The 139,760-nt window shown below is 48.0% G+C and overlaps 5 protein-coding genes and 1 long non-coding RNA gene across 12 annotated transcripts; 5 read left to right on the forward strand and 1 right to left on the reverse strand.

The window, feature by feature from the left end:
- Positions 1-8,693: 8,693 nt before the first annotated feature.
- On the forward strand, positions 8,694-14,764 carry LOC141918244 (signal peptidase complex catalytic subunit SEC11C). Of its 2 annotated transcripts, none has more exons than XM_074812496.1 (6): positions 8,694-8,929; positions 10,193-10,302; positions 11,092-11,241; positions 13,380-13,499; positions 14,081-14,138; positions 14,566-14,764. In XM_074812496.1, the coding sequence occupies exons 1-6, from the start codon at positions 8,888-8,890 to the stop codon at positions 14,617-14,619; spliced, it is 534 nt and encodes a 177-aa protein (XP_074668597.1). In that variant the 5' UTR covers positions 8,694-8,887; the 3' UTR covers positions 14,620-14,764. The 2 variants fall into 2 exon arrangements, with proteins under 2 accessions (XP_074668597.1, XP_074668598.1); XM_074812497.1 differs by lacking the exon at positions 8,694-8,929 and adding an exon at positions 9,129-9,294.
- Positions 14,765-25,913: 11,149 nt separating this feature from the next.
- Positions 25,914-30,594, forward strand: LOC141918101 (gastrin-releasing peptide-like). The gene is made up of 3 exons (XM_074812146.1): positions 25,914-26,061; positions 27,054-27,304; positions 30,533-30,594. The coding sequence occupies exons 1-3, from the start codon at positions 25,914-25,916 to the stop codon at positions 30,584-30,586; spliced, it is 453 nt and encodes a 150-aa protein (XP_074668247.1). The 3' UTR covers positions 30,587-30,594.
- A 1,091-nt stretch (positions 30,595-31,685) lies between these two features.
- Positions 31,686-59,591, reverse strand: LOC141918102 (uncharacterized). 2 transcript variants are annotated; one of them, XR_012621571.1, is made up of 6 exons: positions 59,429-59,591; positions 58,262-58,423; positions 41,955-42,025; positions 41,348-41,438; positions 32,604-32,648; positions 31,686-32,513 (listed from the first exon to the last, which is right to left on the reverse strand). It is a non-coding gene; the product is annotated as an uncharacterized LOC141918102 (long non-coding RNA). The 2 variants fall into 2 exon arrangements; XR_012621570.1 differs by lacking the exon at positions 59,429-59,591 and adding an exon at positions 58,499-58,872.
- On the forward strand, positions 59,129-86,138 carry LOC141918098 (protein ERGIC-53-like). Of its 3 annotated transcripts, none has more exons than XM_074812140.1 (14): positions 59,129-59,363; positions 60,775-60,929; positions 61,019-61,126; positions 64,312-64,373; positions 65,098-65,197; positions 69,099-69,222; positions 69,595-69,653; positions 70,259-70,391; positions 72,040-72,233; positions 72,360-72,430; positions 76,167-76,320; positions 77,066-77,187; positions 78,792-78,860; positions 86,008-86,138. In XM_074812140.1, the coding sequence occupies exons 1-13, from the start codon at positions 59,150-59,152 to the stop codon at positions 78,826-78,828; spliced, it is 1,533 nt and encodes a 510-aa protein (XP_074668241.1). In that variant the 5' UTR covers positions 59,129-59,149; the 3' UTR covers positions 78,829-78,860; positions 86,008-86,138. The 3 variants fall into 3 exon arrangements, with proteins under 3 accessions (XP_074668241.1, XP_074668242.1, XP_074668240.1); XM_074812141.1 differs by lacking the exon at positions 86,008-86,138 and adding an exon at positions 81,185-81,794 and having other exon boundaries at positions 78,792-78,843; XM_074812139.1 differs by lacking the exon at positions 86,008-86,138 and adding an exon at positions 81,185-81,794 and having other exon boundaries at positions 59,130-59,363.
- Positions 81,922-103,706, forward strand: LOC141918099 (complexin-4). Of its 2 annotated transcripts, XR_012621569.1 has the most exons (5): positions 85,944-86,207; positions 89,224-89,311; positions 97,699-98,256; positions 99,420-99,536; positions 101,923-102,055. XR_012621569.1 is itself a non-coding variant. In XM_074812142.1 (4 exons), the coding sequence occupies exons 1-4, from the start codon at positions 81,990-81,992 to the stop codon at positions 102,148-102,150; spliced, it is 603 nt and encodes a 200-aa protein (XP_074668243.1). In that variant the 5' UTR covers positions 81,922-81,989; the 3' UTR covers positions 102,151-103,706. The 2 variants fall into 2 exon arrangements, 1 of the variants encoding a protein (XP_074668243.1); XM_074812142.1 differs by lacking the exons at positions 97,699-98,256; positions 99,420-99,536 and adding an exon at positions 81,922-82,076 and having other exon boundaries at positions 86,008-86,207; positions 101,923-103,706.
- Positions 103,707-110,484: 6,778 nt separating this feature from the next.
- Positions 110,485-112,555, forward strand: LOC141918188 (retinal homeobox protein Rx2-like). Of its 2 annotated transcripts, none has more exons than XM_074812327.1 (3): positions 110,485-110,779; positions 110,873-111,105; positions 111,804-112,555. In XM_074812327.1, exons 1-3 carry the CDS (start codon positions 110,512-110,514, stop codon positions 112,254-112,256), a joined length of 954 nt encoding a protein of 317 aa, XP_074668428.1. In that variant the 5' UTR covers positions 110,485-110,511; the 3' UTR covers positions 112,257-112,555. The 2 variants fall into 2 exon arrangements, with proteins under 2 accessions (XP_074668428.1, XP_074668429.1); XM_074812328.1 differs by having other exon boundaries at positions 110,873-111,093.
- The last annotated feature ends 27,205 nt before the right edge of the window (positions 112,556-139,760 follow it).

Here is a 139,760-nt window from a genome sequence, read left to right on the forward strand (position 1 = left end):
GCACAGCAAAAGCACACAGTGCCCAAGGCCATCAGCAAGCAGCCTCCTATAACACCCCTCCCGCCCCAAAGAGCACCGCGTGAGAGCACCGCAGAGCCCTGCAGCTGTTGGAAGACCCCCTCTTGGCTCAGCATCGGGGCCCCTGTAAATACCGTGCTGGGAGGGGACAGGATGGCGGAACTGGAGCTCTGGCAGCCACAGCTCCGGCACCACGCGGTGCCTCTGCCCGCTGGCCGCTGGCGGGGAGGGCGTCCGGCTGGGGACGCGGGGACAGTGGAAGGGACAGGCAGATTTTGCAGAAGCGTTCTGCAGGACGGCTACTGGTGCAGACAGCGGTATTGCTGCTGGGGCATCGCTTCTGCACTGTCAGTTGATGTAATGCAGCTTTGAGAACCTGATTATGCACATGAGACCGTGCCTGTGGGCTGAGACAGAGCATGACAAGGCCAGAGAACCACCTAAGTGACAATTAAGCCTGTCACTAGAGCTGAGATCTTTGGGAGGGAAGGCTGGGTGAAACCTTCCTGATGAGGCTGCTGAACTTTATGGACACTCCCCACTCACAAATGCAGAGAGCATTTCAGATTCAAGCAAAGCTGGTTTTATGCAAAAACTGTAGCAGTTTTCATAGGAAAAAGAAACAAAAAGTCCCATAAGCCATCTCAGTGTTCTCCCCTCCCTGAGCACAAAGTCAAACCTAACACATTACACACATTTTTAGTTCACCAAGAGATTGTTCTTGGATAAGGATTAAATATTTCCTTTTGTTAGAATTTGTTAAAAACGTTTTTACCTTCCCCTTGTGTATTGTTGGGCAATTTTGAAAGTTAACCTTTTTTTTCACTGGGAAAAGCCTAAACATCTTTTCAAGTTTTTCTGATTTTTTTTCCTGTTCCTTGGGGAAGGGGAAGGAAAAGAGAACATTATTTGCTAAACTCAATTGAGTGTTCAGATAGTTTGATCCCTCCCTCTCCTTCCCCTTTTCCCCCAGAAAAAGCAATTATTTTCACAAATAAACTATTACCTGAAACAAATCTACTCAGCTGTAATCTGATTAGCTATCCAGATTTTGGGTTACAGAGCAGACTAAAAATGTGGACTCATACATTTAGAAATACAGCCATGCAAAGTGACATTCTCGCTGAAAACTGCCTATGAATAGATCCTTGCCAGCTACCAAGACAGACAGTAAGATTAATGAGAGAAGTCACACAAGACAAAAGCCATGCATGCGCTCAAGCAGCAGTCTCCAAAGTGGGGTGTGCGCACCCACTGGGATGCAGGAAGAAAACATGTCTTGTACCATTAAAAAATAAAATTAAATAAAAAATTAAATTTAAAAAATGAAATTAAATTAAATGAAATAAAATATTTTTTAAAAAATAATGTTTATTTCACCTTTATCATCTTTTTTTGTGTATGTTTTATAATGTACATATTAGTACGGTAGTACATTTATGTAATTTATAAATAAATATACAGATATTGGGGGTGCATGATCAAAAGATTTTTACTGATAGGGGTGTGTGATCAGAAAAGTTTGGAGACCACATGAAACAAAAAACCCTTTCTTGTGGACAATGGCAGGCCTGCTCTTGCAGAAAATACTTGTAGGTTAGGGGCTGCTGCCAGCGGGTCAGGGGGGCACCAGGAACACTGTCCGACCGTGCTGAGGGCAAAACCCATCTCAGCCCCAGGCCAGGCACCAGACACCCCTCTGGGAATCACCCCCAGAAGGCGTTCGATATTTGCACTGCTCTCAACAGATTCTGGGTGAGGAAACAGCACTTTTGAGGGTGCTTCGAGAACATGGAGACCCCTTCCTGGGCTGCAGACAGAGCAGCCGTAGGCAGCCCCTTCCTGAGCCACTTCTGCAGGGAGGGTTGCCATTTTCCATAACCCGCCCCAAAAGAGGGAGGAGAGGAGTTCTCAAAGGCTATTAACAAAGAAATCCTTGCTGAGATGGTTTAAATTATAAAACTCCTGCTGTCCACCTAACACCCTTAAAGCAAAGAAAGGAATTTTATTGAGATAAAGGGCAGATAAACTTGAACGTAATACAAAACCAAGACACAATGATAAAATAAGAATGCCCCTTGGTGGCATGCACTGAAAACAATAGATAAATCAGAGCCTTCACCAAGCTCCAGGGAAACTCTGCACTTAAATTTTTCAGTGGCTTAAAAAAAAGCCTCTCAGAAGAGTGAGACTTAAGCCAGAAAGGCCCATTAATAACCCCAAACATGAAGGCCTGCATTTCCACGGTGACAGGTCATTCTGAGAGTCCTGCCTGTTGGGGGCCCAATTTTAAGGAACCTTAATGGGATTTCAAAGGCAAGATGTGCAGTATTGCCTGAGACTACTCACTGTGTGGTCTAACCGAAGCAACTGAACTTTCTTCAGAAATCACTTTTAAAAGCAAAGGTGTGTACCTGGGGCCATATTCCCCTGTACTGTTTTTCACACACAGAAGAACACGTCAGTGGATATTATGCATGTGAAAATGAATGAGGCTGACGTGTTGAAGATAATGAAGCTACACGTGAACCACACAAGGAGGAAAGAGGTACGTAAGACTCCCTGCCGGCTGCTCGGGAGAGCTGTTAGCGTTCCTGTGCTTGTCAGAAACACGATTTCATGCAGAAGGAGGCAACTGAGTCAGGGTTACACTCCGGGTAACCTGGGCATCCCAGCCCATACTGTCAGCTCAGCTCTGCGCCTCAGAGAATGGTATAAAGTTCAGAGACTGATTTTTCTGAGAAACTGAAGAGAAGTAGTCACTGGGTCTAGTGTGGAGTCCCCTGCAGCTTTGCTCTGGTGTGTAACGGTGGGTGAAAACGTGGAGTAATGCGATCTGAAGACAGAGACGCCTGGTCCTGCATAGTTCCTCTGGCAACAAAGGACAAGTAATGGGAGGAAGTACTGGGGTCATGATCCTGCTTATGGACATGGCAAAAGAAAATCAAACAGGGGGTGGCAGGAAGGTGAAGAACAGTGTCATCTACTGCGTGCGCATGGGCCAGTGTTGCTTCCAAAGCAACAGGTTCCAAGAGATGTGTTGAGTGAATACCCAATGTAATAAAACATATATGGTATTTGTTGTTCAAATCTCAAAGGGAAAAAGAAGTTGTAGTCAGGACATCCACCTCCACCCCCCCAACTCCCTGGAGCACCGTTGCCTTCGGGGTGGGGGCAGCTGAACTCCTGCTGCTGGCTCCAGCTGGGAGAGGGCTTGTTCCCGGGGCGCCATCAGCCCGACCTGAGCAGCGTGCCCAAGCCGAGCCCTGGAGCAGTGTCGCGGAGCCTGGCCCAGCATGAGGAGGGGGGGGCAGAGCTGCCCCCTCCCCAGCCATGAGGGCCCGTCCCGAGCACCCAGCTGCCCCAGGGGGGTTGGGGCTGGGGCAGGGGGCACGGAGCGGCCCCAAATTAGCGTTTAGGTTTCTGCTCAGAGACAGGTGGCAGTAAACTGTCTCGAGGGGGCTCTGTGCCGAGCCCCCCCCCCTTCTAACCCGCTCATACTTGTAACCACGTTCTGTTAATACCAAATTGCGTTGTACCTAAACTATGTTGTGGCCGAAAAGTTTTGTAATTCTCTTATGTAAATAAGAAATAAGATATATGTGTATAGTTTCTATTGTTAAAATCAGTTATTAGAAGGGAGCTAAAATGGCCCCCATCTTCAAGCCACTACAAAAACACTTGTGCTGAGTCATCCCCCCTTCTGTGAAGGAAACCTGAAAAAAGCCCGCCGAAACCTGAGAAAAGCCCGCGAAAACCTGAGAAAAGCCCGGGAAAACTTGTTTACAACTTTGCAGACCCCTCAGGGTACGCCCATCATGAATATGGATGAAGCCGACACTATAAAGGGACTCGGTTCTGCCGGGTCAGGTGTGTGTCCTGGTAGAGCAGAGACTCCCGGCACACCCAGCGCTGTTTTGCTCACTCGCCGCTTGCTAATAAATTTATTATTGATCACTAAAAATTGAGAAGTGGTTATTTCCCACTAAATTACTTTTAATCTATAACACCCAAGTCCCTTTCCTCTGAAATACTTCCCTTCTCTGGCACATCTTTTCCCTTTCAGCACTACTGCTTGGCAGATACAGCAGAAACTTCTTTTGGAGCAAAGGAGGCTGCTTCCCGCTTGCTTGCACTCAGGTGCAACTCCTCGTATGGGCAGCATAGTGCTCCAAGGACAAGAGAATGCAGAAGAGAGTGTGGTGTTGGTGTAAGTGGCATCCTGTTGCTTCTGGACAGCACAGTGTGCATTACTGGCTGCTCTAACAGCCTGTTGAGCAACAGGAATGGGAAGCAGAATAGTTCCAAATGTATTTGGAAAAAAAGCCTGCTCACTGGGGAGGTCAGTTACTGCATTTCTGCCGTGCTTTACTCTGAGAGGCTGCAAATGGACTTCTATGGCTTTCCCTATTAACCTACATTTTTCAGCTCAGGTGCAAGGTGCTAGTTATTTGCCCATGACCAATCTCTTTGAAAACAAAGAGATGCAATCCAAATATTATATATACAGGTAGCACTAATGCCTGGATGTTTGCAAAGATCTGGCAAATCAGCCAGAATGTCAAGAGCTACATTCTTCTGTGTACTAAAAAATTAGCATATTTTTCTAGCTGCAGAGCTCCAAAAGATCTACTGTACAAATACTTAAGTCAAACATCCAGACTACGGGAAGATTTCAAAATACATGTAACCTTTAATAATCTAAATCATTCAGATGGTAAAATAACAAAGCCACCTAGCATCTGTGAATTCCTAGCATCTGTGGAAAAGGAAGGAAAGCATGTGCCTAATATGTTTCCCTTGACTCACCATGAACAGTGGGTGAGTAAAAGTGTTTTCTGAGCTTTGGAACTCTGATCAATAGCAAACTGACAGGCAAAGATACTACGGTCTCAGAATTAAGTGTGGGTCTGTGCCCTGGACAAAAGAATGTAGCATCTCTGTGAACAAAAAACTAAGCAGCTACAATCCTATTGGGTCTCAACACAAAGCTGCCTTCTTGCTTTTCTAAATTCTCCATACACTAGCTCCGCTTTCTCTCTCTACTTGTTACAAAATCAGATTTTATCATCTGAACTTCCACTTTTAATTCTCTCCATCAGGAATGACTGCAAGGACCTGTTCTAACACTGCCCAGTCTTTGTCATTTACTTTCTCTCAGATACTGCCATTTCCCTGCTAAATGGCTTGTCTTCCAGCTCCAGAACGAATGTATTCCTACTTCACAATAGGCAAGAATGATTTTCTGCATGTTTTGAGAATTAAAGCACTACCTACAAGTAATACTCAGGGATCATTCTCCTATCACAGCCACTTGCCTTCATTCTGTGTGTTGCAGCGTTGACACTCTAGTCTAGGATGCAAACTCACCCATTTATTTTCAGCCATTCATTTCATGACTTCTTAACCAGAGCCAGACTGTACGCAGGGATGTTTGCAGGAAGATGGAGAAGCACAATAGCATCCTAAGCCTTCCTGTTTCCTTTGCATCAGTGAAATCCTGCAACAGCCTCAGAAGTCCCGTGAGCTCTTCTGGGTTGCAGCAGCCACAAGAGCACACAGCAAGGCCTCAGCCAGCCCAGGGCTCACCCACCATTCCCCCTTGTACCTGTCCAGCACATTTTTCATACTGTTGTAGCAATATCTGAGCATTGCTGAGTGCGTTTACGGAGAGCTAGGTCACAATCACGCATCACAGTACTGCACTGTTCAGTTGTTGAACCAGGAAAAACATTCTGAAACAGTTTATTGGAGGAGATACTGCTAACCAACCCGAACTACTTCAAACAACACAACCAGCATAAAATAACTTTGCACACAAGGTTATAAACTTGCTTAGAAGAACTGGATATAGAAAAGTGTCAAATATTTACCGTTAAATGTAAACACAAAAATAAATGCAAAGTAAATCTGTTCTACTTTACTAGGAATTTGGGTGTGGTACACAGTATTTTAGAACAAAAGCTGGTTTGTTGTGATTTCTTTTTATGGTAAGGCAAATATGATACTCTGCATTAATATGAAATCTTTTAATAGCTAAAGTGAAAAGCATCCATAACCACAAGAAATAACATAAAGATTTAATTCCAATGGCAAAGTAAATTTAACAAAGATTTAATTGCCAGATTGTTTATAATTGTCTATGAGTTACTGGTCTAAACTCGGTTCTGCTACCCTAGTGTAAGTTAGTGGTATATTAAGTGAGGTTTTTAGATTTACTCCAGGTACGATTATTTCTGATGTAAATGAGAATTTGGCCTTTTTTTACTTGAAAGACACAATCTTCTGGGAGAGAAATGTAATTAGACAATGGGCAGCTTATGTGTTACATATTTTAATCAGTAGTTTTGTGATCATCATTTCCCAGTTGTATAAATATCAAACATGTGGGAAATGCATTTATGGGAGCAGTCAGCCACGGAAAAGCAGGATTTAGCTAGCACTGAAAAGGTTTGCAGATACGGTTCTAAATCATCATCATCACAGTAGCATCTAACAACAATGCAGAAGCAATTGACAGTTTTTTTATCAGGACGAGACTCATTTGAAACAGAACATGTGAGACACTCAGTTCTTTTAAGAGAATCAGCAATTAGCTACTCTCAGGAGCAAATGAAGAATCAAAGATCTCTTGTTATTGTAATTACAACGCTTACACTTGTATCTGGGCAGAGGGTAACCGACAGGTACTTGGATTTTTCCTAAAGCTTCACTGAACTATTACCTTTATCGTTCCTTTTCCCTATCATCTATGGACACCTCTGTAAACTCTGCAATACGTCATAGAAGATGCACGAAAACCAGGATGTGGCTCCAGATTTTGTGGACTACAGTCACCCACAAGAGACTGTGATTTGTTAGTCTCCCTTACATTGATTCTACTTCCTGAATATTTTGTCCCAATCACCATTTTAATCTTTGTCATTTAAAAAAAAACACAAACCACCCTGGCAAGCAGATTTGTACACAAAGGAGAAAAACCTCTATTTTAAAAAAATAATCGAAGTAGCATGGTATGAAAACCTACTGCAGGGGCATTGCAGAAAACCTTCTGCTGGGCAAAAATCTATCAAATATTTCAGTGGGCAGATCTCACTCTTAAAGAATAGATACCTTTGTTCCACATCTTTTTAATTAGACTCTTAATTACACACAGAAAATTCAGAAATCTTTTAGCCACCTTTGAGTTTGCTCTTGTGTATTTTCCTTCTCCATGTCTGTCTTAGTAATTACTTCTGAATACTACACCTGCTCGAGGAGGAATAATGACAAATTGTGTAAGGTCTTTTGTTGTGGCTCCAGGGATGTACATCAGCCACGCTGTGGGGTGAAGCCTCCAGTGTGAAGGGACAGCTGCATGACTCGGGCTGAGCCCACAAGGCAGCCAGGTGTACAACCAGCTACAGAACCGTCCCAAGCAGCATGCTCCGGCTGCAGCATACTGCCGAAGCTGAGGCAGACAAAGGCCATCTGGGCCTTCTGACGCAGGAGTGCAGGGTACAGCTGCCCTGACGCACCCTTTCCAGTGCTGCTGCTGAGGGCTCTCCCCACACCCCACAACCAGGGCCTTGTCCACGCACGTTTTGAGTCTCACCAGGGTGACGCCACAAACTCTCTGAGCAACCTGTTCCAGTGTTGGACCACCCTCACAGTAAATAAGTTTTTTTTGTATGTTTAAATGGAATTTCCCGTGTTTCAATTTGTGCCCATTGCCTCTCATCCTGTCACTGGGTACCAGCAAGATGAGTCTTTGTTCACTCTGTCCCACCAGGTATTTATATACATTGGTAAGATCCTGCTGGAGCCTTCTCTTCCCCAGGATGAACAACCTCACCTCTCTCAGCCTCTCCTTGTATGTCAGAATTCCTCACACAACCCTTAGGGGTATGGTTAACACAGAAAATCAACTTCAATAAGACTTTTGAGTATTTAAAGGGTATTGGAGAAAACTAACCTGAAACACTGTAAACTCAGAGGAACTCCTGTGTAGTAAGTAAAGGAATACTGGTGTCACTGAAAGAATAACTAGGTGAGAAGATGAAGGATCTTACCGAGGCCTGAGCTGCTGTCACATAAAAGTATAACTTTTTCTAGGACTTTGTGGTTTTCTCTTTTCAAGGCCTGTGTAGCGGCCCCTGAACAAATCCTGAGGTGAACGTTAGGGGCTGCAATTACGATGATCTTGATGCCTCCCACCGTTAGCGCGGCAGGAGGCCGTTCCCGGTGCTTTCTGGGTGCCTTCTGAGGGAGATCCCACCCCAGGTACGTGAGCCGGCCCTGACGGGGAAGCCACGAGCTCACCCCCGCCGCGGCGGCCAAGCCGCTCCCTCAGCCACAGCCCTCAGCGCGGCGGCCCCGCCCCGGCCCCTTCCCGCCCGATCTCGACCAGCCAATGAGCTGCGCACACGCAGCGCGCGCGCGGGGAGAGCTGCCCGGCTGCCGCCTGACCCAAAGGACGCGGCTCAGGAGGCCGGTGCCGCCGCGCCGCGGACCAGTTCGGCTCGTTCTGCCGTATCGCGGGGTCTCAGCGCCCACCGAGCGCCCCCTCGGGCGGCAAATTGATCAGGCACCCCCAGGGGCAGGAGGCGAGGGGCCTCGCCCTCAGGGCCCTTTGCCGCGGTGCATGCCGGGAGTTGTAGTCCGGGTGACCGCCGAGGTGCGCGGCTGTGGGCGGCGCGGCGGGAGGCGGGAGACTACAACTCCCGGGGAGGAGAGCCTCTGCCGCGCCCCCGCTCCCCGGGCCGGCGGTAGTTGCGGCCAGCGCTGAGGTTCGGGCCGTGAGCCTCTTCCGCCGCTCCCAGGAGCCGCCCGGGAGGGCGCCGGTAGCTTCCCGCCGCCGGCTGGGGCGGCCCTTCCCGGCGGCGCCATCATGGACCTCTTCGGGGACCTGCGGCGCATGAACAAGCGGCAGGTAGTGGCCGGGGGTTGCCAGAGCCGCCCGGTGGCGGCCGGGGCCGGGGTGCGGGGGCCGCCCGGGGGAGAGCCGGGCGTCCGCCAGCGGCCGGGCCCTGCCCCGTCGGGAGCGGGTGGTGCCGCCGCGCTCCCCTCCTGCCCCGCGCGGCCCGGGGCCTAGAGGCAGCCGGGGGGCGGGAGGCGGAGGCCGCCTGGGCCGGCCTCACGTTTTGGGTTGAAAGCGAAGAAACCGTGTGCTGTCGGTAACCGGGTGCCTCTGGAGGGGCAGCGCGAGGAGCGAGTGGGCGTTTTTCAACTCTTGTCGTTCAAAATCGGTGTCTGCATCTTCACTGTGTGATTATGCCAATAACTGGTTGGGAGAATGTAAGGCTGGTGACAAACCTTACGATTTCCAGACTGTGAAATTCCTTAGTTGGGGGGGGGAGGTTTAGTATCTATCAATCACTTTTAAAAAAAAGACTGCAGGGCACACTTTGGAGCTTGACCAGTGCTCAGTTAAGTGGGCCATATACGTGAAAATCCTGGCATATGTGTTTTCAAACTAGAATGATGGTCTGGGAATTTCTGGTTCCATATTTTACGTCAGTGAGTCCCATGATAAATAGAGATGGGCAGGGTCGTTTTCCACCAGAGTATGTCCGTATGTTTTCAAGAAAAAAAAAAAAAAAGGAAGTAGTGTGAAGAAAGCATATGTACTGCTGTAAGGGCTGGCAGAGCAGTAGAATTTGGGGCAGAAAGTTAGTTAAATCAATAGAAGGTTTTCTACATAAGTTTCTGTCTGACAATAGCAGGAAATGTCGTCTCTCTTCTACTTGCACAGCTCCTCTTTTTAAACAAAAATAACTGTTTGAAGTGTGGTGTTACTGATCTTACAGTGTTTCTTACGTGTGTTTTAAATACTCAGGCGCTCAGGCAGGTGTCAGGGACGTCTGATCAAGATAGGCTTGATCATTTGCCATATAGCTTCCTATACCTGAGAAGCCTTTGCTAGCGAGTTCACTAGCTTCTAGCACCAACAAGTAGGAGTATTGCCCAGGCGTAATAAGCCAAGATTGAGGCACACGATGCGTTAAAACTTGAGGCTGCTTTAGGGTTTGTGAGACAGCAATCTGCTCCATGAGGCTTCTGTTGGAATATGATTTTAGCATGGAAGTCCACATGCCCGGATCAGGATTCAGTGGTGTGTAGGGGTTGAAATTCTATGTTGTGCTTCTAAATACAACACAGTAACTTTTAAAAACAATTTTCTTGTTTCGTATAGCTGTATTACCAAGTCTTAAATTTTGCGATGATAGTGTCTTCTGCCCTTATGATATGGAAAGGGCTGATCGTCATTACTGGAAGTGAAAGCCCAATTGTTGTGGTGCTCAGGTAAGTCAGTGTTAAAGTTTGTTAATTTCTTTTTTTTACCATATCTATGTTTATTTTAAATTTGTATTATAGCAGAGCTCCTTTTGTGAGTGAATTAAACACGTGTGTCGCTTCTCTCAGTGGTATCTTACTTCTGGTATATAAAGAGCCAGTCCTGCAGGCCCCTGAGTGCTGACCAAATACATGAAGTTCATGGAACATTCAGCCTTACAGAAATTGAATGTGCGTCTGCAAGGAATGTATGCAGTAAATAACAGTATTTTAATGGGAATTCTCTGTTTGTGTTACTAGTTATGGGGTCTGGAATCCTACCTTAAAGGTTGTTACCAAAAGATACTATGGTGGGCTTTGAAAAAAGGCATGGATTTTCTGATCACTAGTAGTAATTGCTGATGTAAACATAACTCTTGCTCATGTTAATTAAAGTCTTTTTATGCAGATGAGTATTTCCTGTTGTGCTGGGAAGCGTTTTTTGGCTTGTCACTAATGGATTGGTTTGCTTAACCAGAATGGGTCGTTTTGTTCTATCATAGCTACAATACTGTTCCTTTTCTATACAGCTTCCTTTTTTCTTTCACTGGGGCAGTAAGGGAATGTTCTACAGGCTGGCTCAGCTCGGGACTTGGGAGGTTTGGGTTGTGTTAAATGTCTGTGTAGTGTAACTGAATGGGCAAAGATACTTATTTCGGTTAAAATTGTGAGTTTATCGGTAAGAATTAAATGTTGTTGTCATGGTTTTCTTTCATTTACCATAATGCTAATAAACTCTCTCTTTCTTTTTGTTTCTAGTGGCAGCATGGAACCAGCTTTTCACAGGGGAGACCTGTTGTTCTTAACAAATTTCCACGATGACCCAATCAGAGCTGGTGAAATAGTTGTTTTTAAAGTTGAAGGCAGAGACATTCCAATAGTTCACAGAGTAATCAAAATACATGAAAAGTAATGCAGCTTGGCATTTTCCTTGTTTCTAAATATAGTTTCCTTCACCATGACTTTCGATTACATTTTAATTTGCTAGTATTCTATGAAAAAGGCAAGTGAGGATATGCTGTAAGATAAAACTCATCTCTAGGATGTGACCCCGCTTTTGTCCCCAGTTCTGTGGCACACTTCTTGAGACCCTGACTCCCATCCCTCAGCAGAGTTGCTCGGGTTTGAAGTAGGTAAACCTGTGCCAAAGAGGAGTCCCGTAACACAGGCTACACACGTTATTTTTGCCAGCAGTAGCAATATGTTATGGGAGCAGAGTCCACTCCTGTACTGACTGTTGTAGATTGGGATTTTGGTTATGAGAAATAGCTACTTCTAAAAGCAAATCTCTGAAGGAAGGTGAAGATTCAGAATCAGAACTATAGACGAAGTCTGACAAGTATGTGATCTTTGCTAACTGAAGTTTTCCAGAAAAGAGATTTGACTCAGAATGAAAGAAGAGATTCTTAATCTTTCTGTGTCTATTAGTCACAATGCCAACAACAATTCATGCTGAAAAGCGACAGGTAGATTACTTGTTCTTACCTTTATTGCGTATGCCTGGTATGATAAACAGTTCCTTCTCAAACAAAAGAGAGGCAATTCTGTTTCTAATTCTGTGCAATGAAAAGCTAACCTGAAGGTGGCAAGCACTGACATATTTGCACCTCAGGAAGTCCTGGCCATGAATGTTATGTGTGCATCTTCTGAGTAATATCTGGTTTGCAGTGCTTTTTTGAAACGAATATGTATATCCAAGAATTACCTCTTTTTTTAAAAAAAAACCACCTAATTTGTCTTTATAAAAACTTTTCTTGATATCATTCTTTGTAATTAGCAGCTTCTTGAGAAAAATAATTTCGGAGACTGTAAATTTAATAACTTTATTTAAATGGTAGTGTTGAACCGAAGTCTTGCATGTATCACCTGCACATACGCCTAACGCTGGAAAGGGAGCAAAACGTGGCAGGTTTTCTAACAGCAGTGGCTAAATTATACCATGTTCACAAGGTAGAGTGAGATACTTTGTTCATTGGAAACAGCAGGGAAAGGTTATGATTTGGGTGTGTTCAGGGTTTTAAACCTCTGTCCCTCCAAAAAGGACTGAGCCTGCTCAGTGGCCGGGCGAGGTGAGGACCTGGGCGCCGGCGCCGGGGAGCAGCCGGGCTGCCGGGCAGTGCTGCCTGCCAAAGTGCTGCTGCTGCCTGGATTTCTCCATACAGTCCCCTAAAAACTCCACATAATGTTTTGTCTGCATTATGTTATTTCAAGACTGGTTACATGTGTTTGGTTTTTTATTTGCCACATTAATAAATACCAAACATAAGTAAGGTTTTGCCTGGAACTCCCTATATTTAACAACTAATGAGTGACCTCAAACTGTTTTGCAGTGTTAGTGACAAAATACTGAGTTTGATGCAGATTTGCAGCTACTTTAGAGGGTTTTTATTTATTTCCATCAAAAGAAGGACAAAGCTTTGTTTTGACATAAATGTGATTGCTAAGGGTTAAGCAAGTGTATAGAACTTAGAAGAAAATTGCCTGAAGCATTGTATTATTATACCAATTTCTTTCCTAAGGGAAGGTTTTTAGGGTCTACCTCATCTGAAATTTGTGATTTAAATTCATTCTCTAATTGTGTGATGACTTCACAGGATCTTATTTCACAAGTTGTAAAAAAAGGGGAAAAACAAGAAAAAAAGACCTCTTAGTGGAGTATTATACAGTATTTCAGAGTTAAATTTCTGTTCTGTTGAAAATGCAGAGGGTTGGGATGGTTTTTTCCCAGATAGGCACATACTGCTTTTGTTGAGGAAGTTTAGTGCCTGTTCTGGGTGGACGATATCCCTTTCATGCCCACTGTGTAATTGCTTACATCAAATGACAATCTAGGAGTGTTTTAAAAAACATTTTTTGTTAAAATCTATTGACTCTGTCAGTAAAGTCTGTAATGTTAATGATTTAATGGTGCTTGTTAGATAAGCAGGACTGGAAGTAAACATTGTTATCTAATCTTGTAGCACTTTTCATCTTCATTGTGCTTCGTAGATGTTAATTGAGGTTTTTAAATTAAGTGGTGTTTAGTTTATCACCTTGTTGCCTTCTAGAGAAAATGGGAACATTAAATTTCTGACGAAAGGTGATAATAATGAAGTTGATGACAGAGGCTTGTACAAAGAAGGTCAGAACTGGTTAGAGAAGAAAGATGTTGTTGGAAGAGCAAGAGGGTAAGTAATGCAGCATTTCCATGTTCTTTGTAATTAAATAAAGAAAATTTAGAACTTAAATCAGTTCAGAACTTAATACCAGAACTGTAGTTTGTTGGTATGAACTAGATCTGGTATGGTATTTTTAAAATTTCTTAAATAGTAAATAAAAAACCTGCTTTACCTGAAAAAGTTGCTTTCGTAGTCCTCTCACAGATGTGGAGAGTAGAAATTTTTTTTTTTTTTTAAATGGCATATTTAATAAATAATACACCAGTAAATACAAAAATAACCAACTTAACCTTTGAATTGCTAGAAATTACTAGGAAATTATTTCCACATTCCCCAGGAATTTTATGCAAGGTTTGAGCTTTTGACTTTGTCCCCTTCCCCAGCTGAGATGAAATCTCATAAGATTTTTCTCAAATAACTTGATTAAATTTTTATCTAAGGAAAAAAAAAATATTTCCCATTCAGATATGCGTTAGTGACAGGCATAAATTATTGTTTTACACGAAAATATTCAAGACTGAGTAACACTGAAACATTTCCATGTAATATTTGAGGGTTAATTTTACGTTCATCTGTTTTGTCAATTCCAGATTTTTGCCTTACGTTGGTATGGTAACGATAATAATGAATGACTATCCAAAATTTAAGGTACGTATACAGACATTTTGAATACTTGAATTTAAAACTGTAAAATAGCAAGTAAAGATAGTAAGAATGTTGTATATAAGAATACATGTTAATTTTGTTTCTGTGGTTTGGTTCCTAACGTAAGAAGAGCTGCTTTCGTGTTTATTTTAGCTTGTCTGTTCTCCGGTAGAACTTAGTATTTGTAATAATTTGAAACATTTAATTTATAGGAATTTTGTAAGTTAAGTGTATACAGTTGTGATGCCTGTTTATGATGAATATGATCACATTAAAATATTCCTGTAATTTTGTAGGAACGCAACTCTGTAATTGTGTACTCCTCTAGAAGATGTAATGTTGGAGAGGGCACACTTTGAACAATTTGTAATTTCAGAGCTTCTGTGAAGAGAAATTGTAATCAGTCTTTATTCTCTATTTTCTTTTGCAGTATGCTCTTCTGGCAGTAATGGGGGCATATGTACTGCTGAAACGTGAATCCTAAAAAAAAAAAGTCACTTTTCCAAGAGCAAAGTTAAATATACAGGGGGAAAAAAACTAATATATTTCAGATGTTTTCATTTCTGGGTACAGTTACAAAACTGTAAGCTTTTGTCTCGTCTAAATAAACTGTACAATTAATGAGTAAAGCTTTTGGCTGTTGGTTAATTACGTAATGGCGTATTCACTGTCTCAAATGGATGCTGCTTTCAGTTAGCCTTTTGCCTGTTTGGAAGACACTGACTGTCATGTGCTAAAGCAGCTTACGGCACTCCTTGAGATGCTGCGTTGTTTTTTCTTCACTGATACTGCATCTGAGCCCACTTCTTCCTGTGTGTTGTTACTTTGTTTTTTGCTTGATTATTTCTGATGTCTGCCAGTGCCCTCTCATGACCATACAAACTGGTTTTATCCATATTTGTAAGAATGCAACACATGAGTTGGAACAGGTAGTTAGTTGTAGGATTTTAGTCAGACTTAGACCTAAAGAAAGTTGTCTAGATATGGCTGACAAAAATAGACAAGAAATGGTCTTTCATTCTGATTAAGAACAGAGAAATGGAAACTTGGAGCTTTTTCCCTGAATTTGAAACTTGCTCCTTTGTGGTGTAGGGACAAAAAACCTGAAGGCCTGATTTTTAGGGACTGTGTATGTTTCTAGAATTCAGACTGTTAACCGTTCTGCCTTTATGTTCCTAGCTATAAAACAAACCCAGCAAAAAGATTTTATGGGACTTTATTTACACTTGTAAATTACTGAATGAATAGCACAGTAGTAAAAATAATACTACAAAGAAGGGTAAGACGTAACTCATATTCTGGTTTTGAGAATGTGTTGTTCTCTTCTATCATATGATACCTGAATAGTGTGAAACATAAAATTGATTTTTCATTTTAAAACTTACCTGATAACTGTCTTTTATGAAATTCTGGATTTTTCTCTTCTTGGCTTCAAATGTCAACAAAGCAGAACTTGTTTTCCTCGCTTGCTTTGGTTTTGTAGCTTTGATAAGGAACAGCATGATGCTTTTTTCCAATGGAGTTTTGTTTCTTCAGTAATCCCTTACCACTACAAAAATACACTATTATCCAATAATGGCACCTCTTCTGTTGTAACAGCTAGCGCTGAAAGGCAGACAACTGCTGAATTTTTCCAAGTCATATTACTTCTTTTGTGTCCCACTAAGCAGTTTTCCTGACAAACTGGATTATAAAATTATAAAATTGACTTATTTTGTGTCAAATTGTGTAGAAATAAAATTGAGTGTAACAAATGGCATGTCAGAATAATTTAGGTATCCTTAATGCAGTCTTCCTGTCAGTGTGCCATCAGAGTTAAAATAAAATTTTGGAGACAGTGTGTGTAGTAAGATTTTGGTTTTTAATATTTTTTTTTTCCCCTCCAGTATTGCTCAAATCAGAATTTATTCCTGCCCACCTACCACAATGCAATCAGTCAGCTCTAACTTTGAGAGGGGGGTTTGGGGCATAACCCAAAAGACAAGTTTGACCATTATTATTAGAATTTATTCTTATGTTGAGGAAACATGTGTTAATAAAGGATGCAAGGATAACATCTAAATATGTGGGTTCATGCTCAGAAAAAAAGGTTGTATTTCTTGGGTATTATATCCTGTGTCTTGTTCTAACTCTTCTTGATAAATCTTAACCTGCAGAATTGACTCGCGCAGGGGAGCGACATACGGTTGTCAGTGTTGCCTATTTAGTGAAATGTGGGATGTCAGCGCAGGCCTGGTTTATCTTCCTGGTTTTAGCTGGACATGTGGAAGTCTGCTGACTGCGTCCACCAGAGCGACTTTGGCCAGCCACATCGGTAATCTGACTTCTCCTTTGTGACAGACAATAGGGTTTTTTCAGCTAGTAGGACCAGAAACGGGCTGAAAACATGGTACTAAAATATGGTACAGCTATTCTTATGTAGGGTAAGACTTCTTTTTTTTTTTTCCAGATTTAGGAATCTAATAATAATTTCTAAAAGAAGTCTCATAGTACTTCTGTTGATCACTGGCAAGCCTACCTTTTCTGTGGAGAAATACATGAGTTTGCTGACTGGTGGCTGCTCTGTTCAGGGTTTGGTCGGCTGCCTGTGAATGCTTAGAGACCACTCACCCACAACTGGATTGGGTTGCTCTTGGTTCTGTTCTTGAATTTCATTCCCATAATTGTCTGAGATATTTAAGCCAACAATTTCCATTTCTGATGAACTAGTTAGTGCTGCTTATTAATTTCCTTAGAGTAGAAGTCAGGGAGGGAAGGAGTGCCAAAAGTTTTGCCCAGAATCTAAATACCTGGTATAAACCCTTCTGCTAGATAACAGCACAGAATGTTTTAGTTCTTAGGCTGATAAATGACCTTTGGTGGTGAAATGCGTATCTGGAGAATGTTTTCTTTCTGCTGTAAATTGCACTGTACAATACTTGAATGATTTAATGTCTGCTAAATATTACTGGAGTTTGCAGTGGAGAGAATGCAGTTTGCTGATAGATTTTGTAACCGAATGTTACGCGATTTTCCTCCTAGTCTTGCTGAAGCAACTTGAAGGTGGTGACCCTACATGTTGTGGCTGAGCTTAGCTATCAGCTTGGGTTGCTGAGACCAGATGATCCTCCTGCTGCAGACAAGGTGGTCATGTATCTCTTTTTGTGTAAGCTCTCATGTTCGGTGGAGCCAGTGTGACTTGTGAACCCAGGGAGAAGTTAGTTCTCTGCTGGGTTTGTGGGTTGGGCAGGCTCAGCAAAGCACGTGAGGAAAAAAAAAAAAACAGAAATGATGGAGGCAAAGGAGGAGGAACGGGTTTAGCCTTTGGGAACAGTGACTTAGGTTGTCACAACTATAACATGTACCTTTGTGTTTCAAATTTAAGGATGTGAATGTCCAAATGTGAAGGGAACAAATCTGGTGTGGGGAGCAGCTGAGGGCTCCGGGCTTGTCTCGCCTGAGAGAAGGGGCTGAGGCTGAGCTCAGGGCTCTCTGCAGCTCCCTGGGGAGGGGATGGGGAGAGGGGGGTGCTGAGCTCTGCTCCCCGGGATCCAGGGACAGGACGCCTGGGAAGGGCTCAGAGCTGCGCTGGGGAGGTTCAGACTGGACGAGAGGAAGCATTTCTTCACCCAGAGGTGGTCAAACCCTGGAACAGGCTTCCTGGAGAGGGGGTCGCTGCCCCAGGCCTGTCGGTGTTTAGGAGGCAATTGGACAATGCCCTTAACAACAGGCTTTAACTTTAGGTCAGCCCCGGAGGGCTCAGGAGTTGGACCAGATGGTTGTTGTAGGTCCCTTCCAGCTGAACTACGCTGTTCTAGTCCATTCATCTGTTTATCACCTCTCAAATAATTTGCAGCAAGGGCACAAGCCAGTCCCAAATTAAATTTATGTCTATTGCTGCTCTTTGTGCTTCAAGCAGAATTTTACACAGACTCTTCAGAGATAAGGGGCAAACTGCTTGCGCGTGTGTTTCGGCAGGTTACAGATGGGGCTGACTAATAAAAAGAAGAGAGTTAAGATCCTACGTATTTGATGCATCAAGGTGCTTTCCCTTTTCTACAACTATAACTTCTTAATTGTCTGCTCTGCTTCTAGGCTGCAGCTTCCCTTTGAAGTCAGGACAGATCAAGGATATAATTGGTGCATCTACTGACTTATTAACTGGAGACAGAGTGCTCCCTAGATCCTTGAGGCTGTGGTAACTGGTTCACCTCAGCTCACGTGCTGCGTAGACATTGGTAACCCCTGGGAAGGACAGCTAGCTTGGCTACGGGTGCGCAGTACTGTGCCTTGTGTCACTGGAAAAAACAAGAGCATTTTAAAGCAAGTGCCTCCATCCTAGCAAGGCCTCTGGGTGATTTTTTTTTTTTTTTTCTTTGAGGAAAATCAGGCACAAGCAGTACATTTTTACCTGAGCAGTTGGGAGTAGGAGCTGCTCAGACTGGTTGAAGCTGTCCGTTTTTCCCTTGGGGCCAGCTGCCTTTTCACACCGTGCACCCGGAGCGGTGCAAGCCGCAGCGTGTGCCGGGGGGGCCGCAGGCGTCGTGGGGTGCAGGAGCCGTGACCGAGGGCTGGCCACCGGCACGGACCCTCGGCGTGACGGCGCCAACGCTTGTGCCCGCAGGAAGGGGCTGAGTGGGGGACTTCCCGTGTTCAGTCTCCTCCACTGCTCTCTCCTCGGCACGCTGGTGTTTGGGGGGGTCACAGGGGCTGGGGGGTGCGGGGAGCCCCAGCACCGCTCGCTGGGGGTGTCAGCCCTGGCCGCCGGGTGTTCAGCGGAGCTGCCTGCGCTGGTAGAGATAAGATGAGTACATGCAGTAACTGGAGAGGTAACTCCAATTAAGCCTTGTTTGGCAAGTAATTTCTCTCTCTATTTAATCAAGATAGCAGGCAACAGTGATGAAAAGGACATTTTGCTCTGCGTGCCTGGATTTTATCAGTGTTTCTTTGAACATCTTGGGGGCCAAAGGGAAACAAAACGTAAGCCACCCACATGGCAAAAATTTAGTATGTTTCTTTGCTACACAGTTTGGCTTAAATAAGTATATTCTCTCTCTTCTGTCATCATTTATGCTCCAGTACGCTGCTTTTGTATAGAGAACCAACTCTGCTTCTCTATCATTTGTGTGTAAATATGTTATCAGCAGAAACTATATATACATGTGCTATATATAGTCTGTATGTGTATGTAGGTGTATGGAAATCTGACGTGGGCATGATCACCACCTGAATGTTGAAGCTGATTGAAATATGAATCTCTGGATTTGAGCTTTACAAATAAAGCAGCTGTGGACAAAGCTTTGTTTCTTTGGTGATCACATGAGGACATTGGTTTCTAGTGCTGATGCCCACCTTTGCTAGAACTGGAATCGGAGGTGTGTGTGAAAAACCCGACTGCAGAGGGCCTGGGCACTGGGATGCTGGTGTGCCAGCCCCGGGGGCAGGGGGGCTGCATTTCCCCTGTGTCCAGGGGTGCTAACGAGGAGGAGGAGGTGGTTTTTGTTGTTCTCTGGGAATGAGGCACGGTGTGGCCCTGCCCCAGGGGTGCCTGAAGCCTTGGCTTGCCTTCCTGTGGTTGCGGCTCGGCTGGGGCTGTGCTGGGCACTGACGGTGGCCCAGGGGCTCGGGGCTGGCCCCGGTGCCTCCCTGCCTCAAGGACAGTGACCTCTCTGCCCACTGCCGTGTGCAGGCCTGTTTTCCTGCTTCACTTCTTGTGGGGGGAGTCTGGGGCTTTGTGGTTTGCTAATGCCTGTCCTTTCTGTCACCTGCGCTTGTCCTGCTGTTTGTTTGCTCTCTGGACTTGTGTCATGCAAGTTCCTCAGCTCTCTTTTCTCCAACACATGGTGTTTATAAATCCAGCATCAGCAGCAAAGTTGACATTTGGGAAACAAAACTTGTAGTTTCAAATTTCCTTGGTGATTATTTTCTGTAGATTTAGTTGCAAACTAACACATTGGCAGATCTTCTCACCCCAGGTGAGGAGCAGCCCCTGCCATGCTGCACTCCCACAAAAGCCGGACAGAGCTCACCTCCAGTGAGTGCTCAGAATTGGAGAAGAAGAAAGGGAGAAGGTGTAAGTATCACACATAGCTGTGCCAACCCTCCTGGCAGCCTCAAGAGCTCACACCCCTGGCCCAAGCCTGGGGCACGTTGTCTGATGGGTTGAGCGAGCCCAAGGCACGTTCTGCACCGGGGCGCTGGAGATACGCTGTGGGCCAGCGGTCTGCAGCGTGGGCTGGGCTGCATCAGCAGCAGCGGGGCCAGCAGCTCCAGGGAGGGGATTCTCCCCCTCTGCTCCACTCTCGTGTGTCCGGCTCTGGGGTCCCCAGTGCAAGCAGACGTGGACCTGTTGGAGCGGGTCCAGAGGAGAGTCACAAAAATGATCTGAGAGGTGGAACAGCTCTGCTGTGGAGAAAGGGTGAGGGAGATGGGGGTGTTCAGATGGAGAAGAGAAGGCTCTGGGGGGAACTTCTTGTGGCCTTTCAGTATTTCAAGGGGGCTTATAAGAAAGATTTAGAGATATTTTTTTTACCAGGGTCTGTGGAGACAGGACAAGGGTCAATGGTTTTAAACTGAAGGAGAGCAGGTTTAGAGGAAGAAATATTTTACGAAGAAGGTGGCGAGACACTGGAACAGGTTGCCTGGAGAAGTCATAGATGCTCCACTCCTGTAAAGGTTCAAGGTCAGGTTGGATGGGGCTTTGAGCAACCAGATCTAGCTGGAGATGTCCCTGCTCATTGCAGGGGGGCTGGACCTTTGAAGGTCCCTTCCCACCCAAACCTTTCCGTGAGTCCATGGCTCTCTGAGGTGACCTCTCCCCGCCCTGCAGTGCCGGCAGCAGGGCACAGGCTCGGTGCCTGCACTTCGCATCCCCGTCGCTCCGTGCTCCCCGGGACCACAAGCGCAGCAGTGTTGCTTGAATCCTTTTGTCTTCTCTGGGAAGGCTCAGCTGGGACTGTCTGTCTGGCCAGCAATAGTTCCTGAGAATTCAGAAACATAAACGCTTCCCACTTGAATTCTCAAAATATTGAACGCCTCCACTACAAAAATCACAAAAAAATTGTGATGGCTAATGCAGCACACTGACATACACTAAATGTGCAATAAGCAATTCCTTCAATGGGCTAGGTCTAGGACTTCCTAAAATGCAGCACAAACAGTATCAGATACCTTAAACTGTGCCTTATTAAATAAATTTACATTACAGAGGCTGAACAATATGAAATAAAGTTACGGAGCTCTTTCCTGAAAAATGTCTTCAGTTCTTCGGGGAACTGTTACTGCAGAGAGTCAATTTTCAGGCTATTTGCAGAATGCCTGCCCTGACTACAGGTTTGAAGTGCTGGAGATTAGTCTGTTCAGCATCTTCAACATTTACAAAGTATTCCTCAGTGACCGTGCCCTGTTATTACATTGGTGATATGCTTAAACCACTGTTTGCTCTGTACATACATTATAGCTGTCTCTAACGTCAGGATCAGTACAAAGAAAATGATGAAAGGCACACCATTTTTCTTTTATCCCTTTTTATGTCCATAAAATCTGCCTTGCTGATAGAACAATCATAGTTGTCTAAAATGTAAAGAAAGCAAATTAAGGAGTGTTATTGTGGTAATAGCATTTAAAACCCCTTAATGTTTTCCTGCCATGGAGCACAACAATAGTTCACTTTGCCATGGGATATATGAAAAATAGGTATTTTAAAATGAAGAGAGCTGTTTCTTGATGTTCAAACACAAATTTACATTATCAGGTTTCTTCTTTAAGAAAAAAAGGTCTCCACGGTCACTCACAGTTGATAACGTGTTTATTGTACCTGGATCCTTTTCTGTTGTGGGGGGTCCAGTATATTATTTCTGTATAATATCAAATTATCATTTTTCTGAGAAAGTTAATAAAAAAAAGAATTAGAATCAATCCATATCACCTTTTTTATCCTTATGAACAAGTGAATAAGAAATGCTGATTTCTTTGCTGCCTGCCAACCCTCAGGGTCTCCACTGCAGTTTGGGTACAACCGGTCCAGCATCACATTCTTCTCTTCAGGCCACTGCACACGTGCTCTGTCACTGCAGGATGGGGAAGAGCGGGTCAGTTCACCCCAGTGATGAATTTTGGTTGCAAAACTGATTGCCAGTCATATTAACTGAGGGTGAGGAAGGTCCTAAGAATGTGCTGATAGGCATTGTGTTCCCAAAAGCCACGCAAGCATTTCACCAGGCAGAAGAAAGCCCCAGCTGTATCTTACAAATAAGTGAAGCAGAGCTTGTGATGTGTCCAGCACGTATTACAAATAATGCAATATATTTTGGGGAAAGCGTAAGTCGTGCAGCCTAGGCTGCTTTGAAAAAATAAAGCCTGCCTCTAACGCTTCCTCCAGACACGTTTGGGAGCCCACTGAGGGCTCAGTATTTCAGATCCATTACCGTGGATGTCAGTTCTGTATATGCATGAATCAAGGCACATGTGCAAATTACGGGATTAAAGATCTTACTAGGGTCTGTTTCTTTTGAAAACAGAATAAACTCCCACTGAACATACTCAATGAAGAGAGAAGAGGGCTGTCATAAAGGCTGTCAATATAAAAGCAAAGGTAAAGCTAAAAGAGATAAATAGGCCTGTGGTGTTGCTTTAGTTTGGGAAAATTATTGTTTTTCTTTTCCAGAATAATGGAAAATCCTCAAACTGAGTTTTTGTTGGCAGTTCGCTTCAAATAACCCAGTTTGATTGTTTGGAGGAGTTAAATGGATCTTTGTATGTGTTTTATGACAAAACCCTGAAAATGTGTTTTTCTTGGCAAAAATATCCCTCCACTCAAAAAGTTAATCCTAAATAAAAAAAAAATTCAAACCCAGATTTGATCAACTCTCTAAATCAGTACTTTCCACTGTAACTTTAATCCCCTAAAGGGCAAACTAATTCAAACTTTCACTAAGTCCCTAACACAAGGTATGAAAGTGGGAGTGTGTAAGGAACGATCTTAATGTAGCTCGTGACGGTGCAAAATGAGATTTAACGTGAAGGCACAGCCTTTAGCACACGAAATGCATGAGGATGGAGTATATATACAAAATATGAGAAAGGTTTATTTGTTTGCATAGTGTTTGTGATGAAAGAGACTGAGGACGACTTGGGCAACAAGGAACTGAGTAAGAATTCATGTTTGGCATTGCCAGGGGAAGCTTGCGAACAGCACAGGTGTTAGGTGCAGCTGTATACAACTTACTGACCAGAAGGTTCCAGCACTGCCTTGTTGTCAACCCCCAACAAGCCCCACATAAAGCAGCAGGAGCAAACCCAACAGAAACAGCTGAAAGTAACAAAAGCACTGTGTGGAACGTCGCACTGGGGAACAGCTGCATCCTGAGTTAGTCCGACGAGCGCGGCGATGCCAGGGACCTGCTGACGGCTTCCCCCGCTCAGCCGCCGTGGAGCCGGGTCTGACAGAACCCATGTCGGCGGCTTCTGGAGCTACCGGGACTGAAACAAGGGGCCGGGGAGCGGCGCTGTGCGGAGCTCGGGCACCACCGTCCCGGAGGCCACCGGGAGGGCAGGTGGCCGCAGCCCAGGCCTGAGGCCCAGCACAAGGGTAGGTCCAGCCTGGGGAGGCGAGGGCAGCCAGGGGCCTCTCAGTACAGCTGCTGCGGCTTCGGAAAGCCAAAGATTTTGCTTTGTTGGGTTTTTTTTCTCTGAAAATGGAGAGTTTCCTGAATTTTCAATTTCCTGTCCTGAATTGTGATGAACAGTTAGAATTTCCCACGGATGGCAATATTGTATGTGATCTGCTGTCAGTCAGCACAGAGCACATGTGGTCTGTAGCTGTACTGCAGGCGGCACAGTGAAACCCATGATTGAGGCATGAGAATACTATTGTAAATTAAACAAGAATGCATAATTAATAACCAAAATAAAAGAATGAATCACATTAACCAGTAAAAGAGGATGCACTAAACCAAGACTAAACAAGGGAACAATTTAGCTCATACAGTAGGATACACAATTGACTTCAAAAGTGATTCTACTCGATCGTTTGCCCAGTAATTATGTTAATTCACATCCACGGTAGTTTCCAGGGAGTATAGTTCAGTTCCAGTCATGCAGGGTTTGCTGAAGGATCTGGCAAGTTCCTTACAGTCAGCTTTGTTAAGTGCATATCCCACTTCCTGACATAGTCCTCTAGACAGCAAAATCATCACATAAACTGTGCCAGTTCCACATGACTTCATCCCTGTCTCTGTTGTTCTCCTCTGGGACAAACAGCGCGTCAGGACTCGATATCCCCCTGCTACTCATCCACCTGCACTTCAGTGAAACTACTTACATGCCTGAGGTTGAGCATGAATTTAAGCCTTTCACTTCTTCATGGCCTTTACCGTCGTCTGTTGTCTCCTTCAGTGATTCATCCATCCTTTCCTCTGCACTGCCTCTTCAGGATGGAAATCTTTTCATCCATTAACTACTATCAGAGAGTTGGTCAGTTCCAGGTGCTGGAAAGTTCACAGGGTCTCTGTGCAAGCAAAGGAGAAAGTCCTGTAAATCTGTGAGTCACACTGCTGTCACCTGTGACAGTAAATGTATGTGATACTGGGAATTAAAAGAAACTCTTTGCACAAGATCTTCTATTTCAATGAGCTTCACGTGATGTGGTCCTTTGAGTTCGGTCGTTTTACAGCCATTCCTCCTGCTTAAAAACTGCTGGAGCTTCTTTCCCCCCCCCCCCATAAGCTCTTGTAAAAATTTTTAACCTGTTTCATCATTTTAGTCTAGAGCAGCAAACCACTTCCGTGAAAAATTTCAGGTAAAGAAGATAGATTCTTTTTCACAGAAAGTTCTTCAGAAGAATAGTTCCTGTAGCAGAGATGCAGCTGGGGTGGGCTGTGACGGCCGCCTGAAACCCGCTCCCCCAGAGGAGCTGAACCCAGGGACACACCGTCCCGCACGGCCTCTCCTCTGCCTCTGCCGGAGCCCCCCGTGTCCCCCCGTGTCCCCCCGCTCCCGCATGGGGCCGTCCCGTTCCATCACCCCCCGGGCGGTGCCTGCCCGGGGCTGGCGGGTCACGCCGGGTACCCCCAGCAGCATCCCACCCCCCCGTCCCGAGGTCCCTCACAGCCGCGCGGGCCGCCCCATCGAAGGGAGGGGAAAACAAACTTCTCAGAAGTTTCTGTTTTTCGGATGTAACCGAGAAAATAACCCCAAGGGAGCGCCGGCCGGCCTCGCCGAAAGGGAGCGCCCAGGGACCGACCGGCTGCGGCAGCACAGAAACGGGTGAAGGCGGGATCGGCCCGCGCAGGCTCCGCGCGGGGGGCCAGGACGGGACGAGCGGGGCGGGCAGCGGCGGGGCAGCGGCCCCCGGGGAAGCCCGTCGAGGGGGTGCCGGCCCCGGGGCTCCCGCGGCGGCGGCTGGGGCGGGGGCTGAGCCCCACGGCCGGCACCCGCTCGCCTCCCCCCGCCGGGAGCCTTGCCGGGGCACGGAGGCGGGCGGGGGGGGGGGGGGGGGGCGGGGGAGGGGGCCAGGGCTGCCGGCAGCGGCCCCCGCCCCCGCCGGAGGCAGGCCGGAGGCACGGGGGGCCGGGGGCGGCCGCAGCCCCGGCCCCGTGAGGAGGCGTCAGGCGCGGGAGCTCCACTCGCGCCCGGACCCGGCGTCGTATAAATGGGGGGCGGCGGCGGCGGCGGCGGCAGCGCTTCGCCCAGACGGAGCCGGAGCCGGCCCGCAGCGGAGGGCGGCTCGGCGACACCGGCGGCGGCGGCACCGTCGGTGGCACCGGCACCGGCAGCGGCGGCGGCACCGGCCCCGGCACGATGGGCGGCGGCGGCCCGCGGCGGCCCGGCGCTCTGCCGCTGCTGGCGCTGGCGCTGCTGGCGGCTCAGGGCGGCGCGGCCCCGCTGCAGCCCGGCGGCTCCCCCGCGCTCACCAAGATCTACCCCCGCGGCAGCCACTGGGCTGTGGGTAAGTCTCCGTTCCGCCCGGCAGCCCGCCCGGACCGACCCTCCCTCCCTCCCTCCGCCCGCGCCTCGCCCCGCCCGGCGCCGCGCCGCCCCGACGGCTCCCCGTGCCCCCGGGGACAGCGGCTCGGCTGCCGCGGCCGGGAGCGGGGGAGACACACACGACAGTCCGGCGTCCGGGAGGGCTTCCCGGGCCGCCTGCGCTGTCCGCAACGTCGCCCCCGCCCCGACGGGCGCTCGCCGGTACCGGGCGGCGCTGCCCCGAGGAGCCGCGGGCGCGGAGCAGCGCTGCCGCGGAGGCCATCGGCGTCCCGGCCAGCCCCGGCCTCCGCCGCTGCGCCCCGCGGTTGTGCGGGGCAGAGGGCGCGGGGTAACCCCGCTTTCTCCGCCACCTTGGACGTGTTTGTTCGCTGATGGTGCTCCTGCCTTCCCTCGGGGGTGCGGGAACCCAGCAGCCCCCGGCACCCCAGGGCACAGCCGCACCTCGGGGAGCCCTGGCCCCCGCCGGGCCCGGGGCACTCAGCCCGCAGGAGGCTTCTCCCCTTCCCTCCTTTGCAGCCAAAAGCCGACTGTGATTTCATTTCGGTGACAGTGAAGTGTCAAAAGTGCGTCCAGTTTAGCTCCCAGAAGGGCACTGGAACTCGGGTTCCCACATCCCGTGTCAAGGCAGGGGAAGTCTAAAACCTGCAGCTTCTCCACCTGCTTCTTATTCCAGCAAATCTGACCAGGTCCCTCGCCCAAGCTCCAGGCAAAATGCTTGGTCATCTCTGCCCCCCTCTCAGCAACGTTTTCTCTGACAACGTAGCATGAGAGACAGAGGCAGTAATTGTGTGGGACACTGTGACAAAATCTCCAGTCCCAGTTGTGTTTCAACTTTGACATCATCTGACCCCTTCCCTTCCCTCCACACAGTCAGTAACAACTTCAGCTGATGTTTGAACAATCAAACCTATACCTGTTTTGGTTAAGTTCATGCTACTGTCATTGTTGTTACAGGACATTTAATGGGGAAAAAGAGCACTGGAGATTTTCCCTATGTTTATGAAGAAGAAAACAAGACACCATTTTCGGCATTACCTGAAAATATCAAGCAGCTGGAAGACTATCTGCAGTGGGAAGAAATCTCAAAATATTTGCTACGGCTGCTGGAAGGGAATGAAAATAAAAGTGCTCACTTTTTAAAAGGCGGGCTTCCCTGGTACACCAGGAACACCTGGGAGACAGATGACAATAGCAGTTGGAAAGATGTAAGTAAGATAAAACCTGTAAAAGCACTCCGTATGTTCAAATTGCGTTTTACAGCTTCCTCTAGCTTGTGGATTGTCCAGAAAAGTAGCAGAAATGCATCTTGTGCACTGGTCATTCAGTAAAGTAAGACTCTTGATTATGGATTGCCACCCACAGATTGTATTTTTTATGAATTAATTTGCTACTGGGCATAAGCCTAGCAAGCACTAAGTCTGTATTCCCGTTAGGTTTGCTCGGTTGTTTCATTCTTCTCGTTTCTAGCTCTTCATGCTCAGATGACCACGTCAGCACCAAGTTCTGTATTAACGCAGCAAAACCAAGCCAGTGTGAAAAACGGGTGTGGATGTAGAGGGCAGGAGGCAGGTGAAGTGTGGTGTGTATCAGGCCACATGACACCAACTGTGTCCCTTGGCTGCTGTGCCGCTGCCCGTACCTGTCTGGCTGTGAGGTGCTGCCCGTCCGTGGAGAGAGCAGTTGGGGCCCAGAGGTTCTTCTGCTCCCATCTTTGTCTTTGTCCCGTGCAAGTCTTGTCCCCCGGCTGATGGTGCTGGCCATTACTGTGGTCATCCGGGGTCTTGCAAAATGAGTATGTGGCTACTGATAAGCTGTAATGTGTGCCTGGGACCCACCTCCTCTTCCCTTGTACTTATTAGCACAAGACTTTGGAACAGGTTCACCCCAATTCTTTTGGAAAATCCTACAAAATACCCTTGGAAGGATATCAGTCAGGTTTTACAGAAAGTAATCAGGGTCTAAAGGACATAATGTAAATTGCAGAATTCACTAGAAAATCCCTTTCTTTGTAATGTTCCAGGTACAGTAATGGTGATATAGCTGCAGAATTCTTTTGGGTGACATTGAAATAGAATAAAAAGATTAATACACCCCCTTAAAGACATTAATGTGAAGATTTTTTCCTTCCCATATTCTACTGTAATATGATGTAATTAATATTCCTGGGCTAACTTCAGCCCAGTCTCCCTCATGAAATTCTGGTGCAAAGTCAGTGAGTACTTTGTTTTTGACTTGAATATGGGTAAAAATTTACCCCTTAAATTAAGCTGTGATTTAAGTCTCCTACACCACTGGTATGAATGCTGTCCCTAGGTTTCTTTCTGGCTATGGCTTTATGACAATGATACTTATAATAAGTGTGATTAATACTATCTAAAAAAGAAACTATTTCATCTTCAGCTCTGCAGTGTGCAGCTTTGTAATCAGATCAGATGAACAAATTCCATTATGCTATGTAAAGAGGTCTAAAAGTGTGTCTAAAAGTATCTGGTAATAAATCAGATTTATGAAGGCTGAAAGTTGCCTCCGGTAAGTTGAATCATATCCATATGTATATACATTTATGCTAAATTAATACCTACATTTTTGTGGTCAGACATTGAACATATATGTGGAATAATGAGATTATTGCCTTAAATATCCAGATTGCTCCAATGATTAGTTAAAAAATCATGTCTTTCATGTGACTAAAATATAGGACAACTTGCAGAACCTCATTTTGCCATAGAACCTTTGATTTCCAGCATTCAGCAGTTACTTTGTCTCCATCTTGAAGTAAAACATAATCATGAAGGTAGTCCGTAACCTGTGCTTTCCTACTGTTGGCCACAAGTACCTGATTATATGCGGTCTGGGTAAGATACGATGTATTATTTTTCCTTTGGCTTCAGAAAGTAAAAACCCAGCACCTGGAAGTTAAGCTATGTATCTTCTTGAGATCTGCCTTCCAGATGAAGACAACCTGAAGATCAAAAGGAATGTGCTTTACTTTTTTCAGGGTTGTAATAGTTTCCTAAACATTTAAAGAATTAGAATCATTATTTTTAGTAAAGGAGGCCTGGTTTATTTATAAAGGTGGAATTCTGGTATACATATGAAATTCAGTCATACATGTATGCAGTGATACAGGAGCACAAATGGCCTTTGAATTTTGATTCTGTAGGTTTTTCTGGATGTGAGGGGTTCCACGTTGCACAAACTTTGGGTGGACAACAGCTTTGTTTAAGGTGCCACTGTGTCACAGCTCGTGAAGGTGTCCCTGTGCAGGAGTGATGAATGGAGCTGCCTGCCCCGGTGGAAGGTGGCCGGGTAGAGTAAACTGACCATGACAGTGCAGTGCCTATGAGAAGTTTGTCCTCGGCATTAAATACTTTTCCAGCCATATTGTGTTTGAGTTTGAAACAGAAACTAATTCTAGGAGGAACCAGACACCGTATTTACAGTGGGTTACTGTTCACTGTGGAATGGGCTGTTGGATTGGGGTACTGAAATGTCACCAAAAAAAGGTAAATCGTGAACCCTACTGTCAGGTGGTGGAATAGCTGTCCCAAGACCCTATCGCCGGCGAGGGGGCTACAACTCTCCGAGGCTGAGCGTGCACTTGCAAAGTCTGTCTCTATGTGCCCACAGGGTTGCGAAGACAGGCTGCATTGTGAGGATAGGTACTAGGAGGAATTTGTTTCATGGACTCTTTCAAATTTAGCTGATTTAATTTAAATTTTTAATTTTAAGTTTAAGATCAGAAATCCCCAAAGCTGGAGGCTGCAGAAGTAAATACAGATGCGTACTTCGGGTAACTCCATTCAGGGTCTTGCTTATTAGCTCCGATTCATGCGGTGCACTGTTCACCACTAATGCGCAGACTGTGCTGTACATTTCTCAAGAATAAAAAAATTCTGTTTGAAAGACTCATCCAGAGCAGAGAAAGTGCTGTAATACACAAATAGTCAAAAAAGCCAAAGAGATGAGCATAATAGTTCTGGGAATTAGGTTTAGGGTGGTGCACCTGAGTTACTTTCTTCTGTTTTCAGTTAATACCAGGCAAATGAAGATCTTGGCTGCTCTTTATTCTGTGAATAAATTACTGTTAAAGTATTTAAAGGTCAGAAGGGAAATCTCTCCTGCAAGTTGGCCTAAGTGTAAAAGTAAGTTGGAAAATGAGCTTCAAATTGTTTCTATGACTTGGCTTTTTAACGCTTAATGAGACACTATATAAATGAGATGGCAGACAGAATTATGTGGGAGAACGACTTTCCTCATTCTTTGGCAGCTGGTTATTATGCTAACCAAGACAAATTAGGTCTGTTTTGGAAAGATTATTAGGAACGTGTGTGTTAGGTGAATACACAGAGCAGATGTGTATTAGGCTTATTAACTTAGTGAATTATTTTTCTCAGGACTGGTCTATAAATAATATTTTCTCTTTTTATTAGATGATGGACTATCTGCTTCAAGTTGTGAATATGAAAGAGAGCACTCCGAGCTGAAGGAAGGCTTCTCAATAGCGAAGAAATGGAATACTTTCCGTAAGAGACTATATTTCACAAGCACTTGATTGTATCAGATAATCAACAAGGTCTCTTTTCTGTAAACAAATTTCCTTTGTGTAAAATATCTAAATACACATATTCTTGTATGTTTCAGCAATGACTAAACTCTCTACTTCATTCATTTTCAAGGTTGCATTTTTCTCACTTGAATGGCTTTGATATATATAATTGTCATGGAAGGGTCTTCCAATTAATTATATGACTTACCTATCTAATCAGTTCATCTCTTAGTTCGAAACTACATGACATTTCAACATTCGCAATAAATAGTACTAATAAAAAGGCTGAGTTTATACTTTTGAGTTAATAAAATGGAAATTGACTGTGCCACAGCTAGCAACAAAGAAACAACAGAATGATTTCTTTTCCACCAAGACTGCTCTTGAAGTGCCCCTTGGCCTGTGCCTGTTTCCAGCCGAGGGGAGCTGACCCGGCCCGACGAGGGGGAGCCCATCTCCCCAGTGGTACCCCGCGGCAGGACCGGCGGGTGCCCCTGGACACCAGGGAGCGCGTTGTCACTGCGAGGGTGACCAGCACCGGCACGGGCTGCCCGGGGGGTGGTGGAGTCTCCATCCGTGGAGACATTCGGAAGCCTGGGGACGGTCCTGGGCAGGTGGAGGAGGCTCCTGGGCGAGCAGGGCGTTGGACGAGGCGACCTCGGGGCCCCTCCCGCCCTCGGCCGTTCTCCGGGGCGCAGAGCGGGCGGAGAGATGAATCAGTCAAACGCCTGGTTTCGCACAAACGCGAATCATCTGTCGAACACCCGGCTCGTCGCAGGGGCCATAAACCTCCGTCCCGGCTTAAACCCCCGCGGGGCTGGGCCGGACCCAGCGCCAGCAGGCGGCGCCCTCGGCCCAGGGACGGGCGCGCGGGCCGAGGGGCGGGGCCGGGCGGGGCGGGGTTCAAACTTCACCCCGCGTCTCCCTTGGGTGCCCGTCGGGCCGAGCGGGCCCGGCACCGGCACGTCGTGTCGCGTTAACCCCTCGCCCGCGCCGGTACGCAGCTCCGATTCCACGTTTCACGGCCTCCCGTGGGGATCGGTGCTGGTTCCCTCCCACTGAACCGCGGCGGGACTAATTAACGCCCCGAGGAGCGCTCTGCAGCCCTCGCACCCAACCCCGCACGTCCTCAGACAAAACTGTGGGGAAAAAGGCTCTGCAGTGTCGACTGGCCTGCTAGGGACGACCTGCACGCTTCATTTGGGTAAATCTCATTTATCTCAGGGGACATCCCAGCCTGTGCCAGTCAAAGGGAATACCCAGTGTATTTAATTGCAGTCCCAGGATTTTTATAACTTAAAAACGCTTACCTTTTTCAATTTTGTCTCTCTCTTTTTGTCCCCGTTTGTCACCTTGCCCAAAGACAATGCGAAGCCTTGCCAGGAGTTAGGTTTAGCACTTGGGAGAAATCCGCCTGCTCATGCGGTGTGCCAGTCTCCCTCCCTTCCCTCCAAGGCCCTCTTCCCTCCCGGAGGAAAGGCCATGTCAGACAGCTCATGTGCAGTCTGGGTTCTGCCGTCAAGGGATTTGATTTTGGCTCAGCACAAGGCCAGATGGGGACAGCTGTACCTAAATGCTCTGCCAGGACACCCAGAAGGAAGCTGCTCAGAAGGACAAGCAGGAATCCCCAGAAGAGCAGGAGAAGCAGCTCTTCCTGGGGCGGAGAGGAGGGTAGGCTCTCAGGTCCCGCGCCGTGCAGATTGCCCACCTCACCCAAAGTGTGCAGCAGCTCAGCCAGCGCCGCATACCCTCAGGCGGCAGTGCCCGGCGCGGGGCTGACCTTCCCTGCAGCCCCTCCGCAGAAGCTCCAGCGGGTCCCGCTCACCTGCTCGTTTCACGCCTGGACGTCACAGCCATCGCGGCTTCTGGTACCAAAGAGACCGAGAGACAAATTACCATCACACTTCCGAGAAGTCACCGGCCCCACCAACCTCCTCGCTACCACCCCAGCTCACCTTCAACTAACTGCTCCTCCAAACCCAAAGGTGGAGCCACAGCACCTGCAAAACCAAGAGGCAAATGCTGGACGGAAATTGCCGTGTAACACTTCTCTGTTAGATGCCGACCTGAACGACCATCACTTCACCCTCTCAGCTGCTCGCTGGCACATGCCTTCCCCTCCGAGGCTACGTGCAGCCCCGGGAAGAACCAAAGCACAAGACCCATGCTGAGATATTGCCCTCTCCAGCTCCAGCCGCGGCAGCTCCTGTTCACGGTCCACAGCCGAGAAGGGCTCTGCCTGTCCCTTTTTGCCCCCGTGCCATGAGCAGCGCAAGGCCAGGCACAGACACCCCATGCCAGCCCGAGGCGGGCACAGTCAGCGGCATCCCCAGGGCAGGGATGGACCAGCGCAGCCTCAGCACGGCCTCTGGAAGAGGGAAAGAGGCAGCACTGACCGTTATTGCCGTAGGTCACCCCTGGCCAGAGCCCCACCTTCCACAGGGGCTTCTGCAGACGCCCCGAGGGCCAGCCTGCTGCCCTCACCACACGGCTTGGCGGTGGCCTGGAGCTACGGGACAGGCTTGAGGGCAGGTGCTGCAGCTCGAGGCAGCTGCACGGCTCCAGCTACACACACCCCCACCCCCACTGGGACCCCCATCGGGACTTTCCTTGGGGTCGCCCTTTTGCAGGGCCCTGACCTCCCCCCCGGTGCTGCCCTGGCACTGCTGCCCCACAGGGACCCCCAGCGCTCAGGCAGCCCCGTGGTGCCAGTGCACCAGCTTCCTGCCACCCACGACTGCAGCACCGCACCCTCCCCTCCCTGGCCCTAGCGTGGGTCTTCCTGGGCTGGTCGCTGTGTGCCCCAGGCCCCCCGACCCCTCCGTGTCACCTTCCCTGGGATATCCCTGGTGGCAGGGACCCCCCCCCCGGCCCCATGCACCAGGGACCCCCCGGCCACACAGAAGGGAAAATGGATGACCATAGGGCACACCAAAGAAGCACTGGTGAAACTCTGGGATGGGAGGAAAGCTAAAGAGGAAGCATTGTAGCATACTGTATGACAAACACGGGGCCTTAGGGCACGCAGAAGGACTTGGGAGGAACCTAAAATATGAATTCAGGAGTTCAGAAGGCTCCAGGGCACAGCCAAATACAAACTGGTGCACAACAAAGGGGCCGTGCAGCATGCCATGGGGCTCAGCGTGGCTGATCAGAAGTGGCCTTCAGCCACCACCAGACTCTATGGAAACGCCCTCTCCCGGCATCGCTTGCGCTGGCCCCAGCCCTTCACCAGCATCTTGGGTACTGTATATGGTTGCCCCTTCGGGGACCCTGGAAGAGGAGGCTGCAGTGACCTCGATGGGGATGAAGAGCTCACAACCTGTACTCCTTCAGATCTTCCTTACTATCCCCTCGGTCCATGCTTGCCCCAGCCCAGACAGCCCAGACCAGCCCTCGCCGTGCTCCGGCCTCACTCACCCCACCCCTGCCCAACACACAGCCTTCTCTCCCCACTAACTTGCACCAACTCAGCCCAGGGACCCTGTACCCAAAGCCTGCTTCCAGTCAGGCTTGCGCGCCTGTCTCCCCACAGCCCCAGAGTGCTGCACCTGCGAGAGCAGGAGCATGTGCACAGGCCCAGAATGGGGAGCAATCTTGGGTTCCATTTTTGTATTTTACTATTGTTTGTGCTCTGTTCCCACCCAAAACTTCATCTGTGCATACCTAACCCAAAAATTGCTTAGTCCTTAGCAACTTCAGTCACTTGTAGCACTTAGGTTTTTCCCCTCTCAAAACTTGGCCCTTTCTGTACATTCTTCCTTAAAATAACATGACTGAAACCAACAAAATGGGTCAAGCAGCCGCTCTTCAAGTTGGTGGTTCTGAGAGGATTATCACACAAATGAATCGAACTACTAAGGTCGCTGAACAATTCTAGTTTTAGAGCATTTTTCCAAAGCTTTAACTGTGGTTCCCTGCTAGGTTATGTTATAAAAAGCTTGTCTCCATAAACGCAGAGTCACACAGAGGCACTATGGCAGGTGAGGAGCCCAGTGACCCAGTCAGAGAAACAGAGCCCCTGCCCTGGCTCCTGCCAGAGTCACCAGCCCTGGTGTGCGATGTCACCACAATGAGCAGCCGTGAGAGGCTTCTGGGTCACTGTGCAGAATGAGGAAGGGTACTGCCGAAGGATATGGGACCTGCTATGGATGTGAGGGAAAGGCATTTGGGGACTGCACAGGATGTACCCTGGTATGTTTACCGGAAGAAACAAAGGTGGGGAGGTGTCAGAGCAGTTTGGGGCAGATCAAGGACGGGAAAATAGGACAAGGGGATAAAAAGGGCTGGTGGCATGCAAATAGGTTGCTGGTCAGTAGGATTGTCTGGCCATGCCCTGCACCTGATCAGCACAGGCTGTCCTGTCTTCTCATTAAACTCCACCTCTAGGTATTTTCATGAATGAAAGGTTCTCTGGTTTTGTGTGTGTAGGTTTGAGTGCCCACAGCTGAAGTCATATTGCAGGTCACAGGGGCCCATGTGTCTGTGGTGCCAGCAACTGGAGAGACCTGAAAGAGCAACCAGAGTCAGAGCACAGGTCATAAGGACCTTGTGCCAACAGCTGCAGCAAGTGAGAGTGTGTGTGCCAGTGTGTGGTCACTAACAAATACAAAGCCAGACAGGGTAGGTCGAGTGCTTGGGAGCCAGGTACATGTGTGTGGGACCTGAAGGAGCTGGCTATCACAGGGACCGAGACACTTGTCCACTGGGTTTGTGTCTCTGTGTGGGAAGAAAGCAGGGAGAGCAAGAATCCAGTGCCAGCTGCTGGACAGCCTGTGTGTCCGAGCGCTGTTGCCCAAGAGATCCACAGTGAGAGCAGCACCTGTGTCAGCCACTGGAGCGGTGTGGGAGTGTCAGCTCTGTGCAGCTGTGGGACATTCAATATGTTAAGAGTCAAATCATGTGTTAATGGTAAATGATTAAGAGGCAAGTCGGCATTGGCCTGTCTGCCCTGCACAGCTGTGGGAGATTCAATATTTAAGAGCCAAATCGACATTGGCCAGAGAGCTCTGTCTGGGGAGCTGGGTGAAGGTGGAGAGCTCTACTCAGGGAAGTGCTGATAAGGTGGAGAGTTCTGCTTGGGGAACCTCTGCTTGGTGAGCCAGACAGGAGTTCTGTCCTGTGCTGGCTTGGAGAAGTGCCAACTCTGCTCTGCACCGGCCAGGAGAAGCAGGCCTTGGAAGAAAGATAAGTCAACATGGGGAAAGTATGGAACTGTTTCTGGGAGAGAGGATTGATGACTGTCTAGTTGCTGACTTGCTTATCATGAAGTAAGAGCTAAGGTAGCGAGAGCATAATTATGTAGCATTGTAATAATAAAGCGTCTCCCCTTCTGCACTTCAGTGGGGAGTCTGTGCCTCAGTTGCCACAGAGCAGGACTGCGAGCCGCAGGGGCTTGTGTGCCCAGGTGCTGGGGAGACCTGAGACCTAGAGACCAGCCACGGGGCAAACTGAGGCCAGCTGCTGGCGGACTGACAGTGTGTGAGTGAGGGGAGCCTGGAGACCCAGGGCTGAGCTACAGGACAGGATAAGTGTCTGCCCAGCTACTGGAGGGACTCACCTCCTTCTTATGTGGTATATTTCCTACTAATGAGCCATCATCCTGATCAGCCAGAGAGAGGAACAGGATGAGGCTGTTAGTGCCATTTACATTTTGATGAGTGCTGGATGTTGCTGCCCATGTTGATCTGTGTGGCTGGCACATATATATGTTTATATGTATGTTGCATTTGTGTGTTTGTGTGTGCCTGGGAACAGATGCCCAGCCCCATCACTAGCTGGACCCAGGGGCATGGAGCTGCAGCAGTTCAACTGACACCAGGGAACTAACCTATGTGTTTGTGACTCCCCCAGAAGGTTTGCCATTTGCACCCCACCCTGTAGCCAGGGGTGGAAAGGACTGCCAGGCCTTTAACCAGGCTAGAGATTGGTGCTGCTGGGCACAGCCCTGAAGCCACAAAAGGCACTGGCCTCTCTGGGACTATCATTTTGCCCAGAGGCTTTTTACCCAGTGTTGTGCTGGTGAAAGCAGACAAGTGGGGACTTACATGTGGTGTTTCCAAGATAAATGAGCAGAGGAGGAGAGAAAATTTGAGGCTGTTGTACTGGCTAAACCACTTAAATGTATGCTTGTGGGTGTTTGCTACAGTCCTAAAATGTCAGTAATGCTGGGGATCAGAAAGGCAGGCCTGGTCACTGAGGGACAGATATGTGAACATGGTTAAGTTTCTAAGCATAGATAAGCACTTGCTATTTCTGAGAGGTCTTTGTCCATAAGCTTTGGCTGAGGGGTCCACCACCCTGTTAGGGACAGCTGACTGTGCCTTGCTTCAACACGCTGCTCTGGGGCACGAGGGCCACCCTCATGTTAAAGTGCTGAATACAACTTTGGTGGCTGCAACTGCTGTCAGTTAGGTAGATCTTGTATCTTGCCCTTTTCAGTGTCTCTCATTGTTTCAACTAACAGTATCAGGAACAGAAGTGCAATGGACACCTTCATCTCCTACCACCAACAGACGGCTGTCTAATGGCATCTTAAGTGAGAGATACATTTATGCAGACAATTTGTTAAAAATGTGCCTTCTTCCATCACTGAAGCTTAACTTATGCATGCATGAGGGATAGGTACTCTTCCTACAAATATATTTACCTTTTTTACTTTACAGTTAAGATCCTTTCTCACACTGTTTATCCCTTGTTCCTTTTAGTTCTTTTACCACAAAGTGATAAGCCCATGTGACAGCTTAATCAGGTACCTTTTCTATGCTCATTTTCTTTTCTTTACTGATGTTGCTCTGGCTCCCTGATGAACACCTTCAAAAACAATCTGCACTGAGTATTTTCAAAACAGGAACTATCACCCTATAGCTTACTAGTTTCCCCTAAAGTCATTGCTGCTGTCTGTTAGGCAAATGACTGATTTTACTTGCTGCTTCTATTAACCCCCTTGTATTTCACATGCAAATACATAAATCACAGACCTGAGTGGAACAGAAACCCCTTCCACCAAAGCATTGCAATAATCACTAGCTTTCTTCTCCTGCAGTCACTCAGCCCACCAGTTCTGACCACTTTCTTTTATGTGACCACCTCTTAGTAGGTGGTGTGAATTTTCAGCCTGCTTTCACCATAACCACCTTGCTGTTACTGTGATGCAGGGGCTAAGCAGAATACTAGTGTCTGCACACTGCTGGTTCTGTGCAGAACATGACTGACCCGCTTACAAGAAGCGGTGTTGTCTTAATACCCTAACTGAGCCCTACAAAGAATCTCTTCCTTCTTCTTTCATCCACCCTTAGTTCCCACAGGCCTTCATTATGAAGGCTTCAATCGATTGCTGTTGACATACACTTGAATTCAAATATTTATGCTATTCATAGTGAAATGCTTGTTCAGCTAAATGCTTGGCTGTGTCAGGGATCTTTTGATCAAACTGAGTAAAAGACTTGACCAGGTATTCTGCATAGCCCCAGGTCATACAAAGGAATTCACCAGTGCAGGGGCCACATGCAGTATGCAGCGTAGATCACGTCCAGGGGTCCAGCAGACAGAGGGAAATGTTCTGCCAGGGTAGGACTCAATCTGACTTTTGAAGCCTTTAAGAGCATTGCCTAAGTGGAAGGCAGAGAAGCGGTAGGTAATTGTATCCAAGTAAGATGATTCTTGTGATCGAGAGTGAAGCGCAGGCTGCACACAAACACATTACTCATTCATTCTGAGTGTTTGATTTTTGTCCTCTTTCCTGAGGACTGTAGAGAAATTTGGTGTTGTATTTAACTCCCATTACCCACCTCAGTGATGGGATGTCTCAGTGATGAGACCCCCACTGTCCTACACTTCACTCCCTACAGCTCCTTGCTGCCTTCCCCCAAGGAGCAGCCAGCCCTCTCCACTCCCTGACACCTTAATCTGGAGGATGGGGAGGACGGTGAAGACGGGGGGATGTGGCTGTAGGGAGCGGCCAGGCCTGTGTGCTCCCACAGGCAGCACTGCCCGTTGTCCCACCAGACACAGTCCCTAGCTTCATTTAGACCCGGTGGTTATTTTGTGTGTTCTTATGTGATGTGACAGAGATCTTTCATCTCTGACTCTGCTATGCCCGAGTGATGCATTACCCTAGAGCCTGCTGATATACTTCGGGCATTTTTCTGGTCAGAGTAATGCAGAAAGAGATTCTGCCTGCTTACCCTTCTGCCCTATGGTTGCATGGGTCTCCTGATTATCCTTGCGCTGTTCTTCCAGGATCAGTGCTTTGTAACTCACCCTCCGGACTTCGTCAGCCTCCCCTGTTAAATGCTGCTTTTCCCACTGTGAAAGTCAGCTTTCAATGCTGTGAAGCCTTTCTTCTATGTGTGATCCCTTTACAGATCTCAAAGTCTCATGAGAGCAAAAGGGGGCACTCTCGCACTGCGGTCTCATCTGTACGAGCTCGTTTAACAAATGCTCAGGCTGCAGTGTAAGAGCTCTGACCAGTCACCGTTCATCAGTGGGTAGTTAATTCTCCGGTTTGCAACTGACCACCTCTGTTAAGAATCCTTCTTGATAAATGGATGGCAAAGTCATGCTCCTCAGGTGTGTGTTCTTCCTTAAAGTTGCTTTAAACTGTCCCCTACTCAAGGAGAGACTGGCATTTCCATCAATGGCTGACACGTTCGTTCAGCCTGTCTCATTCATCTCTGCTGCTCTTTCTGCTTCCTCCTGCCCAGCAGTGCCAGCAGATGGATGGGGAGGACAGCACAATGAACTCCAACAGGGAACTTAAAATTAACCTGTCAACAAAGGGGTGGGTGGGGCCGCCATTTTTAACCTAACTCATTGCCTAGTCCCACAACCAGTTTAATGCCCAAAGGTGGGAGCAAGCAGCAGCTGTCAAGGAGTGTGTCACTGCTGCTGAACATGGCAGTGGAGCTCTGCCTGCACTGTCCCCTCAAGGTGGGGAGGGCCACTACAGGGTGCTCTGGGCCACCAAGGACAGAGCCAGGCTGACCCCGCTGGCTGTCACCTCTCTCGGGCAGCACAAGCTTTCCCTGAGACCCCTGTGCCCAGCGCACTGCCCAAGAGCTCTGCTGGCCTTTTACCCTACCTACACCTTCTCCTTGCTTCTCTCCTTATGTCTGTCCCATATACCCAGATTCTCCTGTTTCTTCTTACTCCATACTCACTGAGGAACAAAAATGTGTTTGAACTGTTACTTCAGTTGATCCTTGTGGTTTTTTGGTTGTCATTCTTGCTGCTTGTACTTAGTGCTTCCTCCCATCTGCCTAAGCCTTCTTCCTGAGCATAGGTGCAGGCACTCATCAGAGGTTACATCTACGTGTCCTGCAGTGTCTTCAGGCTGAGGCAAATAAGGCTTGCCATCAGCACTCAGACTAAGCCCAGTTTTTCACTGAGCCACTATCTGTAGCTCACCACGTACAGCTTGCTCTTTTGGTGAACAGGCTCCCTCGCTGCTCTCCATATCTGATACTCCCCAGTGTAGAAGGAGCAGAGGCTGAGCTCTTTAGGTGACTCCTATGATCATGGTATCCTGCAGCAAGGACACTCTACCTTGGAGAGAGGATTCCTGGTTCCTTGTCTCTGTTTCTAGCACTGTATTATTAAATAATCATACAAGCATAAAATACAGGGACAGTTCTTGGAGCAGAGACCAAACGCAGCTCTAGCTCCCAGACTGAGGGTCTTGTCTGCTCTCTGACTTCTTCTGCATAATGTCATGTTTCAGAGGGAAATAAGTGGATAGCAAGAACCATTCCTTCCCCTTTCTCCTGAAAAGACATGGTGTGGTGATTTGAAAGGCGCATGCTTCCTGGGGATGAGCAGAGAATTGCATTGGCTATATCGCTCCTTGATCATATGTTTCAGTCACTGGACTAATAGGGAGCTGGGGGAGAATGCTGATGGGTGTCAGGAGAAGCCCAGGTTTGACAATATACATTACACTGAAAAACTCCCTGGATAGGGGCCTTCATGTGGCATAGAGAAACACTTAGTATCTGCAGAATGATTGGACTTAAGCTAGTTCTTCATAAGCTACCCACAATATTCTTAGCTGACCTAGAACAGGAACAGGACTTTACGGCATGGTCTCACTGCAAAATAAGCCAAAGCCAGAGAGCTAGCTCAGCTTTTGAACCCCAGTCCCTCTCACTGCCTAACTGCTAGCACAGTTTTGGCCCCAATAAGTAGCAATTTATGAGAGGGCTTTGGTGCACCACAGAGCAATAGCACAGGCGGAGGATCATTGACAATGGACAGGACAGGTGAGACGGTATCAAAACCAGTTCTCTGAACCCTTTTGCAGCCGCCTTCTGCAGGCTTTATGCTTCAAACCACATTATACACCCTAAGGCCACAATGCACAGAAAGCAATGCACACTCTTTAAGCTTACAGTGCTTGCTCTGTCTCAGGCACACAGAACTGGAGAAGCACACATGTGGGGTTTTTTTTTGCGTCTTCCATGTTTTAGGGCTAGACAGTCCTCCCATGAAACCCAGTGGAAACCCGGAGTTAGAAGCCAGGTAATGGGGATATTCTGCACTGCACGGACTCAGGGCAGAAGCAGGTCCTGGCACTGTTTCGTTTGGAGTACAGATGTAGTCGATGCACCATCTGAAGCAAAAGGCCAAACAAGCTGGTCCCAAAGTGCTGCAAAGGGTGGCAGCAGAAGGAAATTCTTGCATGGCAGTGCAAGGGTCATACCTGTCACTTCCCTTCTGTCTTTCCTCAGCCACCAACAGCCATCCCAGCTACATCCTCACTCCACGCAGGGCGAGACCTGAATATACGTACTCTGTAGGGAAAGGTAACCAGAGAAAGGTAACCTGCTTACTCTTATAAATTTATACGATTATAGTGTATGATTTAAATAATGTAACTAATATAATTCTATATTGTATAATATATGCAATGAGTGTATCAAATATTTATAATATGTAATACATTATAATAGAGTTATAAGTTAAATCTGTCCACTCTTTAGAGAGAAAAAACATTGTCATATGATATTTAATGCTTGCATTGAAAACATAATAATTTCCTTATAATGATGTAAGGAAAACGCCGCTATGGAGGTGGCTACACACTGGAACAGGAGCCCGGAGAGGTCGTCAGATCTCCATCCTTGGAGACATTCAAAACTTAAAGGCCCTGGACAACTGGGCAAGGCTGTGAGCAAGCTGATGTGACTACGCCTGCTTTGAGCTGAGGGTTACACTAGACCCTCCAGCAGTCCTGTCCCCATGTATGTGACTGATTTTTGACCTCTGGTAGCACTGCAGCCACACAATAAACAATAATATACACATACCAAGCAGTCTAGAGGTTGCTTAAGTCTTCTGACCTGCATGTTTCTCCAATGCATCTCAGATATTTTGTGACCTGAGTTGTAAATGAAAGGAGGGAGAAGAGAGAGCATTAAAGATCAAGGATCAGATGTTAAATCCTTCCTGCTCAGTTGCAGGTATCAAACCAGCATGTAACTGTGCCTTCACCATTAATAGCAGACATACTTTGTGCCACTGTACTCTGCAAGAAAATCACCAGTATGGTTAAACGTGGCTAAGGTGGTTTCTGTTTGACAATATTTACAACTCAGTAGTTCTTGGATATAAAAGGCCTTATCCTACTGGCCATACGTAGGCAAGTCTCCAGCTAGACTTTGCATGACTGAAGTACAGGATGAGCCCCTGTGTTAGCATTACTAACCAAGCAATGAGGTCAGTATAGGATAATGGGGAAAACTGAACTCTGCTACAACTAAATGTCATGTTGATAAACGCAACTTCACTGTTTTTTATAAACAAAATTAAACTTAATTTGCTTCACAGTAGCTAAGGTGCTGTTAATTCAAACCCCACAAAATAACTTATTGGACACAGTTAATAGTCAGCAGACCACATAGGCCAGGCTTTGAAAGCATTTAATATTCACTGAAGTGCTGCTTGTATCCAATTATAACTCACTACTTGCCATCTTAATAATTTAAATCTGTCCACTCTTTAGAGAGAAAAAAATGCACTAATCAAAGACATGAATGCACCTTTTGCTTTTGACAGCATTAAATTAAAACTAAATGGTAGATCTTGAATGAGTTACTCTGCAAGAATAAAGGCATTAATGAGGTAATTTCATTATAGAGGCTCATCCAAGCCTATGTGAAAACAAGGGAAGTAAATGGAGAGGAAAGCCGCTGAGGAAATTAGGGTTCCTTCCACACTAATTAATGTTTTGGGGCATTTAGTACAGGCACCAAATTAACTGCTCCAAAGAACTCCATTGAAAAAAAAAAATACATTGTTGCCCTGCCATGTAATTAGAAGACAGTACAAGCAGAACACTTAATGAGTATAAAGCCAGCCTTTAAGTTATTCTGCCCAGCTTCTGAAAACATGCCATTGTGGAGGCCTAAGTTTAAGGAAGCACTAGGCGTACAATATAGGATTGTTTAGGTCCTTCTGTTCGGTGAGCTGTAAACAGGTAGCTCTGAATGAGAGACTCTGAGACTCCTGGGAGGCCCGGCTTCCCAGCAGAAGGGGAAAAAAAAAAAAAAAAAGGTCTTAAATGCATCCAGAGAGAAGAAAAAAAGGTGAATAGGCCCGGCACAGCCAGCACAGTGAATGCTCACCGCTGTCTTAAGTGATTACATGATGTTGTGCCACCCCCTCTCATTGAGTTATCTTTACACTGCTTTTGTCTCCTCTAATTGAAGCTGATGAGGTGCTAATTGGTTGCTTTTTTAAAAAAGCACTACTTAAGCACTGGCAAACAGAGTAAGACAGCGTGAGTGGAGTTAATGAGGGCTTAGGGAAAAAAAAAAAAAAAAAAACAACCAAAAAACCAACCAACCTCGAAAAACCAAACCCCAACCAAACCTAAGCCAACCCCCCATACGAATGTGTACAGGAACACATATGTAGGCATGCCTTCCTGGTGGCATAAACAGAGATGTGAAGGGAAATGACTGAACTTAGGTGAGTGGCTGTGAGGATTTGAGTTTTGTGAGAACAGGAGCAACTGGTAATTTTTTTCTTTTGAAAATATTCTTAATATAATTTGGGTATGTAATTAATAACTTTGACAACGTTTTCAATAACAACTCGGATACAGGAATACTCTCAATAATTTGAACCCCATGGAGAAAAGAAAAAGATTTTTTTTTAAATGCTTTGTGTGGTTTTACCTTTTTTTTTTGCCAGCTTTATGCAAAGTACTGTGATTAGGGTATATAGTGTTAAACCTGTTGCCATTACAACTGGATCCAGCTTTGCCATACCTGTACGTATTTCCTAAAAAAAGGTTTCGAGTACCATTAGGTACTCTGCATTTTACGCATATTCTGTAGGTGGGTTGATATTGCCTCCCACATTTCTAGACCAATTCTGAAGTTCCCTGCTACTTAAAGTATTCTGAGTCCTAAAGGAGAGTACAAAAAGTACCTGGTCTATTGCTGATGTTGCCTGGCAATACACAAAAATAATTCTGCAAGCTTTTTGAAAAGGACACTGCAAATGCCTATGTTAAACACAGTCTTCTGCCCTTTCTCAATATGTTTATATATAGTCTACACAGACATGTGGGCACAGAATGGTTTTTCAGTAGCTGCAGGGCTGCATTTCTTACAAGTAATACCTCTGGGACTCCAGGGAGAGGTTGCCCAATGATGACAAGTTTGTCCTCTCTGTCATGGGCTCAGTACCGCCAGGTGATTCTCTAAATCCTTCAAAAGTCCTCTGCTGAGCAGTTTCATATTGGACAAAAAGAGGAAAGTGAAGCTGAAACTAGAAAACCTACAGTCATCTCAGGAAGACAATGCACCTTTTATTAAGACAACTCAGATGATCTATTTATGCTGAAGAGAGATAAGCAGTCAGGGCCCCCCCTTTCCTCACTTCTGTTTTTTTCTTTTTTTGCCTGTGTGTAATGCAGTTAGAAAAACTAATTAGTTTGCAAACAGCGGTTACTTGGGTATGTGTTTATGCTTGGTAATTTGTACCCCTATTCACATTCTAAACCGGATTCTTTTCACTCTAATGCATGGTCACTTGCTTTTCTTTTGGTTGTCATGAAAACGAGGGATTTCTTGCTGGCTGGTAGAAAGAAACTTCCTAGTGAACAAAGTTACAATTAATTCCTCTAAACATGTGTTCCTAGAGCCATCCATCTATAAAATAGGCAACAAAGCAAAGCTCCTTGCTTTAAGAAGTCCCAAAAGATGCAGAGCTGACAAAAAAGTTGGATCCCTTAAGGCTAATTGAGCAAATATCTTTTATTCTTTTTTTCTTTTGCAATTCATGCACTTGAAAAATCTTCATGTGCTTTCCAAGGCAGGTATGACTGTGCCCGCAGAGATCTGTGCTCTCGTCACTGCGGCCTCCTGTGTTCTCACAGAATGCTTGCAGGAGGTAGTCCCTCGGGTTTCCTTTGTTTCCCATGGGATTAATAGCTTCTGGTTTACCACAAGCTAGTGTGACATGAGTTGTGAAATTGCATGCTGTGCATGCCAAGATGTAATCCTTAAACATGTTATACCCTCTTTCCACTTCCTCCTCAGTTTACTTTTTGCCTTGCTGCTGTGGGGAAAGATGCTTCCCAGGCCCCCTCCCTTCCTAATGAGCATGGCCAATTGTGCACCAATTCAAATAGGAATGACCTTCATTTTCTGAAGGTGAAGGTGATCCTATTCTTAAGAAACAAAGAGGCACAAAGGTTGGAAAGAATCCTTCCTAGGGAAGGGTGGGCAGGTTTTTACTCCTGTCCTTTCAAACCCCTCCTCTGTGTAGGTTGAGCAGGACAGAGGCCGTTGGTGAGCCAGGCCTGCGAGCTGCCTGCAGTGTGCTGTGGCCTCAGACACCACAGGCACAGTGAGCAGCTGGAAAAGCTACTGGACTGATGGCAACGGTAATACTGTGAGCCAGACTCACTGGCTTGGAAGGAAGGCATATGAATTGGGTTGTCTGAAACGGATGAGAGCAAAAGAAATGGCATACTGTGAGTAAAGTGCACAAAGCAAAAGACACCCGCTTTGCAGGCTCTATCTGCTGTTTGTACTTGCTGGCTCTGCCCACTGGGGCTGTATCTCAGGCAGATGAAGTGCTCCCATGTACACTACTACCTTTTCCAAAGCACAGCATCAGGCAGGGCGCTGCTGTTAGAGCCTACGCCTTTGGTTTGTGATGACTGGAAACTAACATGCATACTAGTCATGAGGAATGCACTTGACAGCTCAGGGATCTGATTCTCTGGGATACTGCATGCACCACTAGTCACAAGCTCAGCACTCCAGAAAACCCAAGCAGTATCTCACCAGAAAGGTGAGAAGTGGCTCCTGTGATGCAAGCACCATTATCTTCACTAAGATGATTCTAGCTAACAAAGTGCAATGTTAGGAAAGGCACATGACCTCTTTTAATGCCAAAAGAACTAAGAAATCTCTCCATCCTTCAGGTAATACTGGATGCTAAAAATATGAACTGTGTGAACGCACACTGAAATAATTGCCATCTAGGCTGAAACAAGCTTTGTAGCTTTCAATGTGACTGAAGAAAGATGAGGGAGACACAGCCAAGGTCACTGGGAATCAGCTGCAAATGGAAGATGTGGGCTTTGAATGCAATTGGAGTCCAAGCGGGCTGCCCTGAGCAGGGGCAGGGTGTAGCAGTGTGGCTGACCAAGGACAGTTGGGAAGGGGCTCTCGAATCCTCTCGTGGGGACTCATGTGGCGACCCAGTGCAGTAACAGGGGAGGCTGGGGCAGCCCAGTCAGCTGTGCTGTGCGCTTTCTGGTGGTGGCAGCCCTGACATCCTAGGTCCTGGGACCTGGCCAGTCAGTTGACCAGGATGGTGTGAGTGTGTCTCTGTGTGTGAGTGTCTGTTTTCCCCTGAATTCTGCACATTTCTTCCATTTCAGAGATCTATTCTCGATAAAACCAAATTGAACGGGGCTTTCATCTGACTAGTTATGCCTTTAGGCAACAAAGTCACTGGGAACTCCTTCCTGCTCACATGTAGAAATCAAAGGGGAAAAGTGTGCAGTGTGCATGCTTGTGTTGAAAACAATCTGGATGGTTCTCCACTCATCAGCTGACGCTTTAAGGATCATTCCTTATATTGTCCTCCCCACTGAGACTGGCACTTGTATTGCATTAGAGAAATATCTGAAAACATGTCCAGCAGCTGAGGGAGGGCCTACTGTCAGGAGGCAGATAAATATACCGGGAGAAAGCAAACAACAAAAAAGAGGGTGTGGAGGTAAAACAAATGAGAGAACAGAAGCGCAGCAGAGGCGAGGCTCAAAGTCTGGGGTAGACATCTGAAAAGTGAAAGGGATTCATCACTTAGCCAGAAGAGAGGTAGCAGCGAGAAAACTGGGCAGTTGAAGCTGCGCTGTGCTGAGGATCACATGAGCAGTTCCCCCACAGGCTGCACTCGAGAAGCCAAAGTTCAAAGCTAGGGATGCTTCCATGTTTTTCATGGTTCACTTCCAGGTCATTTGATTTAAAAGATTCTAAATTTGACAACTTCTAATGTTCAAAGAGGTTCAGATGTTTTTAAATCCGTTCAGTTCATCCCTGCTTGAGGTAAACATGAATGGGTCAATTGTTCATTTTAATAAAGTTTGACTCAAAAACAGCCATTCAGAGACACAGAAGGGTGTGCTAGGAAGGGGGTCTCTCACTGAACAGGAAAGTGAGGATGTTCTGTTTTTAAAATGCTCAATAAAATTAGGGAAGATCTGGCTGAACGTTGTCACTCTGCAACCCTAGAGCTGAGTAAAGCATAAAAGGAGGTAAGTATGAGACAGAGGATGAATCATAGAATATCTCAAGTTGGAAGGGACCCATGAGGATCATCGAGTCCAACTCCCTGCTCCTTGCAGGACTACCTAGAACCATATGACTAAGAGCATCATCCAGATGCTCCTTGAGCTCTGATAGGCTTGGTGCCATGACCACTTCCCTGGGGAACTTATTCCAGTGACCACCCTCTCAGCGAAGAACCTTTTCCCAATGTCCAATCTGAACATCCCTTGACGTAGCTTCATTCCATTCCCTTGTATCCTATCGCTGGCACCAGAGAGAGATCAGCAGCTCCCCCTCTGTGGCCCCCCTTGTAGGCTGTGATGAGGGCACCCCTCAGCCTTCTCCTCTCCAGGCTGAACAAACCAAGTGACCTCAGCCACTTCTCATCTCAAGGCCCTCGAGACTTTTCACCATCTTGGTCGCTCTCCTCTGGACACACTCTGCTAGTCTGATGTCCTTCTTATACTGAGGTGCCCCAAACTGCACACAGTATTTGAGGTGAGGCTGCACCAGTGCAGTGTAGAGTGGGACAATCACCTCCCTCGACACACCTACTGGCTTCCCTTAGTCAACTAGATGGATGACCTTGTCATAAAAGGAAATTAAGTTGGTTAAGCAGGACTTTCCCCTTGTGACCCTGTGCTGGCTACAACCAATGACTGCATTGTCTTTCAAGTGTTTTTCCATAACTTCCAGAATAACCTTCTCCATAATTTTACCAGGCACTGAAGTGAGACTGACAGGCCTGTAACTACCAAGGTTTTCCTTCTTTCCTTTCTTGAAAACTGGGACAACATTTGCCAGCTTCCAGTTGACTGGGACCTCTCCAGAGTCCCAAGACCATTGAAAAACAATGGAGAGAGGTCCCATGATGATATTGGACAGCTCTTTCAGTACCCTGGGATGAATCCCATGAGCTGCTGTCCCACTCTGCTTGCCCCTTGGGGATCAAAAAGAATTCTTGCATGGTGAGATATTCTCACCAATTTCCAGTGGACATTTATGAAAGCTAAAACTATCAAAATAGTACTTGCTACTGTGGGGCTTCTACAGGCCAAATTTAGATTAAGTCATTTGATTTTCCAAACATGTTAAGCTCTCCGCAGTTCATTTATTCATGTTTGTGGATTCAGACACCCAATTTATGCATCCTTTTGAAATCTAGCCTCTTAACTAAGTGCGCTGTAAAAGGACTAATGCCTTTCATTAATTGATGACTATGCATTATTTCTAAGGTTTAGACTTGATCTGGGAATAATAATTAGCAAATTGTGTCTCCTGAAAAAAATTTATCTGTGACAGCATCCGCGAATTGGTGGCTGAGAAGGAGGTGCCTTGCCTTTATTTCATACTCATGTCATTTGGTTAACTAATCTGATACTTATTTTGGGAACTGGAGCAAATATGAACATAAAGCTGTCTGCACAGTGAAAAGCATTTACTTCCTTTACTATGGAGTGCCAGCATCAGCAGTATTTCCTTAAGAAAAGTGAAAAAAAGAAGGCTGCAATCATTTAAGAATCAAGAGCTTGCTGAATAATAACTGATACCTACATGAAAGCTACAAGGCCTCACCATAACCTGTTTGTGCATTTCCCACCACTTGATTTGTGGAGTGTCTGAATTAATCCCAAGGTTCATTTGTTACCCTTGGTAAAATTTTGGCTGGTACATCTGCCAGATCAAATGCTGAACTGAATCAGGTTAAGCTAACTGTTTTCTTTATACCTAAATTTTCTGGTGGTGTTGAGATTCTAAGACAGCCTCAGTACACTAATATGACTTAGAGAAGACAGGTACCAAAATTACTTTCCAGCCCAAGCTCTGTTAAGTCAGGCAGGTTATTTTCATTTGTTCCGTACCAAGATAAATTCATAGCAGAGAACCTCCAAGCGATCTTTGGCACAGCTGAAAGCTTTACTTGGGCTTGCTCAGCAGTCATCTGCAATAGAGTAACACACACCACAACAATGTGTGGGAGAGGATTCACAGCCCAGAGGTGGGCCACAGAGTATTTCCTGAAACAAAACAGCCTCATTGTACTGTTTGAATCAGGATACTTCATTCTAGAAACTCTGGTGTTAGTCCAGACTGGGGGAACCACGGACCTAGCATGACTGTTGGGTTTTCCAAGCTCTGGATGAACTTTTTGTTGATTTACTTAAGACTTTTACAGTTACCTTTGATTCTTTGCAATCAAAATAACCTGAAAAATTATGTTCTTTGTCCCGGTCTGTACAGTGTTTTCACAAGCAGTCAAATTATTACTTCCAACACTGCTCAAGTCCTTTAACTGTAGTGGTAAAAACACTTGAGGAATTAAATACTGTTGTGAGTTCTTTAGCCTGGAAGTGTGAAATATGAAGAATAAAGCAGAGCAACGGCTATCACAGGAAGCAGGTGGGAAGGAAAGAAGAAATTCTGAGAGATTATCTGTCCTGCCCAGCACCAGGCAGCACAGAAGCTGCTCCTAAAATGGCTTGTGCAGAGATGCTTTGGCCTTGTCGGCACTCTCTCCAGGGACAGTTGGAACAAATGCAAAATGTCCACTAATATCTTGCATAAATTCTCCTTGCCGCTGTTTAACCCGTTAATTATTTAAGGCCATTACATTTTTTTCCAGCTGCCTGTGGACACAGAAGGTAAATTCCCTTCTGTTTTTTGTTGTTAGTGGTTTTTTGGAGGGTTTTAACAAGAAGTTTTAGGCTTGAATGGCTGTGCTGTCCTTTCTTCCACCTGATCTCTGCTGATATAAGAAGTCTGCCTTTCCTGACTGTTTTCCAGATCTTCCCTCATTCCGGTGCTATCCTTTGGTCACACTTTTCTGTGAGCAACAGTACACGTAACACTCACTGCAGACTCAAACTGTCCCAAACAGCTGTCATCACAGCTTGTCAGCTCACCTTCACTTCACTGTCGAAAGTTCTACAGTGCATGTTTGAGAGAGCACAGGGTCTAAATTCCCCCAGGGCAAGCAGAGGTGGTCTAATGCAAAATGGCCTGCTTTTATGCCAAAGCTGTACATAAAAAACCCATGATGTCATCTGGTTGTAGCAGAAAGTAGAGGCGCATGTCTGGTTTAAAGAAAGCTTTGAAAAACACCTGTGCAATTCTTTCTTTCACAGATCACAAGGGATAGGTATGGTACAACTGAACTGAGAAAGCATTTAATAGCTAATGGGTCATTCCTACTCTTTGTACTCTATAATATTTCTGTTCTGCTGCTTTATATCACAATAATCGGATTCCCAAATTTTTTTTTACATTATGCAATGCCTGCATGAGAGAATGTTAACTTATTTGCTTGTTAAAAAAGCCTCTTCCACTGGAAACTTTGTATATTTTCATAGGAATAAAAGCAGGTGAGAAAAGAAATTTCTGAAATTAGGGGGATTCATTTTAAATAAGACAGAAATCTGAAAATTACTCTGAAATTGAAAAGAAAAAATTGCTTTGTTTTTATAAAGCTAAAAATACGGAATCTCTATAGTGTTCTTTTGGTTAATAAATTACATTAAAATCCTATACATATGGATAATATTGTATCAAAATGAAAGACATAAAAGTCAAAATATCCTATTTTGAAATGTTACAGCACTAAAAGATGTTTTGCCATCTAGTGAAGTAAGTCAGATTATTCTTCCCATCATTCAAACTCTAGCTGAAATAAATTACCTTGAAAAAAATACTGTTTTGACAATACAATGTTTTTTTTCCACATAAATCCTGTTTTGAAATGCTTTGATTACCTCCAGGTGAAAAATATCTTGCTTCCCCTGAGTCTACTGCCATGTTTGTACATAGGGTCATTGCTTCCTTCAGAGACAGATTAGTCGTAAGTATTGAAAACAAATAAAAAAATTCCATCCAACTCTGCAAGCTGCACAGGCTTACAGGTTAGTCAGACATCTTAGAGATAAATTCAAGTCCCTGAAAAATCAGGTATGGCTTCTGGATGAGTCGGTGGGGGCTGCACCTCCCTTGATTAGCTCTGAAAGTTGCTATTGTAGAGCCCCAGTTTGGAGGTGTGCATCTGGGAGTTTTTAAACAGAGCAGGAAGAAAAGCAAAGAAGCTCTTCCTGGTGCCAGCAACATGTCGTCACGGAGTTATGGGAGCACAGCCTTTATTTGTCAAAGCCTGCTGATTATCAGGGAGAGTGGATGGAGACCGAGCCTACGCACTGTCTGTAAAGCGTCAAAATTAAGGTTATGAGATTTGCAGCAAAAGCAAACCCCCTGCAAGATTTAATTTTTAAAATATGAACATGTTTTAATAAATCTGCTTATGTTTGCTACGTATGAGCTGCTTGGACATTTTAGCCGTGTCCATGATGTTTGTGTGTTTGCTCTGTCAAATCTTCCACGAAGATTATTTCCCAGAGCCTACTGTGTTACATCCTGAGCTCCTGGAAGCCTAGTGTCTTGCTTTTCAGAGTGCTAAATCCATCAGGCTGATTTCATCCTGATAGTGTTACACAGGTAGTAACCTCTGTCAGGACTAACCTCAGGAAGAAACGAACGTCTAGCACGGAGTGCACGTGTTAGCAACGGCAGCTTACGCAAACACTGACAGCTTCACACTGAGAAGCCATAAAATCCATGAATGATGACTAAAGTAATTTTAGCTTAAAAAAAGAATGAGGTTTGTCAAGCGTCATTGTTTTGGACTTCTTGTGACCTCACTTAGCAGAATGGTGCCACTGCCTGTAACCTTTGTCTCCAGTATTTTCAGCGATAACTAGCTTTGTAGGCATTTGTTTTCTATCATCAAATCATTAAATGGTAATGCAATTGTTAGTTTCATTTCCCCAGTTCTAATACATTTTGCAGCCAGTAACCATTCCCAGTTCATTAACTGACTGACCTCAGCATTAACACCCCCTCTGCTACGGTTGCCTTGGAAACAAAGCTTCCTGTGCGTAATCCAAGCTTATCTAGCTCTTTATCCTACATGTGACCCTTAATTACTTGCTAAATTAGAATGGTTTTCTGAAAATCACAAGAGGAGGTTAATATGTTCTTCCAGAGCTGGTCAAGCTAAGATGACACTAAATTCACAGGGAATTCAAATTACATGATCCCTGAAGGCGTCTCTTTCAGAAGGAAGATGAACTTTCCCAATGGGAGGCAGTGTGCCATGATAATGCTCCTGTCACTCACTTTCCTTGCCCTGCTTGTCCAGCTACAGCTTAATCCAGTATGAACAATGTAGTAAGTAAATATCAGGTTGATTAATTATGGTGCAAGATTCAGTAACCACTTGTCTTCTGTAATTAACATTGTAATTGAAATTAAGTAATATACTTTATATACAGATTTCTGGACTAGGAGGAGGAAGGGAGAATCCTCAAGGTTGCAAGAGGGAAAATTAAGAAAATAATAACAGGAGTCAAAATACTAATTTTCTCTTTAAAATTGTGGCACATTTTAAGAAACTCTTCAGTCAAAAAGAAAAATTATTCCTTCCAGATGTCTCACAGTAGAGATGAAATCGGGTTGGTTTGTCAAAATATTGCTTACAATTTCTGAAAATACACCTTTCCTTCACCGATTTGATAAATGGGAATTGTAAGAAAAGGTGATGCTCTCTAGAATGCCCAGTGATTTTCCTCTCCATGGTTTCCAGTGGCCCATTACTTAAAGGAGAGTCTTTTGCTTACGTGAAGAGCTTTATAAAGCTGTGCTAAGGCTAAAATGGTATCGCATGGAGTCAGAGAAAACCAAAACCAAAACCCCTCGTGTCCCTGTTGGAGAACACAGGCAAGGCTCAAGTATCTCCTCAGTAGAGCCAAAAATGGGACTAGTGCCCTAGTGCCATTTACCTCTCCTCACTGTCTGCGGCTGGCCCAGCCCTCAGCGCTTCTGCCTCAGTCCAAGCTTGACTTAGCCACGCGATCTCATTTGTAGAGCTGCTCTGAGGGCGACTTTCCCAGGGGAGGCACTCTTGTCTTGTGTACCCTGTTGACAGGGCATACATCTACCTTGGCAGACCAGCACCGACTCGTTCACAAGCAGCACTTACAAGTTGCTTGCATGTCCTCCATCTTTTTTTGACGTAACACATGAGGTAAATTTTGCATTGGTTTTATACTGTTATCTAAATCCATAATTACTGTCTTATTACCTTACATGTGGGGCACTGTCATATTTCTGGAAATAAGTCTATGGATGTGTGAGTACTTTATCTCTCAGCTCTCAATGTGCTCTGGGAAATGCTCTGGATCTCAGGCTGCTCTGAGGATGCAGTACTGTTTACTTTGCTGCCTTTAAGATAGTCTGTGTTAAGCTTGCAACCTGTCTAGGAAATCTCATCGGTCCTGCAGGCAAAACCCCAACAGAGAAGGATCCTTAATCACCATCTGACGATAATAGACATGTACTCTTCGGACAAATGCTGTCTGTGCTGTCTATCTGTGCCTATCTTTGTGGTTCCTCTTCACGCTGTGCATCTGGGTGAATGTGCCAGGTCAGCTGTTTGCCACAATTGCCTTGCGGAAATACCTTTTCTTTTGCAGGTCTCCAGGGAGCAGCACTCTGTGTCAGTAAGCTACTGGAATGCCTCAGTTTCACAGAGCTCACTGGAACAACATGATTTAGTGGTTCTTTTCCATCTCACACGCATACTGCCTCTCCACTGAGCAGCAGCACACTTGTGGCCTTGCAGATCCATTTTCCCATACAGATGTCACAGAAAAGGAGGAGAAAGGCAGCTTGAGGTTGGCAAAAACACCAGTCCTGGAGCAAGCAGCTGTCATCTTTAGGCCCTCCAAAAGCTCATGCTTCTGAACATTACTGTCCGTGGTAAGAATCCCTGGGTTCTCTGTTCTGGAGATGTCAACATCTAGATCATTACCGATGTAGCGTTTTCACCAGGAGTCTAACGTCCGGTTTAGCAATTACAGGTTTCTCCTAGCTGGTCACAGTTTCTTTCCACACAGCATTTAATTCACTACACATAAATTTAAGCACAGCCAATGCAAAGCCCACAGTCTGTTTCCACATGCCCCTAGCTATTGTGAAACATACACCAGTTTGGGTCTGTATACGAATGCTTGCCTTCATGGATATACGTAAAACTCACGGACTAACCATTAAGATGGGAAGAGACTAGTCAGGTAAGTGCAGTCTACCAGTTGTACTGCGAATTTGGTGTAAGACATATTTGTATTTTACACTTCACAGATACTGTCACCCACATTTCTGCTCAGAATTCCTAAATTCAACACAAGATACCTCAGAATTTTATTAGCATGATAAGCAACGGTTCCCCCAATGCTTTTTAGAAAGACTTCACTGTGGCCTCATTTGTTTTCTCCCTTTTCTTTCCTCTGCCCCCTTCCAACGTGGTCTTGTTAGTGTTTCCAAATGCTCACATTGGAGGCTTGGAGACAGATTCATAGGTACTGTATATCCACAAGGTCTTTGACTTCCCTGCTGAGGCCTTTGGAAAATATGATGGCATTCTTCTAAAAATAATGACAGAGGAACAATACCATCTATTGCTTGGCAGGATCTGAGACAGTTAAAGTATTTAATTCATTATGATTATACAGAATGTATCATCCTGCCAGTGGATCCCTGCCCAAGGAAGTATCCTATGAAGATGCATTCTAGATGTGTGAGAGATTAGCAAGAGCTAAGCAAGAAGATATTCACGTGTTCTTTGGTGTTTCTGCTGAAACTTCCAGCAAATACGAATATGCTTTTCTGAGTGAGCATCCATCCATTGGTAACTGGACTGAGGGTGGCAAATATCTTCTCAAACAGAGAAAGCTGTCAGTCCCTGCTAAGCCAAATAGGTTTCAGGCCAGTAAGCCATTTTCTGTTCTCTCTTTGCTGAACCATCACCTCCCTGTTACTGTATTTGAACTCAAGTGTAATCTTCAGGACAGAATTCAAGAGAGTTCTTACAAATAGGAAACATTTTTTGTTTCCTATAGTGAGCTCATATAGTCAAAACAACTTGTCTCAGCTGCTAATTTCTATAATTTGGGAGTCTCTGGATGTTTTCCTGTGTGTCACAGTGGATTGCAGGGCAGCTTTCCATGCCTGGAAAGAAGACTTTTAAAGGAGTGAGTTTCCATTTTCAAAGGAGGTTTTAAAAATCCTCATGCACAATTGCCAATCCAGCCTTGTAACCATGATAAAATCTTTGGATGCCATCCAGATTCTTGAAAGCCACCTAGGTTTTCATGTGAGCACACACACACACAAATACGCACACACCCTTTCTCCCTCCCTCAGAGTGTTAGACTTCATACATTTCATCTTCACTGAAAAAAAACACCTTATTATCAGGACTGGGGAGCCCTATGACATTTGGGGGTGGGAGGAGGCTTTCCAAGCATTTTGAATATTTTTTTCCAACTCTTTTGATTTCCCTGAGAACATAGGGAGCATTTCAAGACATCAACCTCAGATATCCACCCTTCCCTTACTTCAGTCTCTACATTCAAGGTATGGGGAATTACAGAGATGGAAAACTGGATTATTGATGTTCATTCACCTGCCCCCTCCCTTCCAGCCCCCTATAACACTAGGAACGAGGAAATCATCTTCCTTCTTCCTTTGGAGAAGGGTCAGTTCAGAAACGTGGGCCTGACCTTCACATTCATTGCGGGAACCTCATGACTACCACAAGAAATTAGACCCCAACTAACCTCAGCTAACGGTTACACTGGCCCAGCTTCACATGTATGTGCAACTTTAACCTGCAAAAACCTCTTTTGGTAAGTTTACTGATAATTTATGCTGCTAAAGATGGCTTTCATGCATTAGTAGGAGCCCTTTGTGCTGGTATGAATTGTGCACGGTATTGTGCATTCTATAGAAAAATCGGGAGTGCAGTACCTTTGCAGACGGTACGATGATAAACAGGTCCACGTTAACAGACCATCGTACAAACTGCAACGCACGCCTGCAGAACTGGCCTGCCAAGAGGTACCTCTGGCAGAGACTGCATCCTCTGAGATGGAGTTACCTCGGTGAGACCACAGCGATCTTGACAGCAGGTGCTGCAACCAACATGTGCTTTCATGAAGACTCTTCATGCAGTTTGCACTGCTGCGGGGCTTCTCAGAATGGTTACACAGTTACACGCATGTTCACGTGTGCAGGCCAAACCTCCCTGGCACCAAGAGGGACGAGAGTTTATCCGTGTAAGTGCAAGGGCCACAAAGGGAAGAGATGAAGAAAACTGGTCATTTGCTCTCTTTTTAAATCAAGTATTTTGAAGTATGTTTAAAATATATATTTACACATGTGCGAGTTTGTATGTGCACATATACATATGCTCATGCAGTTTGATTACTTCATTTTCTTCTTCAACTGAGGGAAACGAGTAGCTGAACTGAGAGTTACTGCGGTGAAGAGGAGCCATTCAGTACAGAGTGTTATACAAACTGAGTGGAGTTCTCCTTTTTGACACTAAGGTAATTAAGAAATAACTGTATGAGGATGTAGGAAATCCTGCTCCTTCACTGTGGACTGCTGTCAACTTACTCTGGAGTTCTGTAAGCTCTGTGACAGTTATGAAACAACCATGAAATATTACATAAAACAAAGGGGCACAACCAGTCAAATGACAGACGAGATGATCGCAAGAGTGATATAGGCAAAAATAACTGCATAATGTTCTATTTTACCAACTAATAAGTTGAGACAATTTACTATAACATCATAAAGTTACGCGGTACAGCGTCTGTTTTCGTAAATCATGTATTGCTTCTATGCTAGTGCCTCTACGTGGCAGAATTTCAGACCTGCTTACATGTGTGGGTGAGTGCGTAAGAGAGAGATTTGTTTCAAGGCTAGTGCTTTTGGTTTTCTAGTCTCTTTTGGTGTGGTTCAGTTACTTTATTGGCATGGTAAGTTCCAAGATTACTGCCAAATGTATGAAGTAGACAGGATAGGGCTTCATGCTGTTCTGTTTGGATCTCTGATGCCTACATCATTTTATCCTCCTGAAGTAATTGCAGCATACTATATTGCTCCACTGTTGTAGAATTCTACCTGAAAAAATATTTTCTAGATCTTTAAGGAACAGAAAAACAGCTGAGTTTGCTGTGTCTAGTTAGCTGCCAAGAGACTCCCAATTCCCTTAACATCTCCCACAGATGTACTCTAAAAAGCCAAAATATATTCTTATTTAGAGGTTTAGAATATAGTTGGATGGAAGACACTACACATGAACATCAAGTACTTCTTTCTCTACATTAACAAGTATTAACTTACCAAGAATACTCAAGATACTTATATAAGTTCTTCTAAAATTTATCTCAGAAATATTTTGCTTGCACGTCTCATCTGATCAATATATTTGCTTAATCCTTTGTGTAACTGAGGAGGATAATGTACCTTTCCCAGTGAATATGTAAGGTTTTATTTTCATCCATGCTGAAGTAGATATGTGCCATTTTAAAAAAAAAAACTTAATCTCTCCTGAATGACTTCAGGATCATCCTCCTCTTTAGCAGGCTCTGAACCTACTTACTCTTAAATTGCTCATACTCACAGATTAGGTAAGAGAAACAGAAGGGATGTCAGAAACAAATGGACACGAAAAAGGTAGAACAAAACACAAGGGTGGAAAGAAACTGAAAAAACCCACTCCTGATAATTATTTTCTTCTGGAATGAAGCTGTAAGACAGAGTGATAGACAGTATTTAAGAATGAAAAAGTAAGTTCTGTTGGTTCAGTCACGGATTTAACAAGGGCACACTCTGGTCAGTGGACTGCTGCTCCAGTCATACAAAGCTGACACCTGCCCCTGCTCTGTGATGCTGCACACTGACAAAAAAACATCTGTATTTCTCACCTTTATAAATCTGACCCTCTCTGCAGCAGTGTCCGGATCACTAACCGACTCTCACCACTGTCAGCTCGCATAATCGAGGGTGTCACCAAACGTTGCCTTTGCTGACTTCCATGGAAGAAGGTTGGTGGTGTTATTTTGCGCAGGACTTCGACTACTCTAAAACTGAACAGACAGAGCCCGTGTAAGTGGAATCTTTGCTCAGGAAATAATACTGAGGGAAAAGAACAGGTTATTTACCCTTCAAACACTCTGCAGACTGTTACTGGCCTGCAGCGTGCACGAGGCCGCAGTGAGGAGCGCGAGGGCCGCCGGAGGGTCGCCGGGCCCCGCTGCCAGCGGAGAGGAAGGCCCCGGCCCGCTGCGCACCGCCACAGCCGCGGCACGGCGGGGTCTGGCGGGCACCCCTGAGGGGGCAGAGAACGGCCTCGGCAGCGCCGCTGCCCCGGCGGCACACCGCGCACCCGCGGCTGCTCGGAACCGCTACCGGAACCGCCACCGGCCCGCTGCCTCCCGGCGGCCCAGCCGCGGGCTCTGCGGGACCCCCGGGCCCCCCCGGTGTCAGGGCCCCGCCACCCCGGGGCCCCGCAGCGCGCCCCCACAGCGCCGAGCGGCGCGCGGGAGGGGGCGGAGCCGCGGCCCGGCCCGCTCCACCCACACGCGGCCCCTCCCACCGCCCCCCGGCCCGCCCCTCCGGCCCGGGGCCCCCGCCGGCGGGGCGGGGGGGGGTGCTACCGCCCCCTTGGGCCACGGGCTGGGGGCGAGCCCAGGCCCGGGCCCAGCCCTAGGCCCGGCCCAGCCCCGCCGCCCTGCCCTTTGCCCGGCCCCCGCGCTCGGCCAATCGGGCGGCGCCCTGTTGGCTGTGCCCGGCGTCCCGCAGCACGGGCCAAGATGGCGGCGCGCGCGCAGCGGGGCGGCCTGGCGGCGGCCCTCCTCACCGGCGTCCTGCTCGCCTCCGGCTGCTGGCCGCTGGCCCTCGGGCAGGCGGCGGCGGAGGGCGCGGCGGCAGCCCAGCCGCACCGCCGCTTCGAGTACAAGTACAGCTTCAAGGGGCCGCACCTGGTGCAGGCGGATGGGACGGTACCGTTCTGGGTGCACACGGGCAGTAAGTGCCGGGCGGCGGAGCGCGAGCGGGGTCGGGTCGCGCCATTTTCCTGCCCCCCTCGTTACCTGAGGAAAAGGCGCGGGAGGGAGCGGCCGCCGGCCGTGGGGCTGAGGGGCGCGGTGGAGGCGGCCGCGGTCGGCGGGACCACCCGGCCTCGTCTGGTTCCGGGGCCCGCCGAGGCGGCGGGGGGGCCACCGAGGCCCTTGTGGGAGCCGAGAGGGAGAGGAGCCGGACTCGGCCCCGCGCCTCCCGCCCCCTCCGGAGGGCCCGGCGTCCTCCGCGCCCGCGGGGCCGTGTCCTGCGGATTTCCAGGTAGCTCCCGCGGCCCGGAGGAGACCCTGTGGTAGAGGTAAAATGGAAACACGGCCCCCCCGGCGCCTCCGACGTGCGGTGCGGAGCTACCTGTGACCTTTCTCACGGTGTGGTAGCTCCGTGCTGTGAGGAGGTGGCTCAGGTCCGAAACCCCGCTTTGTGGAGTGATGATGTGTCACTCGGTCAGCGCGAAAGTCGGCCTCGAGCCTGTGGTGTGCCAGAGACAGGCTGCGGGTGCTCTCTATGGCTAGAAATCCTAGGGAATTTCATAATATAGAAGCTTGAAATGGAAACTTTACCTTGGCAAATATGGCTTTATTGAGCGTAGTTTATGCAATTTATGTATCCTCTGCAGTATGGGTTAAGAATTTGATTGTACTCAAAAAGGTGTATAGTCTTCTGTAAGGCCCCCCCCTTACTGATATTTACTGTACATGAGGTTCTACCTTAGTATAGTTTCTCTGTAGTAAATTCTGCTGTGGGGATTTTTTTTTTTGACAGTGTTTAGTTTATATTGGTTAATTCGTGAGTGATAATTTTTGATTCTTGACATTATGCTACACGTGACATGAAGGAAGCTGTCTATAGATGAGCTTTTTTCCTGCCTTTTGAAGCAGATAATCACAAAAATAAATGTTACTTAGCAACAAGTGAATGAATCTCTCTCCTTTTAAACTATTAAATAGAAGATTAAAACATCTGTTTTTAAAAAGCAGAACAGAAATCTGTGATTTGTGAAAAGTTATGTGGGATACAGCAAAAAGCCAATCCTGATTTTTAAAAAAATTATCATTTAATACGTATCTTAACAGCAAGACCAGTGTTCTATTTAAGTTGTACATTGTGGTCCCAAAAGAAAGGGGATTAAGTCTTGTGTAAAGCGGTAGTAATTGAGTTGTTGAAAGTAAAAGCGTGGGGGTTTGGGGGTTTTTTCCTCCCTCTCAAGTGGTTGAGTACTCCATTAAAAATTTATTTTGAAAACTGTTCTCTAGTTGAGTAGGCCAGAAAATTTTGTGGGTTTAGAAGATCTGTTAATTGGCTAGTTAAGCACTTGCAATACTTTTTTCATATATTCAGTGTTGGTTCCTTTCCTTTCTAGATGCCATACCAAGTGCAGATCAGATTCGTATAACAACATCTTTGAAAAGCCAAAGAGGGTCAGTGTGGACAAAAAACAAGTCAATATTTGAATATTGGGAAGTCGAAGTGACCTTCCGAGTTACAGGAAGAGGCCGCATTGGAGCTGATGGATTGGTATGAAGAATTTTATCTAACTGAAAACAAATAGACATGCTTTAAAAAGTGAATCTTGACTTACCACTCTTACTTACTTTCTGTAATAGGCAATCTGGTTTACAGAAGAGCAAGGCTTGGAAGGTCCTGTTTTCGGGGCAGCTGATAAATGGAACGGTGTTGGAATTTTCTTTGATTCCTTTGACAATGATGGAAAGGTTAGTTGGAAGCAAACTCTTCTAGGAAAGATTATAAATTAATTTCCTGCCTGTTTTGTACATATAACTTCGGGAAAAAAAAATGTTATTTTCCTACTCTTACCCCTTCACTTCAAAGGGATAAATTAAAATAGTTAAGTTTCCCTTATAGAATTTGTACTGCTTTCTCCCACTTTTTTTTTTTAAGCTTGAAAGTTGAAGCATAACACGTAATGAATCTCCACTGAACATTGGTTCAAGTGTTAAGTTTGGAGGGAGAATACCGTGGACGTACATACAAGCTGAAATTTGGAATGCCCATGCACAGTTTGAAATGTTGATATGTCTGAAGATGGGTGCTTTGGAAGAGGCATGTTGTACCAAAATATGACACTCTGGAAACACAAATTTCTATGTCTGTCTTCAGAGATGCTCTTTTTCTTGGAACAAATCTGCCTTTAGTTCAGCAGCAAAAATTCTGTAGCAGATGGAGGTGACAGTTGCTGTTTTGAATTTCCAGTTTTCCAGTCCAGAATGATCCTGGGAAACTTTAACAATACATAGTAGGTTGGCTTTGCTTTTTTGGCTTTTCCTGCACTACTTTGGCTTGCTTTTAGATGTTTTAGATATATTTTTGTAGGTGTAAAAGCTTTTTTCCTACAGATGGCTTTTGATGTACAGCAAACTTAATCGTATATAAAAATTGAAAGACTGAAGGTGACATTTATGTTTCTGATCTTCAAAGACAAGACTAGAGTATTGTTCAACTTACTAACAATTTTTAAGGGTTTTTTTTTCCTTTTTTTTCTGACTTCTGGCATGAATACGGACACTGGTTAGTTTAGCTGGCTGAAGATGCCATTTACCAAAAATTGCATGTGGACAACGCTGTTTGCCAGAACTTTGATAGCACTGGGATGCTGATCATGATAAGTTTAGTCAGTGTGGTGTGAAACCCTTTTTCAGAAAGTGATGATGTGTCACTTCTAGTCAAAACAGAAGTCTTCCTCATGCCTGTATTGGTCTGACACGTCTTAAAATACTGGAGTTTGTAAGACTTTTTTTAATGACAACCTGTTACTTTCTTCAGTCCCAGTATGGAGAAATTCTTGTTGCTGTTTCAGTGTGTTGGTGCTGTAACTGATCCTCAGCCTAGTATGTTGGCATCCAGAAGTAGACTCCATCTAGTACTGCCAACTCAAAGCACTCTGCGTATGGTGCTGGTTTAAAAACTGCAAAGCCTTTTTCCTCTTCCTTCTAAGGCTCTAGGCACTACTAGAGTTGAATTTTTATTTCCCTGTAGAAGTAGTGACAAGAGCTTTTTAAAAAGAGAAATACAGTTTCCTAGCTCTGAACACCTGAAATTGTAAGAACCACACTAAATGTCACGAGAGTTTATAGCACATCTTTCCTGTGACCTTTGGAGGCAAAAAACAGACGTTACTTGGCACGTTGGGTTCTCTGCTACTTTTGAAGTTCTTGTATGTGCTTGTGTCCAGACATGTTCCCCAGCAGAAATTGGGCCGCCCATCCACCGTTAGCATTGAATACTTCCGTTAGTACCTATCTACTGTACTCTAAAGTAGATTAGACTTGGTTTGCATTCATGAATGCTTTGAAATGGAACTGTTTGTACACACTTTGTGCAGAATATATGCAAGTGTGCTCTGAACTATTTCAATATTACTGTTGTTAAACTGAAATAAGCAGTAAGAAGGTGACACGAAAGTATTCCAGTGGTACTGAGCAGGTAATACTGATGTTGAAGCAATTAAGCTAACCAAATCCCTTGCTGAGAAGTAGAAACACTGGTGTATTCCTCTGTAACAGTTTACCATTCTGTTGTCACAATCTGTGATGAAGGCAAAGAAACGTAGTTTGGTTGTAGTGTTTTTCTGAAGATAAAGGACCGCCCTACCCCACCACTGTGAATTGAGAAGGACATTATTTGTTGAATTTTTGAAGTATGAGTCTTGTTTTCTTTTCTTAAGAGCTGGCAACCTGTGTAGCGGGTCAGTGTATTCCTTTATGTCATGGTTTAACCCTGGTAGGCAGCTAAGCACCACACAGCTGCTTCCTCCCTCCCCTGTAATAGCATGGGGGAGAAAATCAGAAGGGTAAATGAGAAAAATCGTGGGTTGAGATAAGGACAGTTTAATAGGTAAAGCAAAAGCTGCACGCTCAAGCAAAACAAAACAAGGAATTAATACACTACTTCCCATTGCCAGGCAGGTAGGTGTTCAGCTGTCTCCAGGACAGCACGGCTTCATCATTCATAATGATAACTTGGGAAGACAAATGCCATCACTCTGAATGTCCCCCTCCTTCCTCCCCTCCTCCCAGCTGCTATTGCTGAGCGTGACACCATATGATCTGGGATATCCCTTGGTCAGTCGGGGTCAGCTGTCCCCTCACAACTCCTTGTGGACCAAAACTGTCACTGTGTTACCAACACTGTTTTCATCATAAATCCAAAACATAGCCCCCTAAAATATACTGTGAAGAAACCTAACTCTGTCCTAGCCAAAACCAGTACACTTTAGGAGATGATGAATTGAAATGTTGAAGGGTGTAACTTGTGCTGTTGTGAAAACTGGAGTTCACTTCATAAACTCCTGGAGGCAACCAGAATAGCACTGTAAATCTGTTCTGCCATTATCATTTTAGTTTGTACTCATCCTCTAGCAATTTAAATAACTGGGGATGTGTTTAACAGACTTTGTTTAGTCTCTGACAGATAGGTCCTGAGGTTTTTCCAATGAGTGTGACAAGGTCAGTAGGCTGGCAGCATAGTGTCTGGATGTTTTTCCCAGTGTTATGCGGCCAAAGATGGATGTATTAAGTCATGTATTAGTTTCAAGATCTGTATCTTCACTATGTATAAATTTCTCCTATCTGCGAGTAATTGGTTATGTTAATTGGTAATTATGGTAATTGGTAGTATATCCAGGAACTTAATTTATGTGGTTTTTTCACCCCTAACTGTGCAAAGAATGTAGCAGTCTGTTGCAAAACACACAGCATAACACAGTGCTACTCAGCCGTTTCGGTTATGTAGTCCTGAAGTGCAGAAAGAATAAAAACATCTGTGGTGTATCTGTAGTGTAGTGACTTCAGGCGCTTTATCACAGAAGGGCTATCAGTGATGTTACTTATGCTTCATTTTGAATTAAACTATCCCATTTGTTTGTGATTTCTTTTTCTAGAAAAACAATCCTGGAGTGATTGTTGTAGGCAACAACGGAAAACTTCTGTATGACCATCAGAAGTAAGTTTATTTTCAGTGTTAATGATGAATGTTTGCTTTTAAATGATGAGGTGTTACATGAAACTCTTTAATAAACATTATAAAGGTTTCTTTCATATGAAACTTTTTTTGTTTCCTTTACATTTGAGTTTTTCTATTTGTTAAAACACTGTTTTGGCAGTAACAGCACAGAAATTGGTAACTGATGGATATTTAAATGGCCATATGTCTTTGGGATGGGTGAACTCAGATAAATGGAGGTACAGACATTTCATTGCTTATGGGTATCTTCCACACACAGCTAATAACTGACAGAAGTGACTAACTGAAAGCTGATTACCTGTTACTAAAATTAATTGGTTTAATTTTGATTTCTGATTGTTTATTGTCAACACCACAATTGACATTTTGGATTCTCTGAGAAGAGAGGTGTCTAGCTTAGTTGGTGCAGTCCAGACTAGTTTATTACTAGTTTATTTTCATCTTAGTTCACAGGTGTGGGAATATGTCTTAGAAGCAAACAGATCTCCCCATTACTGCATTCTATCTATATTGTGTCCTGTGTAAAGCATCTAGTACTGTTGATCCCAGACTTCAGAGAAGCTCAGTGCAGTTGTGGGACAGCTTTTGAAAAACTTGCATATTGAAAAACTACCATGATGTTGCTTAGTGATACATTGATGCTTTTCTGTCTTAGCTGATAAATCATAAGATATAGTTTTATGCAAGTTGTCTTCTTGCATAGTGATGGTTCCACGCAAGCATTGGCATCCTGTCAGAGGGACTTTCGTAACAAGCCCTATCCTGTTCGAGTAAAGATAACGTACTACCAAAAAACACTGACTGTAAGTACTCTGAAATAATTACTCATGTTTCTCAGCTTTTTAAGTGTGAGATTGTTGCGACTATGTGAAAACCCAAAGACCCCATATGTTAATTCCAGTATTCTTGAAAATGTTGAGCTCTGTAGCAGAAGTTGGAAAGAGGTGCAGTATGTTCGAATGCTAGACGAGTTTTTAGCCACATTAGTGCATCTGTAGTTTTCTGAGCTAATTTGGCAAGTATTGCTGGTTTTTCTGATGTTACTGAGGAGTCAGTCATGCTAAGACATCACATGTGCTCATACCCTTCTGTTGCTGTTGACTTGCCTGTAGAGGTGTCCCAAAGCCAGCATCTGTTCCTCAGCTTCCAAGTGGTTGAGCAGCTCCTTAACTTGAACGGTATTTGTCAAGCTGATCTGAGAGCTGCAGAGGGGTTTGTAGCCGACTGTAAGAGGTTCTTGAAATGTGACTAAAAAAATTGAAGCTTGCTTTTTGACAGTAGATTTAAATTTGCTACTTGAGGCTTCCCACCTCCAAGAAATAGTAGGGCTTTAAAGCAGATAGAAAATCCCTGGTATAAGGGAGTCTTCAAGACTTAAATGCTATTCGGATGATTGTGAATTCCTTCTAGATATGGAGAGAAAAATACTTGTGATGCTGGGTTGCAGCAACTATGAAGTGTGTGTTTCTTGGCTTCTGATTTCTTCTGAAAAGGTGCTATTCATAGGTATTAGCCATAAAACACACAGCTGTTATTTTGTAGTAAAAGTTTCTCTAAAAGTAAACATGAATACACCTAAAAAGGTGGACCTTGTACTGTGTTGTAATGGTAAAAGCTATGTTACTCTTAAACGAAAATCAAATTTCAGGCTCCAAGGCTTCTCTCTTCTTGAATGTACCTGATCCCTGACGCCTTATCTAGGAACTCCTTTGGCCCAAATGTTGCTGCTAACCTTAGCAGTTCTGCAAATGCATCCGTGGAGGAAGAGAGAATTTCTCTAAGCTTAGAATCAACCTAAGAACAGGAAGGAATCAGGCCAAAAATTTGTGTTACCCAGAATGTTATTGGGATGTATACTTTTGATAGACTGGTCAGGGGTTTCTTGAACCAGGGGTGATGCTATTATGCCATGATCAGTTTTAGAATAGAATAATTCAATTTGGAAGGGACCTACAACAATCATCTGGTCCAACTCCTGAGCCCTCTAGGGCTGACCAAAAGTTAAAGCCTGTTGTTAAGGGCATTGTCCAATCGCCTCTTGAACACCGACAGGCCTGGGGCAGCGACCCCTCTCCAGGAAGCCTGTTCCAGGGTTTGACCACCTCTGGGTGAAGAAATGCTTCCTCTCGTCCAGTCTGAATCTACCCAGGCACAGCTTTGAACTATTCCCATGCGTCCTATCGCTGGATACCAGGGAGGAGAGCTCAGCACCTCCTTCTCCACGTGCCCTCCTCAGGAAGCTGTGGAGAGCAACAAGGTCACCCCTCAGCTTCCTTTTCTCCAAGCAAGACAAACCCAGAGTCCTCAGCTACTCCTCACAGGACATGCCTTCCAGCCCTCTCACCAGATTTGTGCCTTTCTCTGCATTTAAGTACACATTCAAGTACCTTAACATCCTTTTTAAAATATACTTGTGCCCAGTGTCACTCTCTCCCAGGTGCAGAATCCAGCGTTTGTTCTTGTTAAATTTCATGCCATTGATGCTTTCTCAATGCTCCAGTCTATCTATATCTGTCTGCAAGGCCTCTTGTCCCTTGAGTCAACAGCACTTCCCAGTTCAGTATCTTCAGTAAACTTACGAAGCGTGCGTTCAACTCCTGCATCCAGATCGTTGATAAAAATGTCAAACAGCCCTGGCCCTGGAGTTGAGCCCTCAGGAGCACTGCTGGTGATGGGTCGCCAGCCAGATGTAGCCCCATTCACTGCAGCACGTTGAGCCCTGCTGTCCATTGGTTCTTCACCGAGTGCACCATGAACCTGTTCATCTCGCAGCTGGACGGCTTGTCCAGAATGATTCTGTGAGGGACAGTATCAAAAGCCTTACTGAAATCCAGAAGAACTCTATCCACCACCTTCCATTCCTACACTAGGTGGATGACCTTGTCGTAGGATATCAGGTTACTTAGACTGGCCTTTCCCTTCGTGAGCCCTGTCTGTGCCTGATGATTGCACTGTTCCTTAGATGCCTTTCAATAGCACTCAATATGATCTTCTCCATAATTTTTGCAGGCACTGAGGTTAGACTAACAGGTCTGTAGTTTCCTACATCTTTCCTCATGCCCTTGTAAGTTGTAATAACATTGGCTAGCTTCTAGTCAGCGGGGACCTCCCCAGACTCCCAAGACTTTTGGTAGATGATTGAGAGGGTTCCTGCTGTAACATCCGCCATCTCCTTCAGTACTCTGGGATGGATCCCATCCAGCTCTGTGGACTTACAAACATCCAGCTGATACAGCTGCTCACTTACAGTTTCTGTGTCCACAAATGGAAAGTCACTGCTTCCCCAGCTATGGTCCTCCAACTCAGAGGACCAGGCAGCCCAAGGTCTATCAGTATTAGTACAGACTAAGGCAAAAAAAGAGTTGAATGCCTCCATCTCTTCTTCATCCCTATTTGTCAGGTAGCCATCTTCAACAAGTATTGGTCCAGTGTTTTCCTTGGACCTCCTCTTGCTATTAACATACTTTAAAAAGCCTTTCTTGTTGTCTGACACAACACTGGCTGGTTTCAACCCTTGTGGAGCTTTGGCCATTTGTGTCTTCTCCCTGCATATGCAAACCACGGCTCTGTAATCTTCTTGCGAAGCCTGACTTTGCTTCCAGAGATCATACAATTTCTTTTTACTCTTGAGTTCCAAGAGGATTCCATGTTCAGCCAAGCTGGTTGCCTGCCCCACTTGCCTGACTTTTGATGCAGCGGGATTGCCTGCTCCTGTGCATGGTTCTTAACAAGAAAAAAAAGAAAAAAGAAAAAAAAAAAGGTGGTTCCATGGACCCCAAGCCCTCAAAAGCAGTTTCTTAGGGGACACTGCTAACTGGCGCTCTGGGTATCTTAAAGTTTGCTGTCTTGAAATCCAGGGTAGCAACTCTGCTGACCTTTTTTTCTCATTACACCGAATATTTTAAACTCTACCATCTCATGATCACTGTGGCCAAGGCAGCCACCTACCATCACACCTCCCATGAGTCTGCCTCTACTCACAAACAAGTCTAGGGGGGCATCTTTCCTAGTTGACTCACTGAGTACTTGTGATGAGAAATTATCTTCATCTTCAGGGATTTCCCAGACTTGCTTGTCACAGCAGTATGGCATTCCCAGTTGATGTCTGGGAGGTTGAAATCTCTCATAGAGACAAGGACTGCTGATCCAGAGATTTCTCCTAATTGCTTACAGAATAGCTCATAGGTGCTCTCATCCTGGATGAGTGATCAGTCGTGGATGCCCACAGGAACATCTGCTTTGTTTTCCATACCCCTAATCGTCACCCAGAGGCTCTCCACCACATCACCTCTAACTGTAAGGGCCGTACAGTCACACCTCTCCACTGCCACCTTGCCTGCGCTGCCTCTCCTGAACAGCCCGTAGTCCTCCATCCCAGCGCTCCAGCTGTGGGACTCCTTTCACAAAGCCTCACTGATGCCAGTAGCATCATAGCTCTGGGAACAGACCAATGCTTCCAGTCTGTCCCGTTCCTTGTACGTGTGTGTCGGTGTACAAGCGTTCCAGGCCTTTTTTTCCTTTTTAAAATAGAAAGCTTATGCATTTTCTTCGTAAAAAATGTCTTTCAGAAAATAAATAGGTTTTGGTTTCTAGTATCAGCTGCTGAATTACCTGATAAGTTGTATTTGTGACCATTACCGTAAACTGACAAAAGCAATTAACACAAATAGATTTATATGGTAAAAATTCTGTTCATCCTTTCAGGTTTTAATTAACAATGGCTTTACTCCGGATAAAGAAGACTATGAATTTTGTGCAAAAGTGGAAGATATGGTATTGCCATCACAAGGATATTTTGGAATATCTGCAGCAACAGGAGGACTTGCAGGTAGCAAATGTTAAAAATTGTGACAAATGATGTGGGGACTTGCAGGGCTTGCAAGAGAGGTGGGGTTTTTTTTACTGCTAGTGTTGATCCGTTATACCAATTTCTGACCATGATGATGTAATTAATCCTCTCCCATTCCCAAATTACTGATATGCTCAGGTGTTCCCTGGCTAGAGCAGGACTTTCAGTTTGTCCCAACAGAGATGTTGCACGGTCTCATGCCCCACTGCATAAACTCTTGAGAGGACTTTGTGTGGACGCTGTTGCCTCAAGATCCTTTGCAAGTGCAAGACTGACTTGGGAAGTGCCAAGATTTGTCATGTGTAGCAGTAGCAATTAACAGTGGTTTTTTGTTCTGTTTGTTGAATACAGATGATCATGATGTCCTGTCTTTTCTGACCTTCCAGTTGACGGAGCCTGGGAAGGAAGTAGTAAGCATCTTTATGCATAATTCGTAAAACATGTTACTGTGTATGTTTTATGTGTAACACCAGATGATGGCATTTCCTCTGAAGTCATTCTTGGCATCCCTGTTTCAGGATTTTGGCATGTAGCTGTGCTGTCATGTGTTTTAGAAAAATGAGACTAATACTGTAATGTTTTGGTAATACTTTAATTAATGTTTTCAAGACCAGAATTGAAGCACACTGAATCAACAAAAATCCTGATGTTAAATCAAAACATGCAGAGAAAACAAACTAAGTAGTACACTTTGTTTGGAAAGTAGACAAATAATCTGTTCTTGCTTTCAACTTCCCATATCTCTAGAACAGTTCTGTACTGCTAAACAGCATCTATCCTTGTAAAACTTGCTTTCTTTTTAATCACAGAAAGTATGCATGTATTGGGGAAAAGCTATGGGTCTCCATAGGAATGTGTGGTTTCTCACTCCAACTTCATATATTAATGTGCTTCACTAATTGTGGTATGTCTTCAAATCTGAAATCTGAACAGCCTTGCTGGAGAAAAAGTTATATAGGAGTGGTGGAGAACATGAAAAAATCTCTCCCCCCACCTCTCTGATAATGTTTTAAAGCCAATACCAGATGCAGAAATTCCTCAAAAAGATAAAGAGAAGTATCAAGAAGAGTTTGAACACTTTCAACAAGAATTGGATAAAAAGAAAGAAGAATTTCAAAAGGACCATCCTGATGTGCAAGGACAGCCAGGCAAGTTATTTGAGAGGGTTTTTTTTTTTTCCAGTTGTCAAGGAAAACATTTGCGTTCTGGGATATTCAGAACGAGGATCTGATACTCTGACTGATCTTACTAAGCTCTTACTGATGTTATTTACTTTATTTAAGAATCTTTGGTCTTTTGTTTGTAAAGTGTTTTCTGAAATATAAAGTCCCTTTTGTCATGCCTGGACTGAGAACAAAACAAACAAACGGAAACATAATGGGAACGATGATACTCTGTATGGAACAGTAGAAGGGAGAGGAGGTCACGCATCCCTCTGTAAAGCGGTGGTTAAGGAAGCATGGCCTTTTTGGTTATTTGAAAATGTGTATGAAAAGTCATCTTCTTGGTTTGTTTCTGCACATTCATAACAAACTTTTTTTCCCATCTTGTTTTATGGATGGTTATGAAAGATGGGCTCATGGACGTGCTGGAACATGTGTGTACTCGGAAAAGCTTTTTCATGCTTGCCTGGTATTAGACACATCTTGAGTTCTGTCAGGTTCAGCGCCATAGCATTAGCTGGCATTCAGGGGTGGTGTCTGGGTTGGCTAACAGCCACCTTTCCAGCTTGATGTTCTTAAAAACCGTGGCCTTAAATTTTGCATTTTAAGCTATTGATAAGAAACTGGCTGGGTAAGGGAGAATTGCCCTTTTCACTATTGATACCATACGTCTGCAGCTCTCAGCAAGCATTGGTTTAAAGGTATTTCAGACTGAACAGCATTTTTCCACTGATTTTTTTAAATGATATTTAATTTAGGAAAATTATAATAATGACTCTCGCTCACTTTTTTTGAGTATTTAGCCAAAATCTTTGGCTTTGATTGGTGGGGGTTTTGTTTGTTTGCTTGGGTTGGGTTGTGGGAGGTTTCTTTGTTTTTTAGAGCTGGGCAGAAAATAATCTGCTTATTTGAATATATAATGGAAGTGGTTACTTCTTAGTTTTGTGGATTGAATAAGTTATATTTGACCACACACATAACAGGAATGTACTTTGGGCATCTAGACCTGAAATTTCAGGTTGCCATATTTTTTTGTGCAGTGATAAGTTATGACAGTTCTAAAGGTCCTGTGCCATTTTTTCTTCATCTGTGTTTTTGAAATATTGTCCCGACTTCCATTGATAAAAAATAGTAATCTTTTTGCCACAGTCTTTTGGACTTTCTTCTTTCTGACATTGAGGCTGCAGAGAAACTCACTCAAAATGTGCAGTCACTTCTCTATTTCAGGCTGCTCTTTAAATATTACTTTTCCTAAAAAGTAGCTGTTACTTAATACTTGCAAATCTCTTCCAAAGGGTACTTGGTAATACAGTATGAGCTTATGCAAAAAGATCTGCCTCCTCAGAATAACAGCATCCTGTTTCCATTTTATGTTGCACATTACCCCAGTATTGAAATAGGAACTTTTAAGGTGGACTCTGGGTTTGAATGTGTGGTTATCTCTGTTGAGTGTTCTGATCCCATTTGGGTATCCTTTGCCATGGCAATGGTGATAAATAAACACCAGATATGTCAAATTATGGTAAGGAAGTATATCCATGTGGAAAGTTTTAAGGGTGCAAGAAAAAGGATACAATGCAACTTATGAGGAATGCATATATGTAAGAACTACCTGTGCTTTTTTCCTTATCAGCGGATGATCTTTTTGAAACTGTAAGTGATCGTGAACTGAGGCAAATTTTTGAGGGGCAGAATCGAATTCACCTTGAAATCAAACAGCTTAATAGGCAATTGGACATGATTCTGGATGAGCAGAGGAGATACGTCTCCGCCGTCACAGATGAGATTGCTAAAAGAGGAGCTGGTTTTCCAGGTCAACAAGGACAGGTAAATTAAAAAAAACCCCAAACCACTGTGATTGGTAGCTCAGCCTAATTTCAGCAGCGTAATTGATGTGCTTTTTCTAAGATATGTTGATCTTTTTTTTTCCCCACTCACCCTCTCCCCCGCCAGCTTTCCCAGCAAGAGATTGAGACAGTTGTGAAAACTCAAGAAGAAGTCATTAGACAAGTAAATGAAATAAGGTAAATGCTTTCTAAATACTAAGGCTGTGTTTTGATTTCTATATTATTTTCCACCTTTTAAATCCTGTTTATTATTTCAGTAGGAGAATATTGACAAACTTGAAATTTCTGGGTCAGTTCCTTAGTGATGACTCTCTGCATACAGTTAATTTCTATAATAAAGTAAGTTCACATCCCTAGGGTGACTAAGCCTCCTAATTTGCCTTTTTTTAATCATGAGATTCCACTTCAACTGGAAAGTCCAGTCCCTCTAAAAACAATCAATTTCTGCTAATGTGATAACCTGCTACCTCATGGAAACTTGTTGCTCTGTTTTTGGAGTATTGATAACAACATGAGCATAAATGCCTTCGATTTTATAGCTAGTGCACTCCCAAAAAAGGGTGTGTTGGAGTATCTTGTCAGTATGCTCAGTCTACTTCTGATATAATGATTATATGAGTTTATTATATAGTAGTATGAATAAAATATATAATAGTATATGAGCTGTATTTGAGGTTTTGTTTAGTGTAAACCATCTGTAAAGGCACGTAAGTAATTCTGAGTAGTTCTGTACAAATTAAAAGTGTCTGTGCCTGTAATAAGGGTTGTTGAGATGTATTGCTTATTCTTCTAATGATTATTTTTGAGTTCACTTCCTCCTTCAATTTAGACATATCTTTTGGTTTTGGGTTTTTTCCCTAATTTTGCTATGACTGCCTAAAGCTCATATATTGATTATTGCTACATAGTAGTCTGTTAGTGTTACCAATTTAAAAAAAGGAGAAAAACCATTCCTACAGTTGTGGGTTTTTTCCTGTGTTAGTTCAAGGGCAGCTCTTGTGATTTACCTAAGTAGGTCAGGTTTTTGTAGAATGAAGATTAGAAAGCTTCCATTTTTGCACTTGTTATTCCACAAAAGCTTTCATGTTAATATTCTTGACAAATCTTTATACCTTGCAAGCAAATTAGATTTTCTTGTTAACATTGGCAGTCTGCCCTTTCAGTGACTACTTATTAGGTATGAGTTTGCGTAACATCATCTTAATATTTTTCTTAGATTAAAGAAATGTTTTATTTATAGATAGAAATAAACAGCCCGCATTGCTGGTCATCCCAGAGGAAAAGGACTTACTGTCTAAGTAATTTTCTTGTCAAGATTTATGTATTTCTTAATCATCTGCTTACAGAAGAATCTTGCATGTTCATAGAAACTATCAGCATGGTATTGTTCATGGAAAAGTAAATGTGAATTAAATTTGATACAGACCATGTCGATTTAGGGAAGTTACTTTGTGCTTAACAAACAGGGGATCAGTCTGGGGGAAGGTGGGTGTGCAGATTTTTGTTAATTACGTAGGGATGGTAGAATTAGGAGGGACAAAATGAGTGTCACACTTGTGTTCTAGCACTGAAAATAGTGGGGCAAGACCAGCAATGATGGATGTGGATAGCTAGAATTACTGTCAGCGTTTGTTAGACAGTGGTCGTGGTGGTGGCAAGGGTTTGCATAGGTTATTTAAGAAAAACATCTTCCACTGAAAAACTTCCTTCTAAAATAGGTTATTATAACACTAATTCAAAGTACAGGTAAACATTAATCAATTTACTTGAAATAATCTATACAATGACAATACAAAAATATAAAATAATTTCTGGGTAATGTATTTGCTAATTTAAGTTAGGAGAGATGAGGGGGTTTTTGCATCATTTTGTGTGTATGAATTCCAAACCAGAACTGTAGAATGAGAGAAGCGAGAGCTGCTTTGATTGGTTTTGTTCGCAGTGGCTTACAGAAGCAAACAGCTGGTTTTTGGTAATTACTTTTGGTAACTTTGCAATATTAAAAATGAGCTTATTGAGGTAAGGGTTGAGAATTTCGCAGAAATCATGGCTAACTCCATCTGGCCTAAAGTGCAGTACATCATCTGGAATCACTGGAAATGTAACTGTAGAAAGTAATTGATCTTCTAACATGTGCTGGAAGTGGGATTGAGCTTTTACAAAGATGACACAAAAGGGTGAATTGTCTTTTTGTTACTGAAAGTGAGAAGAAATTTTTTTGGGTTCTGTGGGAAGTATGCAGGATACTGGCAGTCTAGTATGTTAAGTTTATTTGTGTGTCAAAGTGGTATTTTTAAGAAAATCTGATAGCCTTCAGTTTGAAGAAAAGTATATATGTCTCTGTTAAAGTGGTGTGTCTGCAACTTGATATAATTGTGTAGATTAATGTGTGGCTTTGACTTTGTAGCTACTTCAAGTAGTTTAAACATGATGCATAGTTCTTACAATGGAGCGAAAGCTGCTGTAACGCTAATGCAGCAAAAAAATCTATGCTTGCAATTTTTACGTCTGGAGAGTTGTCATAGTGCCTTTGAATTGATACGTACGTTACTGGTTTTTTCTCTTGTTTTTTTAATATTATTTTCAGTTCTGTGTTTTCTGAATTTTAATGGCATGAAGAGCAAATGATGCAAAGCTAAAAGATGGGCAACATCTTTGTGACGATTATTTGTAAACATTTAAGTTTCGATGCTTAACTTGCCATTTTCACAATGAATATGAGCCATTTAAAATCAGTCATATAATTTTGTATAATACTTACAAATATGATTATATGTTGTTGTTGCCAGTTTACTCAAGGAATAGTATTCAAGCCAGGGTTTTTGTTTTGTTTTTGGTTTTTTCTTATGTGGAAGTTAAAATTGAAAGTGTTCAAGGCCAGGTTGGTCGGGGCTTTGGGCAACCTGATGTAGTGAAAGGTGTCCCTGCCCACAGCCGGGGGTTGAACCAGATGATCTCCAAAGGTCCCTTCCAACCCAGCCGTTCTATGATACATTGCTGACCACTGTACAAAGAGTTAGGACAGCACCTGGAAGGCATCGAAGTAAGCTCTCATCTGAACAAAATGTGAAGTTTTAAGTAAATTAAAAAGAAATCCAGATGCATACATTTTGATTGTTTATTCTGTTAATAATGAAGAGATTAACATTCACATGGTAAATATTTTTTTTTAGATGTAGAATAATCCTCTTTGCAGTTGGAAGGAGACATCACAGCAGGGGAAAATTATATAAACATATTGATTAGAGATTAAGTATTTTTCTCTCATTGACTAGTTTACCTCAAACAGAATTAGTTATGGAACCTCAACTTTTTATGGATTTAATTTTATTTGCTACAGAAGCAAAATTAATTCACATGAAGATGATGTTAAGTATTATGACAGTGCATATGGGAAATGAGTTTCTTGTATAAATGATAATCATGAAACAAGGATGTATCTAAATCTTTTCTTATCCCTAAAGCCTCTGCTTTATTTTTATTTCTTACATGACTGCTCTTATTTATTTATTTTTCAAACAACTTTCGGTTTTCTTCAAAGATTGCATTAAACTCTGCTTATCCTAAAGCCTTGGCAAAAGCCTCTGATAAAACACTTGTTTTAGACTTCATTAGTCAGGCAAAGCAGATGTCTAGCAATAGAATATTTGCCAGATCTTGTTTTCAGCATGACTTTGGGAGATGGTGCACTGTACAAATTGAAACTGTCTGCAGAATTAAATATTAAAAATCGTGGTTTGAAGGAATTATTTCTTGATAGGTATTATTGGAAGCTAGAAAAAATGTTTTCTGCCTTTTGGGGCAACTATGTATTTCAAACTAATATGATGGACTAAAAGGTGTCCAGGATAACTGCTTTTTATAGAAAAGCCGCTGTGTGCTGAAAGATGTTTTGTTCTTTGTCTTGTTTCAGAAATTCCATGGCTGATACTCTGAGGTTGATCAGTGGAGCACAACATCCTGGCTCTGCTGCAGGAGTCTATGAAACAACCCAGCACTTCAACGACATCAAAGAGCACCTTCACGTAGTCAAGAGGGACATTGAGCATTTAGTACAACGAAATATGGTAACTTATGTGCTGGTAGTGTAAAGCATGACTGTAATACTTCTTTATGTGACTGTTAGTGAAAAGCTAGGATGAGCCAGCATGCAATTTACAGAGCAATTAATCCTTCATTAAGCTGCTTCGCTAAAACTGCACTGGCTTGACCCGACTGCATGATCTGTGTTTTGGTGAGAAGTTTTGAACAAAGATCATGATTTTTAGTCTAATTTCCTGTTGAAACAAGGTCAAGCAATTAGGTTTTCTGGGTTCTTTTTTTTTTGTATTTGTCACTCTACCTAACAGCTCTATACAGAGGAGATGATTGCTTCTGCACAGAAGGGAGACCTTTAATCAGAGGAAACTCGGGCAGGCTCCGCTTAAGGTCTCTAAGTGTGAAAGATGTCTGTGTTCACGTTCAGGAGCACCGTACTATAGGCTAGGTAGCAATCAAGCTGAATTAATTTATAGTCCCAGAGAAGGTTCTTGATTTCCGGGTTAATTTACCGGAAGATTTATTCTTTCCCCTGTAACCCTCAAATTAACATCAGTCAGTTTATCTAAGAAACATAAAAGTGAAAGGGGAAAGAGACAGGGAAGGGATTAAGATGATGATTTTTTCAGAGTAGTGTCATTGCTGTCTGTTTTCTGCTTGTGTTCTGATTTTTAGGTCATGTTGCAAAGACCTTGTTTTGTTTCTTACATATAACAGTCTTTTGATGGCATGTCTTGTTTGCTCTTCTCAAATACTGTTTTTCTTGGTTTTTAGCCATCTAGTGAGAAATCGAAGTGTCCAGACTTGCCACCGTTTCCATCGTGCTTATCTACAGTGCACTTCTTTATATTTGTAGCAGTGCAAACAGTGTTATTCATTGGTTATATCATGTATAGGTAAGTATATTTTTGTTTAAAAACAATAGGGCAAATGGTTTTAGAACTTCTGACTGGAAATGCAACTGCAATGGTATGATTGTGTTAATCTTCTTTAAAACAAGCAATCGTTCAGATTGGACGAGGCCTTGGGAGGTTTCCAGTTCAACCTCTGGCTCAAAGCAGGGTTGACACTGAATTCAGACCAGGGTGCTTAGTGTTTAGACCGGTCATGTCTTAAAATCCTCCAAGACTGGAAAATTTACCACTGTTATAGACCCCATTGGAAATGCTTAATTATCATAATGAAGTTTGTTTTATTCTCCCCCCACTCCCACGGTACATTTAGTGGGAACCTGCCCTGTTTCAATTTGACTGTTGTGTGTCTGTCTTAAAATGGGCGTCTCTGTGAAGAAACTGTCCCTGTCTCCTCAATAACATCCTGTGGGTATTAGAAAGCTGCTGTTAGATGCCTTGAAGCATTCTTTTGTCCAGGATGAACAAGGCCAGTTCCCACCCAAGTGCTTCAGCTCTTGACCACCATCCTTGTGGTCCTTGCTGGACTAACTAAGGTTTATTAATATCTTAACAAAATGTGATGTGATTTTTTTTTTTTTTTTTTTTTTTTTCCCCTGTGTGTACATACAAGCTACTCATCCAATCTTTTTTTACGATATGTATCCCTTCATCACTCTCCGACATAGGATACTGATAATGTACAGGCTTCCTGCCACCCTCCTGTCCCCAGCCCCACTAATTGGGATGTTTTCTCGGTTCTCTTCCTCCTTCTTGTAATGTCATAATGTTCAAATTAAATTTGCATTGGCGGAAAGGAAAATGTACTGAGAGTAAGGACTGACTTGCTTGGTAGTCCTCCCTCCTGCTTCTCACACGCACTAATCAGGATAAGGAGTAGGGACCAAAATAGCATTGCCCTTCAAAGGAAAAATGCTGTTTGCTACCTCTGTGGAAGGGTAACTGGTATTAATGTAAGACCAGTGCTGCTGATAGCACTAACTTTTATTGTGTCCGCTTTTCTGCGAAGTGGAGAGAGTGCGTTTCTTAGGTATGTCATGTTATGCCGTCAACTGGAAAGGTGGCTTCCAAGACAAATGAGGAGCTGGTCCCCTCCAGTTCTTTTTGGTGCCCTTGTAATTCTAGCAGCTGTGTGTGGTTGATCCACAGTATCTGTATCCACTAAGAAAACAAATATGTTCTGTGCCCGAGGGAAAAGGAAATCCCATTTCAAGTAAATTCTTTCACTGCTTAGTAGCATGTGTTTCCTTTTCTATGATATCTTTAGGCCAATCAGGTACTGAGAAGCTTTAGAAAATTTTAAAGCATTTTAAAAATCAGTTCATATGTTCTTTCACGGTTTCTGGCTTCTGTCTAGAAGGCTTTGTTTCTTTCTGTGTCTGATGCAAAATGGGAACTACAGTGATGCTACCAGTGTCTGTAAATAGAAAAAATTATATCTTGTTTTTGTGATATGACTTACATTTGATTTCCCTAAGACTCTATTGACAAGGAGTGGAATCTCTTAATCCCCAAATAAATGAAATATTTAAGTCAGTTACCTAGCTTTATACTGTATTTAATGAATTCTTGTCTGCTTTTTCTTTCAGGAGTCAACAAGAAGCAGCAGCCAAAAAGTTCTTTTGATGACCCGTTCCTTTTGTGCGTACATAACAGCAGTATGTATGCACAGAAAATGATACACTTCTGTAAATGAGGGAAATTTTAGTGTTTGATATACTTCAATATTGTAAATTATTGAATTTTGTTAAAGAAAATGAGTTCTCATTTAAACTGTTAATGTTAAAGTTAAAAACAGACTGGGGAGCAGTGAGGCAAATGCTAGATAGGGTCTGCAGTCTTCCCCTGTCTAGGTCTGTGTTCTCAGCTAACTTTCTCAAATACTGGAAGGCAAATGCCATATTCCTCCTCTTTTGTTCATATTCCAGAGAAGGGAATTGAAACACCCAGGTTTGGTGGTTGTTCATAATGAGAATTGCAGATGGATGATTTGTGCAGAAAGCTTGCCACTAAGTGTCCTGACATACCAGTTTAAAAAACAAGCAAAAAAATCCACCCCCACACAAAATCCCCAACAAACAAAGCCCAGTTACACACCCCAAACAACTGTTCTTCTCTATTTTGGGAGAAGGGTAAAAACTTACTATAAATGTTTCATTTCTTTACCACTTGGATTTAACTGTTTAATAATTATTTAGTTAATTCTAACTTCACGAAATACAAATGCTTTTTAGTATATGGACATGAAGACAGGCCTTTAACAGTCTGACTGTTGATACCTGATATAGAAAACAAACTGTACAGAACCAGCAAATAAAGGCTTATCTCCTTATTTTGGGTTTTGGTTTTAGGCAGTGAGAGAAAACGTGATAAAGTAGTTTTCAAGTATATCACGGGACTGATTTCTTTTTTGTAGTTTCGAGTCTGTAATTTTGTTTGGAGATTTGTGGAACTCTTTCAGCAAAGATATCATTGCTTTATACCTCTTAATCTGATTTTATTAGGGATGTGTTTAGCATATGAATATGTCTTTACTTTTATAAAGCTGTCTTGTCTTTCATGTATCAAATACAGATGCTTTGATTTAAATCTTGACATGGCAAGTATTCTAAACTACAGGTATTGAGTGTTAACCTGTTTCTCACAAGCTGTTGCTTCAGACGTGTTTGTTAATCCAGCAGCTATTGTAGAACCAGTATTGTATGTCAATTCCTGCTTTAATATCAAAAGCGTGAGACTGAACATGTGTTTTTGATACTGCTTATCAGGTGAGCATTTGTTTCAGAAAAGAAACAAAGCAGCCCAAATTAGGAATGTGAAATGAATTAATTTTGCCTTGTTTACATATCTGTGGTAACTTTGTCCTTGAGTTGTGTGTAGAGTTAGAATAGGGAGTTATGTTTGTTTTGTTTAAATTCTATAAAATACACAAATGCATCAGGATATTTCACTTTTAATTATTAATCTGTTTGTCTGAATCTGCCAAAATTATCTGGAATCTAGCGTACTACTGCTGCATTCCTACAATCTACTCCCTTGGAGTGCAACACATGCTGCCAAATTCACTGTAATGAAGAACACTTCAGTATTGTGCCTGTCAGTTTGGAGAAATGATAAATCTATGCAATATATTTTGTTACTTAAAATACAGTGTCCAAAAAGTGGATGCCTGTGCTGTACCAATAAAATTACACTGCCTACACACCTATTTACATAGCTACAGTATGTAGTATACTGTAAGTGATATAGCTTTGTAGATTCATTTCTAAATTTGAGAAGATTTTGCTGTACTAGTTGGAGAAACTACTGCCTCAAGCTAACCTTGCTAGATAAATAGGGTAAATCAATGAAAAAAAACCTTTTCACATAAGCCAGAATAACACATAGGAATTTATCCATTCAGTTCTTTCAACACCAGCAAATACGTACAGGTGCCTTGAGTCTAAGCTATTACAACCCTGACCTTCAAACTAAACTTAATATATTTTCTTGAATTGTTCTGAAAATGTACAGTGACGTTCCTTTCAGTTGCAAGCCTGCCTTCATCAGTGCGACACCTAAACAGAACTCCCTCTCTCACGGCAGGGTTTGCAAGACCCTTTATGGAGAAAGGCTAGCAATTGTGTTTTGATAAGTAGGTGCATGTATCTGGCATAATGAGGGACAGCTCTTAGCGTAGCAGCTGGAGGAAGTCTGTATATTTTGTTACTGTGAATTTACCCAACCATAACTTTGTTTTAAAGCTGGAGCAGACCATACTTTTGTGTCTTGTCTTAGAAAGAAGAGAAGGCTGGGGATGGTGTCTAGGGGAAAACTTGAACCTACAATTATGTCTTCGGTGTGAGGTTCAGCTTGTGTGTTTATGCTGCTAATAGATCTGACACATCCCATGTGCAACTAGGAAACTTTTGTATTGGGGAGCAGAAGGTCTAAAGCGTAACATCCGAAAAGTGATAACTTTACTTCATGCTTCATTTCACAGTCATCTCTCCTTGGAACTTCCATAATTGCCTCGTCACTCAATGGATCAAAGGAAAGCTCCCAGCTGCCCAGCTCAAATTTTGTCCTGTCTGTTCTTGAGGTGGTAACAACAAATTTGGACTTTAAAAATATTTGTCAGTCAATATAGCCTCCTGTAATGGCTGGCTACGAGAAGTTTCTTTCAACACTGATACTGTGTTTGATTCTTATTAAGTAAGATTTCAGGACTAGGAGGAGAAGATACCTTGGAATCGAGTTTGACAATACGGGGGAGAACAAGTTTAATAATTGTATTTGGAGTGTGGATGATAAGTAGCAAATAGTTGGCAGTGACAAGAGAATCTCATCGTACTGGTCAGTATATCAAATACATGGTCACACCTGAATCCTTCAAAAGTAAGATTCACAATATGGTTTGTAAATTACCTAACTTCTATGTGAAGAAAATCTGACATTTATCAGTGCATCAATTCCTGTAATACTGAAGACTGTCTACTGTTTTTTTTAAACTCAAACAGCTGACATTTTCATGTTTGTTTCTGACTAATGTAAATTGACACTTGGAGTTCAGAGATAACCTTGTTTGAATAAAGATGCATATTTTTAGTAAACTTTTTTCTTTTAATTTGGTGCATGTGCATGAAATCCAAATAAGTGTATTTGAAGCATTCTTTGCCCTCTGTTGTTCAGAGAGTTTGCACACGGATCTCAAAGTGTTCAGTCCTGCCTGACCCTGGAGAGTTAATGGCACTCGGAGGTCGAGGCTCGGCCTGTGCTGGGACAGATGGCTGCCCCTGCTTAGCAGGATGTGCTGCATCCAGCCCTGGTTCATTCTGTGCGAGGGGATTATCTCCTCTCTGCTGCAGTCTAATGCAGGAGTGACTAACCTAAAAGTAAGATTCGCTCAAAAGCTTGTGTTAAGAGTATCAGACTTGCCTTGAGTATCAGACATTTGGGGTCAAATGTGAAGTAGTATGTCAACTTCTAAGTCTCTTAACAGCAAATCAAGTTGCTTGCTGGCTGCTTTGAGTATACAAAGTACCTCATTTTTCTGAGTTGAAGATTGCTTACATCTCTGAAGGTCTTCCTTCAGATTCTCCAGGCTGGGTGCTCTGCTCCTGTTTGTTGGGAAACAACATGCCTACCCAAAACAAGGCAGTCTGTGTCTCCTTGGTTTTGGGGTTGTTTTTTTTTACTGTTCTATTCAGTAAACTGTGCTTGTCTCTGGTAACCTCCCACAGGAAGAGTAAGAATTCCTTCATTGGCCATAATTTTCCCCCAGCCAGGAGTAATTTCTCTAATAGGTGGAGGAGAGGAATCTTTAATTGAATCTATTCAATCTGAGAAGACCTTAGAATATTTATTTCTCTCTCTCTCTGCAAGTGATCTGATGTTCCAACTTACATAAAAGGTGACATCCCCTTTTAGAGGGATGAAGTGGGGGGAGAGTCTTGGTCCTTTCAGAGAACACTTGGATACTACTGAATTACATGGTTGGAGTTGTCTGCTGTGACTGTGTTTGGGAACACAGTATGTGGAAAAGGCTGGGAGTTGGGATGCTTGCCTGTCTATGGCATTTCTGTGCGGGCCTCCCTATGAGGCTTCTAGATTTTGCTCTTTGTGATTTACCTGTTGCAAGACTGAATTCTGTTGTGGGGCTGGAGATGCCTGCATTCCTTGGGTGTGGAACATGGGCTTTTTTCGTATCGCCCAGTTCCATCAGATAAGAAAGGAACTAGTTTAGTTTTGATTTTACTTAAGCTAGAGGGAAAGGACTTGTTTTAAAGCAGAGGAAGTGGCAACATGAGTACTTAATTAGCAGCTGTTCATATGTTTTCATTAAGCTTGTGATCCCTGTAATCAACAAAAAGCAGTAAGTGGTTTGTAACTTCAATATAGGCAGTAGTGAAAGCACCTGCCAGGAATGGGAATTATTCTGGAGGTACTGGTCCTTGTTGACAGCCAAGGCAGCTGCTTAAAACTCGATACTTCAGGTACTCTGTAAGCAATTGGTTCCTTGTCAGTCTGACTGTTTATTCATTATTTCTGTACAGGGATTTGTGATAGATATCTAAACCCACAATGAAGAGAGCAATTTGCTAGATAGTTATGCAGTGTCTTCCAAAGTTTCATCACTTATCTGTTGTGTTTCTCAGCAGTTTACAGTGCCAGTAGAGCCAATATCTTTTAAAGCACTTTTTGTTGTCTTTGATTTTGAATCTAACACTGGAGAGCCTTTTGCTGTTAGGAAGGTTCATGAGACCTCTCTGAAGACCTGGAGGGCAAGATCTCTCAGGTTCTTAGGAACCCCTTCTCAAGCCAGTTTGCAGCTTGCTTTCCTTCTCAGTCAGTTCTGTAAAAGCATCTATTTTAGCCAGAAGGTGGTTTCTAGAGATGCCTGAACTGATGAAGCACCTTCTCCCCTCACTGAGGACTTTGTGTCTCCTGCTCTTGAGAGCCACTGCGTTCTGAGCAGTGGGGCGCAAGTCCCTTACGTGAGTCCAGCTGTAGTCTAGGAGCTAGGGATTGGCTTTTCAGGGCCATGCTCTTAAAGTAGTATTTAACTCCATTTTCTAGAAATAGCACTTTATTTTCATTTCTTCCTTTTAAAGTTGGCTGCATAAAAGAGAGGGGCTCTTGTGGTCTTGTTCTGGCTCATGGGGTGGCCGCTACTTCTCAGCAGAGTGCTCATCCAGAGACTCTCCTCCTGAAAAAGATGCTAGGATTAGGCCTGTTTGCAGGATTTCTCAAATACCAGCAAAGTGAGCGAGCTCTTGGTTTTAGCAGAAGGCAAAAGGTTTCAGGTTAGAACCATCCCTGCTTGTCTCCAGGCTGGGGAAAATGGTATAAAAGTACCCTTGCACAGTCAGCCAGCACTTGCATTTGGCACAGCTCACACTGGTGGGGCAGTGGTGTAGGTGTGCTGTGTTCTGCTGGAGTTAGCCTGCCCGCGCGGCCACGGCTGGCCCGCAGTGCTGGCGAGTTGTCAGCTCTTTTGAACAAACGCAGCCTTCTCTGAAATGCAGAAGGATGGGGAATGGGGATGCCGTCAGCCCTTCTGCCCTTCGAATGCCTCGAAGGCAGCGAACGGAGCCAGGGCAGTTGTTGGGCGTAACAAAGTCAGACTGCCAGGCCCGTTTTGAAGTGACTCCCTGAGGTAGGAGCAGCGATACCTTATGTATAAACTTAATGCTGGATTTTTAGGTTTTAAATTTTGCCAGATAACAAACTTTATTTCATTTTATGCATTCAACTTAAGACTAATGCATGCTCAAGTTTAGCATTCTCTGCTTAAATCGGGATTAGCTATTCAGTGTCTGTGATCTCAGTTCTGTTAGCCGTTTCGGCAAGTAAAATACAGTTTTGGTAATCGAGGTCAGAGTTGGTCAGATGTAAAAAGTTGATTCTTCCCACAAATTCTTACAACTTTGGCATAGTTCTGAAAGGGCACAATAATTATAAAAATCAATTTTGATTTAAGAAAAATGCTTTCTAGGTATTTGTAGTATATCGGAGTGGTTTTGTTGTGATTTGGAATTCATGCTTCTGAGTGGTACTCTCTTTCAAAAAGAAATTTAAAGTTTCTTGTTTAATCACTAATAATCCAGGATTACAGAACGTCCTGCCTCTTTTTTTTTTTTTTTTTAATAGTAACAGGTCTCCTTTAATTAGAAAGGCTCAAATACAGATTAAGGCATTAGGCAAACTGGAATCCTCCCCTCTCTCAGTGAAATTATGAGAGTGCTGGGAGAACCATTTCGATAATCAGAATTACAGAATGTTTCACTAAGGCATGCAGTCAGTCATAGTAGGATAAATGCTTAAAACCCAAAATCATGAAGTTTTGAGACCTAGCAGATGATTTTCTTTCCCAAAATAGTCTGTGATCTAGATAGCAGATCCTGCAAATCTTCACCTGAGTATACCTGGTGAGACTAATGATATGAATAAAAGTTTGAAAGATGAAAACTTACACAAGCAACCCTCAAACAAAAGATATCAAGGCTCTATTAGAGCATACAGAATCTGTCAGATTCATTTCTCCTTTACTGACGGTTAAGATTAAAACCACTAGGTATATTCTGTGCAGCACCAGTCAAAGTGGTGATCTAGATGGAGAAAGCCTGGGGAAGAGTTGAAATATACCCTAAGGAATGAAAAGTAGGAAGATGTGATTTGCTTTTTTTGTGATTACTTTCTTGGAAAAAAAAAAAAGGCAATGATTGCCATAATGCCCCATTCATCTGTGAGACAAACTAACCATATGAAAAGTGGATGAAGAATAATCAGTGTACTTTCTGTCCAATGTGATAAAATGTAAATGGATAAAAAGGATTGGGTTTTTCACTTAATAAAGAATTCCAGTTTTCAAATCTCATTTGGTTGTGTAAAAGGGTTTTCTGCTCAGTAGCCCAAATTTTACAATTTTGCTGTGGTCATTTAGTCAGCCAGGTTTTTGATTCAGATCTGTTGTGTTCCAGGGAATGGTTCCATCTCTGAAAGTGACAGTTTCAAGACGGAAGAAGTCAAAATGCTGTTGCACACCATAATTGATTTGTGTGTGTGTGTACACAATTAGCTTAAGGTATTAATACAAACAGTAGGTAGCTGTGTCTAATGATTTTTTTTTTGAGTAATCTGAACCATCTGCCTCTAGATATTAAGGAGTTCACTCTTTAATCCAGATTATGGCTGACAAACTGGTTTTGGCATTCACGTTTCACTATCATTGTGCCCTTGAAGAGCTGATGTGACTGTAGAAACTCTCTTGCTTACAATTGTTGGTATTGAGAACATTTTTGGTTTGCTTTGGCTTTCTTGTAGCTGCTTGCTTATAGCTCCTTTTTTCTTGAGAAGATGGCCTTTCTAATGAAAAGTATGTTGAGCAACCAGGTAAAGAACTTGGGACTTGGAGGTGGAGGGGAAGAAAACAAAGAAGAAAGCACTCCTTCTGATCCAGCAGCAGCTGCAGGAATGACCAGAGAGGAATATGAGGAATATCAAAAGCAAATGGTTGAGGAGAAGTGAGTACCTGTTCCCTTATTACCAGTATAGGGCTGATTCTTGGTATCTCTGTGCAGATAAAAATAACCCAAGACAAAGCCAAACATTCAGCTCTCTTCCCTTTTTTTAAAGCAGACAAATCTTTGCTAGACTTTCTGAAATAAAAGTTCCCAACTGGAAATGATAAAATATTATGTTCCCCCCTTCCTCCCCCTCATCCTGCACCTCTCTCCTACAGTTCCCTGCTATCTCCACACCTTGATATGATGGATTCATTCCTAGCTGATGTTACTTTATCTGTCAGATTTTTCCATAGGTACAAAGCTGTTTGTAGTGCAGGAGTTAATTCTAAAATGTGTATGATTTGTTCTCCTAGAAGTCCATGAGGAGTACACTTTCAATACACGATCTTTTCTTTGTCCACATTTATTATGGCAGACATGGAAAAGTAATGAGTGCCATGTTAAACTGGATGACATTTATCTAGAGAAAAGTTTTAAGATGGTTATTTTTTGTAGTTGCATTTTCAGTTATTTCTTCTAAAATATAGTATTCAGCTGAAAAGTTCTGATTTAAATTTCAATTTCATTTTGTCTTTAATTATAATCTTCACCACTTGCTATGTTTAAATATCAAAACAAGTAAAATAAAGGACTTAACACATAGGAGTTCAAATCATGCATAATTATAAATAAAACGGTTGACTTTTAAATCTCAGATGCATCTGTTCCTCTAATGGTCAATTACATAATGGTTGTGTAAATCCTTCTCGTAAGATGATTATAGGTGAAAGGTTAATGACTGACAGAATTTGAGATATCCGGGTCTGTATTTAGTGGCAGCCATTTCGATCATAAAACCTTGAATAGGTATCCCTTAGTTTGCAATAAAATACAGAATGTTCTGCTATGCATTTTGTCAAGGAATATTTAAAAGAGAAATAACCACCTGCTGGCGGGAAGATGCTTCAAGACTGAGAAGCAAAACAGGATTGCTGAAATAGAAATAATTCTTTTTCCAAGCATTTTTCCTGTAATGTTTTCAAGCGTGGCATGTGTCTGTTACATGCTGAACTGTATTGAGGAATCGGTGCAGGAGTACTTCTGAAAGTACAGTTTGGAACTATAGTAGGAATGTTTGAAGTACTTTCAAAGAGAAAAAAAATAGGACAGTGCACACCGGTGTGGTTATGTAAATGTGTGTCAGAAACCTTTTGTCACAAGCAGAGCATCTGTTTGAGGGCTCTCTGGATTTTACCCAGTTTTCAGCTGTATGGGAGTGCAGATCAGAGAAGTGCCTTGCTGGAGTCATACTCAGGTGGAGTTTGGCCTTTGCGTGACCATCCTGGCTCTGGGTTCTTCTCGGGTTTGAGGGTTTTTTTTGGTGACTAAACACACAAAAATGCACAGATTACACATTTTTCTGAGAAACAGCAATAGGAACAAACAGGTGGCTTGTGCTGGCAACCTCTAGCACGGTCACATAGAATCTTCTTCCAGCACCACAAGAGTTTAAGCAAGAGTTGACCACCAGTTTGTGCTGCATGTCACAGGCATTAGACTGTTGTGCAACTACTCTTACACCTGTTTCCTGTTCCCCCAAAGCTCCATGTTCCAGGGAATTAATTAGATCCTCCAGAACAAAAAGGTGTAAATTAGGCCAGACACTAGGGCCCAGACAATGCTGGGAGGTTGGCTGAGGGAGTTTTGCCAGGTCTTCCCATGGTGCCAGGACAAGTGAAAAGCTCAAACCTGCCTGAGCAGAAAATCCCCTCCTGCCCCGCAGCCTCACAGGACATCTGAAGGGATGCGTAGTGGGAACACAGCCCCATACCGGCTACGGCTAACGGCTCCTCTGGAGGAGGAGTGGGCAACAGAAGAGGGAGGTGGAGAAAGAGAAGGAAAATATGCCAGAAGGGCTCAAAAAAATCTCTTTCCAGTCTTCCCATCAATGACTGAAAGTAGTTTAAGATGGCTTCCATTTAATGTGAAACTTTTTGAGAGAGAAACAAAAAAACTCATTTGTGGAAGCACAGGAAAAATAACATTTCATCTTGCAAGTAGCTTTTATATGACAAAATACCTATACTGGAACAAAATCAATTTTGCCATAGAATTTCCATGATAATGCTTCTAGGGAAAAAAAAAAGACAGGGAAGGTGAATGTTATCAAATGTTACCAAACATCTTTGAGGAGACACATTTTGCAAATAAATACATAAATAGTCTAACTAAAAATTGTGCTGAACAGTTCTTAAATCTAATTAAAGTGTTTTATGAGATCACAGATAAAAGAAGTACTGTTCCACACAGGGAATCTGTGGATTTCATTGCTGTAGGATGTTCTGAAACAATAAATGGATGCAGAAAAGACCAGGAAAATTCACAGGTGACAGAGGCCATCCAGGGCTATTAGAGACAAGGACGTAGAGCCAATTTGCAGCTCCAGTACTCTACACCACTGATTTTTTGGAAGCTGGGCAGTTTTGATACAGGATGCTTATCCTCCTCTTAAATTCTTTCTCTGAGAATCCACTACTGTCTGCTGTTGGAGGTGGGACTCTAGGATAGGTAAACTTCTGGTCTGACGCAGAAAGACTGTTCTGCCCTTGTGTGTGTGGTGTTATTCTGTGAGAATGTCGTGGTTGTAGAACAGGAGCATTGGCAGGCAGCCGCATCTCGGTAAGTGCCCCAGCAGAGTAAGCAAAGAATAAGCCTAACTCTTCTGTTCTGCCTATTGGAATTGTTCATTGTTATAGTGAGCAGTAACAACTAGTACAGGTACAAACTCCAGACAAGTAGTGTTGGCTTATCCTTCACTATTCACAGGACTCAAGGGAACTGTTCCGAGAACAAGCTTGGGGTGCAGGAAGTATGGCCCCTTAGCATCCATGTATCAATATTGCTCCTTTTGTGGACAAGTTACATAACTTTGGGAATAACTCCTGCGTGTGGCTGTTTGCAGCTGAGCAACTGGCTCAGTGTAAAAGACCATATTTTATTAGTATCTTGAAGAAACATCTTTTCTGATTTCCAGGATAGAAAGAGATGCAGCATTTGCACAGAAAAAAGCAGAGCGAGCCTGTCTGAGGGTTCATCTGAGAGAAAAGTACAGACTCCCTCAGGTAAGCCTGTAGTTCTTGATCTCATCTAGTTCAGTGGCCAGTTTTAAAGCAAACTGACGACCTGTGCAAAATTCTGAAAATGGCAAATTGCCTTCATTTTCATCACATGCAGCTCAGTACAGAAATGGAGGCTGGAACCGTGGTTTTCCCTAGTGACTGCTCCTTTTAGACCCTTTTTTCTCTGTTCAGTAGATGAATCCAACAGAAAGATTGTTGCAGTTCCTCTTTGCACTGTCAGATCTGAAAAAGGTGACTAGGCAAGTTGAGTATCTGGTCTGACTGTGTCTCACATTGTACGTTCTTAACTTGGCAACATGCAACAGTTAAAAATAAAGCTAATTGAAAGGAATTGAAGGGAGCTGAGGGAGCGAGAGCCTGAGAAGGGTTCTGCAACAGAATCAGGGAAGATTAGCCCGCAGCAGGATCTTTGCATCCATTTTGACTGCAGGATCGCTGTGAAGGTCCCTAGGTAGGTTTCCCTGTGACAATCTCTTTTATGGGGGTGAATCAGGGGAATTTTCTCAGCTTAGTGTTGTCGGACAAGGTTGTTAAATGGTGTGCAGTACACCAGGGCCAGCGGCTATTTACCCGAGTATTCTAAAGGATTTAAAATTAGGAATTGCCAGACTTACTGAGGCATGTAGTCTGTCATTTAACATCAGAAGATGGGAAATATGAACACATTTTCAAAAAGAGGCTCCCAGAGATATACAGGGAACAACAAATCAGTAACTGACTTCTGTAATAGAAATGAAGAAAAACTACTGAAAACAGCTAGCAGATATATGGCCAAAAATTATTTGATGGGGAGAAGAGAAAGAAGACTTGTACCAGACAGCCCAACCTTTCAAATCTATTAGCATGCTCTGAAGGGATGACTGATCATAAGGGTGAAAATTATTAGTTCTAGGGTTTTTTTAAAAACAAAAAGTTGAAGAAATTATTTCCCAAAAAACTTGTTAAAGAAAACAAACTGTGGTAGGGTGTGAAGGAAGGTCCGTGAACTCTTGAATATTATTTTCCGTTCATTTTGAAGAAGTCACTGAATACTTGTTTGTGCAAATTAGTATTGGGGCTTTTACTACTTTGCATTTAGGGGGTCCCTAAAATCTGAGATTCTGCTCTGGGCCACGGAATTGAAAGGCTTTGTGTCTGTCCATGGCTTTCCAACACATGGTTGTGGAGTGATTAATTAAAATGGAGGAAGGTAAAGAATCCATCTCATCTAAATTTAGCTGCTAAAAAATTTAGTACTTAGCCCAAGCAAGTCGTTTAAGGACTCTGTCATTGATGGAGAGAGACCAGCACTTCTAGCCTCATCTATCCAAACTTTCAGATAAGTGTTTAAGGTGAAGTTGGGTCACCTTCCAGCAGTGCGTGCCTCTCACAGAGGGAGGCCAGGTTGCTACCTTAGACCAGACAGCTGAAGTCAGGTGAGATGTATTCCACCCCGAAGACCCTGGGTCTTCCAACGCTGTAGCTGGAATTGTCAGAATAACCCAGTCTTTGATTCCGTGCTCACAAACTGGAGCTTGAATCTGAACTTAGTGTGGCCATGGAGGGCCCTGGATTTCTGGGTAGGGTCCCTGGTCATTGAACCTGGATGCCTTCAACTGGAGAAATGCAGGAAGATGTGCAGGAAGCTGCAGGTGAGGGACAAAGGAACAGGAGAGATCAGAGTGTGATCTCAGTCTTACTGTCGGGAGAGTGAACAGACAGGGAATCTGGTGGCCTTACAACTTTGGACCTGGTTCACCAGGCGCTGTAGAGCCCTACACCTATGAAACATGCACCGGGAGGCACTAAAGTCTCCTGGAGAGCAAGAAACTGCAGGTTGGAGGGCTGTCTTTGCTAGAATCAATGCTGTCTTAAGCAGAGTTATACAGAGATCCCAGAGATCCATATAGTTCCAGAGATTGTGAAATATGGTTCAGGCCCTTCTGAGAAGAGAGCAGGATCTTTGTTTCTTGAGCTGAATTATTCTACTATGCATGTGCCTAACATTTATTGGCTTCCTGTTCTGATCTCTCATGTTTCTTTGGTTTAGCCTAATATGCTGCATTACTCTGCACTATTTGCACCATGACACAGGCTCTCTAGTGGCTGTTGTTGACTTGGTAGATTTACTGGGAAAGGAGGAAAGTTTGAGCTTCTTCCTTCCACCCTGACACAGACAAGTAAACCATGTGTTCCCACGGCCTGTGATACCAGTGAGAGCCTTCCCTCTGCTAGAACCTGGGTTGTATCCACCCCTGAACTTGAGTCTGTACGTAGGCAGTGAAAAAACTTATTTCTGGAAAGTCTTTGAAGACTCAGGTTTGCGTAGGCTCCTTATTCACAGGTTGTTAAAAGGTCATGTTGAGTTCTCCTGGGAATAACCAATCTTAGACCAGTGGTGGTTTGTATGCTATTAAACTGCTCTTATCCTGGTCACTCTTTCGTTGCTTATAAAAGATTTCTAAAGAGATTTATTTTTCCAGCTTCACTAAGATATCCTTCAGATACAGTCATGTCAAATACAACTTCAGTGACTTGCTGAAAATTTGTCATTTGAGCAAATGCCTCCTGGAAGTAATGGCTGTTATCTGGAGTTGTCCAGTTGCTTTTCCCTCTGCAGACAGCGTTACAACTGTCTGATCTGTGCTCTCTGTGTTTTTCATTCCATCTCCTGCAGTCAGCAGAGCCTGGGGCTTGCTGGTTCATCGGTCACATGAAGATACGGACTTTGTGTTTTGGTGACCTTTTTTGTATCATCCAGCTTCCAAACAGGATGAACTGAGATATGTTTAACTAAAGGCCTGGGTCCCTGCTCTGTGGCACAGAACTAATTACACAGGTATTCAGGTGCTGGACTCCAAGGGATTTCAAGGAAATTAGAGTCTATAGGGTCCTGTGAGTGTGAGCCCAGGAAGACAGAGGTCTGATTATTATACATGTAATTAAAATATTCTAGCAGTATATGGCTCGCATTTCCCAGACCCTTCTATCCTGGGATGATGGCCCCAGTCAAGGTTGAGAACTATCCATGCCACTTTTTAGTCTATATTAATTAAGCAGCAGTAATGAAATTAACTATCAACAGGGAGTTCAACACATTTGAAATATGCTCAGCTAACAAATTAATAATGCCCTGGTGTACTTCATTCATAATTGCCCAGGGTTACTGTCACAGAAATTACCTAACAGCAGGGAAGCAAGAGTCAACTGAGGCCTGCAGGCGCCTACCTTGTTAGGACCCAACTCAAACACTGAGGGAAAAGTTTTCCCCGGAGCCGTCAAGTCTTGTGATTTTTAGCTTTGTAAAAGCACAAGCGTTGTGAAGGGATTGTCTGTGTCTGAAATACCTGTCACACCGTCTAGCACCTACATTATCCTTAAGTGAGGAAGAAAAATGCAAGGTTGCACAGCTGCACGGATAGGCCCTGGAGGGGGTCATCTGGAGGATGTTATGCTGATTTAGGCTGTGTTCTTCACTGGCCATCCATTACCTGAAAACTTTCTGCAGTTTTTATCTGCTCAGCGTTCATCTGAATACTGGTTCTAGTTGGATGAAGTAAGTTGTGCTATAAAAGCCAGTCCATGGCCCAGAGTTACCAATGGGGTAGTTGAAGATGAGGAAAAGATCTTTGCAAACATTTCTTTTTATTGTACTATTTTGCAGGATTCAAAAGGAGCAACTTTTTCTCTTGGACTTTTTTGGCAAGTTATTCGTAATATTTTCAATGAAAAGTTTATAACAAGTCTGTTAAAAAAAACCAAAAACAAAACCAAAAAACCCCACAAACCAAAAAACCAAAAAACCAAAACAAAAAACCCCCAAACTTCCTCTTTGTAAAGGTGTTCTTTCCTGGAAACAAAATTTCCAATTGTGACTGTGAAGGAAAAAAAAGCTATTATTTTAAAATAGTTGGAGATTTTTGATATCAAAATTTTGATGTGGTAAAACATCACACTGATGTTCTTCTACAGAAACAGGTTTTTGTGTGTAAAATTTCTATCAAACCTAACTAGCAATATTAGACCTCCTCACACAAATGATTTGTTCTTGCCTTCTTGAACTGAGTGGGAAGGATTTAACCTGTCCAAAGGTATTAAAGATAATTTGCATCCTTTCTTATCCTTGATCTGGAAGGAATTTGAGAAGATGAGTGCAAGTGTTGGTCAAGATTACATTTATGAGGTTTCCTGACCTATCTCTCTGGAGTCTTGTCCACAGATAGCAAATTCAGGAGTCCACCAATAAGCTGGGTTTTCCCAGCAGATTATTTAAAGCCATCACATATTCCCACTGTCTTCAAGGACTGATCTTTGACTTTATAGCCACCTCTACCTACATCGTCTCTGCTACCTTCTCCCACAGCACTGAACCTTTTGAGATAGCTCCTCCAATAATTACTTTTCCTTTTCCTCAAATTAATAAATTAATAGGGGGGGTTCATTCAATCACTTCTGTCTACATCCAGGTCTGTGGGGATGATGATGATGTTTGGCTGTCTGCAAGCAGAGGGCTTCATGGTTCCACGTGTTCCCTTTCCTGTTGGGGGCTTTTGGTGGTGCTTCTGGCCCTGGGCTAGTAGAATCTTTCAGCTTGGCAAGAGGAGCCAGATGTGAAGGGTTCCTTGTGGAGGGTGCATTTTAAGAAGGTCTACCATTTGCCAGCGAAGGGTTTTTTGTGCAGTTTCCTCAGTGCCCTGTGAATCTAGTGCTAAATCTAACCTCCTAAATGAGTCTGTGCTGGGGCATGCTCTTCAGTGCTGGAGTGCCATCACCCCTGTCGTTAAACTACTTGACAGTCCCTAACACAGTTTCGTTAGATTCCGTTACCTGGCATAACTTGGGATCGAAGGCAAATATGACTGAGGAGTTTAAAAACCTATCTTAGAACCTGCAAGCAATAGAATTGAGTGTTTATGCATTTTCTGTGGCAAGCACAATTAAATACTTAAACATTTGCAACCATCTCTGCCCACTAAAGCATCAGAAATGCCAGAAGGACCCAGCAGTCAAGCGATTAAAAATTAACAAAGTTACCTAGGCTTAGAAAGTGATTATATCATGTAAACACAAATTGTAAATCATCTATTTTTTTCTACAGTGTTCGTTTGATGCTGTTTCTAACCCTGAGCCGCCAGAGGCCCTCTAGTGCCATGTTCATAAAATTGCACCACTCTTAAAACAAGCGTTTGCTTGAACCCTAAAGGCAAATTACAATTTGGCTCAAAAGTGAATCAATCTTGTGACTTAGATAAAATTATACTATTTGTATTTAACCAGTCAGGTAGGCCTCATTCATAGTCAGGATAAAAATTGTATTTTTCTCTAACTTTGAAAACAAGGTTTTTGCAACCAAAACGTTGCTAACTGACTTTCCAAGAAAGAGAAGTTCTGTCTTAAAAAAGTACGGCAGAATGTTTTGAGACAGGTACTGGGGGGAAGAAATGCTGTGGAGAAACCTCAATTAAGCTACTTCTGCCTGCCTTTCCAGTGTGTCAATGTTGAACAAAGCTTTCATAAACAAATTTGAAGTGAATACAATTCTGTATAGCAACTCATTTCAGTTCAGCAAACTCTTGGTAAGGACATCTGACTTTTAAAATTATCTGAAGGCACAGTTTGGCATCTTCAAAAATGAAGGCGTATTGCTACACCTGTAGTTCCCATTCAAATGACCCCTTTAAGTGGAAGTATGATTAGCTCCTGCGTCCCTTGGAGACGGTTATCAAGGTCACGCACTGACTTGTACTTGACCTTTGATCTCTCTTTCTTTCCCTGGAGGTGTTGCTGTTATGGCTGCAGGTCGCTCTGTAGCGACACCCGTGTCTGCACTGTGTAGTCTAATTTAGTTTCCAGGCATTATCAAGCTGCAAGCAGCACGGATCGTCTGTGATGCATCCTGCTTGTCTGGGATGAAGTGAAGGTGCTGAGCTCTTTCAGCTTGCCGTAGCAGTCCCTGGTGAAGCAGGCAGACCGGGCGCGTTGCCTGCGCGCAGCACGAGGTCCGTGCGGTCGCCGGGCTGGGTAGAAGCCCAGGATCCGCTCCATGTGTGTGAGGCTGACGTTGTTCCTGCAGTAGGTGTGTTGGGGAGCTGCTGGCACTCACCCACAGCTATAGCCTGACAGCAGAAAGACTAGAGAGATGCACCACGTCTTCAGATTCCTCTGGACAGAATATCCATCCGGAAGAGAAAGGAGTATGCCTGGAAAAACAGATATAGGTTAGTGCATGACCAGTGTTGTGTGTAGGCGCAGAAGGGCATATTATCCACTGTGCTCTTCTGTATTCATCAGTTGCAATATACCTTTTGTTCGGGGTGTTCAGCATAGTGACGAGAAAGATCATATCCTGAGGGTGAGTTTAATTACAGAAAGATTAATTATGCAAAAAATGAAGTACCAGATTTCAAGTGGGTGATTGGATTGTAGGCCTAAACCTCTAAACACCAGCATTTTAATTAGCAGCTGAGTAGTAAAATATCATTAGTCTTTGTTTTCCTTTCGGAGGCATACGCTGAGCCAGCTACTGAACAGCATTTGCCAGGCCCCATATTCTGCCAGGCCCCAGCTTTAGATCACAAGAAGGGCTAGTTTCAAAGGCTTCAGGACATTTACATGCCCAGCTGTCAATTAAAAGTCAGTAGAGCTGGGTGTCTCTCTCTGAGTCTGTAAATCTGCAATCCGTGGTGCTTCCTCCAGTTGTGAGATGGTGTTCAGGTCCCCACGGTCGCCCCTGGCTGACCCCGACGAGCACGCTGACACCTCATAGCACCCGAGAGCGTGCAGTGGCCATCTGCCCCCTCCCCAGCAGGATCTCAGCTTTGGTATACACTAAGCGGTCTTTGGGGCCAAATTTCAGTAATAATGGTAGAAGGCTTGCCTCCAAGGTAGGTCAGGAGCTCTAAGCTAGCAAAGAAGTTAAGCATATCCTTAGCTTTGCTGATTTGCAGTGGTTGCAGTTAAATTTTGCAGGATATGCTTTTCTGCATTTGTGTCTACCTATGTAGCATTTCTTGGTTGAAGGTCTGTTTTCTTTTCATCAGCCCTTATGAAAAGGGCTGATATATGTTTTATTGGGAAGAGAATGAAATTATTACATGCGCACTTTATGTCTCCGAAAAAATTCAACTCTAAGATACAACGTCATGGCAGCAAAATGCTCTCAAACCTGTGATAATGCATTAATTATTTTTTAAAATGAAAGTATTTTCAGGTAGTCTAGTATGGGATAGAAACCTGGAATATTACCAGTATCAATCACTAGCACACATTGTAAATGAAAGCATGAAATTCAAGACTAAGCAGGGCCCCCTTTTCAGTGCAAAATCTAAAGCTCCATGCTATCTGAGCCAGATTTATAAGAGAAAGCAGTCCCTTAATGAACCTAATCCTATTAACACAATTGTCAACTTAGGCTTGTCATCAGAAAGATGTTTTTAGCCATGAGACATTTGATCCATGGACAACTTTTTCATCTTTCAGAGTATTCAATTCATCACCTTCATACAAAACCTTCTTTAAAAATTATATAAATACATAAATATTTTAATTTAAAAAAACCCACACCAAACTCTTTTATTCACTTACTGCCTTTTTCCTGAACTGGGATCCAGTAACCAGTTAACTTCAAGGTCTAAACACAGGGGCTTGAGGTGATGGTGCCTGTGATGCAGGAGAGGAACATCTGATCCCAGGCCCATCCAGCCTGTCCAAAGACACAGGCTGCAGCACGGCGGCCTCCCCCGTGGGCCCCACCACCCCTTTCACATCACTGATCTGCACATGTGTCCACCGTGTCACCTCTAAAGCCACTGCTCTCTCTCAGGGTATTGTCACATCAGTGCCGTTTTTCTGTCCAAGTGTTGGGGGTTGTGATAGAAGAATTTATAGCACCTCAGGAAACGACTGTGTCATCTGCTCCAAGCAGGTGGATCCCTTCCCCTAGTCTGCTCTACAAGATTCTCAGTTACTGAATAGCAGGATGTTTTTTGTTCGTTGATATTTAGAGGGAAGGAGTATTCAGATGCAATCAGGTGTCTTTTCAATAACAAGTGCTGCTAAAGACATTAAAAAGGAACGCTTCTTGCCATGAAAGGGACATGTAGTCATGTAATCTCAAACAGCTCTTGCTCTATTGTGCTGTGATGGCAATATTGTTAAGACTTGATTTAATGAATAGTGCCGTTCCAGAATTAAAGGATTTTTCACTGTATGCAGTGAAAACATTACATAAGCTCTAGCTGTGCTGTGGGGGATGCATATTGACCAGGCAGAAAGAGAAACTTGTCTTGGGAGAAGCTCTTCAGTGTGTACAGGCTTTATGTAAGTATGTGAAAACAAGTACTTGCTAAGCTTGAAGAATTCTTTTGCTGATCCAAATGTTTTCTTGATAGGCCAGAGTGAAACAGCTGTGGATCCACTGTGGAAAAATGGAATCATGGTGTGGATGTCGGGATTGCTCCCTGAGAAGGTGCAGGCCAGGGCAATGGGCACCACAGCACAAGCAGAGCCCTCAGCCCCCGGCGAAGTCCCGCAGGCGGGAGGAGCTGGGGCTGGTGGCAGGTCCAGGGATGGCCCAGGGATCCTCCAGGAAGGCAAAGCATGGTCCATCCTGGGAAACCAGTCATCAAGCCAGGCTTAGCAGGGGACCAGCTTGGCACAGGCACAGCTGTGACCCTAAGGGGGGCCTGGCATGAGCCAAAATGGGGTTTCAGAGCCCCGGGTGCAAGGGGGTTCTCACTGAGGCCAGTTTGGGCAATGACATGACGGTGCCGCAAGGCCCTGAGAGCTGGGCTGTCATGCAGCCTCCACACACCCTCCCTGTGCTCTAGACTGTGCTCTCTGTGTAGGGCTGGCACAAGACTGTGTTTGTAGGAGAGAAGGCTGGCGGTTCCAACCTCGAACTTCCTTGAACCTGCCTGTGAGGTACCTGCAGCCGTTGGGTGGCACAGGTCAGTACGAGGCTGCCGTGTTGCTCACCACAAATCCCACCTGGGTCAAGGCATGATTAACTCTGATTTTGTATGTAACTGCTGCGTTATAGGTGATCAAGGCATGGTGAACTTTGATTTTGGATGTAACTGCTGCGTTATAGGTGATCAAGGCATGGTGAACTTTGATTTTGGATGTAACTGGTGCGTCATAGGTGATCAAGGCATGGTGAACTTTGATTTTGGATGTAACTGCTGCGTTATAGGTGATCAAGGCATGGTGAACTTTGATTTTGGATGTAACTGGTGCGTTATAGGTGATCAAGGCATGGTGAACTTTGATTTTGGATGTAACTGGTGCGTTATAGGTGATCAAGGCATGGTGAACTCTGATTTTGTATGTAACTGCTGCGTTATAGGTGATCAAGGCATGGTGAACTCTGATTTTGTATGTAACTGGTGCGTTATAGGTGATCAAGGCATGGTGAACTCTGATTTTGTATGTAACTGGTGCGTTATAGGTGATCAAGGCATGGTGAACTCTGATTTTGTATGTAACTGGTGCGTTATAGGTGATCAATCACCACGTCAGGGCTGGATTCACCTACCAAAGGATCTCTGCCCATAGGCATAGACAGATTTCATGACAGGGTAAGTTAGACATAAGGAAAGCAGTACATCACGCAGTGATGCTGGAAGACAGTTTGGCTCCCCTATGGATTAGTCTGTGAGCTTTGATCTCTTTTGTTTAGTCAGACTTCATATAAACAGATGTTTAGACTGTCTGTTTTCTGCTTACACCTGTGTATCATGTATGTGTAAAGAACTCTGTATTATATTGCACCTGTAACAAATGGATCTGACTGACTACATCAGATGCACCGTCAGGGTCAAAGAGTACTACCGGGCACTAGGACTCTGTTGCCTGTGCTGTTGAATTGTCAGAGTAGTGCCTGTCCCAGTTTTGGCCTGGGCATTCTCCCAAGCAGTTCCCAGGGCCAGTCTGGGGGTTAGGACAGGCATTCCCAGGAGCCAGTTAGATGGGACCACCCTGTTTGGTAGGGCGAGAGAGTTCAATAGCATCGCAGTGGGTTGTTTCAGGCCAGCTGGCCTTGGGGCAGGAGACTAGTGCCAGGCATATTTAATTTACTAGGATAGTAAATCAGTTGCTTCTGTGTTCTCAGAGATCCTAAAAGGGTGGCTGAACACTTGCAGAGACCTGGAAACTGTGGAGATGAAAGTCATCAGGAGAGAGGCTGTCCAGTGCAGTGCAGGTTTGCCAGGGTCCAGTGGGGCTTTCGGTATGTGTTTGTTCGAGCCCGTGGCCCCAGCTGTCCTGCCCATGAGATCTGCCTGTCTTGGGTGCTCTCTGTGGTCCCAGGCGTGTTCTGATGCAGGGTAGTGCTGCTCTCGTTGTCAGAGCCATGTCTGGCCTTGGGTGAGTAACAGTCCCATGTGTGCGCATGCTGGGACAGAAGGGGTCTGCACACCCTGCTCACACTCTGATTGTGAGCTGCTGTCTGAAGCCAACAGACACCGTGCGTTTCCAGCACCATGCTTCTGGTCTTGACTTTCAGAAGTGAGTGCTTGGACCTGCAGGCTTGCTGGATATTTGGACACTTGCAGCATTAGCCTGACTTTAAGAACATCCTGTGGGAAAATCTTCTGGTCTCTCCATGTGAGAAAATAAGCTTTACCTTATTTCCACCAGACTTTAAAAAAAACCCCAACAAGTAAAATCAGAAACTTAATCCTCCATTTCCATTTCAGATAAAAGTAACAGAATCAGATCTGTCAAATTTTAGAAGATAAGAGGCCATACCTATCTGATGTGCTTCTTGGCTTGTTGTTGAGCAGCCCTGCCCTGCTGAAGCTCATACTAGGTCTGCTCCAAGGCAGGCTAAATGCCAAGTGGGTAGAGGCAGGTGACTTGGGCAGAATTGTACTGCTTTCGACTATGTCTGAATATGTCCTTCTCTGAACCCCCAAACTGTGGTGTGCATCACATCTCAGACTTCAGTAGGACAGGGGGCTTTGGTGCAAGAATGTGCCAAACAATTGTTCACATGGCCAAAGTGGCCTTTGTGTATGCTGTATGGGCCTCTCTCCACACCATACACAGTAGTGTGCAGTGATGAAGCCTTCACTTACAAATAGTTCTAAAGAAAAGAACATGTGGGATTGTCTGCTTAGTACTTTTATTGCTCAGTAATTAACCCAGTATCTTTTTTTATCATCATCTACTGCTACTTGGGAGAATTTCAAAAGAGCTAACTCATCCACTAGCTAGCACTGGCTGATTAAAAGCTTAACACATCTTTTCCTGCTACACAATCAATAAAGAACACTTTGGCTAATTGGGATATTGTTTCTAGCTCCCACAGATCTGAGAGCAGCAACCCTTACCCAAAGGGGTCAAGAGACGTCCTCGCCCATTTTAGCCACATAGTAGTAATGATCATGGGGAGAAATCAGGTTAAAGGGAAGTACGGTTATTGCAAACATAAAGCTGTGCAGCTATATGTAGCAGTAAATAGTGGCTATTCAGTCAAGCATCCCCGTCTGCCTGTCCTTGCTAAGGCCTGAAATGACACAGACATTGCTCATATATGTCCCTCCATTCATTCTTGCATTCATTCATTCATGCAAACCCAAGACCCCTCTCACTCGCAGAAACACCTCCTGCTGACAGCATTGCTGCTTATTCATATCAGGCCTTTGCTGCTGTCATGCTTCATTTTGAAGATGTAATGAGGCATTAATGCTTATCTTTGATGTGTGAACTGTGTCAAAATATCCTGTTCTTCTGAGCTCTGGATCCATCAGAATCCACCATAAAATGTGAACAAAATGGCCATTGTTTGAAAAATTGACATAGCCCCACTGCTAGAGCATTTCAGCGGGCAGGCAGGAAGCAAGTGTGTGCAGCACTTACTGCATCTCAACCCTTTTAATTGCTTAACCAGTTCCTTCTCCCATCTCCTTCTGGTTTCTCAGACTCACACCAAACTTCCATCCTCTCTTTTGTTGTCTAAGTCCTCCTATTACCCCACTTACCAGCTCTGCAGCGCTGCTCTGGTTATGTGCCAGGCAGCCCCTGCTCCTCATCACGACTCACAGAGGCCAGCCAAAGACCTAGATATAATTTAGGCGTGGGTTGGGGAAGATGGGGACCTTTTTTCCAGTAATTCTTCCCTAAGTTTAATACATCCTCAGGAAGGCTTAAGTTTAGTGCTGATACCTAAAATTACCCACCAACAAATGATTTGGGGAACGGTACCCACACAGTTTTTCTAAAGCTATTGCTTCATCGACCAGATCGCACAACAGATGACAGTCTAGGCAGTGTATTGCAGCACATATTATTTGTTGGATACAACGAATTTGTAGTGGATTTCCTGCAGTATCATCAAGTTACCACAGTTAACACATACAGCAAAGATTTCTAAAATGGCAAGTGACGCTGAGGGCTTCAGTTCTGACACTGCTGAAACTCTTCAAAGAAATGTAATTGACGTTGTCTGAAAAATCTCAGCACTTGTATGCTGGATTCACTTTGAAAAACCTGTGCATATGTTTTCGGTTCTCCCTAAAACAAACGAACAAAAAGAGACTCATTGGTAGATCCTGGAATAGCAGCAGTATGTACTCTTATGTACTGTTTTTATTTTCTGCTTTTTGTATCAGAGTGAACTGGATGAGAATCAAATACAGATGGCTGGAGATGATGTGGGGTTGCCAGAAGACCTTCAGAAGATGGTGGAAGAAGACCAGGAGGAGGAAGAGGACAAGGACTCTATCCTGGCACAGCTGCAGAACATCCAGAATATGGACATGGATGCGATCAAAGAAAAGGCACAAGCCACCTTCACCGAAATCAAACAGGCTGCTGAGCAGAAATGTTCTGTGATGTAGAAGAGACACCACTGTCCAAGGGCTGGGAATTCAGTCTTGTCTCGCAGGGGCTGCAGAGTGAGGTCACGCAGAGGAATGCACTTAGCTCTATAGCATTAAATGTACATATAGAAAAGTGAGAGAGAGAGACTTTAAAACCCCGAGGGGGGTGTCAAAATTTACCTGCTGTGACTGCTTAGTGCGAAGTTAGAACTGGTCCTTGCTTTTTAACATAATATTTTTCCCCATGGAAAAAAAATTACTTCAAAAAAGCTAATATTGGAGAAAAAATGTGCCTTTTTCCATTTTTTTCCAAAAAGTGATCAGTATGCTATTAAATATGTATTTTTTAGCAAAATTGTGCTTCTGATGCATAACATATAGGTTATTTAAAACTGCTTTCAGAAATCAAGACATGGATTTCTAATCAAAACATGTCTGTTCCAAACCTTTTGAAACAAACCCAGTACTCAAATGTTGACATTTTCTGCAAAAACTTTTTTAAAAAATGGTTTTGACCATCTCTGTATTAAATACTGCAAAAGGCAAAAAGTGAAGCATATAAGTCTACAGCTTGGGACAAAAATGTCACCGTATATAGAACTGAGTGGGAACTTGTAGAAAACCAAGTCTTGGCAGCTCTCAGCGAACCATGGTCCGTCAGCAATGCAGACTTCTCCAGGCTGCTTTAATTTCACAGCTTCTCGATCTTGCAGCTCGAATGGCAAGTGACAGCAGTGTCCCTCTGCTTGGCTGCTACGTGTGCCAAATTCTGAGGCTTGGGGTATGAGCAGATAATTGCATAGGCTAAAATGAGCTCACCACATTGATTCCAGGAGTTACCTCCGTACAAGGCTATATGTAAATCTGGCCCACCTGGAAGATGATGCCAGGGTAGGGCACCTGAACCCTGAGAAAACTCTTGGCTTTCTCTAGTGCTAAATCTGATGAGTCTGTGGGACAGGCAGGGCCCGGTTCAGTGGTTGTAGATTCAGGACCAAGCAAGGTTTTCTTTGCTGTTGTTCAGAGTTTTTTTCTGGGGAAGACCTCAGTAGGTGCTGGCCTGGTTGCCTCCCACTCACCAAAAGCGGAGCTGCTGATGGCTGACGGTGGGAGGAGCGCGGCCCCACACCCAGCAGCTGGCTGGTCGAGGGATGGCTGCTGCGGCCCGCAGCGCTGCCGGCCCGGGAGCCCCACGCAGCCTGGGCAGCCGTGAAGGGCCGACAGCAGTCATCGCCACCGGCCCGGGGAGCAGAGCCCTGTGCTTAGGGCAGACAGAAGCATCAGTCTGTCTCTGCGCTTGCATAGCCAGAACAGTTATCACCACCATAACCCCCCAAAAGCTGTACGGCCCTTGCACAGGGATGGTGTAGACAATGCTGCTCCCGAGGGGCTCAGATGCTCTGTAAAATGAAGGACTTGGTAAGTTCTCCAAAAGCTACCCTGTCAGTAAAATTTGCAGATGAATACACGTAGCACCTTCCTACAGGTTTATAAGTCTCTTTCTCTCTCTCTCTCTGATTCCACCCAATCAAGTAAAAATATTCATTTTAAATGAATAAACGCACTAAGTATGGTTTGTCCTCCCTTCCTCCCTTCCTCCCTTCCTCCCTTCCTCCCTTCCTCCCTTCCTCCCTTCCTCCCTTCCTCCCTTCCTCCCTTCCTCCCTTCCTCCCTTCCTCCCTTCCTCCCTTCCTCCCTTCCTCCCTTCCTCCCTTCCTCCCTTCCTCCCTTCCTCCCTTCCTTCCTTCCTTCCTTCCTTCCTTCCTTCCTTCCTTCCTTCCTTCCTTTTCCTGTATTTTCACTCTTTTTCTCTGCTCTGCTCCCCTCCTCCCTCTCACTGTTTCTTCCTTGATCCTGGCATCAGGTCTTGGTCTGTGAGGTGCAAAAGGCACAGTTACAATGCACTCCAGATGTGAAATCCACTGAGCCCCTTTGCCTGGGCCGGGCTGCATCCTCCATCCTCCAGCGGTGGCTCTGCCAACCCCGGTGACTGACCGTGACTTGCTGGGAGCAGCTGGGTGATCCGAGGGAGTAGCTTTCTGGAGGGTCCCGTCACCAACAGGGACGATCCGCTGGGAGTTGCAGCAGCCAGCCAGGTGTCCCCAGTACTAGGTACAGGAAAAACGCCTGCCTTTGTACCTGGCAACGTAAACCAGGTCTTGTAAACACCTTCACTGCCTCCATTGGTCACTCCCTGGGCGCATTCAGAGAGCCGGACCTGTTCATCCTATCTGGCAGTCCCAAGAAAATACACCTTTTCTTCTTCCTCACTTCTTTCTTAAAACCCACAGAAGTTGTCGAGTTTACCTTCCTTGCTTTTTCCAGAGGATGCCCTGGTCTGTTCCGAGCGGGGTCAGTGGCTCTGTATCGTAACAGGTCATTTCTCTAGCGGAGAATCGCTCTCTGCAGCGCGTTCATCAAGCATCGGAGCTGGCAGTGCTCACTCCATCTCAAACACTCCGCCTAAAACCACCAGGACTTTTGATCCGATTTCTGTCTCTTGGGTTCCTTCTCTCGCATGTCACCAGAGAATTTAATTATCTATGCGGAAAGACAAGTGGGCTCTTTTAAGAGGCCTTTACATAAAGTAGTTAAAATAGCCGCCAGTTCAGCTCAACCAGCCTTTGGTTTGTAAGGATCAATCCATTTCCCTCTGGTAAGTGTCTCCATACTGTTCTGCTACTTTACAGACTGAGTTGTCTTATCTATAAAATACCAAAGTAAACAAGCCTAAGGCTTTTGACCCTTGAATTAAAATGTGCCTGGGACATCCTGAAAATCTTACTGAAAGCAGCTGGTGGTTTAAAGGAGCTAATTAAATTCGTCAGCACATATAGAATCAGCATTTTCATGGTTTAAAGGGTCAGAGAAGAAAGTACAGTTAGAATCACCAAACAAGCGATTAATGCGATTCCAAAAAAATGTCAGGGCCGGCAGAGGCACGCGGGGCTGGGAGGGGGCCCTGCCATGCACAGTGCGGGATGCTCCCCAGCCCTGGCAGCGGCTGCAGCCGTGCTCATCTGCTGCTGGGAGGGGAGTCGGCTGCCTCGGGCTCCGCTCTTAGAGCCAGAGCCGTAAAACCTCTGTCTGCAGCGGCAGAGCTGGGCCACGTCCCAGGAGGGGCTGTTTTCTGAGCTCCTGAGTTTCCCTCTGGCGCTGGGGCCAGGGCTGGCCCTGCCCTGGGGCTGGCATCAGACTGTGCACAGGAGCGGTGGGGCCCATGGGTCGCGGCCGCGTGGGGGGCCAGCGCCCTTCCCACAGACCCCCCCGAGAGCCCCCACGCGGGGTGTCGCGATGGCCAGGGCACAGCGTGTGTGTGCACGTGTGTGCACGTGCGTGTGTGCTGGCACGCGTGTACAAGGGTGCACTTGTGCATGTCTGTGTGTGTGTGTGTGCGTGTTGTGTGTACATGTAGGTGTGCATGTCTGTGTGTGTGCATCTGTGTGCATGTTGTGTGTACATGTAGGTGTGCGTGTGTCTGTGTGCATGTTGTGTGTACATGTAGGTGTGCGTGTGTGTGTGTGCGTGTTGTGTGTACATGTAGGTGTGCATGTCTGTGTGTGTGTGCGTGTTGTGTGTACATGTAGGTGTGCATGTCTGCATGTGTGTGTGTGCGTGTTGTGTATACATGTAGGTGTGCATGTCTGTGTGTGTGCGTCTGTGTGTGCGTGTTGTGTGTACATGTAGGTGTGCATGTCTGTGTGTGTGTCTGTGCATGTTGTGTGTACGTGTAGGTGTGTGTGTGTGGGTGTTGTGTGTACATGTAGGTGTGCATGTCTGTGTGTGTGTCTGTGTGTGCGTCTGTGTGTGCGTGTTGTGTGTACATGTAGGTGTGCATGTCTGTGTGTGTGTGCATGTTGTGTGTACATGTAGGTGTGCATGTCTGTGTGTGTGTGCGTGTTGTGTGTACATGTAGGTGTGCATGTCTGTGTGTGTCTGTGTGCGTGTTGTGTGTACATGTAGGTGTGCATGTCTGTGTGTGTCTGTGTGCGTGTTGTGTGTACATGTAGGTGTGCATGTCTGTGTGTGTGTGTGCGTCTGTGTGTGCGCGTCCGTGTGTGCGTGTTGTGTGTACATGTAGGTGTGCATGTCTGTGTGTGCGTCTCTGTGTGGGTGTTGTGTGTACATGTAGGTGTGCATGTCTGCATGTGTGTGTGTTGTGTATACATGTAGGTGTGCATGTCTGTGTGTGTGTGTGTGCGTCTGTGTGTGCGTGTTGTGTGTACATGTAGGTGTGCATGTCTGTGTGTGCGTCTGTGTGTGCGTGTTGTGTGTACATGTAGGTGTGCATGTCTCTGTGTGTGTGTGTGTGTCTCTGTGTGCGTGCTGTGTGTGCGCCGCACAGCAGAGGAGCAGATTAAAGCGTTAGGTCACATGGGAGCTACCGCTGGCTGGACCCCACCTGGGATTTGGGTTCTTATCGTTAATAGGATCGCTGGAGCTCACGGCTGTCATCCCATCAAGATAAATGCCTCTAGTGCCCGCTTTTAAGCAATCCGAATTCAATTAGGCTAATTGGAAAACAAGTAAAGAAGGATTGCATTAATGCAGCCCTACAGCATGAACGTCCACGCCTTCCCTCCGGAGGGGTGGCTGAGCGCGGCGAGCCCCCGTGTCAGAGCCCTCGCCCCAGGCCCGTGCCTCTCGCCCCGCCGAGGGCCGTCCCGCTCCCGGAGCAGCCGCCGCTCACGCCGAGCCCGTGGCCGGGCTGAGCACCGGCAGCAGCTCAGTCCATGGGGGCTCGGGCGCGCGGCCGGCTCAGCGCTCTGCGGTGTTCCTGCGGGCTACGGGGTGCCTGGTAAGAGGTGGACAAACACACCCGACTCTCCCAGGGGCAGAAAAAGAAATCTCACCGGAAAAAAAGCAGGAGGTGACTGTCAAGGCATGTGTGATGCCGTGACGGAGGAGGCAGCAGCCTCCTCACACAGCGTGCTTTCAAGAAGGTTCTTAAACTGCACCCTTAGGAACTTCTGGGGAGAAAAAAAGCAAAGCCAGTTTTTTCAGCTTTTAACAATCCGTTGGATGATACAGAGTTTGCAAACTGCAGCAGGACACAGGTTCCCACTGGGCGAATATTTCGCCCTTTTCTTCACTCCCCCTTTTCCTTGCCCCCTCCCCTTGTCGATTTGCTGTCTGCCCTCACAAGTCCTGTTTATCTTTCAGGGAGGGGCTCCCTGCTGCACATCACTGGTCTGGAGAGCGATGTCCCGCATGCAGAGTGACTTCTTCAAATGTCTGCTCTGCAAGGCAGTAATTATTTCAGCTTGACATAAAGAAAAGACAGGAGGAAAGGAAGCAAGAATCTGTGGCATTTTATGATGTGGATTTCATGGTGCGAAGGCACGTCCCATACGTAGGTCTCTGCAGCACCAGTGGGATCAAAACCATTCCCATTTAGTCTTCGCTATGCAGGCTCGGGAAGGAGGCAGAGCAGGCAGCTGTGCTCTAGAGGTTGTGCATCTTGAGAATTTTTGTTAGCTTCCAAACATAATTTCAGCAGTAATTGTTGTAATAATGCATTGAAAAAAACTAAAAAAAGCGATGGAATGGGGTCTTTCTTTTGGGAAGGCAAGTAACAAATCCCACCTTTTTCATTCCCTAATGAATATTCTCAAATTTGATCCTGATTGCCCCTGTAACTTTCCAAAGGTAAATGGTCTTTGCGAAGCTGTGATGTACCACAGTATCGTTCATACGAGTAGGACATACACCCCCGGTGACTCTGTGGCAGCAGGGGATTTAGCTAACAGCCAGTCCATTAGACCCAAAAGGAAATGTTCAGACTGTTACCTTTCTTTGCCATCCTAAACTCTCCGTGTTAGTTTCTGATTATCAGAGGAACCGTTAGACTTCCTCCCTCGCCAGCGCAGCGTGATGCCTCGTGTGTGTGTGTCAGGGCACCACAGCCTGTGCCTGAAGCACGGCAAGAGAGATCTGGAGCTGGAAGAGTCAGAGCTGCTCTCTGCTCTGCTACAGGCTTGTGGGGTTTTTTCATGTTTTTACAGACTGTGACCAAGGGAGTTGATTCCTCTTTTGTCAAGTCCATTCCTGTGCGAGAAGGATGCTGCAGGACAAATGCAGTTCCATACAGCAAATGCACCTGTAATAATCTACTGCTGAGAAGAGAGGAGCCAAGAAGGAAGGTCTCTTGTGTACTCTGGGATGCGTACCCTGCTCTGGGGGTGGAAGATCTTTTGCCGTACATTAGCACTGTGATTAACAGCAAAAAGAATTGAGTCTTATCCCTGTATTTGACAATTTTGACAGGTGCCCTAAAAGCAGCCTCTGTGCCAGGACCCAGTGCCCTTTGAGGCACTTCCTGCCAGACCAGAGTCTGGCTAAATGGGTTTTGCTCCTTCCTCTCACCTTGATATCTTTTTTTGCTACAACAAGCAAAAATGATTCCCAAGTTTGCCCAGGGCTTCTGGAGGGATAGGCATGTTTTGTGCTGGTTGTGAGTGCCATAAAACCCCAGCTCCAAATTAGAAGAAATTAGGGACATTGCACAGTCCATTCATCTTCACTAATAGAGTTCTTGGGAAATACACATGTAGATTAAAGGAACACAATGGACCCTGGCTGATTGCTTTGAGTACCCTCCAATGCCCCTACAATGGTATTGACTTGCTTTTCATATCGTGCACAAAAGCCACACTAACCTTTTCTTGTCTCTTCTGTTGGCCTCTTCCCTCTTTGCCAACGGATGGCTGAGTTCTTTCGGCCGCAGCCCACCCCCGCCAGAAGCAGTCAGTGAAGGCAAACCTCACCTGGAGCTAGCAGGAAAAGCTGAGCACTTCTAAAAGGCATTAACTTTGGGACATCAGACCGTAAACCTTAAAGAGGAGTGGGCACTGGCAGAGGCAAGCGCTGCCAATCTTTGTTTTCCTCTGGAAAAATTTACACAAAATGCATCCTGTCGGGGCGGGGAGAAACAAAAATGAAGATTTGTTGAGACAGGTCATACCGTTTGTTAGACTAGCTAATATATTTGGAAGAAGAAGCAGCAGTGGTGTTTTTCATTCACATACACTCTCCTCAGGCTTGAAACAGAAGCATCACCAAAGCTAACTGCAGGCTGAAACCCACTCTGGACGTGACTGTGTTTGTCACCGAAACCAGCTGGGATAAAAGATGGCTGGTGTCTCAGAGCACCCGGCGAGTGCTAGCATAAAAACTGACCAAGTGACGGGAAGAGAAAAGCAGAAAAAATACTGATGCAGGAAGGACTGTGCTGGAGGCAGGAGATGTGGTGCCACTGCTTGGCTCGTACTGTGCTGAGCCCATGTCCTCCCCAGGCCAAGTGCAAAGCAAGGTGTGGGATTTGGCTCTCTGCCTTACTTCCCAAAGCGTTTTGTGGATCTCCCACGCCACCATGCCCTGCCCTCCGGCCTCGCGGCCCCACGCAAGCCGTGGATGACAGCGTCACAGAACTCTTCTCACAGGGACTGTCTTATACCAACACATCGGAAAATTTCCTCAGAACTCTTGCCTAGCGCTGTCCCTGACTCCTGAAGGCCGGAAGGCAGAGCCACCTCCTTCACACGTCCCCAGCACCTGTTCTCGCCAACAGCCCGCACACGTTTTCACCTGGTCTGTAAACCCGGCTTTGAAGGCAGCCAGATGCCGGGACAGGGGACCAGAACATCGACTTTTTACCCCATGCATCTGGCACAGAACGGTGCCACGGCGTCCTCCTGCACGTCACCTTTTGCGAGGCCACCTCCTCTTTTGTGATGCTGCCCGTGAACCCGATGCGCTTCAGAACCGCCTGGGACAGATGCGGGCTGGGGCTGTCAAGCGAGAGGAAGTGGCCCCGAGAGCCCCCAGCGCAGGGGACCGAACCGGGCACCCACTGCCCTCCGCCCCGGCCCCCGCCTCCGGGGCTCCCGGCCCTCCCCAGCCCCCCCAGGGACCCCCCCGCTTCCCGAGCGGCTCCCGCCGGTCCGGTCAGTCCCCTCGCGCCCGGCGCTCCGGCAGCCGCCCGCCCCACGGCGATTTCCGACGGCCCGAGGCTCCGGCTGCGCGGCTCGGCAGGTCGCCCGCCCCGGGGCCAGCGCCCCCCCCGCCCCGGGGTGGGGGAGGCCGGCCCGCCCCGCCTCGAGGGCCCCGGATGGCATCGCCCGGCGCCGTCCGTCCGGGGCCGGGCCCGGCGGGGCGGGGCGGCCGCGGGGCCCCGGGGATGCCCTGCCCCCCCCCCCCCCGGCCCCCCCCCCCCCCCCGCGCCGGGCCGGAGCGGCGCGGGGGCCTCGCCTTCCCTCTGTCCCGCCGCCCCCCGGCACTCCTCCCCCGCCCCGCGGAGCCCAGCCCGCCGGGCCGCGCCGCGCCGCGCCAGAGCTGCCCGCCCCGGGGCCGGGAGCGCAGCGCCGTGCCGGGGCCCCCATGCACCCCCCCGGCGCCCCGCTCGCCATGGCCGAGGGCGCGTTCTCGCTGTCGGCTCAGGCGGCGCGGAGCCCCGGGGGGAACCCGTCGAGGCTGCACAGTATCGAGGCCATCCTGGGGTTCACCAAAGAGGACGGGCTGCTCGGCCCCTTCCCGCCCGACGGCAGCGCCAAGGAGGGGGACAGGCGGGGGCCCCGGCACTGCCTCCCCAAGATGCCCGGAGAGCCGCCGCCGGCCGAGCCCCAGGGCCGCGCCGAGCGCTTCCAAGGTGAGCGCGGCGGGCGAGAGGCGCCGGGTGGCGAGCGGGTGGGTGGGCCCTCGGGGATCGCCCTGCCGGTGACCCGCCTGCCTTCCCCTCCAGAGCCGTTCTGCCCCGGCAGCGCCAGCCCCGAGCTGCCCGCCGGCAGCAGCGGCGAGGGGAAGCCGTCGGACGAGGAGGAGCAGCCCAAGAAGAAGCACCGGCGGAACCGCACCACCTTCACCACCTACCAGCTCCACGAGCTGGAGCGCGCCTTCGAGAAGTCCCACTACCCCGACGTGTACAGCCGCGAGGAGCTCGCCATGAAGGTCAACCTCCCCGAGGTCCGCGTCCAGGTAACGCCCGACGGCAGCGCCCGCCTCGGCCCGGTGCCGCGCTCCCGGCACCGGGAGCCCCCGCACAGCCCGGCGCAGCCCCGCGTTCCCGGCGCCGGGAGCTCCCGGCACGGCCCGGCCTGGACCCTTGATCCCGGTGGCCCGAGCAGCCTGGCCCCGGTGTGCGGACGGCCCCGCTGCCCCCGCCCACGGGCCCGTGAGCCCAGCCCTGCCCCGGCACCGCTGGCCCCGGCCGGTGCGTGGCTGAGCGGCCCCGGGGACACCACAGAGCCCGGGGCCATCTTCCCTTTGGTGGCCGCAGAGCGGCCCCTGTGCCCAGGCTGGCCGCTGGCCACTGCCCCTTGTCTGGCGTGTCCCGGCCCGGGGCAGCCGAAGCCGCCGTGCGCCAGCATGGTGGCTAGCGGGTGGCTAGCGGGTGGCCGGGCCGGGCGGGTGGGCAGTCAGGGCAGGCCAGCTCGGCCACGGGGCTTTTGCTGCGCTGCGTCTGCGGTGCTGCTCCCCGCCGAGCGCGGGGCTGCGGGGGGCCGAGCCCGCGGGGAAGCGCCGCTGAACCTGCTCCTGCCCCGGCTCGGCACGGCACGCCATCGGCTGCAATGTCGTGTCTCCCTCGCTCCACTTCGTGTGTGCCGCTGCACCCAGGGGAGAGCCTCTGCCTTCCGTGCCGTCCCGTGGCCCGGCTCACGTGGCTGTGCTTGCAGGTGTGGTTTCAGAACAGACGGGCCAAGTGGAGGCGGCAGGAGAAGCTGGAGGTGACCTCCATGAAGCTGCAGGACTCACCCATCCTCTCCTTCAACCGCTCACCGCAGGCAGCGCCCATGGGCCCTCTCAGCAGCAACCTGCCCCTGGAGACCTGGCTCAGCCCGCCGGTGCCCAGCAGCACAGCCCTGCAGAGCCTGCCCGGCTTCGTGGCCTCGCCGCAGAGCCTGCCCGGCAGCTACACGCCACCGCCCTTCCTGAACTCTCCGGCCGTGACCCACACGCTGCAGCCCCTGGGGGCCATGGGGCCGCCGCCGCCTTACCAGTGCGGGGCCACCTTTGTGGACAAGTTCCCCTTGGACGAGGCAGACCCGCGCAACACCAGCATTGCCGCCTTGCGGCTGAAGGCCAAGGAGCACATCCAGTCCATCGGCAAACCCTGGCAGACGATCTGAACTCCCTCTTCAGCACCTGGGAGGAACCCCCCCACGGGGAAGACTGATCCTGGGACGCCCAAGGGACGCCCTCGCCCTGCGCTGGCTCCCTGGACGGCCAGGCACGGGAGAGCTGTCCCTCGCGCCAGCCTTTCCCCCACACCTTGGCTTGCTTTGTATTCTGTGGTCCTTTTAATTCCCTTTTCTACGTGCCCTGCAGAATTAGGGGTCTGATCATAGCTTAGGAAAAAAAAAAATCTCTTTTGCTCTCCCTCCTTGGCTGGACGCTTTAGTTGCAATAAAAGCTGCAGTAGGGCGAAGAGCTGTGTCAGGTGGCTGAGAACTGAGGCCTGCATTACCTGGGGAGGGCTCTCTGCTTTTGCACCGTTAAATGGCACAGCTTGCCTGAAGGCTGTGCACGGCGTCTGCACCCCAACGGGCTGCGCGGGCCGGACCGTGACGCGCCCAGGGCTGGGACGGGCCTGGCTGTGGGCCCCCCTCCAGCAGGAGGACTCTGCCCGAGCCGGCTGTGAGCGCTGGGGGCTGCAGCCCCAAGGTGGGGAGCATGCAGAGCCCCCCGCTCGGCCAGGGGGGGCCAGGCGCAGCGCTCCCACAGCCGCCTTCTGGGGCAGCCCCGGGTTCAGCTGGGATCTGCCCGCCCCTGCCCCAGCGCGCCAGGGTGGGTGCCAGCCCCCCAGCCCTCACTGCCCCCGCAGAGGAGGGGACCGGTGGTGCTGCAGGGCCCTGTGCCCCCCAGCCCAGCTGCCCGTGGCAGGACAGAGACGCCCGGCTGGGTGTCCGGAGCTGTCAGCAGGGTCCCGCTGCCTGTGTCCTGCCCGGTGCAGCCCCCGCATGCTGGCACGGCGCTGGGCTGCCCTCGCTCCCCTGCCCACCCAGTGCCCATCCACAAGCTGCCGAAACTAAAACTGTGGCATCTTTATTTTCCATTATCTCCGTTACTGCCTGTAATGGGGCTGAGAAGCTGTAATGAAACACCCCTTCTCCTCCACTGGGCACGGGGTGCTCTACACACTCTGGAGGTTGTGGCAATTAACGTTTCTCATTAGGGAAGAGAGAAGGATGCACAAGCGCCCTCATTGTGTCCCAGGGATGATTCAATGCAGACTGGGAGACCTCTCCTTTCACCATTTCCCACTCGTTGTGGCCAGACAAAGGCTGGCATCTAATTATATTTTCACAATCTGTGCATATCTTTTAAGAGTCCTGTCAGAAACAAGTATGTCAGCTTTGTTCAGCTTCACTTCAGAGAGCTTTTTAACCTTAGGCAGCAGTTTCTAAACATCCCTTAACAGCGTTCTCCACAGCAGCCCCCATCTATTGTCTGGAGAGCTTCTTTTACAGATAATAAGAGGAATCCCTCTATTTTGAAATGCCTTTTCCTCTCTCCCCAGCCTCCCTGCAGATCCAACCTGCCTCTCTGGACCAGAGCAGACGCTGTGCCTGGCCCCCAGGCTTCCTTCTCCTGAGCTGTGCTGGTTCAGTGGGGTGCAGGGAGGCCCAGGGATTGGGCCCTGCTGAATTCGGGGGGGATGTAGCCCTGCTCGAGCCAGACCCTCCGGCTGGGCTCTGGACCTGTCCGTGCCTCTGTGTGTCTGTCCGTGGCGGTGCCCAGCCTCCCCGGCACTCTGCAAGGAAGTGCTGTGCTGGCAGGAGAAGAAAGTGCTGTCACTGTCGGGACCGGAGAGGTATTTTGCTAACTTCTAGTAAGGAGACCTGAGTAAACTTCTGGGGCAGAGGGGGAGAACAAAACCTGTGTTTCTGCAGTTCTGAGGTCTTACTCCAGCGGCCCTTTCAGAGGTGAGTTTTGCATCACCGAGGATGCTGGTCTTGCAGGAAGACACGTCTCCTCTGGTGGCTGCGGGGGAAGGGTTTCTCGATGTGCTTGAGGGGTGCCCGCACACCCTGGGCTGGGTCAGTAACAGGCACATGCTGACAAATGGCTGCACAGGCTCTGCACACTCTTCCTCCTCAGGGGCAGGAGCAATCCCACTTGTCACTGCTTGGCTGCAGTCCAGCTGTGGCTGCGATGCTGAAAACACTCCTGCATGTGAGCACATCTAACTGTTGTCCAACAGCGCTTACCTGTGCTTACTGCTCGTGACGAGCGAGCAAAGCCCCAGGATTTCAGCGGTGCTCTTCCACGGCTGGACACGACAGCCCTCCCTCCCCGTGGCCTCCAGTCCTTCCGTATCCTGTAGAGCCACTGGAAAGGGCCTCCTGACGTTTTGATCAGCGCTGTAACCAGCACCAATGCTTGAGGTAGTCGAAGGCTAAGAGTAGGTAAAAACACAATGTCAGGGGAGCAGAAATAGCAGCTGAAGACCCCTGTTCACTTTTATTAAGCTCCTGATCCAACACCTGCCAGCAAAAAATGAAAGATTGTGTCACGCTATGGTGATTGTTCTTTTATTGACGTATTAAGGTCTTTTGTTATACGTTGTACATGTGAACCCTGTAATGGATAAACTGTGCAGTCATGTCCTTCAAGGAAAGCTATGAGTTTATTGCTAAAAATAAATAACCAGCTAAGCACAAGTGGGCACAGACAGGTAAATATTTTTCAAACAAATAAAGGGACAGAGGCATATATGCAAACTCATAGCTTTCTTGTACCCTGTCTAGTTTTCTGTGTTCCTACACTTTCTTTCAAATTGTCCCATTCCATTTTAAAAGCTCATTTGTTCATTTTGTTGTAAATATCTTCTCCTTCTTAATTGGGTGCTGAGTCTAATAATCCTGCCTCGGCTTGTTAACTGTACAATAGCAGTCAGAGTTAATGACCCATTAGTGATTAATTCCTTAAACAGCATCTAATTGCTCACTGTAAAACCTTTTCTTAAAACTGGATTAAATCATCTAGATCCTTAACCACTTCTTTACTCTAACTTTGCTAAGGCTATTAGCCTGGCCCTTTCCGAGTAGTCTATTTCTTCTTTTCCTTAAACTGTATTAGCAAGACAGTATTTTTAGTGTCTGTATTTGACTTCTTTGGAACATCTGACATTCTAAGGAAGAATAATACCAGTAGAAGACTGTCAGTGAATATATTAAGAAATTTGCTGCTTTGCAATGAGACAGCTGCAGGCAGGGAATGTTGTTATGCTAACCGTGGCATGCCACCTTGCAGCAGAGGTGGACTTGTAGGACAGGGTTTGTCAGTGGTCGCAGCTACTTACGGAAGTGTGTAGGCTTTGGCGGGTGAAGCTGTAAATACTTCTTAAGAGTTTTCCCAGGAGTAACTTGGTCTTTGCTCAGTGTCCTGAATCTGGGGCAGTCAGTGTCAGCAAGGGCTGCCCCAGGAGACTCCTGGGAGGGATTGTGACCCGGAGATGAATCCTTGCTGCCCTTCCGTGGGCACAGATCCCTGCTCCCGGGGGTACCGCACCTCCACACAGGACAAATGACCAGTGAGGTGGCGCAAACCTTGCTGGGGATGGGGGGCAAGACAAGCTGTGTCTGCTACCAATCAAACTGGACTCCACCGTGGTCGAACGGGCCTTGGGGAGGGCAGCCGGTGTCAGAAGCTGAGGAGCGCTTTCCCCTTTCCTTCTCTGCTGTATTTCACTGTGTGAACAGGCTGAGCTGGGACTCTAGCTGTGTGGAAAGCCTAGGTCATTCCCAGGTAAATCCTGCATGACCAGTCTGAGCTTCCTGTCTTTTCTCAGGGAGAGGATGGATGAATGGATATACATTTCTTTATATTATGCAGACCATTAAATTGTCCACTTTGCATTTGCTTCAAAGTTCTGGAAAAGTAAAATCAAATCACTGTCTCTGCATCTGCTTCGTCTGTAGCAACGTCTCCACTGGTAAATGAGGTTAATCCTGGGTGATTCTCATTGAGATGTGAAATGCAGAGAGGTAGACTATTTTTCATGAGAAGTCCTTCCATTAGGCCTGGCTGTCTTTGCCCAGCCCGGAAATCCCAGGCTTAACATGCAGAAGTGTAAACTTTTGTACAGGTCAGTAGCAGGAGCTATGCAGAAGACAATTACTGTAAAGAGCTTTGAAGATCTCTGAATTAATAATTATGAGGAAAATGCCATCATGAAATTTGGTCTTAATGGCACCATTTCTCAGCAGAAAGTGTATTCTAATCTCTCTTCCTTCCCACCCCTGTTCAAAATCCTGTCAGTATTCAAGAAAACTAGCGAAGACACCTGGCCTATTTAAGCCAAGGAGAGTTTTGATACGGAGCTCAGCTCAGTCACTTCCCAGTGGAGCAAGACTGGCTCTCTGTCCAGGACTGACCTCAGTCCCTGCTGGATGGGGTCAGGAGAAGCTGTCATCCCTTGAGCCGTGGGCCGGCTGTTGTGTCTGCTCCACAGCCCTGATGGGTCACGGCCCCTGTGAGGTGAAAATGCACAAAGCTCAGTCACAGTTTAAATTTCTGTTATGAGCTATTGGGGTTGAAATACTGTTCCCTTCCTCTGTTGAGGACATGTCAGTGTCTGCAGGCGAGATGGAGAGTTGAAGGATCTTCTTTCCGTCTGCCTCAGCCACATCTGAGAGGGATTTCAAGTAAGAACATTTAGTGACTTACTACTGAAGAATCTCAAGTATCTGTTCAAAGCTCCTGGCTACATCCTTGGGATTTTATCAGCTTCCTTCAGGAGTTTGTCAACCACGGCGTACCCATTTACAAAATCCTATCATATGAGAAAATGGTGGAATAAAACAAACAGAAGAGAGCAGAACAAAAAGCTGGTTAGAGCAGGACGCTGGTCACTCTGATAACAGTTTTTCTGGTAGAATGAATATTGCATCTCCTCTCTCTGAGCATCTCTGTGTTCTGCCAATGCATGATGTGAAAATTGGCTGACATTTGGCAGTCATCCCTCCGTCATATGACATTTCTGCCCCACTGAGAACTGTGGAATCAGCTCTGAAACTTTTGGTCCTGTGTAGAAATGTGGTTAAAGTCAGCTAGGCAAGGCATTTGGGAGAGAGTTTAAATGGAGGCAGCAGAAATTTGGGTAGGGGCAAGAAGAGATAAGAGCTGAAGCTCTGGCCACTGATACAGAAGGGAGTGTTGGGGTAAACAAAGAGGATGGTGTTCCAGCTGCTGACCAGCGCAGGTAGGTCATATAAGCCTCCTTCTACTCCATCTCAGTGAAGAGGCAGGTGCCAGGAGTAAAAGACAGGCCTCTGTCAATGAGGGGATGCTAGTTTTAAGCAATGCCTTTAAACAAAGGCCTCCTTGGGAAGCCTGGCTCACCAGCAGCTTGTTCTTGTTCAAATGCCTCCACTGGCTGCAGCGTGACACAAACCCAGGACGGCTTGTATGGCAGGCAAACCTACAGTTCATGGCTTCATAGTTCACCATGAACCGGTCATAAACATGCTGCTCCAGTTTATTTGATGCTGCCTCTGTGGGCCAGGGGAATCCCATTTTACATGCAGAGAAACTGAGGCACAGAGAAGCATGACTCACCCAAGTTCAGACTGAGTTGCCTCATGCCTCTAGTGCCATTTGAGACCCCTTCGGGTGGCGTGAGCCATCCACAAGTGCCTGGCACATATGACACTGTCTCTGGAGGAGAGCCCCCGACCGCTGGAGGCCAAGGGTGCCAACAGCAGTAGCTGCCTGTGCTCAGCACCCCCCTGGAGTCTGCACAAAGTCTCCTGAGTCTTCAGACAGTGCTTTGGCTTCTGGGTCAGGCTTCTTTTTATTTCCTGGGTATACAACATGCGCACAGACTCACTCCAGGGACTCTGGCCACGCAAAGGCTAACGCCAACTGCCCAAGTGCCTCTGCGGGGCAGGTGCGGGGTCGCGGGCGCGGCGGGTCCTGGGTGCGGGGCCGTGTAGCCGGCGCCTCTGCGGGGGCTCTGGGCACTGTTCCCCTGGGGCTGTGGGGGCAGAAGCGGCCCTGGCCCAAGCGCTGTCCCGGGGCCGTCGGGGCGGTTTGGGGCTGGGCAGGCACAGGTCCATTCCGCCTCCGGCTGCTCCTGGCTGGAGCCGGGCTTCGCTCCCGGGGCGGTGGGGCCCTGCTCCCCGCGGGAAGCCTCCCCTACGGGTGGACGCACCACGTAGGACTTCCCACTCGCTGGGACAGGCTCTGCAAATCCTCGCTGTAACCGGGGCTGCCCAGCGCCTGCGGGTGGGGATGGTGGGAACGGGTGCGAGTGGTGATGGGTCTTTCTTAATCGCTATTCCCTCTCTCTCAGGTAGTAATGATTTGATGCATTACGCTGTATTTTCCTATTTGTTTGAGTGCACTATTCTGTCTTTTCTTACTGTATGTTTTCTGTATTATTCTGTTACATTATTTAGTTATTTCTAGTAAAATACGCCTGCTCTTTTCACTCTGGTGTCTGAGTTTAATTGATATCCCTAATCAGCAAAAGAGGTGCGGGTCAGTTCTCTGGAGTGGATCATCCTTTGGGGTTGTCCCAGGTGAGTGATCTGCTGCGGGTTATCCCGGGTGGACCCCCTGGTGCGGGTCATCCCCACCCGTGTCCCCCCACGCGCGCTTCTACCCACACGCAGACCCCCTGCCGTGTCCGCCCCAGGTTTCCCCCCCACGTGAGGTTTGTCTCCCCTACACAAGGTGGGTGTGTGGTGGGTGGGTGGTGATTTTTTTCTTTTATTAAACTATTTCTATCTCAACCCACGAGTTTTCTCACTTTCCCCTTCCCGTTCTCTCCCCGTCCCGCTGGTGGGGGGTGTGAGTGAGCGGTTGTGTGGTGCTCAGTGTCCAGCTGGGCTCAAACCACGACACAGGGTTAGTTGCCAGCCCTGCCCGGCCGATGCTTCAGGCTCTCCTTGTTATTGCCACCATCCCGATGGGCCGTCCTCGTTCTTCACTGCTGCTTTCTAGTGCCTGTTGCTCCGTAAGCAGCAGCGCTCACGCTGTGCCCGCAGACCCGTCTGCCGACCTCTGGGACGTAACTCTGCCACAGAGAAAGAGCGAAACGGCCCCGGCACAATCTGCAGCCATTCTGCCTCTGAAGGGACCCGCCGGCCCTTCTCCTGCCCCTTCCTCTGCCCAGCTGGGCTGGGAAAGGACGTTGTTGCAGAAGCTGTTCCACGCCCTGGGGTTCCTTGTTAGGCTGTCGCTTTGCCCTGTGTCCGGGCTGCCGAGGCTATCGACTGCGGGTGGGACACAGGCAGCCTGGAGAGCTTTAGCCCAAGTCCTTCCTCTCCCCTTTGGGCAGAAGCGGTTCTGCCGCTGCTCCAGGCGGCCGCTTGCTCGGGGGCGAGAGTTGAAGTGCGTGTTTGAAGGAGGTGAATCAGGCAGCCGAAGGCACCGAGCTGCTCGCCTGACCCAGTGGCAGAACAGCCCCTCCAGCCCACCAAGCATCGCGTGTTGCAGGCAGCAAAGTGCTCGCTGGCAGGAGCGGGAAGGAGCGCGGGGCTCCGCGGCTGCCCGGAGCACAGACGGACCCTCCCGGGCTCTGCGGTCCCTGCTGAGGACATCTCCCAGCCCCACGGGCCTCTCTGCTTTCCCTGCCGCACGGCTCGCTGCGCGCTGGAGGGCAGGCTGGGGAGGAACTTCGTGCGGCGTCTCCTCTCGAAGGGACAGGCCCTGCCCAGGGAGCCTCGTGTGGAGGCCGAGGGAGGAGAGCAGAGCACCGGTAGCCCAGAGGTGAGGAAAGGTGCAAACAGCCCCGCAGAGCCCGCGGGTCCCCGGCGTGTCATCGCTGCTGTGCAGCTCCGCCGCCGGCCCCGGCTCTGCTCGGCCGTGCTGTTCGCTGTGATCGCGGCCGCCCCCCTGGCACAAAGCAGCTTTTCCGTCTGTGCCTTCCTGCCTTCAGCACCCGCTGTGCTGCGCCGGGGTGAAAATTCTCTCTGCAGTGTCCGCTGCCGGGGCCGGGGAACGCGAGCCCTGTCCGCCCGGGGAGCGGGCTCTGTGCTGCCACCGTGTGGCCGCACGCGGGTACTGCAGCGCGGGTACCGCGCCCGCGCACGGCCGTGCCCGTGGTCCCCCCCCGGTGCGGACAGAAGACGACAGTCGTTTGCTGTCCTGACACCCCATCGCTGTTGCTTTTTCCTCCCTCTGTGCCCTGTTCTTTGTAGCTTTTTTGTCTTTCGCCATCTCTCTTGGGGGGGTGAGGGGATGGCCTCCAGCTGTGGGCTGGAGCTGGAGGGCCGCAGGTGTGGGCAATGAGGCTGATGGCCCCTCCCTGTAAAGGGGTTGCTCCAGGTGGAGGGGCGGGTGCTGCTGTTGAAAGCAGGGAAGCCCTGGGAGGGGTCGGTGTAAACCCAGGGAGGAGCAGAGCAGTGGCTGAGCGTTGCTGGGCTGTGGCTGCACCGAGGGAGAAGGTGAGTGGAGCCGTGCAAGCAACCGGGAGCTCCTGGGGAAGGAGCTCGCGGGGAGGATGGTGGTGCCTGCGGGGTGGCACGGAGCGGCGGGGCGACACTGCTCGGTGTTGGAGCCGGTGTCAGGGGCTGCCCAGAGCCGGTGGCGGGGATACCGTGGGGCAGGGCTGCGCCTGGTGGGGCTGCGGGGTGAGTTGGCGGGATTGGGAGGGGTGAACCATGGTGTCCCCGCAGGGTCAGACAGTAGGGAAAGCTGCCTGTCCCCACCCAGCAGGAGCTGCGGTCCTGGTGTGGGGGGGTCTCTGGTCACCCCGTCGGTTCCCTGGGGCACGCTGGGATGGGCGCTCTGCCCGCGCTGGGCTGCAGGCGGCCATGCTGTGTGTGCCAGGGCCTGCAGGGAGCTGCAGGCCCCGCCCCCCGGCGTTGCGTCCGCCCTGGCCCCGCCCCCCGGCGTTGCGTCCGCCCTGGCCCCGCCCCCCGGCGTTGCGTCCGCCCTGGCCCCGCCCCCCGGCGTTGCGTCCGCCCTGGCCCCGCCCCCCGGCGTTGCGTCCGCCCTGGCCCCGCCCCCCGGCGTTGCGTCCGCCCTGGCCCCGCCCCCCGGCGTTGCGTCCGCCCTGGCCCCGCCCCCCGGCGTTGCGTCCGCCCTGGCCCCGCCCCCCGGCGTTGCGTCCGCCCTGGCCCCGCCCCCCGGCGTTGCGTCCGCCCTGGCCCCGCCCCCCGGCGTTGCGTCCGCCCTGGCCCCGCCCCCCGGCGTTGCGTCCGCCCTGGCCCCGCCCCCCGGCGTTGCGTCCGCCCTGGCCCCGCCCCCCGGCGTTGCGTCCGCCCTGGCCCCGCCCCCCGGCGTTGCGTCCGCCCTGGCCCCGCCCCCCGGCGTTGCGTCCGCCCTGGCCCCGCCCCCCGGCGTTGCGTCCGCCCTGGCCCCGCCCCCCGGCGTTGCGTCCGCCCTGGCCCCGCCCCCCGGCGTTGCGTCCGCCCTGGCCCCGCCCCCCGGCGTTGCGTCCGCCCTGGCCCCGCCCCCCGGCGTTGCGTCCGCCCTGGCCCCGCCCCCCGGCGTTGCGTCCGCCCTGGCCCCGCCCCCCGGCGTTGCGTCCGCCCTGGCCCCGCCCCCCGGCGTTGCGTCCGCCCTGGCCCCGCCCCCCGGCGTTGCGTCCGCCCTGGCCCCGCCCCCCGGCGTTGCGTCCGCCCTGGCCCCGCCCCCCGGCGTTGCGTCCGCCCTGGCCCCGCCCCCCGGCGTTGCGTCCGCCCTGGCCCCGCCCCCCGGCGTTGCGTCCGCCCTGGCCCCGCCCCCCGGCGTTGCGTCCGCCCTGGCCCCGCCCCCCGGCGTTGCGTCCGCCCTGGCCCCGCCCCCCGGCGTTGCGTCCGCCCTGGCCCCGCCCCCCGGCGTTGCGTCCGCCCTGGCCCCGCCCCCCGGCGTTGCGTCCGCCCTGGCCCCGCCCCCCGGCGTTGCGTCCGCCCTGGCCCCGCCCCCCGGCGTTGCGTCCGCCCTGGCCCCGCCCCCCGGCGTTGCGTCCGCCCTGGCCCCGCCCCCCGGCGTTGCGTCCGCCCTGGCCCCGCCCCCCGGCGTTGCGTCCGCCCTGGCCCCGCCCCCCGGCGTTGCGTCCGCCCTGGCCCCGCCCCCCGGCGTTGCGTCCGCCCTGGCCCCGCCCCCCGGCGTTGCGTCCGCCCTGGCCCCGCCCCCCGGCGTTGCGTCCGCCCTGGCCCCGCCCCCCGGCGTTGCGTCCGCCCTGGCCCCGCCCCCCGGCGTTGCGTCCGCCCTGGCCCCGCCCCCCGGCGTTGCGTCCGCCCTGGCCCCGCCCCCCGGCGTTGCGTCCGCCCTGGCCCCGCCCCCCGGCGTTGCGTCCGCCCTGGCCCCGCCCCCCGGCGTTGCGTCCGCCCTGGCCCCGCCCCCCGGCGTTGCGTCCGCCCTGGCCCCGCCCCCCGGCGTTGCGTCCGCCCTGGCCCCGCCCCCCGGCGTTGCGTCCGCCCTGGCCCCGCCCCCCGGCGTTGCGTCCGCCCTGGCCCCGCCCCCCGGCGTTGCGTCCGCCCTGGCCCCGCCCCCCGGCGTTGCGTCCGCCCTGGCCCCGCCCCCCGGCGTTGCGTCCGCCCTGGCCCCGCCCCCCGGCGTTGCGTCCGCCCTGGCCCCGCCCCCCGGCGTTGCGTCCGCCCTGGCCCCGCCCCCCGGCGTTGCGTCCGCCCTGGCCCCGCCCCCCGGCGTTGCGTCCGCCCTGGCCCCGCCCCCCGGCGTTGCGTCCGCCCTGGCCCCGCCCCCCGGCGTTGCGTCCGCCCTGGCCCCGCCCCCCGGCGTTGCGTCCGCCCTGGCCCCGCCCCCCGGCGTTGCGTCCGCCCTGGCCCCGCCCCCCGGCGTTGCGTCCGCCCTGGCCCCGCCCCCCGGCGTTGCGTCCGCCCTGGCCCCGCCCCCCGGCGTTGCGTCCGCCCTGGCCCCGCCCCCCGGCGTTGCGTCCGCCCTGGCCCCGCCCCCCGGCGTTGCGTCCGCCCTGGCCCCGCCCCCCGGCGTTGCGTCCGCCCTGGCCCCGCCCCCCGGCGTTGCGTCCGCCCTGGCCCCGCCCCCCGGCGTTGCGTCCGCCCTGGCCCCGCCCCCCGGCGTTGCGTCCGCCCTGGCCCCGCCCCCCGGCGTTGCGTCCGCCCTGGCCCCGCCCCCCGGCGTTGCGTCCGCCCTGGCCCCGCCCCCCGGCGTTGCGTCCGCCCTGGCCCCGCCCCCCGGCGTTGCGTCCGCCCTGGCCCCGCCCCCCGGCGTTGCGTCCGCCCTGGCCCCGCCCCCCGGCGTTGCGTCCGCCCTGGCCCCGCCCCCCGGCGTTGCGTCCGCCCTGGCCCCGCCCCCCGGCGTTGCGTCCGCCCTGGCCCCGCCCCCCGGCGTTGCGTCCGCCCTGGCCCCGCCCCCCGGCGTTGCGTCCGCCCTGGCCCCGCCCCCCGGCGTTGCGTCCGCCCTGGCCCCGCCCCCCGGCGTTGCGTCCGCCCTGGCCCCGCCCCCCGGCGTTGCGTCCGCCCTGGCCCCGCCCCCCGGCGTTGCGTCCGCCCTGGCCCCGCCCCCCGGCGTTGCGTCCGCCCTGGCCCCGCCCCCCGGCGTTGCGTCCGCCCTGGCCCCGCCCCCCGGCGTTGCGTCCGCCCTGGCCCCGCCCCCCGGCGTTGCGTCCGCCCTGGCCCCGCCCCCCGGCGTTGCGTCCGCCCTGGCCCCGCCCCCCGGCGTTGCGTCCGCCCTGGCCCCGCCCCCCGGCGTTGCGTCCGCCCTGGCCCCGCCCCCCGGCGTTGCGTCCGCCCTGGCCCCGCCCCCCGGCGTTGCGTCCGCCCTGGCCCCGCCCCCCGGCGTTGCGTCCGCCCTGGCCCCGCCCCCCGGCGTTGCGTCCGCCCTGGCCCCGCCCCCCGGCGTTGCGTCCGCCCTGGCCCCGCCCCCCGGCGTTGCGTCCGCCCTGGCCCCGCCCCCCGGCGTTGCGTCCGCCCTGGCCCCGCCCCCCGGCGTTGCGTCCGCCCTGGCCCCGCCCCCCGGCGTTGCGTCCGCCCTGGCCCCGCCCCCCGGCGTTGCGTCCGCCCTGGCCCCGCCCCCCGGCGTTGCGTCCGCCCTGGCCCCGCCCCCCGGCGTTGCGTCCGCCCTGGCCCCGCCCCCCGGCGTTGCGTCCGCCCTGGCCCCGCCCCCCGGCGTTGCGTCCGCCCTGGCCCCGCCCCCCGGCGTTGCGTCCGCCCTGGCCCCGCCCCCCGGCGTTGCGTCCGCCCTGGCCCCGCCCCCCGGCGTTGCGTCCGCCCTGGCCCCGCCCCCCGGCGTTGCGTCCGCCCTGGCCCCGCCCCCCGGCGTTGCGTCCGCCCTGGCCCCGCCCCCCGGCGTTGCGTCCGCCCTGGCCCCGCCCCCCGGCGTTGCGTCCGCCCTGGCCCCGCCCCCCGGCGTTGCGTCCGCCCTGGCCCCGCCCCCCGGCGTTGCGTCCGCCCTGGCCCCGCCCCCCGGCGTTGCGTCCGCCCTGGCCCCGCCCCCCGGCGTTGCGTCCGCCCTGGCCCCGCCCCCCGGCGTTGCGTCCGCCCTGGCCCCGCCCCCCGGCGTTGCGTCCGCCCTGGCCCCGCCCCCCGGCGTTGCGTCCGCCCTGGCCCCGCCCCCCGGCGTTGCGTCCGCCCTGGCCCCGCCCCCCGGCGTTGCGTCCGCCCTGGCCCCGCCCCCCGGCGTTGCGTCCGCCCTGGCCCCGCCCCCCGGCGTTGCGTCCGCCCTGGCCCCGCCGCGTTCTTGCTCGTTGCTGCCGCCCTGTGGCCACTTGCTGGTACTGCGGCCCGGAGCTCGCTCGCACGCACTGGCGCCGCCGCGTTCGTGCCCGTATTTATTCCTTCAGGCGGAGCACAGCGGGCGGTGGAGTTTCAGAAGAAGAGGAGGGGCAAGAGGGAGGAAGGAGAAGGCAGCGTCTGACCTGTCCAATTCTCCCGGCAGTGCCGAGAGCTGCGGTGAGTCCCAGGCCCCCGGGACCCTGTCGCCCCCCTTATCTGTCCCAGTCCCTTCCTGCCCCTCTCTTTCCCCATTCTGTGATTTTTTTTTTGTTTGCTTCCCTTTACCTCTCCTTTCTATTCTTCTGTCCTGCTCCCCCTTCGTCTCTCACTTTTTCTCGTCCTGCTGCTCCCTTTTCTTTTTCTGTCTGCACTTTTGAGGATGAGTTATTTGACAACCTGGCAAACGGACGAATCAATTAATTAACTTGACAATGAAACAACTTTTGAGTGTCCTGACAGGGAACTGCCTTCCTTATAAGACTAAAACCTCTGCCCAGGTTAAGACCCTTTCCCTGAGCACGTGTATTCGCAGAAGCATTACGTGAGCCATCTTATCAATGCATGTTAATCACTCGCAATCAATATCTGATGGGCGTGTTTGGAAAAGCACCAACTTCTGTTTTTTGTGTGTAAAAGAAGCATGAGAATTTGCTGTGGGTGTACGTGATTTGTGGAAAAGTCCCCCAAGCAGCCAGGCCTGAATAAATACGCTCTGTCTCCTGAGCGGGTTCAGATGGGTTCATTGCACGCCGGGCACGAATCCTCTTTTGGGAGAACAGGTTTTTGGCGACCCAGCTGGGACGGCTGTAACGCCCTGCCCGGAGCGACTGGCTGACTCTTGGTGGGGAGACCCCGCTCTCTGGCTGCCAGCACGCGGCGACCTCCTGATCGGGGACCCCGTGAGTGCTCTCCCCGAGCAGAGTGGGGACGTGACGCGACGCCGCCACGCTCGGTAAAAGAGATATTGTTTGATTTAAGGTTGCGCGTGCTCTTAAGGGGGGATTGTTGGTAAAATAGGTAAATTCATCTACATTTGACAGTGACGACTGGAGGATACGTGAAGTGGTGCGTCAGAGTGGGCTTTTTGGGTAAAAATATGGGAGCTCAGCCATTTAAAATGTCTCCTTGTTCTCCTCTCGGGGGTGTTGTAAACTATTGGGGAAAATATGGAGGAGATCCGTTAACAGGGGAATGGCTAATTGAACATTGCACTAAATGGTGGCCACTGGCTAAGTTGGGAGATGGGAAAAATGGCCCAAGAAGGGGTCATTGAAATACAATACTATTTTGCAATTAATGTTGTTTGTCGACGACAAATGAGGTGAGGTACCTTCTGTTGATTTCTTCTTTACTTTGAGAAACGATCATGAAACTTGAAAGAAATGTAAACTTTTGGATTCTGATTCTAATGTCGTGATGATGATGGAAGATATAGATACAGAGTCCTGTTGTTGTTCTGCAGGTGGCGTTAGGAAAAGGTGTTTAAAATTGAGTGATGAACAGGAGGATGTCCAAATGCTGGTGGCTCCGGAGAGTGGGGAAAATAATGGTGGAGGAGGTGACAGTTTTAGGCCTATAGCAGAGAGGACCTGAACACAGTGAAACCCTCCACTATTAGCTCCTCTTTGACAGGCTGTGAGTACAGGGGGAAACTGGTATTTGTCAAGGTACCTTTTACTACTTCTGATGTAATAAACTGGAAGGAGTCCGCTGGATCATGTAGAGAAAACCCAGACAAAATGTATTGTTCTTTTAGAATGATTATTGAAAATCACAATCCAGATTGGCTGGACATGCAAATTTTATTGAATAGCTTGTTAACCCTGGAAGAGAAGAGAAGGGCATTAGCGAAAGCCGAGGCAGAGAATGGGAGGATAAATGCAAGGGATGGTTGGGCACCTTTTATGGTCACCCGGGAACCTAATGGGGACCCCAGTAAAGATGAGGGAAAGCTGATGATAATTAACATTCTGTGGAATTAAAAATGGAATTACTCGGCCAACAAACCTTGCCAAATTAACTCAAGTAATTCAAAGAAAATCAGAAGACCCCTCAGCCTTCTGCAAAAGGCTATGCGAGGCGGCCAGCAAAGGGACTAATTTGGAGCCAGAGAATGAGGGCGACACGGTGGTGTTGGCTACTTTGTTTGTAGGGCAATCAGCCTCAGACATTAGGCAAAAGTGACAGAAGGTGGATGGACTTACTGGAACGACTCTCTTTCAGCTAATGGAGATTGCACACCAAGCTGATAGCGGTCGAGAAGTGGAAGAGAAAAAGGTAATGGGGAAGGACAAATTAAAGGACAGAAACCAGAAAGCTGCAGTTTTGGCAGCCGCCCTTGCTAATGCCCAAATTTCAACTTGAGGTAGAGGATATCCCAGGGGGCGAGGAAGAAGAGGTAGGGCAGTAGGTAGAGGAGTAGGACGTGGCAATGCGATCAGACGGTCAGTACTGTCGGGGAAGGCAGCTGGTCTGCCGATAACCTGATTGAAGAAGAGTTTGACCTTGAGATAAGGAAGCTTTGCTTAAAGCAAATAGCTTTCAAGGAGCTGCTGACTACATAGCAGGATGAAGCAAGCAGGGAGGAAACTGATAAAGGTTATCCAACAAGAATGTTAAAAACAACTTTTTGACCAGTTATACTGTAACACTCTGGTACCTGAAATATATAAAAATGCATGCTTTTAGTAATAAAAAACCTAGCTGCTTGTTCACCCGTGTGAGTGTGTGTGTGTGTCGCTTTGTCCGACTCTACAGCGACAAGTACCCCCAGGAATGAATCGGTGTGCCTTTTGTAGGGAGCAAGGACGCTGGAAAAATGAGTGTCTGAAAAATAAAAGCCGGTCAGCCCCGGAAACCACTCCTGAAGCTGAGTTGCTTACGATGGGAACCGAATCTGAGTGATGGGGACCGAGGGGGGCGGGGAAGGAGGACTCCCCAGCTGAGCCCCCGGTTCCAGTAAAGCTGGGGAATAAAACTTCTGGTTTTCTAGTAGAGACAGGAGCAAAATATTCAGTCACAAATACTTGTAAGGAGCCTCAAAGTAAATGTAATGTGTCTGTTGTTGGGGTCACGGGAAAGACAGGGGTCAGACCTTTTTTGAAATCTTTGAAATGTGGAAGTGGAGGAAGACCAGTAATGCGTGAAGTTTTAGAGAAGTTCATTTTCTCAAAACTAATGCTTGGCATTACATACAGAGTTGAACAATAAAGAAGAAGAATGTGGGAACGTCCCTGAGGAAATGAAGAATGCAGTTGCTCCCTTTGTATGGGCATCTGAGAAACCTGGAGAAGCAAAGAATGTGGAACCGGTAAAAGCTGAATTAAAACCAGGAGTTTGGCCAGTAAGAAAGAAACAATATCCTATTAGTATGGAAGCCAGGAGAGGCTTGGAGCCAATAGTGATCATTTTTATTAAATATAGACTTCTATGAGAGTGTCAGTCTGAATAAAATACCCCTATCCTTCCAGTGAAAAAACTGCATGATCCAGGATATAGACTGGCTCAAGATTTGAAAGCAATCCATCACTGGTGGTGGACATCCACCCGGCAGCTCCTAATCCGTATCCGTTGTTAACAATAACAGAATCAAATGGCTACTTTTCTGTTTTAGACTTAAAGGATGTCTTCTTTTGTATACCTTTGGAAGAAAACAGTCAGCAGATTTTTGCTCTTGAATGGGAAGGTCCGTTGACTGGAAAAAGAACCCAACTTTGCTGGATGGTGTTACCCCAAGGATTTAAAAACAGCCCGACCATTTTTGGATCAACCCTGGCTAAGAAGCTGGAGCAGGGGCCAGGTTGTGGGGATTCAGAAGGAGTCCCTGCAAGAAAATGGACGTGTGAGCAATCCTGTGTATGAGCAAGGATGTGATGAGGGACTGACCCTGGAAGAATGAGGAAGAACCCAGGAAGGTAAACAACTTCAGGGTGTTGGTCTTGGCAGAAAAGAAGTTTGTAGAATGTCGATGTGGCAGTCCTCATCCAACCAGAAGAGAGCCTAAGGAGCATGTGCAAAGCTACCTGTCAAATCAGAAAGAATTGTACCATGTGATTGTATCTTGTGATTCTCACCTTCATTATAAAAGGCTTGTCCACCATATTAAAGGAGGCATTGCTTAATCACTGTGTGATGGTTTGCATGCGTTTAACTCCCGCACAAATCTTCTGCACCAGGTAAGGAGAATCAAGCAACCCTTCTTCAGCGTGTTGGTGGTGTCTTATTGGGGGCAGGTACTGTTGAGACTTGTAAAGAAAAGACCATCAGCCTCCTGAATTTTCTGGGAATGGCTGGGTACCGAGAGTCAGAAGGGAAGTACAAGTCACAAGACAGACTGTAACCTGTCCTGGGTTTGAGATTTTCCCACGAAAACTGGGCAATGACAGAAAAGAAGCCGTTTGCAGAATGCCCCCCCCCTGCCCCCTCAATCTAAAAGCGAGCTGAGAGGATTTCTAGGAATGGCCGGATAGTGTCGCCTGCGGATTCCGAATTTCGGCCTCTTAGCAAAACCTTGTATGAGGCAACGAAGGGTCCTGAGGAGCTACTAGAATGGACTCCAGAACACAGGAAATTTTTGATGGTATTAACCAGACTTTAATGAAAGCTCCAGCTTTAGGACTACCCACTCTGACTAAACTCTTTGCATTGTTCACGAAAAGGGTCACGTAGCGTTGGGAGTTCTAACTCAGCTCTTCGGAGATTGGCAAAGACCTGTGACTTATTTCTCTAAACAATTAGCTCAGGTGAGTTCAGGATGGCTGGGCTGTCTGCGGGCAGTCCCAGCTGCTGTTCTCGTTATGCAAGAAGCCAGAAAATTAACTCTGGTGCAGAAGACAACAATGCACGTCCCTCATGCCGTACTGACTACACAGGAACACAGAGGACGTTATTGGCTTGTGCCAAGTCGTTTGTTACAGTATCAAGCCCTGTTATTGGAGCAAGACAACATCACCTTAGAAAAAAGTACGGTACTAAATCCTGCATCTTTAATGCCGACAGAGAGGAAAAATGACTCTAACCGCGATTGTTTACAAGTGATTGAACAGGCGTGTGCCAGCAGACCAGACCCGAGAGATGCTCCCCTCCAAACTCCAGCTGAGGGACTGTATATACTGATGGAAGCAGTTGCGTTGTGAAGGGGATAAGAAAGGCTGGTTGTGCTGTGGTGACACTCACTGAGGACTGGGAAGCTAAAGCATCGCCTCCAAATACCTCTGCACAAAAGGCTGAAATAATTGCCTCAACCAGGGCTTTGGAATTAGCCAAAGGAAAAAGAGTCAGTGTCTATACAGACTCTAAATGTGCTTTTGGGGTTGTTCGTGCCCATGGCGCAATTTGGAAAGAATGAGGACTTTGATTTGCTAGCGGCACACCTATAAAGCACGGAGCAGGGATTTTAAACTTGCTGGAAGCAGTACAGAAGCCGAAGGAGTCACCGCGATACATTGTAAAGCACATCAGAGAGGAAATGCGGATGTAATCCAAGGAAGTTGGAGGGCAGATGAAGCTGCAAAACCAGTGGTGCTCAGTGCTCCTGGTGTTCTAATTCCATCAAGGGAAATGCAAGTAGAACCCCCAAGGTCTAAAGAGAAAGAAAATCAATTGGCTGAGTTACTAAAACACAAAAGCACGGTGGGGGGTGGTAGACCACCCCACACGGGCAATGCGTAGTGACTCCTGAAAACGTGAAAAAGTCAACAACTAAAACCCGTGAAGAAACACGTGTGGGAGCAGCAGCAGCGGTCGGATGGTACTGGTGGATGCCTTCTCTGGTTGGCCCGAAGCTTTCCTATGTCAAACCAACAAGGCAAAAGAGGTAACAAAGCGTTTACTAAAAGAAATTATTCCAGGGTTTGGGGTTCCTTTAGGCATGTCCTCTGACAGAGGTCCGCATTTTATAGCTGAGGCTGTCAAGAATATGAGCAAAATACTAGGGATGGGGTGGTACTGACACACCCCCTGGGGGCCCCAATCCCGTGGACAGGTAGAAAGAATGAATCAAACACTAAACTGACAAATTGCTAAATTATGCCAGGAAGTCCAAGGAAAATGGGTTGAAGCTTTGCCACTTGCCCTGCTGAGGATTAGAGTGACTCCTAGAACTAGAGGAAGGATAAGCCCGTGTGAAAGTCTGCACGGCAAACCTTCTAATGTCAGTCTGACAGGGAGGCCCCAACACTTGCATCTCGTAGGGGAAAGGGTATGAACCGGGTAAGGTGTTGGGTTCCATCCACAAATACGCCCTTTTAAGAGCACCCGTAGCCCTTGATTTCCCGGCACACTCTTTGTGTGCCAGAGATCAGGTCTGCCTACGGACGGGGAAGGACGATCCCCGTGAAGAACAGCGGAAGGGACCCCATCGAGTGTCGCTCACCGCGAGCGCTGCTGTGAAACTGGGAGGAGTGGAACCCTGGGTCCCTGACACGAGGGTAAAGGAAACACCTCCTGGGCTGGGGCGTCGGTGCCTGAGGAATTCACTTTAAGATGCAGTTAACGAATTGCACCTGCAATGCTGCTGAAACCTTGGTTCATCCAGGTTGTACACAAGGAATATCTCTGGTTTGTGTCCTTACAGCTGTGGGGGGAAGAGCCGTATTGATCTGTTTGTACAGAGAATTTGACCTGTGCTAAGGATAGACACTAGAGCTGGAGATGGAAGTCTCGGGAAGTTGATGAGCGCTTCCGTTAGACGGTGTTGAGCGTCAGTTCTTGGCGATTGGAACTTGTCGCTTAATTCCGCGTGTGCCGCTTTGGAGACGGAACCCCCGAGCAGCCCGGTGTGAGCCCCGCGGTGTGTACAGCAGGGTGAGCCTCCCGGGGGGAATCGCTGCCGGGCGCTTTGCACTTGCCCGCGGCCGCGGTTAATGCCGGTGCCGGTCGCTATAGTTACCGCGGGGGCGGGGGAGCGTGGGCCGGGCTGGAGGAGCCCCCGGGGCGGGCAGTGAGGCTGCGGGCAGCGGCCCCTCCCTGTCCGGGGCGGTGCTGGAGGAGGAGCCGGTGCAGCCGAGGGAGCAGCAGAGAGAAGGGGAGCGGGGCCGCGCGGTCGGTCGCCTGGCGGCTGCCGGGGAAAGCCGCGACGGTGGGTGCGGCGCGGTGCGGCGGGACCGGCGGCAGAAGCCCCGCAGGGTCGGGGGGGCGGCACGGCCGCCTGTGGCGCGTGGCGGGCGCTGCAGTCACTGATCGGGGCTTCCGGTCGGCCATGTTGTCTCCCCGGGGCACGCCGGGAGCTGCAGTTTTCGCGCACTCGGCTGCCCGGCAGCTGCGTCGCTCCCGGGCGCGCGCGGCACGGCACAGTCCTCGCTACCGGCGCGGCCCCGCGGCGCAGCGCGAGGGGCGGTTTTGTGGCGGGTTCGTGCGGTTTCCCGCGGGCTGCCCGCGGCTCCCCGAGGACCGGGGTGCCCGTGCCCCGGGAGCGCGTGCGCGGTGGCGGCCCGGTGCTGCCGCTGCAATATGGCGGCTGGAGGGGCGAGATCGCTGGCGGCGGGTGAGGACCGAGGGCAGCGGCGGGGCGGGGGGTCTGCTGCCCGCCGGCGGGGGCGGGACGGGAAGCTTCACCCCGCCGCTGCGGCAGGGTCCCGTTCCGCTGGAGGCGAGGCGGGCCCGGGCAGCCCCGGGCGGTTCCCCGAGAGCTGGTAGAGGGGAAGAGGGGCAGTCGCCGGGCGCCTCCGCAATTCGCCAGAGTTCCCCCTGAGCCGGCTCTGGCCCCGCTCGCCCGGTGCAGCTGCCTCGAGCTGCAGCACCTGCCCTGACGCCTGTCCCGTAGCCCCAGGCCACCGCCAAGCCCTGTGGTGAGGGCAGCAGGCTGGCCCTCGGGGCATCTGCAGAAGCCCCTGTGTAAGGTGGGGCTCCGGCCGGGGGTGACCTACGGCAATACCGGTCAGTGCTGCCTCTTTCCCTCTTCCAGAGGCCATGCTGGCCCGTCCCTGCCCTGGGGATGCCGTTGACTGCGCCCACCTCGGGCTGGCGTGGGGTGTCTGTGCCTGGCCTTGCGCTGCTCACGGCACGGGGTGAGTGAGCCTGCCCCTCTGGGTGAGGAAGGAGCTCTCTTCACAAGCCCGCAGCGGGCCAGGCCGCCAGCGCGCACTCAGGGTCTGCGTGTGTCACCCCAAGCGCGGTACGGCCGCGTAGCGCGCGAGCGAGCGAGGCTGCGTGTGTCAGAGCCTGGTCTTGTAAGAGCTGAGAGACACCCGCGTATTCTTTTAGGGGGAGGACAGCTAAGCGATGGGAGTTTCAGAAGAAGAGGGGCAGGAGGAAGGAAGGAGAAAGAAGCGTCGGACCTGTCAAATTCTCCCGGCAGTGCTGAGCGTGAGAGCTGCGGTGAGTCCTGGGCCTTCGGGGCCCTGTCACCTGTCTTGTGCATCCCGGTCCCTTCCTGCCCCTCTCCTGGACCTCTCTCTTTCCCATGCCCCCCCCCCTTCCCTCTCCTCTCCTTTATTCTTCTGTCCTGCTCCCCCTTCCTCTCTCACTTTCTCTCTCCTGTCCTACTGCTCCCTTTTCTTATTTCTCTCTGCGCTTTTGTCCTGCCTCTCCCTCCTTTTTTCATCTTCCATCACTGCGCTTAGTGCCCTCACTTTTTAAATTTTCATTCTACGTCTTTTAGTTCACTGTCCCTATTTCATGTTTCCTTAGTGCTGTCACTTTTAAAATTTTCTTTCTATATCTCCGTTCTAGTTTGCTGTCCCTGTGTCATAATTTTTTCCTTTGTTTCACCAATGCCTGTTGCTTTTAAAATGTTCTTTTTCCCATCAATATCTTTTTAATGAGTTCTTCTCCTTCCTTAATGCCCTCTCTTTTTAAATTGTCCCCTCTTTTGTTCGCTGTTGCCACTTTTTAGTTCCAGGGCGTGGTTGGACCAGATGACCTGCAAGAGTTCCCTTCCCACCTCAAACTGTTCTGCAGTGCTGGAGTCACAACTGTCACATCCAGGGCTGTGAGCTACAATAGGCGTGAGGAAGTTGCCCCAGGCTTCAAGGCCATCCCGAGTGCCTGCTGCTTTACTCCGGCCGCAGCGCTCCTGAAGAAGAGGAGAAGGTAATTTTGCACTGGTCAGGGCTTTTAGGGCTCAGTGGTCGTGCTGGCACAGGGTTGCGTGGTTGGGTGGTTTGAAGGGACAGTCTGAGAGGGCGTCTCTCAGACCAGCACAGGCCTCGCTGTACTGGCATTTTGCCTGCTTCTTGCAATGGATCTGCAGCGGTCTTGCAGGTCCCAAATACCCCTGAAGTCTGCCCCAGGCTGCCCAGCTGCTGCCCAAAAGCTGCCAGCAGCCCCCAGACTCTCCCAACCCCTTCCTCAAAGCTCCTACTGGCCCCCAAACACTCCTCACAGGCCCCCTAAATCCCTCTATCCATTCCCCTGCCTGTCTCCCCGTCCCTCTCCTCTTCTCCTTTTCTCCCAGTCCCCTACATGGATTCCTGTTTTTCTGCCAAGGTGAAGGCCCAGCATTCCTTTGTGTTTTGTCAGGCCTTTGAGGTGCCAAGAGCTGGTGGGTGCTCCGTGGGGTTGATCATCAGCGAATGGAAGGTTCTGTTGATCTGCCTCGTTCAGACTAAGTCTGACAGCTCTCCAGAGATTTTCGTGCCGAGGCATGGGGCTGTGGATGTGCCCTGGGGGAGCACCAACGGGCTGAGATGCTACGGGCAGGGTACGGTTGGTAGTGACGGTGCTCGTGGGGAAGGGGTCAGGAAGATAGAGATCGGAGTCTCCAAGGGCTTGGGTGTGAGGACAGGTACCCGTGGCAGGGTAGTCGGGAGTCGCTGTTCCTGTCTGCGCTCCCCATCGGTGCGCAGGTCGTCCTCTGCGTAGGCTGTCGGTGCCTCTTGCCTGCCCGTGCCCAGACGGGGCTGTCGCGTGGTGAGGCTTGACTTGTGAATGGGATAGCAGCACAGAGGCCGATTGCCTGTTGGATCTGTCTTGATGTAAACAGGTCTCTTCCTTGCATCAGCCTCCTTGTGCTCCTCTCCCACCTCTCTGCAGCAGCAGCTTGCGCTTCCCTCGGCCCTCCGGCACGCTGTTGAGTCCCGGGGCTTTCCTGCAGGGTCTGTGCGACTTGAGCCACTTGTGTGCGTGAGGCAGCCTATGAAAGTGGAGTGAAACCTTGCTTCTATCCTTGTCCTGGCTCCAGTCTGTTTGCCATTAGTCTGTCTAGGGCTTGGAGTTTTAGAGGCTGCTTTCTGAATGGTCTGGAGGAGACACAGGTGCCATGGGTATGGTGTGCCTGCTGCTTCTGTGGGAGCAGGGCCAGGGCAGTGCTCAGTGAAGAAGCAGAGGTGGGCTTTCACAAATTCACAAATGCATTCACAAATGAAGGGGAAGTGTTTTTAAGCTGTGGGCAGAAATTCCTGGGCTTCTCTTTACTGTTGCCCTGCTCACATGTGCTTTGTTTTTTCTTGCATAAAACTGAGGGTTTGGAGGTTTTCTTGGGCAGTTTTTTGTTTAGAATTGCTTGTTGAGGGTTTCTCACTGAGGTGTCCTGGTTTACCTGTTAATTTTGTGGGACTCGGTGTTTCTCAGTCAGGATTTACCGTTTACATGTTTACTGCTCAGGGCATAGGTTTTAAAATCTAAGCTCGGCCGTAAGTTGTAAAGCCCCGGCGACCGTCTTGGTTCCTGAGATGTGCAGTTTTTCAGCTGGAGTTCAGGGTTTACGGCTTATTGTTAAATAGACGGGTCTAAATCCTGAGCTGATAAACTTTGGGCTATTGATCCCAAAGAGAAAGGCGCTCACACTCCGTGAGGTATTGGTTAAAATTCCATGGATTGAACAGAGTGGCAGAAGGAAAAGAGGTTAGTGTGGATAGTTCTGTGTCCTTTGGACACCGGGAACTCTGATTTGCACGGAACCGGAGGGACCTTCCGCGAAGGCGTGGCGTACCCTGCAGATCCCCTCTGTAGGGAGGTTCCACCGACGTCTTGGTCTTTAGAGCTCTACAGAATTTTCTTAGAAGAAAATAATTCTATTCATCATTTCTGTCATCAGACAAGAGGATGTTCACAGGAAGACCTGCTGCTCCACTTTATGATGAAGACGTGCAGATGCTGTGATCAGCAGTGCAAAGTGGGAGCTGCGTGCGGGCTCCTTTGTGACGGTCGGCCGAGTTCATTTTGTCAGCGAGGGATGTGCACAGCACAACCCAGGCTGGAAGGAGAAGCTTTGCATGCAGCGTAGCCCGGCTCGGGCCTGCAGCTTCTCAGGTTAACTGCTTTATGGATCACTGGCTCGTGGATCGTACGATGGTCTTCTGGTTAGGCTCCCCACAATAACCTTCCGAGCGCCCGGCGTTCGGCTCTGCACTCTGACCTGAGGTCCGGGTTTGATATTGGGCCGGCACGATGCCCCGAGTTGGACCGCTGAGGTGGCGAGTGACCTGAGAGCCGGGCAAGTTTCCTGCAGAGTCCTAGTCGAGGGATAGGGCAGAGGAACAAACGGGTGAGATCGGGCGTCTTCCTCTCAAAGACCAGAGCCGAATCCTGTCCCCAAAGGAAGAAGCAGGGCGGGAGGCTCACGGCCGCTCACTGCCTGGCAGCACCAAGGGCTGCAGCAGGAGCCGACCCTTCCCCACCAGACTGACGAACCCTGCTCCGGTAATGGCTCTAGAGGGGTCGCTGGGGAAGGGTGAGCATCCCGGCACCGAGCCCGGTGGAAGACTCGCTCCCAGGTGTTAGGTGCATTAATTAACAAAGAGCCGCTTTCTTCTTTACCCTGGTGGCTGTGGGTCCTGCAGTCCCTTCACCTTCAGTGAGAAGGGCCTGAGGACAGTACCCAAGGGAGGGGGGCTACCTATTGCTTGTGAGCGAGCGGGAGCTGGTCCCGAGGTCTCTTAGACCCTTTCTGGGTCCCTGGGAGGTCCCAGAGACGTCCCGCGCTGTTCATGGGGCTGCTGTGGATTTCTGGATGCTCGGGGCTGTTGGTGGCATTTCCCCTTATCCCAGGAGGTGGTCGGCCCCCGCCCAGGGCTACATGAGGTCCCTGGGCTGCTCCTGACCTTGCCTACAGCACCCTGAGGTGTCTGCGGTGTGTCTGGGGCAGAGGGCTGGGGCTTGTGTGGGTGGTGCTGGGAGACAGGGATTGTGAGTGCCACCGGGCCTTCTGCTTTTGGCTGGCCGTGCCTCCCGGTCATCCACTGGCGCTGTCATCCTCCGGTGTTTTTTCAGTTTTCATTGCTCCCCATAGATGTCAATTTGTCCTTTTCCCCCTAAAACTCACCATTTTTCCTTTTTGTGCACGCCAGGGCTTCTCCCTTTTCCTTGGGCAAGCTGCTCTGGGGAGCTGGAGCCCACTCTGCTCCCCTGGTAGCATCGGCTGTTGCCGGTGGGGCTGATGATGATGGTTCCTGTTCCTGAGCAGCTACAGCTGTGGACTGGGAGGCTGGAGCCATGAAAAGGGGGAGGGGGCGCACCGTGGCTGCCTGCGGCCGACCCAGGTTCCGCTCCTCTATCGCAGACACCCCTTCCCCGCAGCTCACCGGCCCTGCCCTGTGCCTCCCCACCTCGCGGGTGACCTGCCCCTTCCCACGGCTCCGCCCTGACCCAGGTCCTTGCCAGCACTATGCCAACCCCTCGGGGAGCCCCCACCGTCCCCCTCCAGGAGAGCCCCTTCCCCGGCTGCTTCCCCGATGCCGGGGACGGTAGGAGACAAGGGCCGTGTAACGCTTCCCTCCTCTTTTCTTTTACAGGTGAGCTGCCCTGGCTGCGAGCCCGCGGTACAGACAAGAGACAGTGTTGATCCACCAAGGTGATGAACACAAGATCCAAGGTACTTCTGCCTCTCGAGAGGAAAAGCTTTGTTTCCTTCGGCAGGGAAAGCGGCTCCTCTGCCCCTGGGGATCGCATCGGGGGGCTGTAATGTGCAGGAAACGGGGGTGAGTGGGCACTGAGGGGAGAGTCAGCCCGTGGGGAAAAATGGGAAACGTGGCCGTGGGAAAATGGCCCCGGAGAGGGTCCGGGCTGCGCTGGGCTCGGAGGGGACGTGGCCGGGCACGGCTCCCCAGGGGGGTCCTTCAGCCTCGGAGGTTTGGGATGCGGTGCTGATGGTGCTGGAGAAAGAAAAGCTGAACTGGCAGTCATGAAGTGGTGCCCTGCCTGTGCTGGTGCTGCCCCGCAGAGAGCTGGGGCCGGGCCCTCTGTAATTCCCAAGCGCTTCCCAAAGCTGCATGTCGGGCTCTGGGGCTGCAGGGCTGTGGGGTGGCTACATTCCCCCCCACCCTTCGGCATCACCCGTGGGGACTGTGGAGGGGGTCAGAGAGCAGACGGGGTGAGCTGTGTTGTGGGCCAGAAATGGAGACAATGTTTTGTGTTCCTGGGGCTTGAGAACAGAGTCCTGTGGCTGATTTTGGGGCTCAGAAACAGACGGAGTTGTGTGACTTTGGGCTCAGAAACAGAGGTCAAGTCGTGCATTTTTGGGACTTGAGAAGAGGCTCAGTAGCCAGGTTTTTGGGGTCAGAAACAGGCAGTAATACGGCTGGTTTGGGGGCCAAAAGCAGAAGCCGGTTTGGCCGGTTTTGCAGGCAGGTGAGAGGCGGAGGGGTGTGGGAGGGCCCTGGGGGCTGCGGGGGAAAGCAGGGGGTGGGGATCAGGGTGGCATGGGACCCCGAAGCTTGGGAGGCCGGCGTGCACCAGGCCAAACTCCACGTCTGAGGGGATCTCTGGGGAGAAATGGCTTTTCAGACCCTACGTGCCGTCTTCGAGTTCAGCTCTTCTTTGTACACTGCTTAGAAGAGTTATTAACTGATTAATAATACAAAGTAATGAATACTTAGAGAATGTACAAGGAGGATGTTTACTCCTAATACTCAAGCTCTGACAGTGATTGATTTACAGCCTTGTCAAAGCCCAGGTTGTTGTAGGTAGCTGGAGCTTGTGAGGAGAAAGAGCTGAAATCAAGCAGAGTTTCAGAGCAGAGCTGAAGCGTCACCGAGCCAGACCTGTAGCCAGTAGGAGCCGGAACAAGACGGGGTGTCCGCTGTCTGGAGCCGGCATTAGCCAGAGTCACGATTCTCTGTGGCTATGAGGAGCAGGAGCTGCGCTCAGCCGGGGTGTCGACTGGCTGCAGCACCCCTTGGCTCGACGGCCCCCCCCGGCACGGCTGAGGAGCGGCCAGGCGCAGGCAGGGCTGTCCCCAGCAAGGAGCTCCGAGTCGTCCCGCTGCCAGCGGGGAGCCCGGCCTCTTCCCTCGGGGATCAAACCCACGTGGAGGGTCTCTGCCGGTCTCGTTCCCGAGGGCAGAAGGGAGGTGGGGGTCCCCCGGCTCTCCTGGGGCGTGGGCGAGGCGGCAGCACAAGGTGTCGGCGTCTCCTCGGTACCTGGCAAAGGGGAGAGGAACTGGGGTCAGAGCTCCCCGGGCGCCCGGCCCAGCCCCGCCCCGCACGGCTCCTCTGGCAGAGTCCTCCCCTGTCTTTTCACCGCTGGCTGGCTGGGACAAGCAGGTTCATTTTTTGCCTCCTTTTTCCCCAGTGTCACCTCCTGCGTCACGTGAAGAAAAGCCTGGATGGGTTATTGCAGTCGCTGCTCAGGTGATCACACGTATGGGGCTGGGGGAGCAGGGAGAAACATTGGCAAGTTCAAGGGCACTACAGATAGATACTTCACATCAAACCCACAGAAAAGGCAAATTTGCTGCCAGTGCAGAAAAGCTGAAGGAAAATTGCCGTTAGTGGAGCATGCACTGTTCCTGAACTCGTCCCTTGGTAGTTACGAATGTTTTCCTTTCAGGGGAGAGAACGGACTGGCATCTGTGATAATAATACATGGCATCGTTGTAGTGAGCTTGTGAGCATCTAGGTGCCAGCTGGAATGTAATGAATGAAACGTGATGGAAACTGATATTTAAAGGTGACTTTTTTTTTTTTTAATTAGAGTGGTTGCTGGCATGTTGCCGTGTGGCTCAATCCCCATTCTGTTCAGTGGAGTCTTCAGTCTAGGACTTTTACATAAAAAAGTTTGTCCTTCCAAAACAGCACTAGTCATTCATAGGATTGAGGTACAGACTTGGAAAGTCGCTTGGGTACA

This window comes from Strix aluco, chromosome Z (genome assembly GCF_031877795.1).
Source record: "Strix aluco isolate bStrAlu1 chromosome Z, bStrAlu1.hap1, whole genome shotgun sequence".
Taxonomy (NCBI): Eukaryota; Metazoa; Chordata; class Aves; order Strigiformes; family Strigidae; genus Strix; species Strix aluco.

Coding starts and splice junctions, on each gene's coding strand:
- LOC141918098 (XM_074812140.1), top strand. CDS start 59,150: ATGGCGGCGCGCGCGCAGCGGGGCGGCCTGGCGGCGGCCCTCCTCACC. Junction 61,127..64,311: donor CCTTTGACAATGATGGAAAG/GTTAGTTGGAAG, acceptor TTCTTTTTCTAG/AAAAACAATCCTGGAGTGAT. Junction 65,198..69,098: donor ACTACCAAAAAACACTGACT/GTAAGTACTCTG, acceptor TCATCCTTTCAG/GTTTTAATTAACAATGGCTT.
- LOC141918099 (XM_074812142.1), top strand. CDS start 81,990: ATGTGCTGCATCCAGCCCTGGTTCATTCTGTGCGAGGGGATTATCTCC. Junction 82,077..86,007: donor CAGGAGTGACTAACCTAAAA/GTAAGATTCGCT, acceptor GCTTTCTTGTAG/CTGCTTGCTTATAGCTCCTT. Junction 89,312..101,922: donor AAAAGTACAGACTCCCTCAG/GTAAGCCTGTAG, acceptor TTTTTGTATCAG/AGTGAACTGGATGAGAATCA.
- LOC141918101 (XM_074812146.1), top strand. CDS start 25,914: ATGGGCGGCGGCGGCCCGCGGCGGCCCGGCGCTCTGCCGCTGCTGGCG. Junction 26,062..27,053: donor CGGCAGCCACTGGGCTGTGG/GTAAGTCTCCGT, acceptor TTGTTGTTACAG/GACATTTAATGGGGAAAAAG. Junction 27,305..30,532: donor ACAATAGCAGTTGGAAAGAT/GTAAGTAAGATA, acceptor TCTTTTTATTAG/ATGATGGACTATCTGCTTCA.
- LOC141918188 (XM_074812327.1), top strand. CDS start 110,512: ATGCACCCCCCCGGCGCCCCGCTCGCCATGGCCGAGGGCGCGTTCTCG. Junction 110,780..110,872: donor CCGCGCCGAGCGCTTCCAAG/GTGAGCGCGGCG, acceptor CTTCCCCTCCAG/AGCCGTTCTGCCCCGGCAGC. Junction 111,106..111,803: donor TCCCCGAGGTCCGCGTCCAG/GTAACGCCCGAC, acceptor CTGTGCTTGCAG/GTGTGGTTTCAGAACAGACG.
- LOC141918244 (XM_074812496.1), top strand. CDS start 8,888: ATGGACCTCTTCGGGGACCTGCGGCGCATGAACAAGCGGCAG. Junction 10,303..11,091: donor CCAATTGTTGTGGTGCTCAG/GTAAGTCAGTGT, acceptor TTTTGTTTCTAG/TGGCAGCATGGAACCAGCTT. Junction 11,242..13,379: donor GTAATCAAAATACATGAAAA/GTAATGCAGCTT, acceptor GTTGCCTTCTAG/AGAAAATGGGAACATTAAAT.